This window comes from Centropristis striata, chromosome 3, assembly GCF_030273125.1.
Source record: "Centropristis striata isolate RG_2023a ecotype Rhode Island chromosome 3, C.striata_1.0, whole genome shotgun sequence".
Taxonomy (NCBI): Eukaryota; Metazoa; Chordata; class Actinopteri; order Perciformes; family Serranidae; genus Centropristis; species Centropristis striata.
The window spans coordinates 18,461,042-18,605,220 of record NC_081519.1 but is presented as its reverse complement, the minus strand read 5'-3'; the positions used below and the strand labels follow the sequence as shown (position 1 = coordinate 18,605,220).

The 144,179-nt window shown below is 40.5% G+C and overlaps 6 protein-coding genes and 1 long non-coding RNA gene across 13 annotated transcripts; 4 read left to right on the top strand and 3 right to left on the bottom strand.

Moving 5' to 3' along the window:
- Window positions 1-7,406: 7,406 nt before the first annotated feature.
- On the bottom strand, window positions 7,407-8,556 carry LOC131968497 (uncharacterized). The gene is made up of 2 exons (XR_009394042.1): window positions 8,335-8,556; window positions 7,407-7,892 (listed from the first exon to the last, which is right to left on the bottom strand). It is a non-coding gene; the product is annotated as an uncharacterized LOC131968497 (long non-coding RNA).
- Window positions 8,557-8,624: 68 nt separating this feature from the next.
- Window positions 8,625-9,907, top strand: id1 (inhibitor of DNA binding 1, HLH protein). The gene is given in 3 exon segments (XM_059329407.1): window positions 8,625-8,730; window positions 8,733-9,112; window positions 9,337-9,907. Coding segments are annotated over 3 exon segments (507 nt in total). The 5' UTR covers window positions 8,625-8,639; the 3' UTR covers window positions 9,373-9,907.
- Window positions 9,908-14,077: 4,170 nt separating this feature from the next.
- Window positions 14,078-54,257, bottom strand: LOC131968629 (nuclear receptor coactivator 3-like). 4 transcript variants are annotated; one of them, XM_059329594.1, is made up of 23 exons: window positions 54,133-54,257; window positions 31,472-31,539; window positions 27,694-27,798; window positions 27,282-27,442; window positions 25,476-25,576; window positions 25,084-25,258; window positions 24,732-24,923; window positions 24,407-24,493; window positions 23,936-24,079; window positions 22,911-23,058; window positions 22,185-22,789; window positions 21,087-22,063; window positions 20,885-21,002; window positions 19,955-20,164; window positions 19,503-19,709; window positions 18,884-19,001; window positions 18,576-18,747; window positions 17,868-18,239; window positions 17,593-17,727; window positions 17,241-17,484; window positions 16,931-17,138; window positions 16,595-16,841; window positions 14,078-15,890 (listed from the first exon to the last, which is right to left on the bottom strand). In XM_059329594.1, exons 3-23 carry the CDS (start codon window positions 27,777-27,779, stop codon window positions 15,879-15,881), a joined length of 4,719 nt encoding a protein of 1,572 aa, XP_059185577.1. In that variant the 5' UTR covers window positions 27,780-27,798; window positions 31,472-31,539; window positions 54,133-54,257; the 3' UTR covers window positions 14,078-15,878. The 4 variants fall into 4 exon arrangements, with proteins under 4 accessions (XP_059185577.1, XP_059185575.1, XP_059185574.1 ...); XM_059329592.1 differs by having other exon boundaries at window positions 19,925-20,164; window positions 27,694-27,812; window positions 54,133-54,256; XM_059329591.1 differs by having other exon boundaries at window positions 19,925-20,164; window positions 54,133-54,256.
- Window positions 54,258-60,739: 6,482 nt separating this feature from the next.
- zmynd8 (zinc finger, MYND-type containing 8) lies at window positions 60,740-79,096 on the top strand. Of its 4 annotated transcripts, none has more exons than XM_059329155.1 (21): window positions 60,740-60,810; window positions 65,982-66,049; window positions 66,270-66,415; window positions 68,553-68,774; window positions 68,963-69,076; window positions 69,513-69,578; window positions 69,784-69,876; window positions 69,973-70,060; window positions 72,199-72,254; window positions 72,386-72,463; window positions 72,583-72,698; window positions 72,782-73,281; window positions 73,393-73,491; window positions 73,649-73,804; window positions 74,932-75,465; window positions 75,883-76,401; window positions 76,565-76,761; window positions 77,623-77,703; window positions 77,802-77,880; window positions 77,990-78,229; window positions 78,373-79,096. In XM_059329155.1, the coding sequence occupies exons 1-21, from the start codon at window positions 60,797-60,799 to the stop codon at window positions 78,546-78,548; spliced, it is 3,642 nt and encodes a 1,213-aa protein (XP_059185138.1). In that variant the 5' UTR covers window positions 60,740-60,796; the 3' UTR covers window positions 78,549-79,096. The 4 variants fall into 4 exon arrangements, with proteins under 4 accessions (XP_059185138.1, XP_059185137.1, XP_059185140.1 ...); XM_059329154.1 differs by having other exon boundaries at window positions 73,360-73,491; XM_059329156.1 differs by lacking the exon at window positions 60,740-60,810 and adding an exon at window positions 63,210-63,790 and having other exon boundaries at window positions 73,360-73,491.
- Window positions 79,097-79,850: 754 nt separating this feature from the next.
- dido1 (death inducer-obliterator 1) lies at window positions 79,851-103,462 on the top strand. The gene is made up of 17 exons (XM_059328961.1): window positions 79,851-79,930; window positions 81,375-81,469; window positions 83,887-84,005; window positions 84,275-85,358; window positions 86,216-86,612; window positions 87,728-88,090; window positions 91,035-91,254; window positions 93,969-94,512; window positions 94,603-94,762; window positions 94,915-95,031; window positions 95,163-95,333; window positions 95,673-95,835; window positions 95,954-96,449; window positions 96,718-96,865; window positions 97,328-97,417; window positions 97,518-97,713; window positions 99,033-103,462. The coding sequence occupies exons 3-17, from the start codon at window positions 83,924-83,926 to the stop codon at window positions 102,851-102,853; spliced, it is 8,052 nt and encodes a 2,683-aa protein (XP_059184944.1). The 5' UTR covers window positions 79,851-79,930; window positions 81,375-81,469; window positions 83,887-83,923; the 3' UTR covers window positions 102,854-103,462.
- A 346-nt stretch (window positions 103,463-103,808) lies between these two features.
- Window positions 103,809-107,870, bottom strand: LOC131968472 (opioid growth factor receptor-like). Its single transcript, XM_059329369.1, has 8 exons — window positions 107,215-107,870; window positions 106,473-106,535; window positions 106,341-106,379; window positions 106,194-106,248; window positions 105,963-106,041; window positions 105,816-105,882; window positions 105,585-105,733; window positions 103,809-105,491 (listed from the first exon to the last, which is right to left on the bottom strand). The coding sequence occupies exons 1-8, from the start codon at window positions 107,719-107,721 to the stop codon at window positions 105,089-105,091; spliced, it is 1,362 nt and encodes a 453-aa protein (XP_059185352.1). The 5' UTR covers window positions 107,722-107,870; the 3' UTR covers window positions 103,809-105,088.
- Window positions 107,871-116,656: 8,786 nt separating this feature from the next.
- Window positions 116,657-120,852, top strand: LOC131968737 (potassium channel subfamily K member 15-like). The gene is made up of 2 exons (XM_059329736.1): window positions 116,657-117,258; window positions 119,730-120,852. Exons 1-2 carry the CDS (start codon window positions 116,976-116,978, stop codon window positions 120,668-120,670), a joined length of 1,224 nt encoding a protein of 407 aa, XP_059185719.1. The 5' UTR covers window positions 116,657-116,975; the 3' UTR covers window positions 120,671-120,852.
- Window positions 120,853-144,179: the final 23,327 nt, after the last annotated feature.

Sequence of the window (144,179 nt, the reverse complement as noted above, 5' to 3'; positions counted from 1 at the left end):
TTTGTCACTGAGTGTGTACTTCCCATTCACTTCCTCTTTATAATCCTCCAGCCCTCCCCTCACGTGCACACACACATACACACTGTTGCATAAACACAAGCGTGCATGTGAACACGCGCACCCGAGTATAACCTAGATGCACATACGCACACACCCCTGCTGACCCGCACACAGGCTCTTTCGCCTTTTGTTAAAGCCCCTGAAACAATCCCAGGGAGAAGAATGAAGTTTAAAAGTAGGGCACCTTCTGCTGCATCGAAGTTTCACACAAGCAGATTCCTGGAAGTGGGCCCTGGGTGAAAAGCAGGGCACTTGTCTTAGCTGTGTGTCTCTACATGGGAACCAGGGGAGGATGGATCCTGGGCGGCTGAGGGGACTGGCAGGAGATGGACCTGGGGGGTTGGATGAGAGGGTGATGGTGGTGACTAGGGTGGATGAGAGGACACCCCGGGCGTGAGACGTGAGAGGAGGGAACAGGGAAAGGGAATGGCTGTTGCGGGGGGTCAATGCATGTTTACAAGAAGGGCACATTCCTTTATCGTGAGAATGGCTGGTCGATGCACAGCAATAACACCGGGGCAGACAGGACAGATGGCCTCACTAACTGTAGCCACAGCACATGAAAACAGACACACAATCTTTATCAAACAGTTGGTGATGCAAACTGAATTTTGGGTGTGTTAAAATTATCTAGGGGACTTAAAATAACATTTGCATAAAAGACACTGACTGAATGAGCACTGTCTTCTCTGACAGGACTGCGGTGTACTGTTTCCTGTTGTGAACAGGAGCACACACACACACACACACACACACACACCAACACCGGGTGCACAGGTGTGCAGGTGTTATGCTGTGTACTCTGCGGCCACGTCTAGTTCCCGGTGTTAAGGCGGGGCAGCGTTCCTACAGTTTAACCTGAAATGCTACCTTGCTGGGGGCTAAACACCTGCGCTGCACTCCCAGGGCTGCAGAGAAAAGGTAAGAGAGGGTGGGGGTGGGGGTGGGGGGTGGGGGTACACCTGAGCTCCCTGTGTTTACCCCCCAAACCTTACCTAACAGGGTCTCTGGTTACTGCAGTCCCCTGACTGAGCTGTTCTTTTAACACATTATTCAGGTCAGGTGTGCAGGGGACATCTGCATAGAAAACATTACAATAACGCTGCACTGTAGCTCTATTGCGTGTGACAAGAATACACACACCTACACCTGTTGCACCTGCACTTCCCTCTGTAGGGCACATGAATAGATAGCCAGATTCCCACACCCACGTAAATTAACTTCCTCTTGCTGTTATGCCCTCTATAGAGCTTTGATAAATAGAAACAACAAGTGCAAGGCGAAACTTGAGCAGGCTCAGATCACAGCTGAACCAGCAGAGACTGTTAAGGTGGGACTTTAGTGTCAAGAGCATCAGGAGAGAGAAACAAAAACTCCCCGAGGCCCAAATAACTTGATTATACCCGCTCCACAATCAAAACAAAAGTGGCAGGCCCAATCTGTTCACTGTCAATGGCGGCTCTCATTTGTCAAGCCCATCCAAGAGGTTGGTTCTCAGGCGACTCGCACAATGCCCAGTGACAAACAGGAGGGCTCTCCTTTTAGCCCTGCCTGCCACCGGGAAGCCCATCTGAAGTATTAATCTTTGGGTGGAAGAGTGGAGGAGAGGGCTCAGCCTGGCCCAGCCATTGTCCCCAGGCCTGGGCCCTCTGAATGGGGCTTTGTCAGCTCCCCAGCTGCCACTGTCCATGCTCCATCTTTGGGCTTTGGCTCCCATGTCCCCTGGCCGTGCTGACTGGACGCCTCTGTGCAGCTGTGGGGATGTGCCGGTTTGTGTGTGTGTGTGTGTGTGTGTGTGTGTGTGTGTGGGATGGAGAGAGAGGTTAGGTGACAGACCATTCGTCTCATACTCACACAGACACACACAAATACGTGGCTTTACAGAGGGTCTTACTTGTCATTTCAAAGCAGTGCATTCAGTTGCCATGGAATCCTACAACAACCAGAATGAGTTCCTGCCTTTAATATGTTAGATCACTTTCTTATTACAACTCCTTTAAGGGAATATATTCATGTATGGTAAACAATACACCAACCTGAAAGGGCCCTAAATTCCTCTTACCTGTAGTGCTATTTAAGGGCAGTGTTGGGGAAACTACTTGAAAACATAACTTTGCAACCTACCTTTAACTTCATACTGGAAGAAGTTGAACTATGACAGAAATCTAGTTAAGTTAACTGAAGCTATTTAGAAAAAGGTCAAAGTTCAAAGTACTTTGTAAAACAAAAGCAAGGAAATGAAGAGGAAGTATGTGTGATAAAAACTCAATTGAATTAATTGTAAAAAGTGCCTGCTTGTTAACAGGTTTGTAATAAAAATTAAATATCCCACTATTCATGGTAAGTACAAAGAATATCAGGTGCATTATAAGCATGTTCCTGAAAATAGTTGAATATTTATAAGTAGCACTACAGGTAAGAGAAGAATATGAATGAGATGACTCTTTAATTGCTCTCCTTTTCAATTTAACAAAATCACAGAAAATACTCACAGAGCAATTTTTTGGTGATATTTCACGTTTTTTGTGGGTTGGATTTCCTACATTAGATTAGTCAATTAGTCAGTTCACAGTTAAATTCAAAAATACGTATTTTCTAATTTTAACCGGAAGTGCTATTTATAAGTGTCTGTATTGTTTTGGTGTGAATTTTCAAGTTAGGGAGATATCAGCTGTAATGATGTTTGCCTTCATATAATGAATATGATGAATATAATAAAACTAAATGGCACTTGGATGGGGTGCTCAAAGTCCAAAAAATATTTAAAATTAAGAATGAAAGATTTTCATAATTTCTAGAAAGAGACATTGCTTTACAATCTTTATTTAAAGTTTTTGGAGAAAAAAATCAAGTGTCATAATAGTTTCATTATATTTATTATTAATTATATTGTAGAGAAGGTGGACATCTCTACAGTCAAAACAGATTGATTACTAGCACTGTAGGCAGGAAGAAAATTTGTATTTTTTTGGTGTGAACTGTCCCTTTAAATTCTGTCCACAGTTTATATATTTATACATCCAGTCCAACAGTTCTATCAGGGCTGTAAATAAGAAGACAGACAATGGCGTTGCTGATGTGATGGTTTCCCAGAAGCAGTTATTTGTTTGTTCTCAATCTCCCTCCTAAAGCAGTGGGGCAGCTGGCCAGCAGCAATCAGGCCTGTCCCCAATAGTCATCTTCTGGCTACCAGCTGGGAACAGCTGGTCCCCCCTTCTGCTACCAGTGGACCTGAGCCCTGCTGGAAGTCCTGGAAAAGGAGAAGGCCTCATAGGATCTGACAAACAGGCCGCATTCACACATAGACAGGTTCTGCTAATGAAGAGGCCTCATTAGGCTACATTTACAGTTTCTATAGAGGTGCATCTATTGTTCGGTGCAGGAGGGGAGCAGCAGCGGTAGGGTTCCTCAGGACAATGGAGCACCTCATCAGGTTGCGTTGCCAGTTTCACCGCGGCCTGAGCGCAGAGTCAGATTTAACTTGTGTGATGTCAGCGGCAAACTAAAGTGAAAGAGGGAGGGGTGAGGTGAAATAGCTGCCAGTAGTGGTGGGGGGGTGATGACCAGTGGACGGAAAAGGGACTCTGGCGTTATTAGATTTGCAACAAGCCGTAACACTGTCTCCCATTGTGTATCCCTCCACCCCTGCCCTCCCCCAAGCCCCTGACTGTAGAGAACACTACCAAGCATCCCCTCCTCCTCTCTCTCTCTCTCTCTCTCTCTCTCTCTCTCACCCCCTCCTCACCCAGCCCCACCCCAGCACCCCCACACCCCCAACTAAAGCTCTCTCTCCAGGCAATTGCCACTGGAGTGGAAAGTATTCCAGAGCACAATGCCTATGCTCTCAATGGGTGCTTTAGCATGCCACCAGTGCGCTGTCACCAGCAGATGGGGAGCTAATTAGAAGCCATTAAAGGGCTTTGATAGTGTGTGTGGGAACCAGGCGGAGGGAGATGGCCACAGGGGTGTAAAGGAGGGGTGAGCTTCGGGTCCGGTGAATGCACACACATACACATACAGAGAAAGAGATAGAGAGAGATCAAGCTGTCCCCGCGAGGCCAAGGACGCAGAGCAGAGGACACCTGTGGGGCTTCAAGGATCTCCGTGAGGCTTCGCCGCACATCAACTATCAGATGGTGATAGTGTTCTTGTAACTTGCCCCTGGCTCTCAGGGAAGGGCATCCATCCACCCACCCAGTCTGCCGCCTGCACACAGGAAAAACACCCAACAGGCAGCAAGGCTCCAGCCGGTCTGCTCTGCTGATGACACATCTCTGAACCAGGACTCCCACAGGAAGTGACTCCCAACCACCATGGGTCCTCAGTCATTACAGAGGCAGGGCTGCCCAAGGAGGTGCCAGGCCACGCTGGGACATACCAGGAATCCAAGCGGAAACATACAAAAACACCCACAGACGTATTACAAACCCTCACATTCAGCACTCACTTCCTCCACATCTACCTGTGACTGATGAGTCCCGAGCACCACCTGCCAATCACCCCTCAGCTGGGGAAAAGATGTGACGTTGTGGTGTGGTAAAAGTTTTTGTATCTGACACTCACCCCTCCCTGTCCCATGTGAGCCCCTCCACACACCTGCACACAGGTGTGATCATTATCAAGCAAACAGGAAGAGCGTGACTGGGAACTGGAAACTAATCCCACAGCTGCGAGGAGATGGCCTGTGTGTGTGTGTGTGTGTGTGTGTGTGTGTGTTTGTGTGTTTGAGTAAAAATTGATGAAAACTTGCATGTGCTGCTCTCGTTTCATAATCAAATTCCTGCACATTTCATTTCAACAGTGTATCTCAATAATCATACTGAAGTCAAATCCTCTGTCTAAGAAACCATTTATTCTCCTCTGCCGCCGCCGTTATTGTGCTTTGGTCACTTTCATGTTTCAGGAAGTAGTATGCGTACTACTTATTGTCCCTGCAGCAATAATAACAGCAGCAAAAGTGTGAAAGCATTGCTGGAATGTCCTATTTCCTCTGAATGAATTCCTGCACCAACTTTTCCCCTTGTGGCTTCCTGTAGTGTGCTTTTGTAGATCTATTTGCTGTAGCGATAAAGAGGGCGTATTAGCTAATATGTTTCCCGTCCATGAAATGGAACAATTTATCCTGAAAAACGCTACTGGGAAATGTGTGCTGGCATAAATATAGCCGAGATACACAATGTCCTGAAAAAATAAAACACAAGTGTTGCCTTTCTGCTGTTTGATGGATGCAGGATGTTGCAACAGCACTGACACAAACAGTAGCCTGTCGCAGAAATAAAATAGCAAGTGATAATCGGCTCATATGTAAGGAGTCTGCTGGGAAATGAGGTGGAGGAGGGAAGGGGAGCTGGGAGAGGGCACTGCCATTCTGTCAGTTAAAATCAGGAGCTAATATGTTTCACTTTTCTGTCCCCTCCTCTGCCTCTTCCCTCTGTCTTCTCTCTCCCCTCGCCTTGATGTGCTGTAAACAGGCTAAAAAGGGCCCAGCTGTGTGGAGTTATTGTTGGTGTCAGTAGGAAGTGCTGATAGCTTTTGCAGCTGAACAAAAGCTGGATGAGGGGAGTGGAGGGGCGCTCCAGACACTGTGGCTCCAGCCTAGATTCTCTCCCACAATCCCTGCACCGCACTCCCATTGTTCTGCCCACCCGGCCCTCCCTCCGCCCTGTCAGCTGCGACCTAGGACGGAGGGCAAAAAAAGAAAGGGAAAAAGAAAAAAAAAGAAAAAAGAAAGTTTCTTAAAAAGTTTTTACAGGCTACTGCAACAGCTAGAAGAAAAAGGCCCGCTGGTAGTTAACTTTGTTACAAGACAGCACAGCGATGCTGATGTTATCTTCGGTCGGGAACAACATCTGTGCACATATATGAGAATGCTTCTTTAAATGGCTTTTATATTAAAATGTGAAGAGAACAGGCTGTTTTTAAGTCCTGCAGTATGCTAATTCATTAAAAACTCTGTCAGTCTGTGCAATTACCAGAATATTAATGCTGCTATAATGATACTCTACTTGCAAAACATATGCTGTGTAAACTAATATATGTTGTAGATCCTGGTCAAACAAAATATCTTCATTTATAATTATAACATATGGTGTTATAAAGTGCTGGAATGTAAATAAGTAAATTAATCTAAGTAATTACAGTTTTAAAGGTACTAGAAGTTTACTTATATCTACTTAATGCTACTTTATACTTTTGCATTTCAGAGGTCAAATACTTTTTACTCCACTAAATCTATTTCATGGATCTAGTTACTGGTTACTTTATATATTCTGACTCCCCATATAAAATGTATAAACTGCTTAAACAAAATAATGCATTGATTAAACAACTCAACAGTACAAAATATATTCACATACATTTAAAATACATGGCACAATAGCTCAGTAGCGATAATCCAATAATACACTGTTGCCCATGAAGTTGGAATAATTTTGTTTTCAGACAAAATCTGTTCATTGTGGTTTCATTTTCATTGTGGATATGTTTGGAAAATATTGATTAATACAATTTTGAGAAGAGATACACTTTATCTGTCAATAATAAATCACATAATCACAATTATTTCATGGAAAGAGGTAAAAAAAAAAAAGTATTCTAACTTTATGAGCAACAGTATATAATATATAATACTTTGACTCTGACAGAGTTATTTAATTATGACATTAACTTAAGTATGCTTTGGAATGTGAACAACTTGTAATGAAGTGTTTTTATCAGTATTTCTACTTTTACACTGAAGTGGTCCATTATCATGCTGAATGAGTACTTTCACTTTTTATACTTGAAGTAAGTTTTGCCCATAATTGTCAAGTATTTTAATGCGGTAAGTTTAGGAATGCACTGGACTATGGAAAATATTTATTCCACCCTATTAGTATTATGATGCTATATTAGTTGCTGCAATATTATACAGGAATATATATACTATTACTACTTCTACTACTGCTTCAGACATGTTTCAAAAAAAGTAAATTATATATAAAAGCAGGATATTAAGTTAAAAAAAGTATTTGTTATAAATGTATATAAATATATTTAATTAGCTTTATATGGCTTTAAATAGTTCGATGCATATTGTGATATACACTTTTTTTTATGAAGTGCCAAGTACTTAACTTAAGTGTATATTTTTTGTCATCTGAATACTTCCTACATTTATTAGTATTATGTTAGTATAGTAGTTGCTGCAAGTTATGCGGAAAATGCATGAACTCTACTTTGTTTTTCCTGACAAAAAACAATTAACCTTTAATTTATCACCTGCATTATTTAATGCATGATGACTATTTGACATGAACTTTAAAGAGGGTAAAATTCATTCCTGCAAATAAAATGCATGAAATCAATGAATTTAAAAAAGTTTTTATCAACTTTGCAGAGGCGCATCCAGTAGTGAGAGTGTGCAGGAATGCAACAGTTATTTGGAGTTAAAGTGCGGTCACAGCTCCTCTGACAGCTCCGGCTGTGCAGGTGCGCGGGGCGGTAATCTCACCCCGCTGCTTTAAGGTGATAAATGAACGACAAAGCTCCGGAGCCGGTTTGTTCTCAGGGCTCCGCGCGCCACGCAGGTGAATGGAGGAGTTGCGGAGTGCGAGCTCTCTTGTTTGACGTCTCCATGGAGACCGCCCGAGCGGCGCCAGGCTGACAGGCGTCAAGGCTCGGATGAATGGGTGACGTCACCGCGCTGGCGCCTGCCAGTCTGCTCGGGCTTGTTTGGACAATCTGGGGGGAAGATTCAGAACAGAGCGATGCGATCTGAGTGTGCACACAAGGCTGAGCACACACTGCAGAAACATGTGAAGGAATCCGTGAAGCTGCTGCTGCTGCTCGCACTGGAAAAAGAGAGAAAAGTGCAGTTTGTGAGCATAAAGAAAGCTTTGAGTTTAAAAAAAGCAGTGGGGAAGTGTGTGAGCGAGTGAGTGAGCAGCATATTTTCTAAAACAACCAACAATCTGTCCTCATATAGTAATGTTATTAAATGATCTTATGATTGAATAAACTGCTAATCTCTTTACTGCCTGCATTCCACAGTTTATTGCCCAAACACACTTCATCATCCTGAACTAATTAAACAAAAAAGTGAATCTTTTCCCAGAATTATTTGGCCACTCTCTGCCTGGAATTGTCTTACTTTACTGTACTATTGTCATCCACATCTGCAGTGCCATCAACAATTGTGAGAGGAAAATCTAGGGCACTGTGGTAGCCTAATTATCATTAGCCATTCATCCTATTCATCCTGCTCCATCCCACACACATTCTCACAGTGCATACCCAGGCATTCACCACCCCTTGACTGTCCCCAGGCAATCTACACCTGCAGAGTCCCCAAGCCATGGACAGCTGGATTCCCACATATTACCCATAAAAGACACACATTTGTTTCCATTTGTAACGCCATCCCTCAAACAGATTGTAAATCCCGATAACCAGGCGAGAGCAGCCATTGGCTGGGAGTGCTGTTGTGGACCGACCCACCAATACAAACACTGGTGTCTCATTGGCTGACTGTCTTCAAACAGGCTGTTTCTGGCACGCCTCCGGCTTCTGCTCTGCTATAAAGCCGAGGAGGTTTGCCCATGTGGATGTTGCAAACTGTCAACATAGCCTTGCCAAGATCTCCAAGAGGAGGAAAAAGCGTTATCTCTATCACTATCTTTGGAAACTACACCTCCCTACTCTCATCAACATGAAGGTTGTCGGATCTACCTGCGCCCTGAAGAGCAAGGTCGGCGGCGAGGACATGGTACGCTGCCTGTCCGAGCAGAGCTTGACCATCTCCAAGTGTAAGATCCCGCTGCTGGACGAGCAGATGAGCGCCTTCCTTCACGACATGAACAGCTGCTACAGCAAATTGAAGGAGCTCGTGCCCACCCTGCCCACGAACAAGAAGGCCAGCAAGGTGGAGATCCTGCAGCACGTTATCGACTACATCTGGGACCTGCAGGTCGAGCTAGACGAGCCGGAGAAAATCCGCCAGCACTCCGCCAGCAGCGTCACCCGCACACCGCTCACTACCCTGAACGCAGAGATCGCAAGCATCGCAGTAGAGGTAAATATCTCTTCAGATATACTGCAGAATAAATTAAAGATTGACTCAGCGTCCTAAAGAGCTGTTTGTACCACTTTAGCACATGTTTGTGCGCTTCAGGATGCGTGCGTAAAGTTCCAAACTCCGTGCGTAAAAGTTCCCTTTACGCAGCTGTTTGCTTTAGACTGCTTTCCATCTATGTGACACAGATGTACTAATCAACCTTCTTCTCTCTTTTCCCACAGAATGGCTGCTCAGACGACAGGATTATGTGCCGCTAAGAGCTCGTGGAGCATCGCACCATCACCCCACAGCGAGCACCGCAAAGAACGAACAAGGCAACTTGATGTGACTTCACGACCACATCTTTAAAAAACCTTGAACTGTGTAGGGACGTTTCAAACTCCCAATGCTAGAAAAATAACGTTGTGTGGACAACCTCCGGCGGAGAGGATCTCTGTCACTCACGGCTCTCGATTCATCAGAGGGCCCTGAGAGAAGAAGAAGACCGTTGGTGTCCAGATATAGAGACTGGGTTAGCCCGGGGACCAAGACAAGTTCAGTGCAACCAGCTGCATCGCTCGTTGCTTGTAGAGTTTCTAAAGAAAGCTAATGTTTCTGTTACGCTCTTTGTATCTTGTGTAAACCATATAGAGATATTCAACATTTTGTCAAAGAAAAGAGTAAATTTCTCAGATTCCTGAGCAACAAACTGTATTGTATATTACAATGCCACATTATGTGAAAATATTGTTTTCTTACAATGTACCTTATTCGTGTTTTTATTAAAACAAGACAATTATTTTTGAACAAGAATTCTTCTGTGTCTGTGTGTGTGAGAGAGAAAGAAGAGAATGGTGCTGTATCATATCATATAGCAGGGGAGTTGGATTCCTTACAAAACTTACACCACAGTTGTGAAACATGACACCTGGGTGTTTATTATTGGCAGTTACAGCCTTATTATCATTATGATTAATAGCAGGCCTATTCATCTGATAATCTAGTTGCTGAGTTGGGGGGGGGGGGGGGGGGGGGGTGTAAAAAGTGTTAGTCAATAAAAGTGCTACACCACGAAGAATTTGTTAAGTCATTCAGATAACATAAAACTAAAGCTGGTGGTCAATATAATGGCTGAGAGCCAGTTAAATTGTTGCTTTGCCTCTATGGCCCATTACCGGATCACATTACAAGAGGAAGTCTCATGTTAAATCATCAAGTCTTAACATCTTGACAAATTGGGGCACTTGGAAATAAAGTTAAATAAAATCATCACAGTCGTGAAAAATGTCAAAGTGGATGTAAAGAGGATTGACATGTTTTAAAAAAAAAAAAAATTCAAATTCGATTAAAAAAGATAAAGTGGTGAAATGGGGTAAATAGATATGAACATTTTTACAAATAAGATTTTTAAAAAGTTTGTTTAAGTTCATAAAACATCCAATTAAATGTGCTGTTCCAATATGTTATCGTGTAAATCAGCAGTTTTTGAGTCTCTCCCGGCACTGCAGGGGTTAAACTGGCTTTGGCGAAGCGATTCGTTATAAGATTTATTCTGTCTCCCTGGTGCAATGTTTTTCCCATTTCCCTGCGGTGCGATGCGCACAGCTGCAGCCCCGGCGTGGCCAGTGTGTGATTGTGTTTGTGTGATAGCTTTGTGCCAAGGGCAGGGGAGGGCGGCGGGGCCCAGACTGAGCGGCGCCTCGGCACACCTGGGGAAGTTCAGGTTAAATAGCTCCACATTCCTCAACACACAGCTGATTGAAACATTAACAAACAGTAATCCACGGGCCAGGCCGCAGATGGGCCGGGAACCACGCCAACACTCAGAGAGAGAGAGAGAGAGAGAGAGAGAGAGAGAGAGAGAGAGAGAGAGAGAGAGAGAGAGAGAGAGAGAGCTGCTCTCTGGTAGAGATTCCCACAGTACAGTCGTATGTTCTAAATTTGCTATTAATATATACACTTCTTTTTTTCCATCTTTTTTTTTGAGAAACAAACATACAGTGCTGGAGCTGTTAGAGAAGTTTTCATGAGTAGCTGAACAGAATTGTTAAACATATACAATTCTATATGTTTTCCTTTATTCTGAAAAATCATTTAAATCTCCTGATTTCTAATCACATATAATTATTTATTATGGCACATACAAATCCTTCTTACGTAATCTGGTTGAGCTGTGGAGAAAATCAAGACCAGGCTTTTGTGGTCTCATAATAAGTCTCAACTCGATATTTTATTATCATTAAAGCCAATTAAGCCAGTGTCTTGGATTTGATATTTGCTTAATTCTTAATGTCTATTATTATTTTAATCCGTCAGTCTATAAACATGAATCAAATCTCATGTCATTTCCTTTAACTCGCTTGTAGTTAGCGCCCTCTTGCGGGCATTGAGATTAACTACAGGATAAAAAGCCTGTTTGAGCTGCTGTGTTGATATAGAGATAAATATAGCAGACAGCAGCGCCCCCTCCTGGTTCTATGTCATGCATTTCTGCTGACATCAAATATTTCTTCATAATTTAGAAGTCAAAATTCAATTCAAAACTCCTACTCAAGCACTTCACTTAACTACACTTTAGGGCAAACCGACTGGATCTTGTACAATAATTATAATTATTTTAATGCAATAATTACATGCATACAAGTGCAGTAAATACTCTTCTTCTAGTGCAGAATGAAATTTGGAATTTATTTATTATACTTTGTATTTTCGATCCTGTGTTGCCCAGTATGGATTATTGCTTGCTTAAGTTTTTTAAAATTTAATTCATATATTTTTGTTGGTGGTGATTTCCTTAGTGTTTTTATTGCGCTGATCAGCAGTAGTGTTCCTAATATCATATCATTAAAACAAACCTTGCTTTACAAATAAAAAAAACAACACATGATCATCCAAAAAAAATGAATAAATATGATATAATATCAAATGTAATATATATTAATAAAAAAGCTAAATAGCAGCAATGTAAGTATTTTATTAGGTGTATGTATATTGTGTTTGTTTATGTCTTTTTTTATATATACTATATTCTGTTTTTATATCTATATGTCTATATGTCTGTATCTTGAGCTGCTGTGATGAATAAGTTTCCCCACTGCGGGATAAATAAAGGCTTATTTTATTCTATCGTATCTTATCTTATGTTTGACATTATATTAAAATAATACATATTTAAATATAAAATTAAAATATTACTATAATTTTAATTTTACTCTGGTAAAAGTATGAATACTATTTTATTTTATTTTATTTTACTACATTGTAAAAGTAAAAACTAGTAAAAGTACAACAGAATGTGCATCAAAATATACTTTAAGCACACAAGTTAATGTTTGCATGATGCAGAATGATCTATTTCAGAAAAATATATATATATTATTAGATAATATATTACATTATTGGATTATAATTAGTGATGCATTAATATGTCCATTGCTTTAATGTTGGTTATAGTGGGGATCATTTCTTTATATCTATTTTATGTGATATTTGACATACTGCTGGGTTGCTTGTGTATTTCCTCCTGCGGACCAATAATGTGTTATTATATTATATCTTTTATATGTTGTATTGTTAAGATGAATCTATAAATGAACTAAATCTGTTAGATAAATGAGTAAAAAGTACAATATTTACCACTAAATACAAAGTAGCAGAAAATAGAAAAACTCCAGTAAAGTAAAAGTACCCAAAAAATTAATTTTGGCTTAAGTACAGTATTGGAGTAAATATACATTCCACCACTGACTTTACTTCGCACATTTCCATTTGATGCTATTTTAAACTTCAACTTGACAAAATGTATTCAGCATGTATCCTTTCTGCTTAATTTCAGAGGGATTCTTTCCAGTTTCTTTCCAGGTTAGGAGTGTACATTTAAAACATTATTATTGAAAAGTTTAATTACCATAAAAAAGTTTGAATCTATCTATGAATCATTTAAGGCAAGTCTTCATTTTCAATGATGTCTGGAGCACACAAAAACATAATGAAAGAACAAACAGACAGAACACCATTGAAAAGCATTGAAAACATTGGTTATCATAGTTTTAAACTGACCAATAGTTATAATTGTATTGAGTTTCAGCATTGTAAGATGTTCTAGGTAGATACAGCAGAAAAAATGAAAGCAGTTTTGCTAAATTCAGTATTTGTACAGGGAACATTGAGAATTAACCAATCACTTGAGCGTGTAGGATAATTACTATGTGACCAGTTTGATAAAGTGCTGCACAAATATTTTTTCAACTTAATCATCTTACGTCCCCCCGTTGTATCCTGGGAACCTTATGAGAGGTCGACCTCAGGGAATTACCAGATTACACTATCACACTAGCTTCACCTCCATAATTTCTAATAAAATGGTGGTTACTGATGATTAGAATTAATCCAATAATGTCTTGATATATATACAAGTCAGAGGGGCCATTTCTCTGCAGATTGACCATTTTTATTTTAAGTATTTTTGCTAATAAAGCTTCTGTGCATATGTACGTATGTATGTAGAAATTTGGATGCAGGAATCTTATTTTGTAATTTAGTATTTTCGTAAGGTTGAATTGCTACTTTTACCTCATAAAAGATCACAATACTTCATCCACCACTATGCCCCAGTATAACACATCTCTCTAGCACTACTTTTACTTAAATACACCTCTGTGTGTGTGCATGTGTGTTCACTGTTTTGATGTGAGTGCATCACATAGTATGGGTTTTGAATAGGTGATTGTATTTCTCCATTCAATACTAAGCAGTGTGTAAGATTGAAAATCTAATTTTCTTGTGACAGAAGAATATTAGATGTCAAAATGTCAAAGCATGAATCCTTAATTAGCATGTTGCAATAACCTGCCAGCAGCAGATCTCATCAGCTTTGTTTGATCAGCGTGATTATTGTGTCAATGAGATAAACTGGCTGATATTTACTGTTGCTAGAGACACACTGAGTAAATTGCAGCCAGAGTGAGAAGATAATCAGATAACCAGAATCAAAAGTGTTTAAATAGAAATTTGTATTTACATCAATATCAACAACAGAAAAAATCTGTAATATACATCCTGTAAGATGACAGCTTATCTTACCTCCAAACAAAGAAAAACAAAAACAAACCAAATGATCTCTTGCCTCTTTTTGCACTTCAAACTCCACAAAGTTCCTTTTTCCTGAAGTAACAAAATCTGGACATAAAATGAAGTTGTTTCCTGAAAGATAGAAGAGATATTGATATGTCTTGAAGTGGATTCATTTCCATTGGTATTTCTCCTTCACAGCAACCATGCTTTGTTGGTTTTCTTCTGGATGTAAAGACTTTCTGCTTTGGGGTTCAGAGTTTCCAGTCGTCTTCGCACTGCACTGATAGCCTCCCACTGTGGGACAACTTAGCTCCTTATGCTTACAGTATAAAACCATCCAATGCTTTTACAGATCCATGATATGTACCCATTTACCATCAGACTAATACAACGCATATCTTAAAAAATGTACACCTGAAACCTCAGAAACTATACAGAGATGTGGAAAAATATCTTTGGATTGCGCATGTTGAAAAGGTAGATTTTAGCAAGTTGAGAACAACAGTCAAAAAAAGATGGTGTGAATAAAAATAGACTCGACAGACAGAGCTGGAGGGAGGGGGGGGGGCAGGCTTGTTTGTACACTGAGGAGTGCTTGTTCCTGTCTGCACCGTACTGCAGACAAAACCAATACAGCTCACCTCACACAGCACCCAACAACATCTGTTTATGTAATCGACCGTCAATACAGAATTCACTTCCAACCACCTTCCAATATTTAAAAAAACGCCGACGGTGTGAAAGCTTGAACCTTCGACACATCAGATCACAAGTAAAAGTGCCTCGCTATAACATGGAATACATGACTTCTCGGAAAAATTAAAAAAAATACAGCATTCAGAAAAATGACAAACAAGGGAAGGAAACCCCAAACACGCCTGCAATATTTGCAATGGCATAAAAAAGCAAAACAACCAAATCAGTATTGACCTATGGAACACAAAAATACAACCAGGTCTCATACTTTGTGCAATAATGGGCCTTTAAAAAGCATGTTTGATATATTTTGTAGAATATTTACAATTCATATTCACAGACATTTGAGACATCTAATACTGCAGTACCATTTGTTTGCTTATAACAGGTGTAATGATGCTCAGTGACAGTCTAAAGCATAGAGGCAAGAGTTATTGCTCCAATCTGCATAACATAGTAAACTGTGCTTATAGCTTGTGATGACTTCAAGGATGAGGCGCATTCAAAGGATAAGAAAAAAAGAAAAGAAAAAAAGAAACCCATTGTTGTGAAGGCATTGAATCTCGAGTAAGGCTGTAACGATGAAGAAATATTGCATCAATCTTTGTTCCACACAGAAGCCTCCAGGTAAAGTGCAGCCACAGCTAGTTGTACCATAGTCCCGTTCTGCAGCCTGGCCGTGACGCTGAATACTGCCCCGACAGCTCCAGGTCGTTCACGTGAACACACAGATATGCGCTCATACACTGATATCTTGTGTTTGTGCATCACCTTAACAGGGTTACAGTATGCTAGGCTTCATTTGGGGATGAAGCCCAGTGTTTGTCCTTGTAGCCCACCTCCTTCAGGATGAGCAGTTGCCCGCATCATACCCGAGAACTTCTACTATGTGTGTGTGTGTGTGTGTGTGTGTGTGTGTTTGTGTTTGTGTTTGTGTGTGTAGGTCCAGCTCTCAGGGATCAGAGTGCTCTGCCATAGCTGAAAGGCTCCAGATTCTGCTATCAGCTGCAGGGCTTCAGCAATACTTCTGCAGAGAGAACAGTAAGATGTTCAAATTCTGAGGCATTGACAAAAAACCAAAACCCTGAATTTCCCTTTACATGACTGATAAAATCACTTCATAAGCTCCCAGTCCCAAACTCATAGGGGATTAGCTTCAGAATATGTAGTTGATCTCCTGATGTCCTACGAGCCTGATTACAGCCTGAAATCCTCATGTACTTCACACCCTTTAAACTAAAGGTGACCACCCCTTATCTGTTTGGGCCCTTCAGTTGTGAAACAACCTGCCAGTGTCTTCTTCACTTCAAACAATATGTACTTTTCTGCTGCTATGGGTCTCTCAATTAGAACGATAACAAAAGACGGAGCAATTCTGTCTTTTTCTCCTGGTTAAGATTTCTTCAGTGTTCATTATTCAGGTTTTTATTGTGAGCTTAACTATCTAATGAGTTGCTGTTCAGCGTGGTGGCAGATGGGCTGCTCGTCATGCTGGCACTAATGTCGCTCAGCTTTTTCTCAGATAGCTTGAATCCAGATACTCTAAGATGAAGATCTTTTATCTGCTCATTATTTTTGGATATTTGAATACAGAAATGTTACATATACTTTTAAAAACTCACTTTTTTAGACTTTAAACTTAAATACTTTATAAGGTATTAATATTTTCCCCAACAACAGCTGATCCTTATGTAAAACCTCTGAACTCCTATGTTTCAATGTACTACCTACCTGATCGGGTCCCATTTGCATTCTGCCCATTCCCATGGGGTTCATGCCCATCTGGCCCTGCATCTGGCTCTGCATCTGGCCCTGCATCTGGCCCTGCATCTGGCCTGGCCGCTGCACTGGCATTTGGCCCATCTGTCCCGCACCGGCCCCACTGACTGGCCCGGGTCCACCCATGGAGTTGTTCATCATCATGGGTCCAAACTGGCCCTGATTGCCCTGCTGGGGGAACTGCTGCTGGGGGTATGTGCTGGAAAAACAGAAAAAAAAAGTGTTGACACCCATGCAACTTTTAGTGACTTTAAATAGCTTTTTTCAAGGAATACTGGCACTACATACGTGCTGCGTGCCATGCCGCCTTGTGCCATGCCGCCCTGTGGCCAGCCTTTCATGTCTCCAGACGGATACATGGGCCCTCCCTGCGAGTTGCCCTGCATCCCCGGCATCATGGTGGTCTGAGGAGGACCTCCCATTCGTCCTTGCATCATGTTTGCTGGTGGGCTGCTACCTGGGGCCATGAATGATGGGTCCCCCTGCTGGTTTATCCCTGCAAATACAACATGAGGAAAAAAAGAAGCGAGAGAGTCATGAGTGTGAAAGTTAAATATTTGGGAGGAAATTATGAATTGCTCTATCTCAGTAAACTCACCATAGTTACCTCCATAGTTGAAGCCCTGCTGTCCAGGCTGGTTCATGGGGGGGCCTGCAATGGGGCTGTCCATGCCTCCTGGTGCAGTGACATTTGGTGGAGGGCTGAAGCCTCTTGCTGCCGCTTGTCCCTGCCCCTGCTGCTGTTGCTGCTGCATCATCATCAACACCCGCTGCCTCCTCATCTGCATGGTCATCATCTCCCTGCTGCGCTGAGCCATCATCTGGGCGTTCAGGAAGCCAGGCTGCAGACAAACACCAATACTGTGACCTTCATTCTACAAATGGTGACTTGACTGATGTTACTAAAAAGTGCACACTACAGACAATGTGAGGAAGTGCTGACTACATACCTGACCACCCATGCTTGCAGGCTGCATACCCGGCTGCATGTTAGGTTGCATCCCAGGCTGCATGCCTGAATGCATAGCAGGGTTTCCTCCGGGGGCATGTTCCATTTTTATGCCTTGTCGGGTCTGATTCATAAACTGCCAGAAGACATAAGATAAAGACAGTTAAATATACCAGTTTGTTTGTTCTTAACCTAGCAGCCAAGCCTCTTGTCCTAAAAAATATATTGACCTGCCATCTCTTTAATAACAATATGGATATCTGTGTGTGTGATCACCTGCTGTCCTTGCAGTCTCTGCTGCAGCTGCAGTCGGAGAGGCTTGGTGGCTGTCATCATGCGAGGTCGCATCATGTTTGCTCGAGGGTTGCCCATACCCCCCATGCCCGCCATACCAGGGAAGCCCCCTGTCTGGCCCACTTGATTCATCATGGGGTTGAAGCCTCCAGGAGACTGACCTTGCATTGTGTTGCCACCATAACTGGGCTGCATGCCCATAGAGGAGGGCCCTGGGGGCCCAGGGTAGCCTTGGTTATACATGGGTTTTTGGTCCATGCCTAAGGCGGAGTCTGGTCCAGGGAAAGACTCTGATGGTGGGCACCGACCTGGACCTCGATCCTGGCCCTGCGGGTGGCCTTCAGGTCCATGGTTCTGGGGTACAGAGAGGATACATGTGAGGCTAGTTTGGACAAGTAAACCTGACTGCAATATCAACACAAACCTGGATAAGTGTGTTTATGGAATCAGACTACTGACAAGAGACATAGAACTATCAACAACCAAAAGTATCACATCAGGCCTAAAGATTGCCTGCAAAAGATTCAAATAATCTCCAACTCAATATTTATTTAAAAATGAGCAACAAGCTCTTTATATTTATTAATTAATCTGTCTCAACATAAATAAAAAACAATGCAATAGTTTGCTAATCCTTTGTGACATACGAGTATAAGCAATATATCATGTTTAGTGTAATGAGTGCTGTACCTGGCCTACTATTTCAGGGATGCCCAAGGCTCGGTCAATCTCCTGCAGAGCAATGACATCAGTGGTATTAAGGAGAGAGTCCAGCTGGTCAAGGAGGGCTCGTTCATCACTCGGGCCCTCGCTGTTGGCCAGGGGCCCCAGCAGCTCCTCCAGGGGGTGACCAAACTGGTCCCTAACAAAACGACACAGGAAACATTAAGTTCCACAGAGGAACACAGACACTATTAACACCAACTTCTGAATTCATCTTAAGGTCCAATTTGGGAAGGAATTCAGGGACAGGGTGTGGACCGGTACAAAGGGGTTACCTGTTTGGGGTACTATGTGGTCTGTCCATTCCCATAGCAGAGTCAGGCCAAGAGGGGGACTGAGGTGGGGGTCCATGTCCGCCATATGGGCTCATACCTATATTGGATTCATTGGTACCTGAAGAGGAGACAATGGGTTGAGTATGATCAATAAAGAGTGGAAACGAGGAGTCAATTTGACCACCAGGCAATTCCCAGAAAATAATTCCAATTCCGATATTTACATTACTTTATCATTAGCCCCTTTCATGCCAGGACATTTATGGCTCTGTAACGTTTCGCCTGCACTATGAACGCACCCGAAGCTGAATGCACCAATTTTCCGCCTTTGTGACTACTTCTGGAGGCGGAAAATTGGTGGGACTGTTGGAGCCACTGCTGCTGCTCTGTCAAACGTCACTATCGTCTCCTCCCACTATCGTCCCACCTCGTTCCGCAAGGGAACGAATATCACGCCTTCGTGGGATCACTATGAACGCCCTAAGGCGAAAAGCTGGCACAGATCTTTCCGGCAATATAGCGGGACCACACTATGAAGGTGGCTAGTACTGCATATAAATTAAGTAGGAGCACCAAACATTCCATAGTCTTGTAGTTTCTAACAGAACATGTGACATACCCATATCCATGAGTTGCTGTTGGAGCATAGACCTTGTCTTTCCAGGTACACTGTTGGACCGGTTCATCATTGGTACTCCCATTGGACCAGAGCGACCCATGCCAGGGTGTCCTGGTCCAGCCACAGGGCTGCCGCTGGACCTCGGCCAGTCCCCTGGCGCTGACATGGGGGGCCGCTGGGGCATTCCCATTCCTCTGCCCATACCTCCTAAACAAAACAAAGACCATAAATATAGAGTTTTAAGTATCAGTGAGCCAAGCAACATAGTGAATACTAGACCCTAAGTTCTTGTACTTTTAAAGATGATGGGTTTAGCAAGAAGAAAGAAAACAATATCCCCATGCTCTCTACTTTGTGGGACCCAGGTCTTCATAGAAAGCCTGGCTATCTTGGGCATGCTAAGAAATAAATGTTTCAGTTACGTGTTGGATTTCCCCTTGGTGGACACACACCCATGCCCCCTGGAAAGCCATTGGCAACCATCCCAGGTCGGATCGGAGCATCCATCTTCTCCTGTTTGACCAAAGTGGGACAGGGGACATTCCGTCTTCCAGCCAGCCCACCTCCTACTGCTCCCTCTCCGCCCATGGGCTTGGCATCCATGGACAAGGCTCTTTGATAGGCACTACGCTGAGCTGGAGGCATGGGGCTTCTGTCCGCATCTAAAATACACACAATATCAAAGTTAGATTAAAAAGGCTTAAACATTTATTTTTTAAATCAAGACTGCCACTGACAAGGAAGCATCTACAGTGTGATACCTCAAAAAAGATGATCTGACATGCAAGCAGCAACCTCCTGGACTGAAAAGTGAAGCCAATGCAGAAGTGCCGTAAACCTGTATTCTTTCTAATGGCCAGCAGGGGTCGACTCCACTGGTTGCGAATAAGGGGTTCGATTGGTACAAAAGAAAAAAATATTGTACATTCACCTGGTTTACTACCTTAGTGAACAATTTTCTAATGCAATTATTGTGTCAGTCTATAGTTTTAAGACTTTATCAATACAGCATGATGCCATTTAGAGCCATTTACCTAGTGATTGACAATTTGTGTTGTCAATGTTTTTAATCAAGAACATTGACCCTTTCAGTGTGTTTTCAGGTCATGACAGTCAACTGTCACATTTTGGTCACCTAAAAATATCTTGTTCAGTATTCAGTTGTAATATTTTATAATTAGTCAAAAAACCAATGAGTGACATTGTGTTGGCTAAGTCCACTTCTTATATACAGTCTATGCTGACATGCCATGTACGCCAAAGCTGCTGCAGCTGTAGTATCTTGGTCATGCATAGACTGATGGGTTTTTCCCCATTAAGCAGAGACCTTATGCTTAACAGTTTTACAGTGATTAGATCAAGACACTTAAGTACTGACTTACCATGCAAACTGTCAGGCACATTTCCCTGTTTGTTTCCCACCTCCTTCCCTGCTCTGGAGTCTGGTTCAGGATAGAAACCAGAGTTGTTCCTTGGGACACCCAGAATGGTCTCCAGGGTCTTAACCATTGAGATACAAGAATGATTAGATCACAATGTTTTATTGAGTACATCTTAAATTATTAGTCTGAGCCAAAGCCTCACCTCATCAGATGGCTCCAACTTGACGTTTCCATCCATGCAGTGGGGGTCTGAGCTGGTGACCCCTGACCCCTGAGCTCCTCTCCCCTCCAGCTCCTCCAGCTTTGGCTTGATGTCACCAACTTCTTTAGAGTCGTCTTTATTGAGGAGGTAGTGAAGGAGGGCGTGGGGCTTCTCCTTCTTAGGGCTGTGCTGCTCCTGCTTTGATTCTGATCCCCTAACCCCCCCAGCAGCTGCAGGCCCAGGCTCTGGTCCTCCTGCATCCAGGCTGCTCTTCCCAGTCGCCTCGGCTGTTATGCGAGCCACCTCGTCCGGAGTGTTCCCATTCTGCAGAAGTTTGTGGAGGATCTTGTGCTTCTCCTGCAGTGACTGACTTGTTAAAGGTCCTGCGGCACCAGAGGAGGACACAGCACCGTGATTCCCACCTGTAGAGGAGGACACTCCTGTTGAGGAGGAGGGACTGGTGACGCCGGCTGTTCCGTCTTTAGCCTCAGGTGTGGAGCTGGGCCCGGAGCTTTGTGTGTGATTGGGTGGCACCAGCTCATCTGTAGGGGAGGTGAGAAGCTGCAGGAGCTTCTTGTGGGACTTGGCTTCAGGGACCCGTCGGTTGGATTCTCCCCCGGCTGGACCCGCCTCTCTACTCGCCTGGCTGTCTGGCTTGTCAGAGGGCCCCTCGCTGGTGGGGGTGTGTGGATGCTGCTGAGACTGCTGCTCTCCTCCAGCCCCTTGTGAGCTGCCTGGGCTCTTGGAGTCAGAGTAGGCTGGGAGGCTTGATTTACAGGGTCCTCCTGCTGCCTGGTTGGTGGAGTGGATGCTCGGGGAGCTGTCAGGCTTGTGAGGGGGAGGAGAAGTGAGGGGGGAGGGCATCGGATTGCCTACTCCTTCACTAATGGCTTGGAGAGCATTCAAAGAGCTGCTGGAGAAGGTGGTCCCTCCTCCTCCCCCGCCAGGGTGACTGGAGCTCATGGGAGAGTTCATACCTGCAAAGGATACAAACAGAGACACCAATCTATTAATATGATAACACAAGAGTCAAAATGTGTGAAGCTGTCAATTTTCTAAATGTAAATGTAATGAGTTCTACAAAATTTTGGTTCACACCTCCGGGAGAGAAGGGGCTAGCACCCATCTTGGGGCTTCCTCGGACTCTGGGCGAACCCATAACATTGTGAGGCGGGCCATTAATCCCTGGACTGGCCAGAGGAGGACTGGTCATTCCCATCCCATACCCTCCACCTCCATGACCACCTGCACCTCCATGGAACTGACCCATCTGCTGATGCTGGTGTTGTTGCTGCTGCTGCTGCTGCTGCTGCTGGTGGTGCTGCTGCTGCTGCTGCGGATGCATGCCATGATGGCCCATCTGATTCATGTGTCCCATTTGGTTCATGGAGTTCATGGTGGAGTTCATTGGATGCATGGAATTCATTTGATTCATCTGACCCATGTTGTTCATCTGATGCATGGGATTCATTTGATTCATCTGATGCATGGGATTCATCTGGTTCATGGGATTCATGCGGTTGCCCGCATTGTATGGAGGCACTCCTCTTTGTGGCATGTTGCCCTGTTCAGCCATACCGTAGCCCCTGTTCATGCCCATGCCACCTCCTGGGCCCATGTTCATCTGTTGGTTGGGGTTGTTTACGCCCATGTTTTGAGGCCTCATACCTCCACCCTGGTTTCCACGATACCCATTCTGCTCCCTACAAGGTAATAAAGTAAATAACAAAAATTTAAATCAGAACAAAGCTTGAGCAGATACAAGTCAGTGAGACAATCCCCCAATTTATAGGATCGAGTTGCAAATTATTAGAGCATGTGTACCTTTGTAGCAAGTGTGTAGAGAGGAACGAGTGCGGCTCATTGGTGTTGGGATTCCTGCAAAGGTCACTCCTGGTCTGGGCGGTGACTGGGGTGCCATCAGAGAGCGAGAATCGGTAGAGTGGGGTCTCCGCATGGCCAGTATGGAAAGCTAGAGGAGAAGAAAAAAAAAAGGAAAATGAAAATCCCTCCAAATAGCGGGCAGCATTTTTTTGTGTGCATGCTTTGTCCTGTTAATAAACAGCTGTCACAGGTTGAAGCAGGGACTTAAGCTGAATTTTCATACAGTTGATATACTGTACGTATCCTTGCTGTTCTGTAGTGAGAGAGCTGGGAACAAAAGGTCTTGCTCAGCATTCAGACGCGAACACTGGTATCAAATAAAACTGCCATGTAGCTGCTGCACAATTAAAGGCTTTCTAGTGATCACTGTCTGAAAGCTTTTAATGTGAAGCTGACTGAGTTAACACAGCTGTAATATTTCAGGAAAGAGGATCAGAGGCGGCTGTCTGGTGATGAGTAAGAAGAAGAAAGAGTGGAACGAAACGCCAATACACAGAGATTCTTTCATTACACAGGCATTACTGAAAACTGAATAAAGATCTTTCTACCAACCCATAAAGTCGACGCCATTATTCATGGTGTCTTTCAAATCTGGTAATGTCTCCTATTGTACTGAAGATGACTCATAAATGGTTTCAGCCTCTTATTCATCTAGCAAGGGCAGTGTCTCACATACCAAACGTTTTAATGAGGTGACCTGGTACATTCCTTGTATACTTTTGTTATTGCAGCATTCTTGAACAGGCAAACCTGCCCTCCTGACGCCCATAATAATACTTCACGCCTTTGCCAATGTCTGTGACCATGCTCTCACTCAAGGTAATCCATTCATATGCAAAACGAGTATGGAAGTTAAGTTTCTATTGCTATTATACACCTACTAATTTTGTGCCGGATGTGTGAATGCTAAGCTTTTTGTGCTAGAGACTGAGTGATGGTGACAAGGGAGGTGCAAAATTATATACCATCTTGATAGTGCCGTTTGTAGGACCACGGTTGTCCCTCGCTCCGATTGAGGAACATCTGCATGCATCGCCTCACAAGGTCCTCCCAGCCTGGACGCATAGTGGTGTGAAGAGAGGCCTGCTGCTCAATTTCAATCAGCTTACCTGCAAGAGAAGATGGACCACTGGGATGAAACAAACGATAATGGCTACAGCAGTGTATTAACTATGATGTACTCTATGATGTACATCTCTGAATATATAGAAAGACAACAGAGGCTTGAAAAATCAAGTCATCGGCATCAGAGTATGGTGGGGAATTTTAATTTCAATGTTGATTTTTAAAAGGAACAAGTACCTAGTTTGACTAAGGTTATTGTAAGCTAGTGTACCTAACAATTTTTTTCCCAAATGTCATGTTACATGAATACTACATTATTACACATGGGAGAAGTACTTGTACGTGTTAGATATAAGACAATGGAAACTTACCAGACAGTTCATGGCGAGTGCTAAATCTCTCGGTCCTCTCTACTGCAATGATGCGTCGTGCCACACAGATCATACACGACTGTAAATCTGAATAAAGAGACGAGGAGAAATTAGACATTCAAAATCTTGCGGGTTTGGTATTATCTGCATAATACCATACCATTACATTTAAGCACACATTGACCATTGAATACAGCATAAGGCATGTCTACACACTACTTTGTAGCTGCTCGTTAAATCATGAATAATCTCTGCATGAATACATATAAATGTTCACATGTTCAACTGTTATATATATTTAAAGCTTTTGAATGATGCCTTTTACCTTCTCCCTCCTCCATCATGGCCCGGGGCTGGGTGAGGGCAAAACACTGCATGGCCTCATAGCGCTGTCCCCCAGCCCTCTCTTCTGACAAGCCATGACTCTGTCCATGAACAAAGTTCACCAGCATACGACAGTTAAAGGTGTGGCTCTTCTGCCGGGGTGCCTCTCCACCCCATGATGCTCCGTTTGGGACTATAAAGAGACATGGGCAACAGGTAAACAGATGACCACGGCTCTGTGTGTGTTCAACTGTTTATACAGGTGTGTGAGTAATAGACTGGGTTAAGTGTACATATAGGTGTGCGTGATCTTGAATGTGTTTGACCCACACATGTTTAAATCAACTTCTCACCATTAGACTTGGGAAGATTCTTGTGAAACTCCTCCCGGTCCTCGTCATGGATGATGTTGTACACACTGGTGTTGATTAGCTCTTCCTGCTTGTACTGCAGGTACTGCGTCACGTTATCGGACACAAATACGATGCTGCCCTCTCGGTTGACCACAAACAGAAACCCATCCAAGGCCTGAGAACAGCAGGGCCACAAAAATGGAGTCACTTATCAATGAAAATAACAACATTATTAGACCTTATTTGGTTACCGTGTTTGCCCTTCTATCAAGCAGCTGAGACATTTCTATCAATTTCAAGGGAGCATTGATAGCAAAGCACTGGTCCAGCATATGGAACGTCAGCTAATTAGTGTTGATCTTTTGCCCCCCAGCGATTGTCCCCAAGCTGACCTGTAGGAGCAGCGGTCCCAGATGGTCCTTGTCAATGACCCCTTGACCAGTGGAAGACACATCCGCCTTCTGGACATCGTCATCACTGCAAGAGCTCTTTCCTGAGGGCAGATAGAGAATTGTCATTTCACATCTTTAATGCATCCATGTCATAACTAAATTAGATACTTAAAAGGTTTGAGCAGCTTTTAGTAAAATGCAAGCAATTTTCAACCAGTTTTAAGGTATGTAAACCAAAATGTTCAGACTCTCAAAGTCTTTTCATCACCTCTAAATTGTAAATATAAATGCAATTGCAAAAAACTAAGTTTGTATAAATGTATTTATACCCACAGCAATCAATGTACATTGACAGATTGTTATTTTACCATCATATAAACTTATCTAATGCTTGTCAATTTCCAGAGTAGGAATCAACAGAGGATTTATCTAGTTATTAGCTAGATTAGCTGTCTGGTCTGAATCACCAAGAGACAACAAAAAATATGATAACGGGATTGTTACATTTCCAATATTAAAAATGTTTGATTGTGAAGATGAAACACCAGATTAAGTTGAAAATCAAGATTTTTTCAAGGAGTATATTCAAATTCAAACATATTCCTAACCTTAAAAACAGTGGCTAAAATTAAGCAGTTACAAAACTTTCAAGACTTTGTATGAACCCTGAAACATGTGCTATTTCGAAAAGTGCGCAGCTTGCATGTTTTTTTCAGCCACAGTATCGTAAAAGTTGTTTCATGGTACTTTCACTGATCATACTGCTTTTCACAGCAACCCGTGTGCTCATTGAACTAGGAGCTGCTTCCTGAGTGCAGTTAAACAAAACACATTTTTCTGGCCAGCAGGTGGCAGCATGATGCACAGATGAATGATGGCATGCCTTTCTATTTTTAAAATCAGCATGTGTCTGAGGCTTTGTTAGATACCACTCTATATAGCAGGGCCATCTGTGGCGCGAGACACTGAGCAAGACGACAAATATTATGACACTGGATTTAATTAAATTTCTAACTAAACTAGCTGCATGAGCAAATAGAGCTGAGTAAGCAATGAGTGACATAAAAAAAGAGGGCACCAGAGAACCTGATTGCAAAGAGCAAAGAAGTGTAAACGGGGGAGGGGAAAGGTGTGTTAACTGGACAACAGACAGAAAAGCAAAAAAAACAGAGGCCCTCCATCATTCCCATCCTGTAACTATAGCAACCTGGCTGCATAACACCGGGCCAGCAGTCGCCAGCTGTGACCCTCTGGGTAGATTCCAATATGATTGCTCTCCCTCTTCCTTACCCAGTTAACCTCAAAGATCTAATCTAAACCAAGCCAAAACAGGTGGAAGAAGATATCCCCTTTTGAGTATCCAATCATGTCAAATCTGCAAAAACGATTGGAAAATGTCCTACGGGTGCGAGCGGCTCTCTATAAAGGTCTGATTTCTGAGTCAACAGTGTCATTTGTCTCCCAGAGAGAAGCACAGTTTGGCACTAACAGATACACACTGTCACTGACAGCCTTGAGCCACGACCACCAAGGATTGGTCTCAATTACTGGTGTTGGTTTACCCCCAGCAATACAAACAGCCAAACTGGCTGTCAGTCTGAAGCCGCCTGGCCATGAACCAACACTCCACTTCATCACTGGCATCATCTGTCCTGCAGCAGGGCACTGGACAAGACGCAGTCTAACTTAATTCACTGTTTACTCCCCATAACAAATACAGAAAAAAGAAATTAAAACAATGAATAGATTAATAAAATACTAACATGTGGTTTTGTTTATGACCAGCAGTGTATGTGGTGGGGGTACCTTGTTCTTTGATTTGTCTGATTTGTCTCACGGTCTCCTTGAGGATGGCACATTTGTCAGGCTTCACGTTGAAGCTGTCAATGTTGGAGAGGTTGGCAGAGATGAGCTCAGCCAGCTCCTCGATGTACTTGCTCTCCTGTTCCCTCCGACGCTTGTCACACCTGCCGGGGCGCCAAGGGGATTAGACATGTTACCATGACAACCTCACCTCCCCATGCCCCGTCCGTATGCAGGCCATACGGCCTTGGCTCAGTTGTTTCAGATATTTTTGCTCACAGCAGACGCCCGTTTGAAACAGGGGGTAGGCTTGTTTACAGAAGGAAGCGACCTCATGCACCTGCCGATATTTACAGCAAAAACAGCAGCAGACAAAGTGGACTGATATGTGATTGACGCTTAAGAAGTTACTCACCCTAAGCCTGGTGTGTCACAGGTGGACAGTTTACGTTTGCGGTCGGAGCACAGCGGCTCCAACGAGTTGTCTCCTACGCCACTCATCTTCAGCTCATATCAGCCCCTGAAAGCAGAAAACTGCACATCATATATACATGTATACACACACATATACAGGCGGTGCAACATGATCAGAGGGAGTGAACAGGGAGTGTGGTTTTTATATGCTCATATGTGTGTGCTACAATCTAATCAAAGGATAAGTGTGGATTGGAAAGTGCCCTCGGCTGCCGTTTCTTGCAAAAGTTCACTCAGATATTACGCCAAATTCAGGCAGATCTTGAAAGCTTAGTGTAGAGTTTAGGAAAAAAGATACAACAAAATCCCCAAGCTACTGAGGTTATAAATGAAGTGACTTCCGAGGGAAGAGTAGATTTTAGATGTATAAGGGTAGGCTATCCTGTTAGTAAAGCAGCCTTGGTTCCTGCTTAGTGCTTGATGGGAGTGAAATCTCATCTGTTCCACTGCGAGGAGCGACTGATGATGATGTAGTGATTTGGAGCCTCAGGGGAGATGGGTCATTCTGCGTTCAGCCAGCTTGCCCGCTAGAATTATACCACTCTGCTAGCCAATACGAAACACTCGTACACACTGCTGCATATACAAACGGTTTCCAGTACACTTGCATGTTCAGGCATGTCGCGGCACAGCCTCTGAGAGAGATGAGTACTAGTAGCTACTGTCCCAGCAAGGCACAGATTCACCCGCCTGCCTCTTTGTCTTACTACACGGAGAAAAAAAATATGCACACTGCTTAGGTCTGTGCAGCCCAGAAAAAGTCCAGGCGTAGCTTCACAGCGCTTTTCAGGGACTCGTAAGAATTATCCCCCTTCCGCATTCTTTTTGCTCTGCATTCTCCATACTAGGCGACATCCGTTCTTTCTTCCAATAGGTTTTAACTGCCGTTTCCCCCCATACCATCCTAAGACAACCCCTCCCTTCTTTCCCTCCCTCGCTGGGTGTAGCAGCACTGGGCTGTGGACCCTGCCCTTGTTTTTTTGCTCTGGCATTGCCCTGTGTGTGACCCCCTCAGAGTTCACGTTAGAGGAAACCTCTGTAGCCAGCCTCTAAGGTCATTGCTCTTTCCTATTCCCACCCAGAAACACACACAAAGCTGTAGCGTGTGTCTCCACAACCAGATTGTTCTCCTACAACTCCTTAAGTCTGTGTCTGCATGTGTGTGTGTGCACACACAAACGCTCTCTAAAACACAGAGTGAGCTCATTCCAGAGTGGAAAAGTGTAGAACGGATGGGAGCCATTATGCAACTCCTGCTCTGCAACTGCAGGCTGGGACATGCAGCCCACTCACCCACCACCACCACCACTACTCCTGCTGGAGGAGCACGGAGTCTCAGACACGCACTCCGCGCCATAAATCTGCATCGCATGCTTCTTGTCTGTCTGCCTTTCAACACCCCTCTCTAAATCTGCCTGTCCTGCTCCGGCTATGACTCTCACTGCCTTCCCTTCTCTCTTTCTTCCATCCTTCCTTCCTTCCTGGTTTCTGTCCTAAGGCTCACCTCTGCAGCAGTGGAGAAAGATGACTTCAGCCCTCAGTCAGCCTCACATCCTGAAAGGGACAAACAGCAGAGCTGGGGGCTGCTGGGGGCCTTCCTGAGATCTGGCAATGCATAGTGGTGTCGCACAGCTTCTACTTTGGTCATAAGGAAACAATGTTGAAAACTTCCAAGCTTCAGAGTCTTTTTGTTCTATAAAACTTCATCAAAACAACTACAGCCCCCCTTCAACTGCAAACACTTTTGAAAAAACTCATGAGGAAATCATTGCATTGTGACTGCAGGGACCAGGGTCCAAGGTCTAGGGTCCAAATTCATTTTATCACCCCAAGAATGCCCTGGCCGCAGGAAAGTACTTTCTGAATGTACAGGAACTTTCAGGGCGGGGTTTGCAGGGATGACCGTCACGGATTACAGCATGGCTTTTCCAAATCTTGAATCGCATCATTCATAAAATAGAAAAGCACTCTGTCCTGGGCCCTTGGTAAAATACTACGTTTTGTTTTCATCCGCTCCTTTCTGGTGTTCATGTTTTGTCTAGCTAGGTGATATATTGCATAGAAAGTACAAATCAGGTGCATCAAACACAAGGATTGAGAGATTTAGAATTAATTTGGAGATCATCTTGTCCAGGGCACAAGCAGGACACACAAACCTGACTCTAGTATTGAAAAAGGACCATTTTAGTACGAGGGGAGAACTATTTGTTTACCAAACAAAGTAAAGTTGGGCTTTTCTGTCTGACAAAAAAAAAGAGGAAAAAACAGACAGACAGAGAGAGATAGCGAGGGCAAGCTGAGAAAGGACGGGGGCGTCGGGCTAGTGGTAGGAGAGTAGGAGATAGAGAGATAGCATGGTGGTGCAGTAAATGACTAGAATAAAATGTTATTTTCTGATGGTTATATTCTAAAGAACAAATAGATAACCAACAAACACATTAAAGATGATTTTCATTTTCATTAAATTGAAGGCACCAAAAAAGGGGGTTGTAAAATTCAAGCACTTTTAAATAACTTTCATGGTATGTAAACCAAAAATGCCAGAGCCTGTACGAGAATTACAAAATCATGTTAGATTGCATGGTGGTGCAACAATCACTAGATCTCACGAGAATAGCGGTAGAAATTAGCCTGGTTAATGCCAGACTATATCATAAATGAGCGAGATCACCGGCGTTGCAGCAGTGAGCGGTAGCGGGGCTAGTTGGTAGATTAGACTTTTGCCAAATCCTGTCGGAAGCAAGGCTAAAACATCCTTTTTCGTGGTTTAACAGGAGTGTAAAGTCAAACGTTCTTCTTTTAAAATCAACTTTGGCTCTAAACTATGTAGAACACTGCCTACAGCTAGATCCAAAGAGAGCTTCGCGTCTGCTGCAGCCATGTTGGATCTGTAAGAAAACTACAAAACTACAAGCTTCCATCTGTCGAGTAGTACGCGTCATCGTCTTGCCGCCCCTCCCCGTTCTGTGATTAAATCCCTAAAACAGGGCTAAGAAATGGCCATAGATTCCAGACTGTCTGCAGGTTCGAAATGAAATTGAGCGTGCAAGGCAGTATGGGTATACCCAGGCTAGGTAGAAATGGTATTGCCAAACTTCTACTGGTGGACGCATTTCTACCGTTGCACGCTATATACCGTTATCTCACCCAACCATACTTGCAAAGTAGTCCTGTGACTAAAATTACTGCAATTGAAACTCAGATGGGCTGAAGGAATCTTCAAGTTCCTTTAAAAGTAGCCTGTGACTAAAATTAACAGGATTTTTTGGGGGGAAGGCAGCTTTTGTTCTCATTTGATTTGAACTGCATAAAACAATTTACTGTGACTTTTACATTCATAATAGTGGGTATAACTAATTCACTCATGTTGACTTTGTGCACGTTCTGAAGGTTGACATGACTGAAATCTGAAAACTGACAACACAAGCCCTTTCAGAGCAGAGTGAGAGGTTGTGAGCAGCAGCAGCCCACCAAAACCACAGATGAGTCTCAACAGGCCTGGCAGTATGCCACTGACCTGAATCAGCTTCATTTGACAATGTGAAACTTGCTCAGGGACAAGACAAGATATGTTGCACAAACAGCAGCTGCCAATGTGAGAAATATAACATGTAGTAGTTAAAAATAAAATGGTCTGAATCTTTCACGGCTTGTCCACCTTGGGTGTGTACACTAGTGTGTGTTTGTGTGTGTTTTTTCTACATGTACCACATGCTCACCTTGACCAGTACAAGCCCCAGTCAAGCTCCATTAAGGGTCTAGTGTCGCTTCAATGTCTCAACATCTCCTGAAAACAGAAAGAGAAAAATTGTCAGGCCATGAAGTGTGGTTTCTTCTTCATACTGTATGTCTCAACATGACTAACACTGCTCACTATGAAAATATCATGAGCTTTTTATATGTTTTGCTTTCACAGAAATTCATGGGAAAAAAACTGATTTCTAAAATTGCACAGGAAGCCGCAGCAGATAGCATCCTGTTTGCGTCCTCCCCTCAGCCCGTTCCTCTGCGTCATCACTTCCCTTTCCTGGAAATGTGGCCACTCATCCTCTCTATTTACATATTCTGTTTATCAGGTTGGACCCCTGTCGTCCTGGTTTCTTCTCACACCTTGTACCACAGCTACAGGACATCAGATGCTTTCAAAGGCTTAGCAAACTCAGGATTAAGAGAACAAGACATTGTGGATATTAACTCATCCTCACCTGATCTGAACACTCCTGCAAAATTATCAATGGTTGTGAATACTTAATTTGAACTTGAATTGGAAAAAAGATTTCCTCAATGTACACATAAGCATGCAATGTTTTATTTGTTGTTAAATCATTATTTATGGCACTATACCAGGAAACTATCACCTTGCTTTCCTATCTTTTTTTTTTTTTTTTTACTTGCAGTGCTCATACAACTGTAGGAAACATTTGTCAGACACTTGACATGTAATCATTCTGTCTGTCAATACTTCACAACCCTGCTCATAATCACAGTAAAGAAGGCCCTCTGGGGTTTGTGTTTTCTCATCAGAGGAATTGAATAAGCTTTCACCAAAGCAACAGAAAGGAATCTCTCTGGAGCTGGCCACCGACATTTCCAAATAACAATATCACACTTGGAAATAATAGCTTTATGTTTTGCTGAGGATTTTTCTCGCCATATTTCCTTGTCAAGGGACCCGTTACAGGTTCCTATCACAAAAATTGTGGAGGCTGGCAGTGTTTGGGTACAAACTGCTCCCAAAACAGTGACCTTTAACACCATCATCCTACTGCCACAGATAAGCCCGTCAGATGTCCCGTCCTTCATGAAATCTAATAATAATCACACTGCTCGAAACACAAATTCTTCAAAATAAAACCACAATAATATGAAATTCAGTAAAAATAACTTTTGACTTATTTTAATCTACAATTTTAACATGCCCTTAGAGAACATCAGAAGTCTAAATCACAATCATCACTGCCACACACAGGCAGTAGTTGCAAGCCTGCAACCTACTCTGCTCACAGTTTTTGTGTGTGCGTGTGTGTGTGATCCTCCACCACAGACCACTGATCACATCAGTCCTAAACGCAGAGCTGCTACTGAGCTAATGCTGCAGCTGAATAATTTAACACAGAGAAAGAGAGAAAAGCGTTCCCTTTCTGTCAACTGTCCAAACACACTTTAATAATTCTGAGTTGACTCTTCCGAACACCAAAACAACAAATCAACAATTCACAGAAACTAGAGTGACAAGGCTACGTGGGAATACTTTTGCACATCCTTTAGTTTTAGTTTGTTGTATCCTGAACACTCATTCACGTCCACCATTATTGTGAAACTTTGTTGCTCCCTGTGTTTTCTGACATTGCTTATTGACACACACACAACACACATTTATGAGCAACTTCTGCTAGTGAAATGCAATTCAGAGCAGGAGATATAAGCACTGGTATGAATATGGACCGCAGCAGGAGGAGGAGTCAAGGCAGATTGAGTAGAATAAAGAGGGGGAGGAGGCGGGAGAACAGGGAGGGGGAGGGGAGAACAGAGGAGACACAGTGCACTGACATAAATAGTACTGGGTATCCATTAGAAAAGAGTAGATACTGGTAGTAATGGATATTTCACATTTAAACAGTTAAACTAAACTTACTGACTACTTGTATTTTTGTAAAAACAGAAAGTATATCATAGTCTTTTAAGTGTTTTTTAAATCTTTTTTAACCAACATTCATAAGTTCTCCATTCTAATCCGGTACCAATAAAAAAAAAAAACAGACTACAAAGGGAAAAATATGAAAGCAATAGAAAGTTGCATGTAATTCTTGCTGACTGCTTTAGAGAAGAGTAATTGAGCAAAGGGGTAAGAACCAAACTTAGAGGGTTGTCGTTGCTAGTCAGGTTTTTGTTGTTTTACCTGAAGATTAGCAGGTATCTTTCAGGTTGTGGCCAAAATCTTTCCAAGTTTATTATAAAGCACACTATATTTACCTTTTGTTTGAGTGTATCAATTCAGAATTGATTGTCAGAAATGATAGTCTTGCGACTCCTAGGGATGGGTACCTTTCACATTTGAACCGGTACCGGTACTCAACGGTACCAATTTTCTGTACTTTTGCGTTTGTTTATGTGGTAATAAATGTTAATTTGTTTAATAATAAAATCTAATTTTTTCAATTCAACATATTTATTTCTCAAAATATAAACTTTAAAAAATATATCAAAACAATATAAAATCCAGGATGAGCAGTGCTGTATTGTTGAGTGAACGTGCATTTTGTAACATGAAGGTTGCAGTGTTATCAAATAATGCAGAGGAGCGGTCTCAGGTTGCAAGTGCACGGACGAGAAAAAAAAAAAAAAAAACTGGTTGCAAGTGCACGTGTGATTTGTTGTGATGGCGTTGTAGCTGTGCTGCGCAGCACCGGTCAGACAGTATTGTGGGCACGGCATGGTTGGAATAAACAAAGTTGAGTTGGGCTGCTCTGTGCACATATCCAGGATGACGCAGGAGTCTGAGGGATTTAATTTCAGCGAGGCAGTTTGGAGTAAAGTGGCAGGTAATATTCCTGAGTTGAAGATCGGAGTATTAGCGGAGGACCAGAGATGCAGCAGCTAGCTGCTAGCTGCTAATGACTGGTCTACAGAAGAATGGAGAGAGCAAACGGAGTAAGGAAGGTCCAATCTCGAGGCAGACGAAGGCCAAGCCCGGGTAGAGACATTGGAGAGATAGCAGCTGGCGGCTAACAGGCCTAGAGCCGGCTGTTCGTCTCTGCGCCGGGTTGGAAGAGGGCAGCAGCTAGTGGCTAGTGGCTGCGGTGAGCAGACAGGACCAGACGAGGAGGTAAATAAAAAAATAAAAAATTGTGCGATCGTCAGCACGCTTGTTAATCAAAGACGTCAAATGAAAACAGGTTGAAATCAATGATCAGTTTAAAGTTAACGCTGTTTAGGTACCGAAACATGGTACCGTTTGATTTTACATGAATCGGTACTCGGTAGTACCGACGGAATTCGGTCGGTACCTATAAAAGTACCGAATTCGGTACCCATCCCTAGCGACTCCATGCCTCTCAGTGCTGATGCAAATTGATTAATGCCTGAATTCTCAATTAATGATGTAAAATATTCAGTGTCTGATACAGACTATTAGAGTGTGAGTGAACAAGAGAAGGATTGCAGACACAAAGCCTTTGACTTTGAGGGCTTTCACTTCCTCATATCTCCATCAAAATTATCTGCCAACATTGCAACCACCACCAATTATGGGTTACATACAAAACAAGTATTTAATACATCAGTGTTACGATTATCTAGAAGTGATACCAGCATTGCATGCCTCTGAGCTCTCTTATCAAGCACAAGTTCACTCATACTGAGTAAGGCCATCTGTGGCCTAAGTACTGTGCTCTCGCAGGCTACAACCACATTAAAAAAAAACAAAAAAACAATCACCAGCGGCCACACAAGTGTTTTAGCACCGTAACAGGAATAATCTCTGTCCATATTAACAGGACTGAAAACTCATTTCTCATGAGCATTCTGGGCATACGCATGCTTTTGTAAACAGGAAGCAGACTGTCAAAAGTTACTCTGCGGTTATATTATGAATCCCACTGCTTTTATTTGCCAAGTGATATATAGAAAATATAACAGAGGAAGAGCAGCAATGGTGAAAAATATGACCAGAAATTTCAACAAAATAGAACTGTAACTGAAAGTAATGCATGAGTAGTAGTGGTCATGGTGGCAGAAAATATAGATTGGGAGTTATTGCAAAGCAAATACAGCGACATATTTGAGTAGTACCGTAGCAAATGGGAAAATGCCAATGGGAATGGAGTACCCATTGCCCAGTAAGAAAGACAAAATAACAAAAGGTATGGAGAGTTAGCCATATTGTTTTGACAGGTCGTGAATGATGATGTTGCAGTCCAGAGTCAGTTTCCAAATGCAACCCCAGAGTTTTCAAACTAAAATGTTTCCACAGTGTGAACGCTAAGTGTAAATGTAGCAAAAGTTACACTTTAAATCAAAAACATAGCATGGAGGAATCCTCAGAGTGTGATCTTATATGAATAATTTCAGCAGTTCTGCAGCCTCAGTAAATGAGAGTTGAGGAGGTACAAATGTGCAAGCCAACTAATGTTAGTTAGCTAAATTAGCCAATGAGCATTTTGAAATCAGATTGAAACTCTGCTTTTCAAATGAGCATTCCTCAAAAAATTGAATGAGTTAAACATGTGAATGTGGTTTTCTTCTTATTTCTTTCTGCACTTTCCAAGCACCTAGCTAAGCTAAAATAGCCACGCTCATGGATCTCTAAATCAAAAATGCCTGTTCTCTTACAGATAAAATGCTGATGAGATTACTTAAGTACACTTATCCTGTAGTATCAGATTGTTTCAGATAGTATTATAAAAGTACATTATTTCGATAAACAAGCATTTGGCTAAAGACCAGAGTGGCAGCAGTGTCAGTCAGTCAGGACCAGAATAGTGAGGAGGACATTCCTGCTCCGCCTGAAATAAAACCTGCAATCTGAGCTCCCTGAGACAATGAGTGGCAGGCCCACAATAAACACTGGCCCACCCAAAACAAAGATCAGACAAAGTGGGGCATGCGTATGCACAATTACAGACCCCCAAAAACACACCCAAAGCAAATGTACCCAAACTGTCTATATTATAACTGTGTGAGAGAAGGGTGTTGTTGAGGGTGTGGAAAGACACCGAAAAAAAAAACGAAAAAATATTATGAACTTCTTTCTTTTCAAAATCATGGTCTACATGAGGTACTAAAGCATTTAGCATCACAACTTCACAGACACTTCACCCACACACACACACACGGTCATAAAGCAACAAAAGGTGTCCACTAGAGTTTGGGACATCAAGAGCAAAAAAGAAACAAGAGGACAGAATGACTTCCTGTTTGTCTTCAAAGAACTTCTCAACCTCCTGCTGAGCACACAACCAGCCACTGGGTTAAGTGCAACTGCAGCTCAAACAAACTCCAGGCTCAATGTTTTTGCTCAAGAGAAAGTCCTGGGTAATTTTGAAGCCATGTTTTTATGAATCCAATAGCCTTCAGATTTGCAAACAGTCCCTTCTTAGACTTATTAGTGAGTATTAATGAAAACAAAAACAAAATATTTAATAATATATCTTTTTTTTAAATAAAGTTTATAGTATACTTTATGTATTTGGATTCCCCTTCCTTCCAAAGAAATACCTTGAGTTTAGAGATAAATATCACATAATGATGTTATGTAGCTCTGCATACTTTCTTTGGTTGTGATCACAAAGCTAAAATGTTTTTGGTTAAACCTGAAGAATACGAACCCATTTACACCATCACAATCCTGATATGAAGCCTGCATTCATGAAGAAAAGAAAAGCAATTTCCAGCTCTAGACCCCTTAAGCTAAACGGGCTGGTGTAATGTGAGCTACAGTTAGGCTCTCTGTCCACATCACAGGATGAGCTGCCTTTATAACTGGTTCAATGTAGAACAGGCTGAGGAATGTGTTGTCTATTACAACCCACCTGTTGTTATTTTGTACAAAAATACAGTCCACATTAATGAGTAGTAAATGAGTGGTACCTAGTGAAGCTTGTTAACGACCCTCAACCTAATTAATCTTGTGGAACTTGGTGCAAGTAAATGACTCTAAATGAACCATAACCTTTTCATGTTGTATTTCTGGGGACGTGGCGTAATATGTAACCATAAAGTTATGCCCTCAATGAACTCAAAATAGGTTAGTACAGTAGGTACAAGGCCATGCCAAAGACAGGGAAATAAACATTGTTTTACTGAGAAATTATATAATCACAAATAGCTTAATTTAGATCAGGCAAACACACCGTTTGGCTGCATTCACACAATACCAGGTGGTGCAGTAGTGTCACCAGGATCGCCCATTTGTGACATCATGTTGTCAACTTTATCCCACAAACATTTGTAGCACAAATATACTTTATATATTACAACTGCAAGTTTCCTTTAGAGCATTTTATGATCTTGACATTTCCATTGGCAATTGGAAGCAGCTTCCCTGCACAGCAGTTAGGACCGTGCCTTGTGCTGGAGCTTGTTGGAGGAAACAAATTCCCCTCCAACGAGCATCCATGTGGTCAGTTGTAAACACAAACTCCTGGGCAGTTGTGGGAAATTGAATGTGAAAGGCTAAAAACAAGCATTGTTTTTTTTTTTACACTATTTGTGGTTTGTTGTCTCATAGCAGCAAGAAGCAGCATTTGCCGTAGGCCAACGTTACTTTTTATAGCATCCCCTGCGGCCCCAACTGCAAATTAGAGAAAAAGAAATTCAATACTTTTTAACTACACATTATGATTAAAACTGATTAAAAACAAACTTACATTTTGAATCAGAGGTTAAGTCAGGAAATGATCCCATTGCCACAACAAACCCCCAGTGTCTGACACTTAACTGTCAACTCCATGCTGGAACCAATACGTTTTACCCTTGCTAGATGGCAGACAACAAGGGATCCATAGAGGACATTACTGCTCTTGCTTCATATTATTTGGAACTATATTCCACTTTGTTCAGTGGTCATTTATCATGTTGACATCTTGGGGAATCCCCCTTAATTTTGGGGGAAGATAACTTCAAGAAGTAAACATTTTTCATAGAGTCAAATGCAACCCTGTTGGTGAATATTGCTTATAAGCTGTTTTCCTGCCAACATTGCACATGATTTTAATGAAACATGGGTTAGTGAGACTAAACTGGAGCCAGAAGGTTTAACTGCAAGATCCAGAGTGCTGCCACACAATGTGATTCAGGGACAGGGGATGAGGAGGACATGTGTCAAGCACGTGTGTTCAAGTGTGGATTTTAAAATAGTGAAGCTGTAAATTGTGCAGAGAAAGCCTCCATTTTGGTGCTGAGGCAGTTGTGAAATTCCAGCAAGGCTTCAAAACCAGACTGAAAACACAGGCTGTGTCTCAGTGTTTGTCTGTAGTGTGTCTGGTGGTAGAACAAGATGTTTCTGTGTCTTGCATACTTTCAATGTGATGGTCCATTCAAACCATGTCAAGTTGTGAATTGGTACTGCCAAAAATAAAACAAATACAAAGCCAAATGTGTTTCATTTCTGTTCGACCAAATTCACTCACTTAGATACGTTTTTTTTTTTTTTAATGAAAAGCCTCAACATGTCTGGCCGATTCAGAGTTAAAGTCACACAAGGAGCAGTTTACAGTGGAATAAAGCACACCTTTCAAAAACCATGGTAGTGACGCAAATGTGAGAGAAGAGGACGGGGAGGTGGAGCTGGGAAAGCAGACAGAAACACACCCTCACAGGAGCTTATAGGAGCTAGAGAAGCAATTCAGAAGAGCATCAGCATTTAAGGAATCCAACTTTTGACTGACCAATCAAGACCTAAAATATGGGACAAACATAAATATGGACTGCTTTGTTCTATACATTCAACAGTTTCCAAATCTAAGTCACAAACAACCTTTGCAGATGAAAAAATAAATGTGGGTTGAATTAACAGTAAATTAAAACACTGCTTAGCCCATCTGCGACTCATTTACAGGAACTGGAAAACAACATACTGTTGGTGTAAATTATATCAGCAAATTTCTCATAAAATACATTCACAGGGGCATATAAAAAACATTATATGTACACAAAACAGTTATTTGTCTTTGTGGCTTTTTCCTGAAACTTGTAGCGTACATGATGTGCATAGATGAATGTGGTGAGGGAGAGAAGATAGTTCAAAGCAGAGAGAAACTGCCTTCATAGGATTGCTTTTTGCTTGAGAAAAAACATCCCCCACCCATGCCCAGCGCACACAACACACACACAGATCTGAGACAGGCTGTGTGTGCATCTCCCTATTTTCTCACACAAACTGCATCGTGAAAAAACGGGGAAAATAAATGAAGGTGGAAACAAAGAGATGGCAGATTCCAATGTGTGTGTGTGTCACAAATGCATCCCCTACAACTATCCATCATTAATACAGACAAAGAACAGAAAGGACCAGGAAAGGACGCACACGGGCACAGATTCAACCAGCTAAACCTTTCACAACTGCTTCATCTTCTATAAGCTTGACATGTTGGTGTTTCTATCGAGCTGATAACAGTTAGGACACGGCATCTTCCAGAGGAGACCATAGCAAGCAAAGAAAATGCAGGCGGCTGTGATCACACAAGGCTAATATTATGGAAATTAGTTCATTAATCAATGGCTAAACAGCCTTTTATCTGGAGAGCCAGAGCGCCAGGGCCTGATCAGCCGCCATACTGCCTGTTGTGATAACACAAACATCTTCACTAGCAACTGATGGAGATGTAGTGAGAGGAGAAATCTCTTGAAGCCTCAGATAATTCAGTGTAAAGATATGTCAACCATTATAATTACTTTTGCCAATATTTATTACATTGATATAAAAAAAAAGACAGTTCTTGGTTTTAACTTTGCTTTTCAGAAGCGGTCTTTGTGTGTTTGTGTGTTTGTGTACACGTTTCAAACAGTGCCACTCAGTAAAAAAGCAGATTCATTTTCAGACCGCAGCGCAGCTCTGACGATTTTCCTTCTTCCCTTCCTCCCTCCCTCTTGCTCTTGTGTCTTTCTCTCCTCCCTCTCTGTGCTCCCTCCCCCCTCCTCTCCCCACCGTCCCTGTTGGATTGGTGGAGTAAACACAGGAAGAGAGCGGGCTCTGTTCCACCACGCCAGAGCTGGGGCTGGGCGTTCCTGCAGAGCTCCTGCGCCGGGGTCAAAAGTTTACTGTGGTTTTCATTTCACCTTTTCTCAGCCAATCACAGCGCCACACTGCCGCGCCTGAACTCTGACCCCTGCAAAGAATTCCACTCAAAAGATGGTCTGACGCCAGTTTCACAACTGCACCCCCCTCCCATCTCCCATTTTTCCCTTTACTACTCCTTTTCCTTTCTTTCAACTGGCCAGTTTCATGTGCTGACAGAACCAAGGTGAAAAAGATTCCAGAAATGGGGTACTAGGGGTAACGGCGAGCAGAGCTGGGGTTTTTAATCCTCACAGCCATGCTGTACTAGGAAACTATCAACACCTTGCTTTCATTTATCACCCATGATGACAGACAGCTAAAGACAGACAACATAAAACAAAATGACACAACTTACCTAAGAATCTAAGAATCACAAGGACTATTAACTAGCATTTAGAGGTCTTTGTTTCAATCCCAGTGCAATACAACCTTAAAAGACAGAAAGTAAATTTAATCATTGCATTCTACTCTACTCTTTGGTTTTTCTGCATTATGTTCCTTTATCTATGGTGCTTTACAGAGCCTGCAACACATTCGACCCACCACATAGTGCTAAGTTCCAGGTTAACACTATTAAATGCGTGTTTAAATGACTTATGAGGACAGGCGGGATACAGGGGTCACAAGTACCAAGTGCTGAAAGACACACAGGGAAGGCAAATGAGTGAAAACAAACAGAGCTCAACTGCTAGGCTTGTATCACAACACTCAGGAATCTGTTTAGAAATCAAATAAGAGTTACTCTGGCTGGACACATGTACACACACACGCTGAGCCATAATCCAACTCTGGGTTTGTTTTTGTCTTGGTGACACTGCACTCTGTTCCCATCTGCCGAGTGATTAAGCCTGCACGGCTAATCAAGTCCCTCAGACTGTAAGGGAGCGGGCAGAGGACGACTCACACTGATTGAGCTGACACCCGCCAGCTTTTGCTTCAAACTGCCTTCATATTTTTCACCCACCAAAAAAGGTTCAGGGTCAGTGTTCCTGCAAATCCACATACTGCTCCCAATGAAATCAAATTTGATGGGTTCAGAAAGGTTTTCAAGCTGTCAAACCAGAAGTATGAACAAAAGAAAATATACTGCAGTCTGTTCATTTTGTGATGTCTTCATGGAAGAGCCCGCAAGGTGCCTTGGATTGGACTCAACTTTTGTCAAATCAAAAACTATCCCATACTGGTCCACAGACCAACAGTTTTGCTACAGTAAGGGGGAGCGTTTTGGCAAACGGATGTTGGCAACTCAGCTTAAAAGCACCAGCGTGGAGCCTTTCAAGTGTTCACCCGGAGAATTCTAGCTATTGCTCATCTAAAGCCTTTTTTAAATTGAGTTTATTTGTCTTAAAGATGCAACAAAGTTTGCAGACATGTATTCACTTTTTCTGTAATTCATAAAAAACAAACAGCTAACTGCTTTCATAACATGGCATGTTCTGTTCAAAATTACTACAGAACAGTGCAGCCTTCAATAAACTTCATTTGCAGCCTGAATGTTAAGTTTAAAAGCTTAATAGTAACGTGTTAGTACATGTTGTTTGTAGCATTGCTGTTGAAGAGAGAACACATTTTCCTAGAGTATCTGTAGACACATGATTTCATTCCACTGAACCCATTAGATAAAAACACAAAAACATACAACATCTGCAGGACAAGTAAAATACGGTATCTGCATCTTACAGCTCATGTGTAAAGTTCACTACAATGATGGACTCACATCTTACTATTGAATGTTTACTGGCTCTAGTAAGACATTTGCACTGGAGCTATATCCCGTTTATCTGTGATCAGATTCTAGGCTGCACTGCTCAAGTAGTACAAACAACTAGACAGCAAAACTTAACACTGTAAATCTAACTGTATCTCTAATATGCATTTAGTCAGACACTAGAACATTTTTGATTGCCTTGCTTTCAATCAGTTAACAGAAAAAAAATGTAAGTAATGACCTTGATAAGTCAAATTCTAGCCAATCTGTTGATGGTACCTGCATGTTGTAATAAAAAATATATAGTGTATAGATAATGAATAATGAGAGGGAGCAATACAATATATTTCCATACTTACATTTTGTCCCACCCCTTGTACTGACTGTTATCTTACACTGCTTGTGATTACTTTACTTCCTTATCTGTTATATTAAATTTATTGAAGCTGACAAAACCATCCGGGTTGACTTCATCCTTGCTGTGCCAATACACTTATTCTGATCTGCCCCACTAACTGTGTTTGGCCGCTACAACAGTCAAAACTCTGCCATCTCTACTTAAAACCAAGCTCATAAATTGCTCTAAATAATGTTTAGCTTTAATCCAAGGGCCACATGGAACAGGGTAGTGAGAGGGTAGTACAAGCGGTGGTACTAATTGAACAGGGACCTTTCCTTCTCTTATTTGAATCATAAAGCAGTAAAGAATCACTTGTTCCAGTACAGCCATAGGGTCATTCTCATGAAAACCTGGTTTCAAAGATTTCAAACATGAAAATTTTAAATAGGCATAAATCGGGCAATTTTCTTTTTAAACACAAAAAACAAGGTCTTGGGTAATCGGGATTATTGATTTCAAAGCATTTATTGACATTTTTATCACATTTTTGTTCACATTTCCCCAAACAAGTCCTTGAAAAATCTCATTACCGCAACAATCTAAAACTCCAAAAACCTTAGAAAAACAATTAATTAATTTTGTTTTTGAAAATGAATTATTAACAGGCCTGTACAGAATTACATGAAACTCTAAAAAATACATTTTTAACAAATATGTATTTATTTAATTTTACTGATTTCTCTCATTACCGCAACACCACCTACAATCTACAAACGTTTTTTTTCCGATATTTCGTGAATACTCAACACATTTTTAAAGTTTTCTGCAAAACTGAAATAAGAAAACTTACATGCTCTTCACATTAATTAAAAACCACAATATTAATGATTAATTAATTGATTACCCTCTAAATTAGCACCTGTTTCGGTAATGACATACATGTTTCGGTAATGAGATTGATGATTTCGGTAATGAGAATTATTGAAATTCTTATATTCACAAATTAATCTAAATTTAACTAAGTAAAATGTGGTATCAAAATGAATGAAAAGAAAAACATTAGTTCAGCTCAGCTCATAACTTATAGTAGCTAACAACAGTTTCGTTAAAAACATAACATACATGAGGGAATTTGCACAGAACTTAACACCCCCCACCCCACCCCCACACACATAGACACAGACGTGTGTTTTAAACACGTTTCTTTGTGTGTTTAGCCCAGATATCTGCAGCAACACTGAAATGACGTGCAGAGGATGTGATAGGCAGTGGTTCTGGGATGATGCTTTTGATGTTGTCTGGGTAGTACCACACTTTCTCTCCCTCAAATCTGATGGACGGAATGTAGAATTTGTTCTCCCCAGCAGAATTCATTGTGTCCACCTCATATTGATCTTCCACAATCTGGAGAAGAAATTGGTCAAAGAAAAAGAACAAAAGGGTACAGAATAGGACATATTAGGACACATAATTTATAATTAATATGGAGTGTTCATACCTCCAGCTAGTTTTACATACCTGTGTGATGGTGCCAGGGAAGAGTTCTGCATCATATTCTACTAGGACCCATGTTCCAACTTCTAAAACAGATTCTGGTTCAGCATTCTCCTTCCCTGACTCCACATTCTCTCCTTCTCTGAAGTTGAACTCTTTCGGGAAAAAGCATCCACATGCACAGCAACAAAAGCAGGAAACTTCCCGGGTCTGGATAACCCCTGGTTTTGTCGATGTCAGCTATCAATAAGCAGGAAACAAATAGTATTTTGGGGCGAGATTCGACTCAAATGTATTCAATGTAAGTGTTAGAAGCAGCATATGAATCAGCCATTAATTTAATTAAACAAACTCATAACAATTAAACTTGATTAAACACATCATTTTGACCTACCTGATGTATCTTCATCGTCCCAGGCACTGTTTTAAGCAATGGAGGAATCAGTTCATTGCCTGAGTTGATCTCATCCTCCGTCACCATGTATAGCCTCACAGAGGAATGCGCTTTCAGTTGTTTATAAAGCGTGCTGGCATCTGGAATGTTAGTCCCATAAGCCACAATCCTATCTGCCAGGTTCTTGAGGGCACCCCCCACCCCATCAGGGGCTCCCTTGCCATGCGACGCCTCAGTAAAGTTCCAAGTTACATACTCAAAACCCCTCATGAACGGCACTGTTGATGCCAGGTAGAATGCCGTTTTGTTGCGATACTGGGAGGTGGGTCCATCTGAAATGAAATGAACATGCTTGACTGCTGGATGCTCCTCTTGGATGGACTTCAGCACAGGATCAAGATGAGCCCATGTTGCAATAGCATGATGCTTCAGGCATGCTGACAGGGAAGCAAAAGACTCTACACGTCCTCCACTCAGGTATTTGACCCCAGTATGTATGGTCACTTGTTCGTTCCCCCCACCAAAGTGGGTGTCTTTGACCTCCCTGTTGTACTTGCAGCTGTAGTTCTCTGTATAGTCAATATGGATGACCACATCCTTCTCTGTCAAGGTCTCCTTGAGTAACTTCAGCCTCTGAAACTGGTGTTGGATGTTGTAGACATGAATGGCAAACCTGTCCAGGTGTTGTTGTGCAAGATCAGCAAGTTTTTCAACAGATGTGTTCTTCCTCTCAAGCATAGTATTTTTTACTTCCATGGCCTCCAGTGCACCATCTTTCCCTTTCTTTGTCACTGAAATGGTCCGAGTGACCCACTCATCCCAGGAAATTATGTTTCCCTTGGTTGAAGCATCAATTGCCATTGGAAAAGTTCTTCTTTGGCACTGAATGCACCTCCTGTACATGCACTCCATGTTGTTTGAACTGCAAACACAACACTCAACCACCTGAGCTGTAGATGCACTTGCCAGAATTCCAAGTTGATGGAGCCTCTTTATCTTAAAACCAAAATTCTCATGTATTTTACATGCACAGGTTTCTCTTTGTGAGACATTTGGTTTAATAACCCAGAAGGGCTTCAGTCTGCAAAATTGAGCCCTGGACAGCTTGTGACGTGGATACTGACTCAAAAACTTTTTGTGGAGTCTATCCATTGTGTCAGTAAGTGCCCTCTTTCTGAAGACTTGTCCTTTCCTCCGGACCTCCCCTTTTTTGCCATTGATGATAGTCGAATTGTCTTCTTGGTGCAGGAAACGACTCACAAGCTGACCCATCAGTCGTCTCTGGCTGTTGTTGGGCAGGGTCTTGGGGTCTTTCTGATGAGTGGCTCTCTTCTCACAGGCGCTACGGCCTGGTCCTTTTTCCTTTTTTTGCAGCCTTTTAAGTTGTTTCTTTAGATTGCAAATTTCTTTGGCCCTAATTTCCAGTTTTGTTTTTGTATCCCTCAATTTTGACCTCAGTGAGGTTATTGTTGCCTTCCGTTTTCTTCCCACTTTGGGGGTGGAGGTCTGCACAGGTGTCAGGTGGTTCAATGAGAGTTGGGGGAAGCTTGGTGCTACCTGTACATCGTTTACCTGTATCTGTACCTGTACAGCATCTGGCTCATTGGTGGAGGGAGGGGTCAAATCTAGTACCGCATTCAGGCTTTTCTTTTTAGCATAATGCCTTGCAGAATTTTGTCTCCATTGTTTTTTTTTCTTTTCATGTTGTTTTACAGTAAGATCTACTGTTTTTTTTAACGATCCATTTTGTTTTCTTTTCTGATACCTGAAAGAAGTGCAATATATATTATCAGAATGTAGTTTGCCACTACAATAGCTACAATTTAATGATTGAGTGACTGAACGAGTGAGTGCTTAAGTCTTGAGTGAATGAATGAGTGAGCGAGGGAGTGCTTAAGTTTTGAGTGAATGAGCAAGTGAGTGCTTCAGGCTTGAGTGAATGAATGAGTGAACAAGTGAGTGCTCAAGTTTTGAGTGAATGAGTGAGTGCTTCAGGCTTGAGTGAATGAACAAGTGAGTGCTTCAGGCTTGTGTGAGTGAACGAGTGATTACTTAAGGCTTGAATAAGGGAGCGAGTGAGTGCTTAAGGCTTGAGTGAGTGAACGAGTGAGTGCTTAAAGCTTGAGTGAGTGAACAAGTGAGTGCTTAAGGCTTGTGTGAGTGAACGAGTGATTACTTAAGGCTTGAATAAGTGAGCGAGTGAGTGCTTAAGGCTTGAGTGAGTGAACGAGTGAGTGCTTAAGGCTTGTGTGAGTGAACGAGTGATTACTTAAGGCTTGAATAAGTGAGCGAGTGAGTGCTTAAGGCTTGAGTGAGTGAACGAGTGAGTGCTTAAGGCTTGTGTGAGTGAACGAGTGATTACTTAAGGCTTGAATAAGTGAGCGAGTGAGTGCTTAAGGCGTGAGTGAGTGAACGAGTGAGTGCTTAAGGCTTGAGTGAGTGAACGAGTGAGTACTTAAGGCTTGAGTGAGTGAACAAGTGAGTTCTTAAGGCTTGAGTGAGTGAACGAGTGAGTGCTTAAAGCTTGAGTGAGTGAACGAGTGAGTGCTTAAGGCTTGTGTGAGTGAACGAGTGATTACTTAAGGCTTGAATAAGTGAGCGAGTGAGTGCTTAAGGCTTGAGTGAGTGAACGAGTGAGTGCTTAAGGCTTGTGTGAGTGAACGAGTGATTACTTAAGGCTTGAATAAGTGAGCGAGTGAGTGCTTAAGGCTTGAGTGAGTGAACGAGTGAGTGCTTAAGGCTTGTGTGAGTGAACGAGTGATTACTTAAGGCTTGAATAAGTGAGCGAGTGAGTGCTTAAGGCGTGAGTGAGTGAACGAGTGAGTGCTTAAGGCTTGAGTGAGTGAACGAGTGAGTACTTAAGGCTTGAGTGAGTGAACAAGTGAGTTCTTAAGGCTTGAGTGAGTGAACGAGTGAGTGCTTAAGACTTGAGTGAGTGAACAAATGAGTGCTTAAGTCTCGAGTGAATGAACGAGTGAGTGAGTGAGTACTTAAGGCTTGAATAAGTAAGCGAGTGAGTGCTTAAGGCGTGAGTGAGTGAGTGTGTGAACAAGTGAATAAACAAGTGAATGAACAAGTGAATGCTTAAGGCTTGAGTGAATGTGAGCCAGTGAGTGAGTGCTTTAGGCTTAAGTGGGCACCATAGGCTTGAGAGGGTGAGTGTAATAACCAATGACACTCAATTCAACAAAGCTAACATGTCATATGTTAGGTAATGTAACAACAGCTACACATAACATGACCTGCTTAATTACTTTTCTGACACCTTTCTGACCTTTCTCTTTCCTTTCTCCTGTACTCCTCCAGGAGTTCTGGGTTACTGTAGACTTTTTCTCGATGCTTTGTTAACCTAGCATTTGCTGCAGCTTTCTTTTTTGTACTAGCTTTAACCCTGCAGTACATAAACAAAAAAATCATATTAATATTTTAATCAATTCAATGGTAGTCCTATAGGTGGTGTTTAAGACACTACACTAGCCAGCTGAAATGGCACTTACAGATTTTGTTTGCCATTTGGTAAAAATCAGCATGTGTGCCACTTTTGACCTTCTATACATTCAGTGTAATAATCACAGACCTATACCTATAGACTTGTAGGCAGTGCTACATGCTCCTACAATATCAAAATAAAACAAAATACATTTTATCTTAAAATAAAATATGGTAAAACACCTGAAAAAGGGTTAATTCTCATTACCGCTACAGCAATTCTCATTACCGCAACAGGCATGATAGTGTAGCGGTATATGAGATGTGTGTTGCGGAGGATGAGAGGAGCTAGCATGTTTCGCTAACAGTAGCTAAGCTATTATGACTCAGCAAAAAAAATTACTAGGTTCATGTTAAGAACTTAAATACCTTTATATTGATCAAATATTGATAATAAAATCTTTTTTCAAACAAGTAATATCTCACGTTGCGGTAATGAGAATCAATTTTGTCGTGTACAGGGGTTGAAGAAGGAAATTCTGATTTTAAAGTGTGAAAAACTGAAGAGAGTTCTCTTACCTCGTATCCATCTTGTAGCTTGAGTTCCTTCTGATGCATCATGGGAAAATAAAACTTTATTGAAAAAATCCTGCAGTCTTTACAGGAACGTGAAAAATGTTGCGGAGGATGAGAAATTAGTTGACGGACACTGTGTTTTTACGCAAAAAAAAAGAATTTTGAGAATGAAACAGTATTATTAATTATGTTTTACCTTACTAAAAGACATAATTAACAATATGGATTTTGTTTTAGTGAAAATTTTTATGTTTATTCCATCTTAAATGCAATCAAAGATCCATTGAAATGAATATGGATGCATTGCGGTAATGAGGATTTCAGCTCAAAATGTATTAAAATTCAATATTAATGTATTTATGTGTGTAAATCACACACTGTACAAGAAAGAGCACAACATTATCTTTAATATTATGTTTTTGTTATCTTACTAAATTGTGATTTTTATTTTGAAAAGATCACGGCCGTGGTATATCAGTGGTTTTGTGAGAATGACCCCATAGCAATCAAATGTGCATGAGCACCAGAAGAAACAAGCCGAATGGAAACATGGTGATCATTTGCCAAAAGTGGAGCCACCTCCATACAAAATACTAGATCGGATTGATGGACAACGTTGTGAGTGTTGACTGGTATATAAAACACTGCATTGGTGCAAAGCTTGATGCAAAGTGGCAATGTCAAAAGCGACCTTTTGATTGGATTGTTGCCTTAACGACAAGCCACATACACAGAAGTGACGTCACCAGGCAGAGTAAAAAGCAGTAAGGGGGGAAAGGAACATTTTCCATTTTATCCAGAAAGGAGAGAGAGAGAAAAAATCAGACCAATTAAGAAATGAGTGTTGAAGAAAAAAAATGGGTAGTAATAAATTATCCGACACATGCCTTGCCAGTGTTGACATGCTGTAGTAAGTCTGGAGCCTTTAACGATGCTGTGGAAGTCTGTCATTCACAACTTGACTTTTCTTTGAACTCAAGGCTGCAATAAAGTAGATGTGGAAAATCAAAATGCTGTCCAGCGCAGTGCTCTGAGCAAATGTCTCCACACTCGCTGCAATTTGCGGTAATTTCTGTTAATGAAAGGTGCTTTTAAATTGCAGGTGAACTATAATATAGAAGACACACAGAGCCCGATGGTCCGTCCTTGCATGGTCACATACATGTATCCTCTTACAACTTGCAACTGCAGCACCATGCCAGCCACAGCTGCCTCTCAATCCAGACAGACCCAGAAACCACACCCCACTGCCACATAAGTACAACATCAAACTGTTTCATCTTGGAGATGTACAGAGAGGAAGAAGAACACGATATAAACAAACCAACCCTTTGACACTGTTTCATTACAGGGGATGGAGTATTGAGGGCAGTAAAGATGAGCTTTAGGAAAATTTGAGACAGAGTACCTGTGAAACAGAGGGCAAAATCCTTTGCTGTTTTGGTTGCAAAGAAACAATTTTAATTTTTCAGTTAATCGAGGTAGAGTAGACGCAGGAAGAGAACACTGTATATAGGAAAAAGATGGAGAGTGTCCATGTAGCAGTTGAGAAGTTACTCCAGAAATGACAGTGTGTCTTTTCTTTTCCCCGCTTTACCAGCCTCTCTTTCCCCTTGCCTTTACACTGAATAACAGACAGAGAGAGCATCTGGTAGCAGTTATCTCACAAACCAAACTTTTTTTCACCCTTGCCGTCTCTCCCCCCAAAGCATTTTTTATAAAAGGGGGCCCTAAACAAAACACAAACAAGGTCTTGCTAACATTTTACAATGGTAACAAAACTAGGCCAGGGAGCTACCCTCCCACTGGCTTGTTCAGGTGAACCCGTTTTACGAGCATTCTTCAGCTGGGGGAGCGAAAGTTAAAGGGGGAGTTGAAGTTAAAGAGGAAGGGCAAGGAGGGGAGGGGGGACAAAGCTCTTGGCACCCCCTTCCCTAATAAACTCTTGCCTTCGTCCAATCAACGAGGACTACAGAGAGTGAACTGTTCCAAATCCTTGCTGGTTATAAACTGGAATTGGGTGCAATGATTGCTTCAGGCTGCCCGTTTGGCTTTTAGAAGTGTGCATGGCTCACATATGGCTCAGCTAGCCTAACACTTGGGTATTACCTCAGAGTTGAAGAAGAGGGGACCGAGGGGATGAATGAGATGTGACTTCAAATAGAGTCACAGTGCAAACTGCAACGCTTGACTTTGGACTCAGTGGGCTGGCTGTCTGGCTTCCTCTGACTCGTGAATAACAATCTGGTTTCAGCAGCTCTCATCTCATATTCTCACTCTCACTTGTTTGGGCGAAGTAGCTGTAAATATTTTAGCAGTGGAAACACGACTGTCTTGTTGAGCAGAGTTTGCTAAATTTAGCTCTACAGAGGTAGGCAGGACCTACCTGTTGGGTATTGCCGCAACATCATATGAGGCTATGTGTGCTCCTTAACAAACACAGAGACAGATCACGGTCACTGATGAGTGACCTTGGGATGTGAGGACTAAACAGGATGTTTTACACAGCTTGAGCTGACCGCAGGAAACTTTCTTAAACGTCGGTTGTAAAACAGCCTCAGCTGACAAGTCAGAGTCAAGTCTAAATGGTATAGAGGAATGCTTCAGAGAATCCGGTACTAATAATACTCTAACTCAATTTGGAAACAGGTAAATCTCATCAACATTAAAAACTATTACTGGAAAATGTTAGATGAATGACAAGTTCAAGCTGCAAGTTATCACTCAGAGGCAGCCACTATGGTATTTTACTCGACTGACCCTACCTGTACTGCTGCCTAACTAAAAGGTACTAAGACAAAGGAGTCATATTTCAATTAGGGGAAACAATCGGGCTTTCCTTTCTGCTATGTGTGTCATCAGGAGTTCTCTCAGAGCCACTGCTCACCCACACAGCTATCCATCTTAAATTGAACACATAACAAACGACCGATTGGCAGTTGCTTGTAACGAAACTTATTATCTCCGTCTCTTGGTCTCTGTGTAGGCACACGCAGACTGACGAAACACTTAAAGAATGCCATCTATTCAGACATTAGTGATGCAAAAATGCAGCTTGACAAAGACGGATTAGAGACAGTTATCAAAAAGTGGGAAGCTCTACTTATTTCCCCCCTTTTCTATGATACTAGTCACCGTTTACAACAGTACAACCACATAGCAAATATATTTACTTAAGCCCATTAAAGGGAAATAATGTAGCAGAAATTGATCCCCTAAAGACTTGTATTATTTAAAAACATTATATTTTGAACAGAAATCCACATTTATAAGAACTTCATGAGGACACATGATATCTAATTCCATCCTTGTACACCTACAACCTTGCATATGTGTGTGAAGTGTGGGCTTGAGAGAGTATTTAAAAGGAGAACTGAAATCCACAGAGAATCGGAGTTGACAAAAAGCAAACATTTCCCACCCTTAATGTGAAGCTACAGATGCCACTGAATAAACTAGAACAGCCAAATCTAGTGTATTTATTAAACAAAAATCTGACATGCCTGATACAGAGATGTATTATTTTTAGCAAGTCTGTTTGGTAATCATCCCATAAATAAAAAAATTAAGATTTCTATTTTTTCTATTCTATTTTTATTGCATTGTTGATAAGATGCTAAGTAACCTCTATGCATAACAACTAAATATCAGTAATGATCATTAGATTATCAATCAGGGAATCTGATGTAACACAGAATGTGCCTCCAGAGAGAGACTTCTCCCAGTCCCATGAGAAAAAGTGATAAGTTAATGAATTATTGAGAGCACAGGGGCCGGCAGACAAAGAGCGAAAGCCATGCATCCCAGTCACTTCTTCGCCCCATCTGCAGTCAAAGAATCCCCCCAAAGATTGATTCATTGTTAACGCAGCCTGACACCCTGTGTGAAGGAGAAAGAAAGTGGTAGATAAAGGGACAGAGAATGGGGGGACAGGGGGCTCCATTTGCCAAGAATATGAGCAGTAGCAGTTCATTGGACAGGTTCCCACAGTGGTCATTCTACCACTTACAAAAATACCACATACGTGGGCTTGAGTAATGGCATTCCATCAGACTCAAAATAAAGACAAGTTAGCTCATCTGATGGCTGAAGACCGCCAGACCACCAGCATTATTCTCACTTGTTTATTCCCAGCTACACCCCATTTAAATACCAACATTATTGAGATATTGCTGCTTATATGAGTGGTTTGCATGAAATCATATAAGCAGGAACATTCATCAGTAACGACATCCTTGTGCCTAGATCCTGTAGTATTATGACAATAACACAGAGAAACTCTCACGTGGAAATGAGCATTGAACTGTAAATACCTGCAAGTATTGGCAGGGATGGCCCCAGGCAAAGAGAGCGACAGCACACCTAGACCTCAACCGTTTCAGTGGGATGACTAAACTACCTCCTCATTGTCTACCTAAACATGAGCACGCTCTTCAAGAATGTCCTCTTACCACCTCAAATTCTGAGTGCTCAGCATACTACTCCTTGTCGAGCACAGAGAAAGCAAACGTGGACTCTACCTGAACCCTGTGAGTGATCATCCTCCCCTGTACTGAAACACATCCATCTCCCTCTGCCAGTCCGTCTGTCTCATTCGCTCTCACACACATGAACCTAAATATGATTTATCAGCAGTGAAAAGCAACATTTATCATACAGTGATGGGTCATTATACCAACCATTACAATCACGGATACGTAATCTCACTACAGCCATGCAAATAAATAACAGATGCTGTGGATTCTCCAGAAGAGCCACACTGAGGTAGTCATAGTTCAAGTTTGGTTGTCAGCAGTGGAGGACAGTGAATACAATCATGACCTGCATGCTGGTTAACATCACACATTTATCAACCAGCAAGAAAATAAAATAGTTTCTGCGTGTTTCACCTTATATGACTAAATTACTTGCCAATTGTTTAGATGTTGTTGCATTGTTTGTGGCGATTTATAGGAAAGAAAACTATTGCATAAAGGAAATGCAAGTACAATACACTGTGTTTACATGTATTTGCCCCCTCTACGTTCATGGTGGAGGCTAGACAGCGGTAACAAACGAGCAGAAAACAATTTTATTTCAGTTTGTTTGCATAGCCAACTACCGCGGTGTAACTAAGGTTAGCTGCAGCCCCGTTTGTACCGAAACTGTAAAGCAAGTCAGACCGTCTGATAGAAAAAATAGTGCCAAGCTATTCAGTTGTGTTGTGGACACTGAACACAGTCCGGTAGCTCTACAAAGTTAACATTAACGTTTTAAAACACAAATGAGTTCACTCATAAGCAGTGTTGAGTATTAAGAGCTAGGCTATTGCACCCCAGCGAATCAGAGAGCCCGTATCTCGTAAACTTTGTAGCTAGCGGATAATGAAAACACCAACAAACACCGTAACAGATAAGAGTGGCGCGTTAACAAGCCAGGCTTGGCGTAAATTATCATTTTTTTGATAATTCAGGAGCCAGTAATATCATAGTAGTCCTTCCATAGCGAATAGACAGTGGTAAGGTGGCTCGTTGTATCACGGTAGCTTAAAAACCACAGCCTGCTCGGAAGCAGTGCAACACCAACTGTCTCTCTGACAAATTTGCACGTTCAAACACACACTGCTGTCAGTGTTCAAAACTCGGGTATGACCGGAACATAAACTAATTGCAGAAAACTCACCGGTTTCGACGCTTTCATTGAGTAGAGCAGTTTCTTTTACGCCTCTACAAACTCTCCGCCATCTTCGGCAGGACCGTGTTTGTTTAAATGCGAAACACTCCCAGAGCGGAGGGAGCCAGCTTGTAGCAGCGCGACAGGACTTCTGGGTAATGTAGTAGCTTTCCTTTGCGAGCAGCATCGAACCGTTTGACACGCTGTGCAAACGAACTACAAGTACACCAATACCCATAGGCGATATGAGTAGCAGACACTGATATTATTAGGCGAGAGATTTAAAAACTTATTTATAGTCTGGCAGAAAAGCAGCTTTATGCAAATTACTTGTCATACCCCTAGAGTATTGCATTAGTATGTTTGTCAATTTACATACAACTATAAAAAAAATGTTTTCACAAAATGTAAAAAATGTATTATTGTTTTTAAATACGCTAATAAACAGAAGACACATGGCATTTGGGATTTATTTAAGGGAAACATGTTTATATTGTCACAATGTTAAAAGCAGGATTTTCTTTTTCTTCTTTTCTTTTTTCGTTCTCTGGGACATTACAAATGTCCAGACATTTTGACATGATTTATGATGTGTAATGTGGCCTGAATTAAGAATGAATAAATATGATTGCCATATATTAATTAAAAACATGATTTATGATCTGTATATTGTTAAACAGAATGCTCCATATGCTCCATTGGCTTTTAGTAGCTTGCAATTGTATCAGTTATAGAGTGACTGCCACTCACATGTGAAGCCAGATACCCCACAGATTCTGGGTCCGGTGTCAGCTCCATTAATTGGACTGAGTGTGGAGCCACCTTGGCCCCTGAGTGGCCACAGAGGATGGAAGAAACTGTCACCATGGTGATCTCTCAGGCACACGAGTTTTGAATTTTTACTACTAAGGAGGGAGTGAGGGCCGAAGACGGAGGGAAAGCAGCAGGATGGGGGGGTAGGGAGTGAAGAAGAGGAGAGAGGCAGAGCTGAATTCTAGGTAATTAGCTCCTTACTTGCTCTTTCCTGCCCGAACATATTTCTGCAATCAGCATAGAAACTTTGAGGTTAAAAAATTAAAGGGTATGTATGCAGGACGAAAATATCCATGCACGTTATTTGGTTAAAGCGTAACTGCTGAGAAGGTTCATTACCAAAGTCACAGTATTTTATGTTGTGCAACCAATTCACAAAATGTAGTCAGACAGAGCAGAACTCTGTGTTACACACAGGGAGTATTACACAGATTATTCAAGATGGAAAATCTGTCATCCACACATTATCTAATGCAAAACATGATTATCTACATATAGATGAATCATATCTATGCAGATTGTTTGATAATCTGTGATGCGCTTTAATGACTAACACTGAGAAGCCACTGTTAAATAAAATACAAAATCAATTTAAAAAACGTTAAAAAGTCTTGCACATTTTTGTTGTGTGTGTTTTTGGTCTGTTTGTCTGTTTATATGTCTGCCTGAGTGAAAGAGCCTCAATTACATTCCCAAAGAGGGGCCCAGTGGCCCTCTGTTTGTGCCCCTTCCCCCACAAAACATAGCAAACTGACCTCCCCCCTCAATGAGTGTGAGACACTTTATCCCATCCCCCGTCCCTACTCAGCCTCTCTACTTTGAAAGGACAGGAGATAACAGTTTGAAAGGACAGGAGATAGCCCCATAATCATTAATGTATTCAGATGAGTTTACCTGCAAACAGCTAACAGCATGCCTTTCTTTGCCCCAAGCCCCATTCCCATCCCCCAACTTCTCAACCCTATGCAGATTAAATAAAGCACAAAAACATTTTGCAAACCCATTATCAGCTATAACATATGTTATAACTAAACAGGGCGACAATTAAGAGTTTTAAATATAAAATCCAGGTTTAAAGCTGTGTTTGAATTTGGGTGTAAAAATGTTTAAACTTAGTAAAACACATTGATTCTCTTATCAGTTACTAGTATTTAAAAAAAAAAATTTTTTATTAAGACCAGGAAACCTGTATTTATTTTTAGGTAAAAATTCCACCAACTTCTCTGCAAAATACGAAATTATTTATTATTAATTATTATTTAATTACATTATTGTCCACAATGTGGAAATTTACCTTCGGTTTCATGATAAGATATTTTAGATTTGGTAACTGGATAATGAGATTCTGATCCATATTATCATATAATCATATATGATTGTAGGAGTTGGAAAAAAAGACACTTCTCCTTTGAAATGCCCCAAATAGCAACATGAATTGTGTTATATTGATATTATTGAATAAACCACAAGTCAGTAAAGCATAGACCCATGTCTAATTAGTATCAGTGTCAAGCAGTGGATGATGGGTTAGAATACAGCATAACAAAAAAACAAATTTAAAGTGTGTGCACTGAGACATAAAATAAAAACAGGTTAAAAAAAAGTCTCCTAAAGCCACATTTGCACGTATTATATCCAAGGCCTTGAACCCCAGGAAGGCATAAAGCTTATCAAGGACTGACCCGTGCAGTCAAAGTCTAACTACTGCGCCATCTTGGGGACTGCAGGGCTCGTTACCAGTCGGGCACAAAGCTCGCCGGTCATCGTCTGCAGATTTGGGACCAAACGGTAACAAACAGTGGAGACTGACAAAGGTGACGGAATACCTACGACCTATCGTTAAGGCTTTATGTGAGGTGTCACCGAAGTAATAATGTTTTATCGCTAAAACATCTGGTAAATGTGTAAAAGTGAAGTGTTTTAACGACGTCCTTAGCATATATCCTTGTTTAGCGTGCTCTGGGCAGACGCTCATGGCTAATTAGCGTTAGTTAATATGAATTTAAGCTAACTCACTAGCTTATAAATCAGTACTAGAAGTCAGTATTGTAGACGTTAGCGTTAATTGGCGAGAGATAACGTCACCCTGTTAAAATAATCGCCTAACTAATTTTTTTCAAGTTTTGCAGGAAACACAAAAAACTTAACCAAAAGTGTAACATGTGACATTTATTGATCATTTCACTCAAAAAGGTTGTAACTTAGGCAATTTTTTGAACATGCCTTTGTGACTTAAGCAATATATGGTTACACTTTATTTTGAAGGTGTCTACATAAGAGTCACACAAGCCTGTCAGAAACATGACATGACAAGTATCATAGGCATTAATGTTACTTCAAAATGTCATTAATGTTCATGACCATGTAATGTTTATGACACGTTCATGTCACTCTTATGAATGTAAGGCCTACCTTAGAGTAAAGTGTTACCAATATTAGTGTCAATAATAAAACAATGATGAACTAAACTGATAACTAAACAATCTCCCTCTAGCTCTTCTTTGCTGGCTTCTTATCTGATGCCTATGGATGTGGCAAATTGTTAAAGAAGTGATGATCTTAAAGGGGTAAAATCACATGATCTGATCAACTGAGGATGTAGGCAGCAAAAAATGACTTAGTCGATTATTTTAACAGTGTGACGTTATGAACAATGAGCCTCATAAAAAGCTTCCCAATTGCATAAAATATCTTGGCTAAGAGTAGAAAGGCAACAATGTTATTTCTTATTTAATAAGTCTTACGTACATTTGTCTTTTATTAGACGTCACTTGGTCACTGGTTGACTATCAGAGGAGAAAGACAGCTCAACCAAATAAGTCTAGCTTAACATGTTGTCTTTTTGCATTCAATTTGTGTCCAATTGTCAGCCCACAGTGTCTCTTTTCAATGCAATTTCTCACCAGTTCATTGTTTTTCAGTTTACCTTTATGCCAAAAGGGCTTTGTATGCCTTAAAGGGGCAGTTCAAATACACAAACACACACACACACACACACACACACACACACACATACACACGCACACACACACACACACACACACACACACACACACACACACACACACACACACACACACAAACACACACACAAATACATGTGTACAAAAATTCACATTTTCCCTCTCACTGTAGTGCTATTTATCAGTCTAGACGGTTTTGGTGTGCGTTTCCAGTGTTGGAGAGATTGGCCTTGTTGAGAAGTGTCATTTGTCAACTATTTTGGTTGTAGTATGGTTTCTACATGAAACTGTTAACAAGCCTGTCTGTGGATTATCAGCACAAGCAAAGTGTCATTAAGTGTCATTATACCCGAGAGAATATGTATTTTTGATTTGGGGGTGATCTTCTCCTTTTTGGCCAAAGTGTCATCTGTATTTACCTGTCCTTGTGTCAGTTTATGTGCAAACATCTCTACCTGGCCTGCAGTGATGCTATGAAGGATTTACTGTAAGAGTTTTTGTTAACCGTAGCAGTGATATCTAAAAGCAAGGCAAGTTTTAAGATATTTCGTATGTCTTATTGCCCGTATGTCTTATTGACCTTATTTCAAGGAATTTGACTAGTTTTTTATTGCTCTCAATGCACTTACACAAAAATAAATACATAACAAAACAAGGACAAATCTGGACAAAGATAAAACACAATCATTTCACTATTATGTACACATATAAATTTATATAAGAAGTAATGATAAACATTTGGAAACAGTAATGGTGCTGAGTGCAAACGGTGCTGGAAAAGATATGGACTGATTAATGTAACAGTTTGCTTTATGTACATGAGGTAGATATGACGGTGAATCTGTGCTTGATCAATTTACCATACGCTAGTAGACACCCAGCTAATCCGAATGCAGGTAGTAATCCGGCATGGTAATACTGGTTTGACAGATACAATCAAGACACACTTTGTAACCTGCTGTTGGCCCTGTATGAGATGTACGATTGAGGGTGACAATACATACACAGCCCACAGAGAGTGATTAACACATCCATTTTTTCCTTGGCCCCTTCCACAGGCTAATCTGAACATGTCCAGAAGTCCATAGTTAAATCAGGGTGTTTGAATAATATTACATGTTGAAAGGGTAGCTGTATTGCACTGAGTAGATGATGCAGGCTTCATTAAGTTGACTCCCAGGCATTCCTTGCTTTATCAAGGTTGTCAAAGGCTCCTTGCTTAAATCATTTATATGGAGATTTTCTTGACATTAATCAGTTTGAGAATATCTGGTCTTGTGTGTATGGAGCTGTTATAATGTTTTCCCACAAGAGGTCACTGCTGTCTTTCTTCCTGTAGAAGGAGAGTACAGGGTGCAGGTGCTTCTCAGTAGCCAAATCATATAAATTACAAAAGCAGAGTACAATCAGCATTATAGCTCATCCCAAAAGTAAAGGATAAGATATTCTACTGTTTGGTCTTTGGCTTTACTTTGTGCTAAGTCACCAGTTTTTAGTTTTGACAATGAGCATTGAGCTTATCAGTTACAGGGACAGTCTTCTGGAGACGTAGTTACACTAGTAGTACCAACTAATTCTATAGATTTTAAGAAATATGAAAGATATCAGTGACCATTTACTTACAGGAGGCATCAACCAAGTTCCATCTAGATTGATACTTTATTCCCAGGGGAAATAATGTCAAAGCAGCACTACAAAAATAAATCACACCAAACAAAGAGCAAAAACAAACAAACAAGAAATCACATCACTGTACAAGTGCTACTCTAGTTAAAAGTTAATAGTAAAAAAAAAAATACTTTTTAAACATGTACAAAATTGTTGTAAACCAGTTTGGCTGTTGCCATGTAATTTTATCACTAGTTTTTTTTTTGCATGAGCTAGAAAGTAATGGTTATGAAGTTTAACCCTTTTATCTTTGGTTAACTCCTATAGACATGCTGTGCTAACATTTGCCATCAAGACACTTCCTCCTTGACTTATGTGAATTTTTTTTTATCAAATGCAAAGATAATAACATAAAAAGAAGATTGCATGTTTCTAAAAATGTACATTACTCAAGAAGATATGGGACTCCTAAAATGTCAGAATGCAATAAATACAGCAGAAATGTGCTCACTATGTATTTTCAGGCAACACACATTTTCTTGTAAGTCATTGTAACTCTCATCATGCTCCACGGTGGAACAGTACAACAGAAACTGAAAGTCACTGTTTCTTTAACAGCATAATCTTGGCCTCTTTGGAACCACATTGATAACATGCGATTACACCAGTTCAAAAGCGTCAGGCAAATCACATGACAGTAATTTAGTCTGCATGTTTAGCATTGTTGGTAAACCTTTATAGCTCAAATGAACAGAACACATTTCATTTAGAGCCTGTTTACTCAATTCTTTTATTTATGTGGCAGTTTATATTCTTTCCTATGTTGGTTAGTTGAACTTGAGAGTGGCAACCAACGAGACAAATCCCTCCTTAGGTATACAGCCATAGGCCTGGTGTTTGTGTGCACATCTGCTTACTACCCATCAAGCTTCACCAGAGGCCTACATTATAGCAAGGTTATGAAACAACAGCTGTGTGCAGTCTTCTTGGTAGCTGAAAGGTGTGCAGCGGCTGTATATTTGGTTCTGGGCCTAGCTCCTCTTGCTCTGAGTACTGCGTTTTAGCTTGCCTGTGCTGAACAAAAGACAAGCAGCCAGGAAATGCACCAGCCAATCAGCAGCTGCCTTACATTCTGTCGGCATGCATGGCCACTCTCAGAGTGCCTTATATCAGAGCAATGAGTCGGACAGCTTGGGAGAGCCGTGGCTGTGCTCTGAGCAGGGTGAGGGCTGACAGGGCTGTCCTCCATGTTTTAATAAGCATTGACATATCACACAGAGTTTGTAGCCATGCATCCACAGAGGTAAGCCTTATTTTCATTCTTTTACATGTACAAGTCTGTTGATAAGGCACCAGCCACTGTGTGTGATCCGTGCCTGAGTAATAATACAGGTTTGTCTGACAGACTGGGGGAGGGGGAAGAGTATTTGCCACCCCACATAGGAGTGGAGCTTGGAAGGATAGCATGGTACAGTGCAACATACTGCCTCTGCTGACTGGGTGGCTGTCTGGACACATACAGGTCAAGTGTAAGGTCATTGTACATTCATAGTATACTGACTGAGAAAACCTGCTTTCTTTTGTCAAGATCAAAAGGGAATTGAGATTTTGTGGCTGCCCCTGGCCTATGCTGTCAAGATGGCAGGCCTGGTGAGGGATCCAGGCAGGATGGGAGAGACAGGGAGCAGTGCAGAGGGGAGTCCCCAGAGGAATTAACAGATGGTAAACTGACAGCACAGCAAGTTTAATTTAGGCCTCAAACTGGCATGAGAGCAAGGCAGCAGGGCACTGTTGGTAATTGTTTGCCAGACTAACATGGCAACGAAGAACAGAGGACCTTTCTACACTTCACCCAAAAACCCAATTTTACCTGCACCATACTTCCCTTTTTTAACTTGGTAAATACAAAAAACATGCTTTTACCAGGCCTAATCCTGTAAGCTGCTCACCAGTTTTTCTAAAATACCAATTATCTACGGACTAAATATGCCTTAGCAGCTTATTTATCACAGGGTTGGAGGAATTGCCTGAGCCTAATGGTGTGCACTACCTCCCAGTGTTGTTCTCTGCTGCCGAGTGTCAGCCATTTTAGAGAGCTTCCCCTTTCTGTCCCTCTGCTCCAAGCACACTGAGTATTTGTATGTAAGGGAGAAGGAAAGAAGAAGGGAAGGACTTCCTCTGAAAAGGCTCTGCATAGAAACCCCATCTCATCCAGAGAGGCTTGAAAACCTGTTTGAAGTCGACCAGGTTAGATTGAATTCTGTTTATATATAATGATGTTGGTGTTGGTTTTCTGTATGAATGAACCAGATAAAAAAACAAGATTACATTTACCTAATGATTGCATCTTTTTCTGACAGTTCTGACATCAATTCTATTTTTATTCTTGAACATTTATGATATTTTAGGGGTGTAATATGTGATATTTATTAGTCATTGTTAGTGGATGATGTCTGTTTTTAATATAACCAGGGGAGCTGTGGCCTGGATATAATGGCACACATAATGTTGCTTGACCAGGGTTCAGGAGCAGTCTGCATTGACTGAAACAGCAAATCCCCCCTCAGTGTTTTGTGAATGGTGCTTAGTAATTCGTCTAATCCCTTCATTCCACTATAGTGTGAGGGTTGGTGTAGGCACACTTGAATCTGCATTCCACCGACGCACACAGCCTGTTTACTTTGGTGTCATGTCTTTGAAATATCCACCAGTTGACCTTATTGAACCTGGGTAGCTGATGCAGTTGGCCTTGACATTTTGGCCTGGACATGTTTCTGTTCTGAAGGTTCTGAATGCTTTACACTTTTGTTGCACTAAGAGCCCGACTGATACTGTATTTTTGAGACTGATACAGATTTTCGAGGGGATACATTCACTGATTACCGATATGGCAATGCCAATATAATGATTTTTAATTGGTGGTATTGTGCACCGATTTTGTAACAATAACAAAGGTACTCAGAAGACTGTGTTCTTAAACAAATAACTTCATTAAAGAGTGCTTAACACTGTTATACATTGTGTATACAGTGTATTAGGTTGCCAACCAATTCTAAAAATGAAAACGTAGAAAATAAAGAATAAACACAAATAAAACAAATCGCTAAATAAACATCAGTATTAAACAGTTGCTGGCCATTTAAATAAATAATAACTACAATAAATGACACCATTTCCAAGTCACCCCAAGCATTGTTTTCCGAATTATAAAAAAAACGTTTTTATATCAGCACCTATGGACAACGGCGATACAGACAGATAACGACAAGTCTGTGACAGGCCAATATCAACCGTAAAATTGGTCAGGCCCTAGTTGTACTGAATATATGCCAATGTGTTTTAAGCGTGTGCATTATTACCCGTGATTTAAAGATCTAGATTGATTAAATGAAATGTATATGCTTGGTCAAACAGAAGTAATTGCGACAGAAAGCTGGAATAATGTATAGGGTTGCTCTCAGCTGTTTAATCGAGTGATTTTTGGTTTGATGTTGCTCACACTCAAATCTCCAGGCAGATATCGAGTGTGAGGCAGTATTATGTTGAAGAGGCATTGCAGAGAGAGGGAGCTGGGAGGAAGGGGGTTATGGTTTCCATGCTGCCTGGGAGGCCTGTGACATTTTCAGTCCTGTCTTTGTGTCCAGTATTAGGCCCATGCTGCATATCAACATGCTGGGGCACATAATAAGCAGCATGTGGTCTTTTACAGCAGATTCGACTGGTGCCGTGCGTACGTGCTGTGTGTGCGGCGCCCACAGTGGTCAGAGAGAGAAAGAGAGAGAGAGTGAGTGAGTGTGTGTGTGTGTGTGTTCAAAATGGATGCCATACACATACATTGGCTGAGAGCACAGCGAGGGAGGGAATCTGATCCTCTCCCTGTCAAGCCTGTAGAGCTGCATCTTACATGTCTGATAAAAGACACAGGACGGTGTATGTCTGTATGGGGTTTAAAGGAAGCGAGAGACTTGGTTTTCTGGAGGTTTTTAGCAACAGTGAGGAGCAGTCCTCTCTGCATTGCAGCAGTGTGGCTGAGGAGAGCGGGGAGAAGAGAGCCTGTGTGGCACACCGAGCTGAGCACCCAATCAGGCACCTCCGTGTGGTGCTCAAGCCAATCGGCAGCCTGCAGCCGAGGTTAAAGATTGACAATTGCAACAGAGAGCAGCAGGGAGAGAAGGCCTTCTGGGAAACCTGGACCCATCTTTTCCCTCATCCCCCAACGCCCTCAATAATTGAAAAAGATTAAAGAATAGCCTGAAGAATCTGTATGTGAGTAAGGAAAAAAGGTATGCTGTTGATTTCCTACATTGGAGTATGGATGTTGTGGCAATGGTGGGTGTGGAGGGTTTAAGCAGTAGGTTACAATAGGCTGTGTGTGTGCTCTGTGGACTGTGATTTCAAAATGTTTTTGTCAGGATGGGCAGCATTGATTTTTGTCCTTGTCCCTGTCTTTCTCTTTGTCTTTTGTTGCTGTGCTTCCTGCCCTGGACAGGACAGGATGTTGCTGGGGTAGATTATCTGAGGCTGTCCAGACAGGTTAGATGTGGAGGCCAGTAAAGCCATTTCACTGCACTCATGTCTGTCTCTGCAGATGTGCAGTGTTCCTGTCTGATATTTCATCCTTTTTTACTGATGGAGGAACAGGAGGGGTAGGGGGTGTGTGCGTGTGTGTGTGTGGGGTGGGGGGGTTGGTGAACAAGATTATTGAAATGGAAGCAGTATTTATTTATATCAGTGAATATCTGTCTATTTTTCCACACAAAACAATCTAATGGTGCTTTCCTCTGGAGTAAGTGAAATAAAAATGGGCAGATTTGAAGCCATCTGAACAGTGAGGCCGGTGTATCTACTGAGGCGTCAGAGAAAATGGCAACAATAATAGGATCGACAACAGGGCGCCTGCAAACCAAGGTGAATCATGTTGAACTAGTAGTGAGAAAAACCTGTTGGGCAGATTTTGAATAGAAGGTGGTTCACAGCAAATGGTAGCTTGCATTTCAAGGAAACGTTTCTCAACGCAACTGAGCTGTGATTGTGCAATCCTTTCTGATATGCTGTCTGTTATTAGGTCACTTGATCAGTGTATATGTAGTAGTTTTAAGCCAGAAGGGAAGTCTTTTTTACATGCTTTTCAATTGCTGGACGTCAGGAGATTCAGACACTGCAGACACTTCTCTTCTGTGTGTTCATGTTTACTATTTATAGATCTGTGGTCAGTGAAGAAAGGTGCCTGCTATTTATGATTGGAGAATGGCCCTGCACATTGAGCTGCCTTTGCTCCAGCATACATTAGTTTATTTCGCTTTAAATGAGATTAAAATATTATCCATATTTATATGCCTGACCGAGTTAACAAGTTGTGGTCTAATTGTACGTACATTTGTGTGACGTATTTTCTATGTTTTCAGTATTGCTAGCCATGATGGATCTTGTAAGTTTTGGTTATTTTTTGGTCAAAGTCTATAAATATCATGTCTGGCATATATATGTCCATTAGACATTTTGGAAACTCTTTCAGTTGTTATCAGGGCATGACCTTGGGGGAAGTCTGCGCTCTCAGAGCACTCTTCTGGTTGAAATCATGTAACCTAAAGCAAAGTACAAAACATTGAAAACAATGTTTTGGTCAACTGCACAAAGGGCACTCAGTAATTTTTCAGTATTCACCTTCCAAGACAATGAATGTTTGGTGAAAATGTAGCCATTCACAGACAAAATCTAACAACGGGTTACTAGTTTTGACTTAATTTATTGACCAGCCATTCCAATTGTTCATATGCATGTTATAAGCAGGGTACTTTGTCAGAAGTAAAAGTTTGAAAGTGGGTTCTAATCTGAATGTTTACAAAGGATTTATGATGCTTCTGTTCCTGAGCATCCCAAATTAACGTCAAGAGACAGCCTGCTGGCAAAATTGACCTTTCCCAATGTAGTAACATGATGGAAATGTATTAAGAAGTAGGTGAGACTGTTTAATAACAAGCTTCTGTGAGAATGTATTAAATCTTAACACTGAAAAACTGAGCATTTACATTTCCACTAATGTAGCACTTTGCCAGACACACACAGCCAGTTGTGTTTGGTGATATGAAATACTGACTTTCCTACTTTTGATCAAATCCATTTATTGGCCTTGAGTGGCAATTAAGCTTTCTGAAATATAAACTATGATTATGCATGCACTAAGGACCTAATCATCATTACACAACATTGTGTTACATCATTTTGGGGGGACATTTTCTGCTTTTATAAGACTGAGTGCAGGAGAGAACCTACAAGAAATGAGGAGCAAACATCTTAAACACCTTGGCTGCCACAACTTAGGGTACACAGTGTGGAGTGAACTTTTACAGAATGTGTTGTTCTTAGGAACAATTTCAAATCTTGGTTTTAACTTGGGTAAATTAGCTTTAATTATAGATATGAGAATGATTCAGCTCTATGTTATGTTTGACTGCTAAACTTTTTTTGCATCAGTGTGACAGAGGAAGAGGAGAAAACTGAGATTACATCAGAAGGAATGGAGATCTCAACACGGTCCAAAGGTAAGAATATGCTATGTTTGTCTGTGGATAGGTTGGCAAAACTCTGTTTCTGTACTTGTAATGTGTAGTGGTTTTGCTGTGGTTGTCTTGGTTTTATATTATATAACTCACCATACTTTCTGGCTTCACCTGACTGTGGCAGTTCTGACATTTTTTTTCTAGCTTTAAGCAGTGCCTTTCCTCGTTTGTTTAATCTTTGACCTTTTGACTGCCATTTCAGACACGGGGTCCACTGAACGGATGACCCAAAAAAGAAAGATGCCGAGTCCGTCTCACTCATCTAACGGCCACTCCTCTGCTGAAACGTCCCCCTGCCCAGTGAAAAAGAAGAAGAAACCAGGTGCAGTAAGCAGCAGCAAAGACCAGGTAACACCGAACACTGGATTTAAAGCTGCTATCATTCCCAACATGATTGATTGATATTCAGACTTACACAAGACAACAATTTAAGAGGTCAAGCAAGAAGTCTGCAACTTATACTTCTGCTGTCTCTGTCAAACATGGAGCTTTAAAGATTAAATTAAAATCAGATATTTATAATGTTTGTTCAACTTTTGTGAGGACATCAGTGTTATTTTCAGTTATCACACTTTAATTGATATTAAGTACTATGAAATAATGAACATTATTATTTGTTATTTGGGGGTTAGTTTAACAGATGAATATTGCTGCAGCCTGACATTAGATTTAGAAAGTTCCATTTTTTTGTATATTTCTGTTGCAAGTTTAATTTTTAATACATTTTTAAAAAATGTGACAAAACATCCACCAAACCTGTATGAGATTTTTTTTTAAACACAAAGACATTAGTGGAAAATCAGCTGCTAATTTATTAATTACGTTTAATGTGCTGGAAGTCTTTTCTCTATATATTGATAAAAACTTTGTTACTGTGAACGCTGTCTTGTTTAAGCAGGACAGTTTGGACGTGGGGATACAGAATTCTGTTGAAAAATCAGTTTAAAACAATCTGCTTTTATATTTTATTGATATAACTGCAAACATTTAGCAATTAAACGAAAAACATCACAAGCTGGGACAATCAACTGCTCAAATTCAGTGAATTATAGTTGTATGTCCACTGATATGATTAATTACATGCATGTAGGTGACAATACAGCTCATGTGTGATCAATTATTTGTATTCTGTCAGTATTTTAAGGTCTGTTTCATTCAGGATATGTTTACTGCTGTGACAGGAACACCCTGCTCAACATCAACACAATTAGCCACAGTTTCACACATCCACAACTGGAAGCTGCCCAGTATAACCTCAATCGGAATTGTTTGCCACTTAGCAACACCACTGGAACAGATAGCGACAAAGTTCATTTAATTAAATTCATTTAATTTCTTGTAAAAACTGAGATGTTGTGTATGTAGACTTTTATTTGCTTCTTTAATGAGTTCCTTCTGCCATTTAAGTCCACCAGTACACTACAATTTGCTCTAGGGGTTGGGACAAAGTGATATTGTGATCTGCTTTATATTATTGCCAAAATGGCTTCAGAGGCACCATACATTACCTTCTGCTATGATACTAAGACAAAGGTATTTCTTTCCTTTTTGCAGACATTTAAGCTTTAAACTGCTCTATTTCTTGGCCATTTGCAATATTGAAACTAATTCCAGCTGTTATAAGTCTGGGTCATAATAATAAATCAGGGGCTAAATATTATGATATTTTTTACAATATATTGTGAGTGTGGTTTCAACCTTTTGTGTGCTCCATAGAGATCTAAATATTGAAGTATTCCAGGAACAGTATGCCATGCAGTATAGCCTGTTAGCGTGTTAGCTCAGTGTTATGTTTATGATTGTCTGCCATGTGAATACCGGTAAATATTGTTGTAGAGATTTACTTGTTAAATCTCATTAGATACTACTGGTAGCAGTTATTTAATACGTGTTCAGGGGGCTGATAAATTGCTATCTGGGCACCTCTAATTTGACAAATGCTTCTTAAGTGTCCAGTATTTTATTAAAGTTCTCTGCAATCTGAAAGTGTAAAGTGCATGCTTTGCTTTCTTTGTGTGTAAAGCAGTTCACAAATGCACAATAGGTAAATGATTGCTAGTCGCATACACCTGACACATTCAGTTGACCTTTGTAAATGATTAGTAGCCACTGTAAGTTTCTGAGCCTCTGCCAGTTTAATCAAGGCTGTCTACACTGTTTACCCTCCTGCACACTGGTGGTGCTTGTGTTCTGAAACACAGACTCAAATCAGAGAACTGAGCAAGTAACAATACGTATAATAGACAGACAGGCCTCTAGTATTTTGAGGTAATTGCCATCAAAATGAAAAAAATGTGTTTACTGTTAAATTTCTCATCTCATCTACCAGCAGTTAGTGTGTAACATTTGCACTCATCAAGGCTCAAAGCAGTCTGTGTTTTGGACATTACTGTGCCTTTTGTTGATGCATGTCTGCTTGGCTTCTCTAATCTCTGGCCTGATTTTGACCTTCCCCAACTTTGTCTTTCTTTTGCCCGCATTCCAGTCAGAACTAAGACATGGTCCCTTTTACTATGTGAAGCAGCCAGCACTCACCACAGATCCTGTTGATGTTGTACCGCAGGACGGCAGGAACGACTTCTACTGCTGGCTGTGCCACCGCGAGGGCCAGGTGCTCTGCTGTGAGCTCTGCCCCAGGGTGTACCACGCCAAGTGCCTCAAACTACCAGCCGAGCCCGAGGGCGACTGGTTCTGTCCGGAGTGTGAGGTACTCACCCAGGAATGTGTATAGTGTAAGGGTGTTGTAAAAAATATTTCTTTAGTCAAAGCCTATTGTAATATTTGTTTAATTACGGAGAAACTCTCAGTAAGTTTGGGCACAAATAATAAAAACGTGCCGACATACTTTTGCAATTATTGAATTAGAACAACAATTTTCCTCTTGATGTCTTTCAGAAAATTACAGTTGCTGAGTGTATAGAGACTCAGAGCAAAGCCATGATGATGCTAACTATAGAACAGCTGTCTTACCTACTAAAGTTTGCTCTTCAGAAGATGAAGCAGCCAGGTGTAAGTACTCTGGTCCTTCTGTCTTTTCTAGCAAATTCATGCTACCAAACTGATCATATTGTGTTGAGGCAGACGGTCTAATTACACATGGGGTACACTGTATATTCTCATTTCTGCCTTTTTCTAATTGTACATTCAGATTTATCCCTTGAATATTGGCATGTGTTCTTTTCTGGCCAGTCTTAATTTTTAGAATTGCTTATGCAACCATCATATTCCCGTCAGGCGTGTCAGATGTTAAGATCAACACCCTGACCTGTCCACATAATAGTCCAGCATGATATATTATTGATTTGCATGTGCCAAATGATTTCTAATAATAGAACTAACAAATCATAGTCATTGTACTATAATGGGCCTGTCATGGCTGGAAACCATGAAGGTAAACATGCTAGCTGGTGGTGAGGATACAGCTGCCCCTCTCACTCTCTTTCAGGATCATCCCCGCTTGTCATCTCGCTCCCCCCATGCAGCTTCCACGCAGAGAAAGACTTTTAATTGGGTAATCAATTACACCACTAACAAGACCCCGTCATGATTTCTTCCTCCACTGGTTTTCCTCCTTTTGTTTGAAGCGGCTTTTAGATCTTTTTAGTTGTAGCATGGTGGTAGCATGTTCATGTGCGGTAGAGGGGAAGGTTGTGCAGTAAGTTTGGCCTGAGAGTTTGTTTCCATTCACTTTCTTTTCTGTCTGCTCACTTTTGCAGACCGAACCCTTCCAGAAACCTGTCTCTCTTGAGCAGCATCCAGATTATGCAGAATACATTTTTCACCCTATGGATCTTTGCACACTTGAGAAGGTAAAGCACAAGCTATCACATATCACTTTTCTTTGATAATATGAATGTTAAAAAGTTTGTCAGTCAAGGCACAATCTTTTTTTTGTTGCATTGCAGAACATTAAAAAGAAAATGTATGGCTGCACAGAGGCCTTCTTGGCAGATGCAAAATGGATTTTGCACAACTGTATTATATACAATGGAGGTTTGTATCATTGCCTGGGAAACATATTCAAGAATAATCATGTTAAATCAATATCATGCTATTAACCCTAAAAGACCTGAGAGACTGCTGGTGATCTCAGTTGACATTACTGTCTTTAGGGGGCTGTGGGGACTCTGCCTTGGAGCTAGAGAGTATTGGTATCATTTGACATTAGACGACCATGAACTCATTGGTACCAACTTTTTCATGCTAGTTTGTCAGGAAAGGGCCTAAATAACGCTCCAGAACTGACATGGTCATTTTCATTTCACCTCAAGATGTCTGGAATCTTTTAGATTCAATTAGCCTGATTTTATTAATTTGTGATGATGTTAGTCCCAAAAGTAGCCATTTCATTGTAGTGAGAGCACTTTTTTAAACTTGACCTCACTGTATAAATGACCTGGGGGAAGCAGGTTTTCTGCTCGCCAGCAGGTTAGCTTCAACAAACCCTGGTTTCTCTCCATCTCTTCCTTCTTTCAGAGCTATTTCTTCATTGATTTTAAGCGCATATCGAAACGCATTAATTAGCGAAGTTTACTGTATGTTTGGATATCAGTTTGTTACTTGACTGTGTAAGCTTACCGCTTTTATACACATCAGTCATGTGTTTGCACAGAAATATTAGCCCACGCAGTGCCAGTGTCCTCAGCTCAGAATAAATCCTCTGTATGTCTGTTTTGCAAGTGGAAGTTCTTCTTCTTTTCTTTATTGTTATTTTTTATTATGCTGTCTGCTGTCTAAGGTGCACAGAGACAGCTGTCAGTTTGTTACAGCAGTTATACAAATTGTTTAATGTGTAATTTCACTTTAAATTGTAATAATCTTTAGGAATTTTTAGACAAGCGAGATCAATGAATAATAAAGCCCATCTCTATGGTGTGATGGGCTGCACTGATGGAACATAATTCCTATAATATTGAAGATTATATTGATAATTATATGAAGCAGGTTATGGATATTATATTTCTGTGGAGCAGCAGCTGCAAAATGTTTTTGATAGGCTGTGTAGGCAGTCTGAACCTGTTTAGTTACATTTGTTATAAAATAGCTGAAGTACAGCCAGTGAATGCTGTTGAGCAAAAATCTGAGAAAATAGTCTAAAATATATTATTAAGATATATATTTTTTAGTTTTCATCTTTGGGTGCTGGCCTCTGTGTTTTGTCCTTGTCAGATTAAAACTGAACAAATATTTAAAATGTAATATCCACTACAGTCAGATTCACCACTTCATCATTCATTCAGGACATTTTGCTAAAGTTTTCTTAATCAAGACTTTATTGTTTAAAACTTAGACTCAGAGATTGTTAAACACTCTTTCGGAAAAGGCCCCTGCTGTGACCTCAAGGATGATCACAGCCTCATGAAGCTTTACAACCACAAACTACAGACCTAGAGCATTCAGAAGATGTATTGCTCCCTAGGTACACAAACAATAAGGAGGTTTCTGAGCAGCTTCAAGAACAATAGAAAATATAGTTCTTACAGAAATCTCCAAATGTCAAGTTTTTGATACCAAATCACAGCATGGATTATTCTGTGGTGTTCCTCAATGTCTTGGTGGCTTAAAGTGGTATTTGATGGTATCTATAATTCTTGATTGTAAAACATTGTAACATTTTGCACCAAACATCAACTACAAAATGGTATCAACCAAAAGATTGCTGGAACAACTTATGAGACATAAATGAGCATGGGTATGGCCAACACATACACCTTTCATTATGTTCTATCTCCTGCTGTACTCTACATTTCCAACATTTACATTGTGCCTAACGAAGACACAATGTTACTGTGCAATGTTGATTTAGGACTAGAACAACCTGACACACAGCTCCAATTAATCTGCAGGTTCCCAGCTTTCAGATGATTCACACCACTTGAATGTGGCATCTACTGTTGACCTGCTATCTCCCCCTAAAGATCCCCATCCCCTGCTTAAAGGACAAAAAAAATGATGGTGTCTCTATGAGTTAATGGGAGTATGCTATAGATACTATTTCATGAAATAGTCTAATTGATCTTCAGGGAAATATACTGTGTTCTACTGTACCAATTTATTATAACAGTACTAATAATATTAAATTATAACCCAGTCTAGTGTGTATTTAACATAAATGTATGTCTTTGTTTCAGGCAATCACAAACTCACGGCAACAGCTAAAGTGATCGTAAAAATCTGTGAACATGAGGTGCGTATATGGTTTGGGTCAGAAAACTTTTTTTTAATTAAGCAGGATTTTTATTTGTTCATTGATTTAAAAAAAAAAGTATGTGACAGCTGAAACTTCATTTCATATTTCTTCTGATTCTTTAATTGCAGATGAACGAGATTGAAGTTTGTCCAGAGTGTTATCTGTCTGCTTGCCAAAAGAGAGACAACTGGTTCTGTGAGCCTTGTGTAAGCTAGTTGAGTAACTTGAAGTTTCTGTTGATGATTCCTCCAGGTTGTTTACCCTTTTAAACACAGATCACTGGAATACAACCACTTAGTTCCAGTGTTTTACTGTATGTCTGCAGAGTAACCCACACCCTCTAGTGTGGGCCAAACTGAAAGGATTTCCATTCTGGCCTGCAAAAGCTCTGCGGGACAAAGATGGACAAGTCGATGCTCGCTTTTTTGGTCAGCATGACAGGTAACCACCCTTTGTGTTTCTGTTTCTTGGTTATTTCGGCACATTTTCAGGCTATGTTTATGATGTGAATCTGTATCCTTCAGGGCTTGGGTTCCTTTAAACAATTGCTACCTCATGTCCAAAGAGATTCCATTCTCTGTGAAGAAGACCAAGAGCATCTTCAACAGTGCCATGCAAGAGATGGAGGTCTATGTGGAGAACATGAAGAAGAAGTTTGGAGTGTTTAACTACGCCCCCTTCAGGACACCCTACACTCCCGACAACAACTTCCAGATGCTGCTGGATCCCTCCAACCCCTCGTCCACCCCGGTCAAACCTGAGAAACAGGAGAAAATCAAGCTGAGCTTTGACATGACGGCGTCACCCAAGATCCCTTTGGCCAGGACCATGCTGTCTGGGGCTGGGGTGGGAGGGAGCACAACAAGCCGGCGGCTCCCTCTCAGTGAAATGCCTCGCTCCCCAATGAGCACCAACTCCTCTGCTCATACTGGTTCGGATGGGGAACAGGAGACAGCGGACAAGTCCCAGACAAAAGCTACAAACAGCCAGTACAGTACAGGAGAAGAGTCCATGGACTGTACAGGTATTTAAACAGGTGCATGTTAAGTGTGTTGTGTCTAATGGGAGGAGACTTAATTTAACAGCAAATATCTCCAACCAGCGTCACCAGCCCATCCTCGACCTTGTCCTGCAGGCAGTTCCTTGGACAGCCCTAAACCATTCCACTCTCAAGCTCCTGGTGTCAAGCAGGAGAAGACGCCACCTACAGGAAGCATTCTGAACCTCAATCTAGGTGAATCTTTTATTCAATTATGTGATATCTATTAAAGTGCTTAATAATTTCCATTCTCTGAATACAAATACAGATCACCATGTGACATGATTCTGCTTTATTTAAAGTCTGGTAAAGATATTGTTGTTTGGAGTTATCTTACGTTGTGTTCCTCTAGATCGGAGTAAAGCAGAAATGGACCTTAAGGAGCTGAGTGAAACGGTTCAGCAGAAACAAGGAGCCACACCTGTCCTCACCTCTCCAAAAAGACAGATCAAGAGCCGATTCCAGCTGAACTTGGACAAAACCATTGAAAGTTGCAAGGCACAGTTAGGTCAGTGGAGTACACATAAACCCCCACACCAACTTCTGAAGTTCTTGTATGGATGGCAGTCAGTCCACTAATTGAAAAGTTGCTCATGGAAATATGACGAGGATGTGTAATGTGGTGTTGAATCATTTTTAGTTCCTTTTTTTCTTTTTTTGGATTAGATTAGATTTTCAAGAAACATAAACCATACATAACTATATCAATATACAAACCCACAAAGACAGATAAATATATATATATATATATATACATTTATATATATATATATATATATATATATATATATATTAATTTATTAGACCACCGGTTTATGCCACAGCTGTCCTAAATTAACAGCATTAGTAATTACCAAAATCCTTTTTATGTTTCTGTAATGGTTAATACACCAGGATATAGAAACTCTTTAACCAAAATTATTTTTAATGCTAAAATATAATTATTATTGTTATCTATGAATTTTCAAATGTACTGTTTTACAAAAAAACTGTAAAAATAGTGAAGTACCTTATTATTTATTGATTACAGTGTCAAATTATAGTTATTTACTTGCATTCCTGAACAGAAAAACGAGTTTTAGTGTTTGAATATTCTGCTTAAATTCATTTCTGACTTCTCAGAGAAGCCCACTGAGCCGGCTCAAACTTGGGTACAAAAAGGTGAATTCAGTTTGTTATTTGCTAAATAATCAACAATAACAGTTTAGATTAAACAAGCTTTTGAAATATTTCTAAAATATTTATGTTTTCTCATTTTTATGACAGGTGGTCTAATAAATTTGTTAAGCCCTGAATATATATTTATTTAATATATATATCTTTTTTTATTAAAAAAATGCTTCTCCTACATCTAGCAATTCTGTGTCCGAAGCTGTTCCACATACAAGGATATATATGCAGACAGTTATTTTAGCCTTTTACCAATACGTGGTCTGTATATATTTTCAATAATAGTGTTATCATCCATTTTTTTTTCTGTAACAAACTTAGATCTGAAAGATTTGCTCTTTCTTCCTTATATTCTTTTGGCTTTAATCCAGTTCCATTCTTTCTTTTGCTGGCTCCATAGTGGCTGAAACCTATAACATATGGAATGGCTGGGTGGTAAATCCCTCCAACTACTTTGTTTTGCAGGAATAGATGAGATCTCTGTTGATGTGTATAAGGGTGTGGAACACAGTGACTCAGAAGACTCCGATAAATCTGACTCCAGTGACAGTGAGTATGCGAGTGATGAGGAGCAAAAGACCAAGGATGGCCAGGACGTAGCCCCAGATGATGAGACCCAGAAGGAACCTACCAAAAGTAAGGTCAAAGACCAATCTTCTGTGAGCCAAGATAAAGAGGGTAAAGCTGATTCCCTCGTGGGGTCTGAGAGTGCAGCAGGTGACGCCACTGCAACAGCATTAGATGCTCCAACTAAAGAGAAAGTAAGCACAGAATCTGAGAAAGAGAGCCCAGAGAAGACCAAAGCACCTCCAGCATCACCAAGTCTCAGGGAGAAGGCTCAGGGGAAAGAGGAGGGAAAGCAGCCTGCACCAGCGGAGGACTCTGACTCAGAGAGGGAGCTGGTTATTGACCTTGGAGAGGAACTGGGAGGCAAGGACAGAAAGAGGAGCAGGAAAGATAACGCCACTGCTAAAGAGTCATCTGCTGGTAAACCTGAAGGTGAGAGTTTAAATAATCAATCAAAAAAATACTGAATGTGATGCCTATTTCTAGCATACTGGTGCATCTCAATACATTAGAATATCATGGAAAAGTCCATTTCCAGTAGTTCAAGTCAAAAAGCCCCAACCAAGTATTAAAATTGTTCTTTTGTAATGTATATTTTTTGAGACACTGAATTTTAGGTCTTCATTAGATGTAAGCCATAATCATTATAATTAGAAGAAATTAAACAAATTAAGACATGAAATGTTTCATTCTTTGTGTAACGGATCTATATAATGTGTTATATCCGCTTTTTGAATTGCATAACTGACATAAATACACTTTTCTATGATATTCTAATTCATTGAGATGCACCTGTATGGAACATGGAAACTTATAACTTGTAAATAATGTGGGCACTTTCCCTTGTAGGTAAAACCCTGACCCCATCGACGCTCCCGTCTCAAAACAGCACAGCTCCTTCCACGCCCTCCAGTGCTTCCACACAGTCCCCTATGGCCATTCCTGTCACCATGGTCTCCTTCACTACTCCCTCGCCCGCAACCATAAGCCTTGCAACCGTGTCTAGTGCCACTGCAACAGCCCCCTCTTCCTCCTCCTCATCCTCAGCCTCGACCACACCAGCTCTGAAGAAACAGCGTCCTCTGCTGCCCAGAGAGACGGTGCCGGTTGTGCAGAGAGCAGTGGTGTGGAATCCCACTGCCAAGTTCCAGACCTCCTCCCAGAAGTGGCACATGCAGAAGGTGCAGCGTCAGCAACAGAACCAGCAACCTGTGGCAACCGCGCAGATACAGGCGTCGTCTCCCGGGCAGGGCCAGGTTCAAGTGCTGACCCAGACACAGGCCACTGGGAATGGCTCGACAGCAGCATCCTCATCAGCACAGCAGTCTTCTCAAAGCACCCGCTATCAGACCAGACAAGCTGTTAAAGGTAGATAGCAAGTAATTATGTTTGACTTACAGCGTGTGGGACAGTATATATAATCCTTCGTGTGATAGTGTTTTGAAAATAAAATGTACCTTTTACAGCTACAAATGAGCATGCTAGATATTTCAGTTTGTCCATAATGTTTTCGTATGTTTTCTTATTCTAGCTGTTCAACAGAAAGACTCTCCACTCAGCACATCCACGTCAGCTGTCACCCTGGTATCCAGTAGTCCAGCTTCTGTTGCTGTGATGGCAGCATCAAGTTTAGGCACAGCTGCTACATCTTCACCAGCAGCGACTGACCTGTATATCCCCACTGCCTCAGCAGATGTAGCTGCAGACATTGCCAAGTACACAAATAAAGTTAGTGTAATTTTTGTTTACATTTCAGGGTTTTCTTAGAGCACTTAGACACAAATAGGTACGCTCATCTGCATGTTGGTGACATCATTGTGGAGTAATTTGCATAAAGCTTAGAGCTTAGTGGTTGTGTCGGTTGAAGCAAAGAGGGGTTGTCTAAAGCTACATAAAATAATTAGCCAAATAATGACAAACTCAGTACAGGGACATAAGATAGCCTGGGACAAAGAGATGACTGGTTGCACTTAAAAAGAAAAAATATTTTTTAAAGCCCTGACAAGAATTACAGTGGTAGAAACATGTTGGCCTTTTTAATTATTTAACCACTAAATAAAGGCTTTTAAATATTTTCCTCTAATATTTTGTAGTGTCTATATTGCCTTCCTGTTCAACCCATTTGAATCAAAAAAATTCAAACAAATTGATGGATAAAATCTACACTGGAAGGGAGACAACTTCACTGAAATAAATTCAATAGAAAAATATCCAACAAAACATTTTAATGACACTACTATCTTCATACTTTGTTTGTGTTTTTAAGTTCATGGCTTATGTGCTGTGCCTAAGCCAATTTTATGGTTCCAAGTCCACTGGGATGTTCATTTTTGTTCTAAATAACCTAGATGAAAACAAGCCCTGAGAGCAATTTGTTTTATTTCTCTGGGGGGAAATTTACACATTTCTGGTGTCTATTACACCAAGATACAGTACATTCTTTATAGCTTTCAAACAACATATTTTTCACTTGAAGATGACAAGATGGAGAAACCAGATCAGTGTTAATAGTTCACATGTTAATAGGATCCATCCATAAAGTATTATTTCTGGAATGACGCATCAGAATATCATTGCTTTTTCTTTCAGATAATGGATGCAATCAAAGGTACAATGACTGAAATCTACAATGACCTTTCTAAGAGTACATCAGGGAACACAATAGCAGAGGTAGGTATTTGCTTTCAGTCCTGTACAGACTCATAACTGTGGATTTGTATGTGACCCTTTACTTACCTTAACCCATGGGTTTTCTTTTTTTAATTCAGATCAGACGACTGAGAATTGAAATAGAAAAATTACAGTGGCTGCATCAACAAGAGTTGTCAGAAATGAAGCACAATCTTGGTGAGAACTTTGTGGATCAATAAAATACTTTGCATGTAATCTTCTAGTCCCAAAATGAGTGTAATGAGTTTTACATGTTTGATGATGTTTTCTGTGTAATGCATTGTAGAGCTGACGATGGCAGAGATGAGGCAAAGTCTGGAACAGGAGAGAGAGAGGTTGGTGAGCGAGGTGAAGAAACAGATGGAGCTGGAGAAGCAACAAGCAGTGGATGAGACAAAGAAGAAACAGTGGTGTGCTAACTGCAGGAAAGAGGCCATCTTCTACTGCTGCTGGAACACCAGCTACTGTGATTACCCCTGTCAGCAAGCCCACTGGCCAGAACACATGAAGTCCTGCACTCAGTCAGGTAAATGCATGTGACAGCATCACAAAAGCATCACAGCAGCTCGTTAACCTATCTGGAAGTCTCCAGTCCTTCACTTGCCTGCATAACACCTGCCACATTTTCAAAGCTGTAATACATATTTTTCACTTTTGTTCTGTCTGTAGCCACTGCCCCACAGCAGGAACCTGAGGCTGAGTCGACAGCAGACCACCCAAACAAAGGTTTAGGGCAGACTAGCAGTGGCCCGAACTCTCTGAGAGACACGCCAGCCTCAGCACCACCAGACAAAGACTGTGACATGGAGAAGAGCACTGACAATGTTGCTGTCACTTTGTCCTAAACAAGATACTTGAAAATGTAAATGTGTATATATTTTTTTTCACTATAAGAATATGTCTATGTAAATTGTTCTGTTCTAGCAGCTGTTAAGGGAGCAATTTAAATTCTTTTTATTTATATATATTTGTTTGCCTTTCAAGGCTCACATACTGCCCCAGTGCACAGTGATCTTTACATTTTAAATGTGGAAACAAGACTGACAGCAGATAGTAACCACTAGAGGGGCAGTTTAAATAATGTATATTGCATATCCATGCACTCCTTTGCAGTTTATAGAAAGCAGTCAGTATAAAGATCTTAAGAGCATGCCTGAGTGTCACAAAACATACACATAGTGTAAAGGACAACAGTTAAAACAGTTTAAGACTGCAGAAATGTAACCCATGCTAATGGACCACCCAAATTTAGAGTAGACTGTTGACAGAAATGTCTGTATATTCCTTATTTTGTATTCTATGTTAATTTATTTGTTATTCTAATGTTGCCTGCTGTATACTGCAAAGAAAATAACTAATACAAACGTTTAAAATTAAACATGCTGTTCCTATGGTTACACTGGTCTGGTTAGTTATGAAGCAGTCTGCAATAAATTATAGTTTCTTATTGTTGAAGTATAGTTTCAACTATAGGTTAAGTAGGTACGTTGGTTTTAAATAGGAGAAGTTCAGATGATACAATCTTGAAAATGTTTGGTCACAATCAGTGCCATCTTATAGTTATATACTTGCAGATAAACTTATTTATGTGTTGGGGTGATTTCATAAGACTTCATATTGTAAAGTGACTGTATTCTTAGCAGCTGTGGCACATATTAACATTTCACGACTTTGGACATAAGGAGTCCTAAAGTAGCGGTTTATAATCAAATCAAAAATCAAATTAAATCAAAGCAATCAAAAAAAATCAAATAAAAATCACTTGAAGAATGAGACAGCCCGATGGCTGTAGGAGTGAAGGATCTTTTGAATCTTTCCGTCCTGCAACGTAGAGCGAGGAGGTAAGGTTTTGTGTAGCGGATGATCTGGGTATTTCAGGATGGCCTGGAATATCTTGACAGTGCACCTTTCCACCACCTCATTAAATACAGACTTATGAGAGGACTATCTTGTGTAGCTGTATCAGGTAGCAGAATATCAGAATTCGGACTTGCTGTGTATTAATAAACTTGTAGCCTATCTGGTACGCCTATACAAGCTAAACAAACAGCGCGTTGTTGTCCGTGCCTGCTCAGTATCCCTCCTGACCTGTGGGGGCGCTGTAGACACAGCTTATCCTCCAAACCGTCAGCCATCTGCCGCAGTCAGTTAGCAGCTAGCTCCAGCGGGATGGAAAATGGAGGACTGACCGAAGCGCGAGGGCATTATCGGTATTTCCAGTTTGTAGGTGGGTAGACTGCAGCAATGAAATATATATTTAGCAATGTCAGTGTAGTGTTGAATTATTGTGTGTTAGTGGTTTTTGTGCTGCAGGTGTTGTCCCTCTGGCGACGTTATTCGAGGCAATGTTATAACATTACATGATGCGCTAACGTTAACTTGTGTACAGCTAAACTACGTTATTTAATTTGACTCCGGTCATTTACATTGTTAAGTAGGATATGGCTTTTGCTAGATACAATTTTCTATCAAAGTTGTATTTTTGCAAGTGAACGTTACATGCTGGGATTTTGAGGGTTAGCTTAATGCTACAGGTTGAGTTTTCCGTTAGCTCATGGTGGCTATTAGCGTTAGCCAGGCTTGCTAGCTACGAGTGCACGTTTTGCAATGCCCAGTCCGTCGTAACTAAACGCAGAGAACGAATAGGTCAGCGTTACACGCAAAGTCGCTGAGTGTCTACGCCCAACAATGCAACACAATTTGTGCTGTTGCGCTCATGGTTTGCGTATGCTCACGATAGATGGATTTTCTGTGGTTTGGCTGCATGTTGGCTTTGCGGCCATCACTGGGTGTGCAGGAGGGCACGTCATAGTCTGTTGTCGTAGTTTGTCTGATTTCTCCAATATAGTCCGGCTTGCTTTTATACATATTTTTACAGGTCACGTATGGTAGCATGCGTGTGATAATAATGCATTGTTGTGATTGTGATTTCATAGTATCTAGATGTTATGCGCACCAAGGCCCTGTGCAGTGTCCCTCTTTAAGCGTCGAGCAGCAGCCACTCGATCCTCATATGTCTACTACAATTGTAGCATCACCATGTCAACACGTAGTATCGCTAAATATGTACGGAACAGAAAATCGATTTCATGGGTTTGTCTCTTGTACGCTACTGTTTAATTTGATCTTCGTCCCGGGCCCCTCCCACCTCTCATGGCAACAGTTTTCCTGCCATTCACGTGGCACAGTGTCGTGACCAAAGGCACAGCATTGGAGGAATCCTGCTTAATCACTTTGAGTCTTTCGTTGGAAATGTGTTGACTGCACAGTGTGCAAGACTAATCAGTGCCTCAATTTAAAAGCAGTGCTAGTGATTATGGATTAATCAGACATAATTCATCACAAATGTTTTAACTACTGAACAATTTATATAATTCACTAAGGTTTTTTATTTACTGTCAATTATAAACAAATTGTTGCCCATTTTTTGTCCATTTAGAATAACTTTGAATAACAATTGCAAATTTCATCATTAAATCAAAATTCACTTTTATTTGGCGTATTTGTATGTTCATCAGATAAAGTTCAAAACTTTAATTGAGCAGTTTTGAAATCAACAAATATCCCAATTACAAAACATCTTAAATTTCCAGAAAGTGAACATGAGTTGTTATTGTAAACATCTACACAAGTTCTCACTGATCCTAACATGTGTTTTCCTTCTATGGCAGATCCTTTAACCTTGTACCAAGACAGATGATAACTGGTTCAAGGCCTTTGTTTTGTTTGAAGAACAGCTCCGTCACTCGTCACTGCTGAACCGCAGGTACAGACATTGGCTATTTTTATTATGTGCTTCTAAATGAAAGAATAGCTAAAGTTTGGTTTTATAAGTATTTAACTTTAAGTGAATTGCAGTTTCCTACATTTAATTTTCAGACTTAAGAATTATGATCAGCACAAACCACAACAAATGTGGATTTACACTTTCCTGACCATTAAACATGTATGTTAAAACATTTAAAGTGTAATGTTCTACAAATCAGTTTTTTTTAATTGTACAACTGTAAACCAGCACAGACTCCAGCAGAGGGTATGCATCTGCTGTGACTATACACAGGAGTTGCCACAGTCAGTCCCACTGAGTAACAAACATGATAAGATCATCATCTGTCCTCATATGTTCACATGGAAATTACTGCTTTAAATGTATAAAGCAGTTGTGTGAACTAATTCACAGATTAAGGACATTCAGGCACACACTGTTGTAGGTGGCAGAACGCTAAACATGTAAATATTTTTGTAAACCTGACTACAGACCCTAACCAATATCCTTCAATGTCTTTGGGAATTTGGTATGGCCGACAAATTGTTAAGAGCATAGTTGTGTCAGGAAACACTCGACAAATACAGATTTTTAAGCAGATAATACATATTTAAATGACAAATGCTGACTATGCAGTCACAGTAGCCGTTCTGATTTGTACTCATCAGCCATTCTTGACTCATATCCACCTTGCTGCATTCGTTTTGCCCCCGTCTGCCACCTCCTCTTTCTGAAATAGTGTCTGAGTTAAGCATCCAAGATGGCTCTCTCCTGATCAACTGGATTTGCATAGCACACTGAAACTAGCTTACTAACTAATAAAGCGGCTAGTACATGTGCTACAGCACAGCTCTTGTCTCGGGACTAGGGTTGTCACGATACTAAAATTTTCAACTCGATACCGATACTCAGGAAAATAGTCGATACTCGATACCATTTTCGATACCACCAGGATAAAAACAATGACCCCAAAATTTAACAGAATTTTTTTTATTAACAAGAAAAATGCAACATGTTAAAATTAACAGAACCACAGGTTAAATATTTATAATAAAAAACAGTTGTGCAAAAAGAAACTGCAACTATGATAACAAGCTTCAGGTCTGAGGTAGTGCAAAAAATAAATAAATACAATAAACAATAACAATTAGAACAATATTTTGAGGTTGTATGCTGTGCACAATATTAGGAAAGCTTGATAAAAAAGAGGTAGAGTGGGCTGTGCGTGTTGCTGTTTGGTTGCAGGTCGACTTTTCTCTCCTTCATATCGATACTTTTGAAAATGAGTATCGTATTTGGATACAACGTTTTAGTATCGATACTTTTGACAACCCTACAATGTGCTTTGAATCAACCAAAGAGGCTAACCCCAGCTAGCTCAATGAATTAAACTTGCACACTGAAATACTAATGGTACAAGCGAAAACAAAACAAGACTCTTCTTAGTCCCTCCTGAAGTATTACACTAGACAAAAGGTTTGTTAGGTGCAATTTACCATTCAGCTGCATTTAAAATACTGTTTGGTTAAATTGAGAAACGTGATAAAAAATATTGCATACATTTCATTGAGAACTGTTAGAGGTAAAAAATTTAATCCAAGAGATTGAGATTTGAGATTATGCTCAATTTTGACTTTGGGCAGTTTCTTTTTAACTTTACGCTTAAATTTTGGTTTAAGTAATCAGTTGTTGGGAACATCCCTAATATGTATTCATATTCCTTTTCAGTCACTTTTCCCAATATACTTTATGTAAACAATAATTTTAATACAGATCCCTTTGATTTAAAGAAAAAAAGAAGAAGAAGAAAGAAACACACTAAGATGAACATTCAACAGTTGTCATTGCTCTCTGTTGGATCAAAAGTCACTCAGCCCTATTTTGGCAGGTTTTCTCTGCTATTCTTGTTACCTGGCTGACATATGCACTGATAAAGTATATTTGCAATAAGTCAATATTAGCCGATATAGTAGCCAGGCAATTAATCTACTGATGGCCTTCAAATGTTCAAACCACTAATTTATGTTCTTCTCAGTACAGCATCTCTCCCCATTCACAGTAGCCATAACAAGGTGTTTAGCTACTCGGTGATGGTATCATGCAAACAACTATAGACTTGTCACAATGACTTAGGCACAGTCTCCTCCATACACAGACACAATTCAAATATTGTCTTTGAAAGGGTGTACAAATCATTTGCTATTGTATTATAATATCAATAGCATTTAATGGTCTTAAAATAACAATATTGTTTATTGCAATTATTTCTGGGACAATACATAGTGCAACAAACTGGTTATCGTGACAGGCCAAAACAAAAGAAATCATTGCATGCCTTCAATAGAACTGCAATTAAAAAGATTATGAAATAAAGAGTGACTCATAGCTGGTCTCTTGTGCTCTTCTCTTAACTGTAGACAATCTGTTTGAAAGTAGTGCTTGACTCCATCATCTATGGAGGAGAATGTGAGCCCTGAGCTCTCTCTAGCTCCTGAGCCAGAGCAGAGCCAGGACCGTATGGATAGCTGCTCTCAAGGTACCTTGGCTGAGCTTCTTTTCCCCTCACAATAAAGGGGTGGGGGTGTTGTGGTAATACTGGGCACAATTGTGGTTCTATGATCTTTGATTTCTTGATTAAGATCTCACCCTTTCACCAAAATTTCTAAATCATTCCATTTAATTTTTTTTTATTCCTGTGTATACTTGATCACAAAACAATCAGGAGTTTATTGGCGATGTTGTTACGTTGCACTCTGGTGATTGCATATCATTTTTTTGCTGACAGCCTTCTTTGTTTGTTCACAGACTTGGAAGAAGGCGATACAGAGCAGAAAGAACAGTTTGTAACTGAAAGTGAGAATGTGGCCAAAGAGACACTAGAGGAGTCAGGTAAACCTTCCAAGGCCAACAGTGAATTAAAGAAAACTTGGGGTTTCCGGCGGTCCACTGTTGCAAAGAGAGAGATGCCAGTGGAGGCAGCAACCGACAGCCCTGATAACCGATGTCCAGTACGTCGCAGTGGCAGGCAGTCGAAGCTCACTAACAAACTACAGGAATTCCTCTCGACTGCCAAAAGAGGGTCAAGGAAGAGTGCCCCTCCCAGTTTGGAAAGTGGAGATCCTCCTTCCCAAACCCCAACTGATGCAGAGACTGCCTCAGAGGCCAGTTTTGATGGTAACGCTGACACCAAGGCTGCGGAGGACAAGGCAGAGTCCCCAGAGAGGAGGACGAGAAGTACCGCCAGGAAGCAGGCCCAAAGGAAAGGTCGAGTTGGCAGACCGCCTCGATGTGGCCGTGGAGTGACAGTCAAAGATGAGGAGAGCTCTGAGAATGATGAGGACAGCAAAGACGCCGCTAAGAAGGACCAGTTACTGGATAAAGATGAGGAGGTAAAAGATGAAGACGGTAATCCCAGTCCTGAAGATGTAGGGAGTGCTCATAAAGTCTCACAGTCTCAGCCGGAGCAGGACTCTGAGAGTAAAGAGCTTGTAGAGGAGAAGGACCAACATGGGGATGAAAATGAAAACATGGAAAAAGAAGAGACTGATGAAGAGGATGAGGGCAGCACAGACAAACCTGCAGCAGTGTTGGTAAAACGTGGACCAATAAGAACGTACATCAATAAAAAGAGGGCAGCCAATAAAAACACTACCCCTGTTAAAGGTCCTGCTCCTGCTAACAAGATCACCATTCCAATCAAGAGAGAGCTGAAGCCTAAAGTTACCCAGGCTTCTGGAATACGTAAAGCCCAGACATTAGAGGACAATGATGATGAAAATGACTCAACATCTTCGTCTTCGTCTTCATCTTCCTCATCCATTGATTCTGACGAGGGAGGTTATGACCCCAATGCACTTTACTGCATCTGTCGCCAGAAACACAACAAAAGGTATTTTTAATATATTATTATTTACTGTTATTGTGATCACAAGGACTGCAGTGTCTATTTAAAGTGTTAATAATAAAATGCATGTTAATGAACATAATACCACTTGCTCTTCATTGCACTTTAACGTTCTTAACATTGCTAGGTTAATTCGCAAATGCGTATCAACAGACGCAGACCAAAATGTCTAGGCAAAACTGCAACCAATAAGTGCAACGAAGCACTGAACGACACATGCAAGTTGAGGCGGTGCTTGGTCTTTTTTCAAGCGGGAAGAAATGGCCACAAAATTCCATTTAAAAACTAAAATGTGTGAAACATATAAGGCATGAAATTGGCAATTACAGAATATTTATTCATGTTTTGTCAGTGCTGCATAGGTTGAGAGTTTGATTGAGTTTCATGAGTTGCAAGCCTCTAGATCCACACAATTACCATTACTGGTGCGCAGAGTAGGCGGGCTGTTAATACAGAGACATTGGCGGTAAAAACTGCACACGTGCATAATGTATCTGGCGAAAAGAGGCCACAAGGACAACAACAATGCAATCTTAAACTGATTGAAAAGTCGGCGTATCTGCTTATTGAGTTTAATGCCAAGCACATACCATATTAGATAAACTTATTGTGATCGGGTCGATGGGATGAGCTCAGCAGAATTGTCTGATTTCAAGGCTACTTTGACCTCTGCACATTTAAGATTAATTTCATGTTCCTTCCTTCTTGTCAGGCTTGCAGCTACAATCACTGTTTGCTTCCAAGTTTTTATATTGTATCAGTATTTGGAAGTATTAGGAAAGCGTTTTTGTTGAGCATTAGGTTGAAGAAACCTTGAACAATACATTTTCTGTGCTCACTAGGTTCATGATCTGCTGTGACCGCTGCGAGGAGTGGTTCCATGGAGACTGTGTGGGCATCACTGAAGCCCGCGGGCGCCTGATGGAGAGAAATGGCGAAGACTACATCTGCCCCAATTGCACCGCTAAGAAAAACCAAGTGGTCAGACCCGCCACATCTATCCTCTCTACAAGTATAGATATCGGAAAGTCCAGAGCACCAACTTTTGCTCCAGCTGTTTCTGCTCTGACCTGTACTGAGAAAATGAACACCAGCGGGTTAGCTGTTCAGGCTGGGGCAGCACATCTGTCCTCCACCACTGGAACTGAAGAGAAGGCAGCAGAGGACCTGGGCATCAAAGGCAGGATAGAGAAGGCTACTAATCCCACTGGAAAAAAGAAGATAAAGATCTTTCAGCCGGTAGGTTACAACTGATCTCTATTCAAAGGTTTGAATTACTGTGTTATTATGAGTCTACCTAATAAATTATTGTTTGATTTGCTGTTCTAAATGTTCTGTCAACCAATACTTCATATGGCATGTTAAGTATTGTCACCGTAGCCAAAATTACAAAGTTAATATGATGATCTGGCTAAGTATTTAAAGGGGACCTATTTTGCTTTTTTGTGTCATATAATGTTACATTGTTGGATGTTCATATTAAATGCAGCCAATTCATGCAGTTAAATAATGTAAAAGTAATGGTTTCTGATAGCTCTGTTTCCAGTTGCTTTTGCTACTCCTGACTCCAGCTGATGTAGCTTAATGCTGGGTTTCTATATATGATCATCTGCTCTGGACAAATTACTGCAGTTTACTTTACATACACTGCTACATGCTAACGTTAGGGATACCTGGTGTCTTGTTAGCTGATGCTGTTAGTTTCTCCCTAATTTTTATATATAAAAATTCCTGCTGGAACATGTTCGATTTTGTAGCTTTCTGTGTAGGAGCATTTATTGGTGTGTTTTTGTCGTTTTTTGTTAAGCATAAGCAAGTGCTGCTACGGTGCCATTAGTCAACTCCCAAAATCATTGCCAGTGGTACAGAGACATTAGAGCAGTAGAGGGGCTTAAAGAGACAGGCACTACTAGAGCGCATCTCCAACGGGGTGAATAAAGGCACCACAGCCATGGGCAATATGAAGACAAAAAATAAATATAAATTTTGTTTTTATAAGCATGTAAACTTGCTCTAGTAGATATCCAAATTTGAAGTAGGAACCTGTGGATGTGCATAATAGGTCCCCTTAAGTGTTCTTAACAGCATGTACCTGAACCAAATGGATGCGCATTTCACCACAGTCACTTTAATGGCTGAAATGTGTGGTTGAAATGTAGATCTGAATAATTTATCCCCCAATCTATGAATTTGAGTAAAGTGCTCATGACTTCAGCTTCAACAGTAGCTCCAGTGCACATTTGTTGTGTTGCTATCAATAAAATGAGTTATTAATTCGTAATGTGAAAACACAATCATAAAGTGACATTGCTCGTCATTCGCTGTTAATTTCATTGTGTACTGACTTGGAGCAGGCCACACAACAGCCAGCCCAACCAAAAGCAGACCGGGAATTGGTGGAAAAGAAGGCCGCACCCACAGCAGAGCAGAAAGCACTACCGGACACCGAGCAGAAAGTGGCATCCAACGTGGAGGTGAAAACAACACCAATAGTGGAGGTGCCAGAGGAGAAGGCCGGGCAGAAAGCTGAGGAGGAGTCTTCACTTCCTAAATGTATCGGCCCTGGCTGTGACAGTAACGCCCAGCCAGACTCTGTGTACTGTGGCAATGACTGTATCCTGAGACATGCTGCTGCCACCATGAAATCCATCACTGATGTCAAAGAGCCCAAGCAGAAGGACAAGGTCAAGGCTCAGAAAACCAAGTCTACACCAAAGGTAACTAGGACCACTTGAAATTATGCTTTTTGCCTGTCCTTAAAGCAAAAATGTTCGTGCCTTTCACCCTAAATCAGCAAGAGCAATGGAAAGCACTTTCTTGGAAGCTATGTATGACAAACACTGTCATAGTAATGTAGTTATTAGACTTCTGATCTCATGTCTTTATCATATTTTAAATGTTTTTCCCCATACTGCATTTGGTTAAAATGTTTATTGTTGCCTTGCTAGGCACCAATACCTTTCTATCCTATCTACAGAAAATGAACATTCATTTGTGTACATCAATTATCACCTAATCTTACCAAACCACATGTTACAGTTATATTTGGGATTTTAAAAATAATATAAAAATCCCATTTTGAGATTGGTCTTGGCTAGTTTCCTTACTGTTTATGCACCCTCTGCCTTGCGAGGATGTCACAAGAGCTCGTATCTTGGCCTGACTGAAAGGGTTCTGAAAGGATTGCTGTTAACTTGCAACACTACTTGGAAGTGAAATTGCATAACAAATGGTAACTGTGGCCCACCAATTTCTGATGCCAAATGTCTTGATGTTTATAAGGCAAGTTAGGTAGCAGAAGTATTGCAAACTTCTGGTAATATTCATGATGTAAACTTTCAATGGGACTTAACAGGGAATAACAGAAATAAAATGAAAAGAAAGAGTCTAAACTTTTACCAAGAAAGCCTACCTAATCCATTAATAAAAAATAAAAATCCTTTGATTTCTTAAATATATAGAATGTAAAATGTGCCTGTGGTGAGTTAGCTAGCTAGCATATTAACTAATGGAGAAAGGTCATTTGAAAATTTGAGACAACATAGGCTTTGGATGGTGTGCAATATTTTAAAGTGACTACTGTAAAACATTTTCTTATAAATTAAAGAATAAATTGAAATGGATTAATTAAAGCTCAAGATCCTCAATTAGCATGCTGCTCAATTACCTTACAACCAACATAACAGCTAGCTAGCAAAAACTAGCATAAAGTATTAAGTTATAAATTGTGTGCTTTGCTTTATGCTACTATCTTCTCAATGACGAAAGTATCATTGAAAATATAAAATATATCCACTAGAGTAATATTTTCCAAACAGATGAAAGCCTGTCATCCTTTGGCCCAGACAGTGCAGTAGTGTGGGCTGCACACATCCTGGGAGAGTGCACTGTACATGCAGAGGGTTGATTCCGATGGAATGGGTTGCTGGTGAATGATCTGTACATGTGATGGAAGAGTACACTGTTGAATGCACAGCAAGGTCACAATTAAATTAACTGCATTGACTTTTAACCTTTTTTTAAGCATGCCATAAGACCTAGTGTTGCTTGTTTGTGTGTAATCCACTCCAAATACATTCACGATTAAATGTTTACATCTTTGTATTGAATTTGTGCAACAACAAAAAATTCCAGAGTGTAACTTCCCTTGGAAATAACTCGACTTGAAATTTGTCGGAACATAAGCTGTTTTATAATAGCGACTCGCATCAAACAGGGACGGATCACAACTTCAACTTGTTGTGGAGAAGGTTAAGATCAGTTGAAAAGTGGCAGCTCATGGAAACTATGGAGTCATCATTTGCACTGGATCGTGAAATGAACAGAAGCACTGCATGCAGATTTAAGTTTCAAGGCCTGGAGCAATGTATTTAGACACCCAATTGACAATTGTTTTGCTTTACAAGCAATTTCTGCCACCCCCAATTCCGAAAAAGTTTTTATGCTGAGTAAATGTAAAAAAAAAAATCAAATTCAGGGTGTATATTGACAAAAGTTTTTCAGTTTGAACATGAGATATATTGTCTTTTGTACAGTTTTCAATTGAATATATGTCAAAAGGGATGAGCAAATGATTACATTCTGGTGTAGATGCACTTTAGACAACGTCTCAACTTTTTTGGAATCGTTAATCAGTGATAGAATGTTGTAGCCCAACAATCCCCAGATAATGTGTTGACTTTAGGCAGTGAAATAGTTTTCTAGATGCAATATCATGGGTTTATTAGTGTAGGGAAAATGTTCCCAGTGCTCCTTAACAGTGGGGGGGTGCCTACTTTTATTCAACAAATAAAAATCTTAAAATGGCTAATATCTAATCCACACAAAGTTTTGGGTACATGTCAACTTGCACTGTCTGCATTTACATAATGCAGACAGACCATTATATAACTGATAAAAACTATAGGCTATATATAACAGCATTTCTAATAACTGGATAATATGTTATTACTGTTTGTGTAATTTCTCTATCTTTAACAAGCTTAATATTAACCTACTTTTCCCTCTACAACAACAAAAATAACCAAACAAAATCCCCACAGGAGTCGTCTGTCCTACTTTGTGTTAAATATTATTTGTATGCTGCTGTTAGAAGTGATTGTTTTGAACCCTGCCTATTTCATGTGCACTCATAGCTGGATTTAAAAGCGTTCAAACTGGAAGAAAGCTACTCCAGTCTGATATTGTTGAACTTGCTTTGTAAAACAGGTCCCTGAAGGCAATGTCTGAAATTAATGTTTTTGGCTCTCTCGCCTTGACCAGTGGTGGACCTACCAAGGATAATTTGGTACACAATGTGTGTTTTCCATAGAAATATGTCCAGGTTTACAGAAGCTTGGATGCTACATGCAGGGATAATGCAGAGTCTGATGTCTGCAGAAATTCTATTGGTATACTTAATTGTACTCTGCAGACTATGTGGTAGAGATCATGAAACTAGAGAGGACAAAAAAGAGAGCAGGCAGACTGAAGATCCTAAGGGTTAATAATTTCTTTTACCATCTGCAGATTTCCCTGACATTTGGCAGTACTTCATAGAGGGAATCTATTTTTAAATTCCAACCTGGCCCAAGTCAAACATTTCAGTATTCTGACTATAATGTTACTCGCTGAGTGCCGTCACTAACAAGCTTGAATGTGTGTTTCTTCCCGTTCACCCAGAGGAATGCCGTTGGTAGGAAGAAGACGCAGAAGAAGACCCGGGAGGAGTCGGACAGCGAGGACAACCACAGCGATGATCCAGATGACGAGGACGACGAAGATGAGCATGCTGAGGAACACCCGCCCCCGCCGGCCACTGCATCCTGGTCCAGCGACCATAATTACATTGCAGTAACACCAGAAAAGACTACACCCATATCAACAGTTTTAAACAAAAAGTGTATGTATCTCTTTGAAGGTCTTAGGCTGTTGTTGAATCACATTGTCATTTTCCAATCACAACTGGTGCTAACATCCTTTAGAAATGACATGAGTGCTCTGGAGATGAACTCCGCTGTATTTTAGACTTAACATTTATTTGCAAAGTGTTGTGATTTTGATAATGTAAAGGTTTTGTTACTCAATGAAATGTTGGCAGCTGTGGAAAAAGGTAAGTGCTTTTCGTAGCTTTGGGTAAGTATTCAATAATTCAGGACATAATTATTTTAAAAGGGCCACTCCACGGGTTGCACTCATCAGGAACTTTGTTTTTGTTTATTAGGTAAAATCCATCAGGGTTATCTCGGCGAGACTTAAATTCTTAACAGAAAGCCTGTGTTGTTAAACGAAGACAGGAGTCCAAAAGAAAGTAGTCATTTTCCAGACAGGAAGTGATGCTTATGTATTATGGGAAATGTAGGATCCGGCTTCTCAACTTTTTTGGATCTTGAGCCATGCTAGGGATTAAAAGTCAGGATACCTAGGCCTCTGCTGCATTTTTTGGCTATTTAATGACTATTGAGTCCCTGAACTTTGTGAAAGTGCAACACTGAATCGCTGGAGTATCTCTTTTGAGTGCCTCATAGTTTAAATGCAGGTTCATGTGGCAGACAAAAAAGGAGGAAATATTCAGAGTTCTTATGCTTTACCATGAGATGTATGGATGGGATGAATGGATTGGTGTGCATGTCTGACTGAGTGTGTTTTCAAATGACCTGCACAAGTCTCTCCTCCTCCTGGGTTCATCACCTCAGCTGTTGACCCATTTAAAAAAAGGTCCTTCCCTCTTTCTCCAGCAGGTAGGTGTCTCAGAATATCCCCCTTCATGATAATGTGGGCCAATGAAGCTGACATAGCTCATATTGAGCTGACAATATCAGCTGTTAAGAACAACTTTGTGTTTTTCTTAATTTTGTGGCTGACTTGAAAGTTTTTGATTCATATTGAATATGATGACGTGGGAAATTTGGCTTTGAAATAAAAGGTGATATAACAGATTTTAGGATGCCTTTGATTGATTATGTGAGCAGTGTTGGCTTGCTGTGGGATATCCTGACCAGTTCAGCTCAAAACAAGCATATACAACTGATAAATCTACACACACTACGAGACGTGACATCAAAGACCCCCTGCTGATGGTGGACAGCCGTGAAAGAAGGAAGCTCTGCCAGTGAGACCAGACCCCCTGGAGATACTGCCGTGAAGTTCAGAAGTGCCACAGCAGAAGTTGAAAGCATGAAGACCTGGGCTGAGCATACAGATTCAGAAGAGGGAGTCCTCACTTAAGTTTTTCACACATTTTGCACCTGATGAGATCTGATATTTACAGAGGAACATTTGCTGCAATCAAATGTGGACTGTTTGTTTCACCTCTACTTCATAAGGAGTCATTGAAGGCACCATAAGGCTGTTAATTGGTAAAATAGAAAGTCATAATACATCTCAGGTCAGGAGATCAGTAGGATTACTAGTAGGATTGTTGTGTGATTAGCAGATTGAGGAAGTCATGACTGATTTGTGCTTTCGTAGCCCATATTTTGATTGGTGTTACAATATTCAGAAGATTGTTGACTTTGCGTGCACTGGTTCTCAATACTGTTGCTCTGCACAATATTACTGTGGTGTTATATTTTTTCTGGTGTGTCTAGTTTGTATGATAAAATGGGGTTAATGTTCATACAAATGCAGCTTTAACAACTTGGACATAATAGATGACATACTGGCATCTGCAGATAACAATGAGGAAAGATTTAAAAAGTTGCAATATAAGTCTTGGTGCAAATTGGTCAATATACTTTATATAATTTTGTATGAATACTTTTTTGGAAAATGATGTGTACATGAAAAGTTTTTTTTTTCAAATGACAACCATTAACGAGACTTGGGTCCAGTTATTTTTGAGTTCATGGTCTTTTATCTGGATATATTAGTGGTTAGAATTTATAGCTCAGCTCATGACGCTAATGAAGGTTTAATCTAACAGCTTTAGAATTAGTAAATTCCCAATTTCTTTTAGTTTTGATAAACATATCTCATGCATGCAATGTAATGGAGCTTTACTAGTTAGTGAGAAATGATTGACCTGCTGATGTTTCTCACATTTAGGTGAGAGAACCTGGTAGTTGTAGTCTTTTCTTTTCAGTAACTGCTGATAGTAAAGTGACAGTGAGTTTGCACAGGACTGAAGTGCATCATGTCCCTCTCTCCTGTTTGGATCTATGGGTACTGAGAATCAAAACTGAGGAAGTACAAAGATCGTGTTTAAATAATTGGGAAGAAAATCTCAAGTGGATCTGCATGTACAGCACAATGTATCTGCCATCCACTGCTACGAATAAAGGGGCTTTTAACTGCCCACTTGTCAAATTTGTGTTTATTTCAGAATATTTATTGCCATGTGTTTGATGTGCACACAAATAATTGTGATTTTTAAAAATCAAAATTGGGCTTTGTTGTAATTTTTGTTACTTTGTTTCACTTATGATTTGAGTTGTCCATTGTGAAGTTGATACTTCTCAAACTAATATGGAGCTTTTCAGTCCCAGCAATGTAGTCAGAATAAAAGACCCCAAATCAAGATTATCTGCAGTGTTCGTAAAATACTGTGACACTGCATGTTTAAGTTTTTAAATTATACTGTATTTTAATATGTTTGATCTTGTTCTTGGTTTCCAGCCCCGGCCAAAGAAGAGAAGCAGAATGAAAAGGAACAGAAGGAGAAGGAACCAGCCCCGACTCCTGAGAAACCTTCCCCAGCTTCCACAACTCCAGTCAAAGGAAACAAGAAGTCCCCGCAGACGAAAGCAACCAAGGTTTCACCAAAGGGCAAGAAGCCTTCCCCTCCATCAACCAGCTCAAGGGCGTCCAAGAAACCTGCAACACCCATTAGTAAAACTGCAGCAAAATCCAAGAAACCAGGCCAGAAGCCTGTCAAGCCCCCATCTGCCTTTCCTCCAGGTCCAATCCACGTCACAGGAGCACTTCGAGTCACCAAATCCAACTTCACCATTCCTAAGAAGCAACCACAACAAAAGGATGCTCCATCTTCATCCTCCAGAGTCCCATCATCTCCGGCTTCTTCAGCTCCCTCCAGCCACACCCAATCCTCCAGACCTTCACATCCAGCTGCTTCAGTGCCTTCAGCCCCTCTGCCACCGCCACCCAACAACCAAATGAGAACAAACATCCGCCGTTCGCTGACAGACATCATCTTTAAGCGGTAAGTCAGCATACTTTTGTTTTTAAATACTGCACGTAAATCTTTTGGTAAGCACCTTTTTAACATATATTTGATGGTTGTTACCACCAGGGTGAGCGACAGTGATGATCTGAAAATGACTGAGGCTGAGGTGGCGAGGCTGGCAGTTGTCATTGAAAAGGAAATGTTCAACCTCTGCCTTACCACTGACAGCAAGTACAAGAACAAATACCGTTCCCTTATGTTCAACCTGAAGGATCCTAAAAACAAAGTGAGTCAACATGCATGCTTTTCTATTTCCAGTCCAAGTATACATCTTGCGTTTAGAGTTATGCATTCAGAGGCAATGTCTTCAGCCTGATGAGTTTTCTTGGTGTCCCTCACTGTGAGATGTTAAATATCTGTGTGGCATGTTTGTTTCAGGGCTTGTTCTACAGGGTGGTGGGTGGTGAGGTTAGTCCCTTCAGACTGGTGAGACTAAGTGCTGAAGAGCTGCTTTCTAAAGAGATTTCTGAGTGGAAAAAACCTGAAGATGCTGAGGTAAATGTTACATTCCTTTAACTAAATACCAAGCACAGGTCAACTTAAAGACCTCCCAGTTGAGACTTTGGTATTAAACTGTCCTATGGGATGCATAAAAGTGCTACAGTGTGTAATGTTGTCTCCCGCAGGCCCATTCTTCCAGTGCAAGGGCCCATTCGGGGCATTCCAGACTGGGCAACAGGCATGACTCTAGCTCTCACAGCATTGATATGGAGGATGCTCCGCCAACATCTGATACAGATGTATGTATGTCTACCACCACTTCAAACTTCACCACTGCTCGCATGGCCTCTGCTGCAGTAAGTGGTGGCATGCTGTCTTTCTCTTTCACATGCTTTCACACCTTCTTTCACCTTTGCATGAAGTTCTTAGTAACAAACTGTTACACAGATCTGGCAAAGCAGTGTAGATAATACAGGTTAACTATCTTGACAACTGTCCTGTTTTTAATGCTTTTTGTTTTTCTCTCAGGCTTTGTCTTTCTTTCTCGTTTTTAGGCATTAAACCTACTAGCCACTACTTTGCACAAAATACAGTGTTGTACATCATATTAATTCAAAATTCTTGGTTATGTAAATGACTGTCGTCTGTTCCAGTCCTCCTAAGAGTTGACGAAGACTTCTTTTCTTTGTCCTCAGGACCAAGATGAGTTGAGCTCCACTCCTTTAGCTGTGGCTCAGCCTTCTGCTGCAGATGGGAACAGTGGCAGCAGCATGCCAGACATTTTCAGCAACATGCTCAAAGACACCACTTCTGAACACAGGACTCATCTATTTGACCTCAACTGTAAAATATGCACAGGTAAATGAGACACAGAAGATGGAAGTGTCAGGTTAATGTGCATCTATTTAATTTAACTTGATTTGTTGTACAACAGATAACTTTATTGTTGAGTTTTTTTTATTTTTTTATTTTCTAGGTCAGAAGTCAGAAGATGAGCCTGCAGCTAAGAAAGCCAAACTGGCCAAAAAGCCTGAAACTAAGCCGCTTTCGTCCAGGACAGGGGACGTCTCTCCTGTCAGTCAAACACAGGTCCCCACAGCTTACCAGCCCCAAGACCCGTTACCCTACCAACACTCCATCCCTTCGTCCTACCAGTCTAATGTGGAGCCAGCTGTCCCAGAGTCACAGCCACAGCTGGACCTGAATATGCTGCTGGCCCCTCCAGCCCAGGCCCCAGCACCCATCAACCCCACCGTGTCCTCGGTCAGCATCACCCGCAGAGACCCTCGCATGGCCAGGCACAGCTCCGGTGTGACTGTCACCTACCCTGCTCCAGAAAAGCCCATCAACAACTCTGCAGAAACACTTCCAGCTCCTGTCAGTGCTCCAGTGGAGGTAGTACCCAAGACTGTGCTGCCGATGCCCCCAGCTCCCCCATCCTCAGTATCTGCATCCAAACCAACAAAAACAAGGTGCTCCATCTCATCACGCTTTATAAATGTGCTTTTCCTGGGCTTGCTGTGTTCTTTGGTATACTTACTTGTATACTTGTTAGAAATATGTGTTTATATTGTGTACTAAAATTGAGAAATATGTAAATATATGTAAAATTATGTTTTAACAGGATTACTAGTGCTTCAGTAGAGAATGATGGGGCAGTGTCATTGTTCTAAACTGTGTCTGGGCTGGAGTTTGGAGTTAGGGTTTTCTCTAAAAGGAAAACTGTTTTGATTCTTTCAGTACATCTGAGCCTCCTCCTGAGGGTGAGACAGCCATCTTCCTCCATGGTCAAGAGAAGATTTGGAAAGGACTGATCAACATGCAGTCTGTAGCCAAGTTTGTGACAAAAGCGTATCTGGTGTCCGGATCCTTTGAACACCTCAAAGAGGTTAGCAATTTTTTTCTTATTATTGTGCCGATACTTCAGCTGTGTTCCAAATCACATACATTTTACTATGAGTATGTACTCCATGTTCCCTAATAGTGTAATTCACTATGCATACAATTGGGACATACTACTTTATCATGACAAGGCACTTTGAACTTGACCTTGACTATATACTGTATATGCTGCACAGAGAATTGTGGGCAAGAATAGCCAGGAAAGCATGCTGGCTTGCATATTGCAAATTGCGACTCGATGTAGTAGGATATCCTGGTACTTTTGGCATAGTGCATTTGACATACTATGTATTGGGAAATACTAGATCTTTTACTAAATACTAAATAGTATTATAGTATGGCTATTGGAAAAAACAGTTGATGTCAAACTTAATTATTATTGAATGCAAAACCTTTGTGCATAAATGTAAGCAAGAGCGTCATTCTTATTGTTGTCAACGTTGTGCAGGATTTGCCAGATACCATTCATGTTGGAGGACGGATATCTCCAAACACAGTTTGGGACTACGTTGGGAAACTGAAAACCTCCCTCTCTAAGGTTTGTTTGGGAAAAAAATATTTGTATAGAAGTGATTTAATATAAAGACCTTGCATCACTTACATACTGTTTTTGTATTTTTTGCTCTCTGTGTTTGCAGGAACTGTGTTTGATCCGTTTCCAACCTGCAACAGAAGAAGAAGAGGTGGCATACGTCTCTCTCTTCTCTTACTTTAGCAGCCGAAAGCGCTTTGGTGTAGTGGCTAACAACAACCGTCGCATCAAAGACCTCTATCTCATCCCACTGGGCTCAAAGGACCCATTACCCTCCAAACTGTTACCGTTTGATGGGCCAGGTAAGCATTTACAGTAATACACAAATATACCTTTTGTGCTGTATTTATTTGAATCCATTTGCTTTTAATTTGTCTGTTGTCTGGTGAGTATTAAGTGTCATCTTTGTATTTGAACTCAGGTTGAAATGAGAGCTTGTTGATTTATGGGTTTGTACAGTAGGGGGCACTCACACTCCTTGTTGAGTTAGACACTTTTGTGAATATAACAGTTGCTTTGTTCTATGCTGTGTATTTCACTTTGTATCACACATTTCTAATAAAGGAAATTTGCATCGCAGGTTGGTGCCATTTGAGTCCAGTCTCAGCCTGTTGTTTCTTAAGACATAAACATAATTTAACTATAATTCAACAACTGTGTAATCAATAAATTGTTGTTTTGTAACTTGTCAACCATTTTATACCACACTAGTGTTAATACGCTACACCTCTGGGATAAATGTATAAAAAAATGTTCTTAAATAAAGAATAAGCACCTGATATAAACTTCACAACCATTGATTGTACAAAAATCCCCACATGGCTGTTGCAGCTGTTGTAAGTTAATAGGTATGACAACTTCATGGGCCTCAAACATGAATCCATCTGCTCCTGCATATTGTGCTTCAGAAAAGTCTATTACATGCATGATGTTTTTCCTTCATTCATTGAGTAAAAATAAAATGACACATCTTACACTTTTCTGGATGTTTCTGTGACCAGTCTGGTGATGACCCTAAATCACGTTTCAATAGAACCTAATGTATTCACCTGACTGTGGAGTTACCTGAATTAAATTCTAGTTGACGATGTGTTGCAGCTTTTCTTGCAGTCATGTTTTGGCAATTCCCAAGTGCAGTATAATGATGTCAGTGAATGATTTAGAGTGATCTTATTTAATTAAATGTTTACCCTTTGTTATATATGGCAAGCCAATTACTAATGAATCATTAACACAAGCCTCCTGATGACAAATGTTTCACTGCTGCTGACGCTCATTTACTAATGTCAGCATAATTTCTTTTAAATTTACCAACAAATTACTGAATAATGACTTAACTGTAAAACAACATATTTCTTTACAATTGTCACTTGTTGTATATAATGATACTTGAGTATTGAGAGAACTTACTTTTATAGCTGTTAAAGCATTTTGTGCCAATAATTCAATATGTATATGTTGGACATTTTTTAGAGGCTCTCATTTCACCTGTTTCTTTGCGTCTTTTATTGTGCAAGTCAAGAAATACTCAATCAAACCTTTTGTTATACCAGTTGTGAAATTGTGTCTGTTAGTTCACATGCAAATGTTTTATAAGATTCTGTTTTTGTCCATCTTGCAGGGCTTGAACCAGCTCGCCCTAACCTCCTCTTGGGGCTGCTGATCTGCCAGAAAGACAAAAAGCGTGCTGGTGCGCCGTTGGAATCTGAAGAAAAGCGGTCCAAGACACAAACCAAAGATGCTGATGACACTGGCCTACCAAAGCCATCTTCAGTCAGAGCAGAAAGAAGTACACGACTTACAAGTCTCGATATCTCCTTCAGTACAACTCCTCCAGGGTCGCCTCCATCCAACTCCTCTGAGACCTCAAGCAGCACTGCAGCCACTTCCTCAGTCCTTTCCTTCTTATCCTCTGTCAAAGCTACATCTACTGCCACTGGCAAGGACTCCCCATCCTCATCCAGCTCCGTTGCATCCTCTGCACCTGCTGCAACTCCTCTTCAGACCATCCTCAACACTCTTTTTGGGAAGAAAAAGCATGACTCAGAAGCTTCCAACTCTCCATCTGATCAGGGTGGGGAACTCTCCCTCCCGCCTGCTACAATGCTAGACCCTATTGTGCAGCAGTTTGCACAGATTTCAAAAGAAAAGCAGGTCGAGGAGGACGAAGATGACCGACCATATGATCCAGAAGAAGAGTATGACCCCAGTAGGGGCTATAATGTGCCTAAGAAGCCTGTTCAGGTTGAAAGCAAACCTGAACTCTCTAAGCAGCCTGAGGTGGCTGCAGATGAAGGGGATGATGTAGCATATGACCCAGAGGATGACTCCATTTTTGAAGACGTCAAACCTGTAGTACCAGGTCCGGTTAAGGCTGCAACTGAATCTGTGACAGATCCACAAAAGATTTTAGAGAGCCTTAAACAGATTGGGGATCAGACATTCCACAAACAGGGAGAGCAGCAGATGCCATCTACAGACACACCTGCTGCCTCATTAATACTTCCAGACACACTCTTAACTCATCCTACAAAATCCCTTTTGGCCAATACTCAGCTACTGCAGCTTGGCAAAAAAGTTGAGGAACTAGTGAAGTCTTCGTCGGTTGCTCCCTTGATCAACCAAAGGAGAGATCCCCGGCAGAGTAGGGATCCTCGCCAGGCTGCAGCGGGCAAGAAATCACCTGATGAAACTGAGGAGCAAGAGGAGACATCTGCTTTGTTGGTGGATTCCACTCCTTCCTCACAACCTGTCGATCAAGAGCCTCAGTTGTCTAATGTAACTGAACTCCCAGAGTCCTCACAAGGCCCAGAGACATCACTGCCTCACGAGGAAGTGAAAACGGAGACGCTACCCTTCATGTCCGAAGAAGCGGAGGTGGCAATTCCATTATTAGGTGAGGAGGTGGAACCTGATATGGAGGTCAACTACATGGATGAGAAAGAAGTGAAAACTGAGGAAGCTGACCCAATCAAAGTAGAAACGGAGATGGACAAGTACAGTATTTGGCCAAATGCTGCTAGTATTTTAAAAGCTGGTGAGGACTCAGAATATGAGGAGAATAGCCAAGATGCACCAGCCACAAGTTATTATGAACCTACTAACACTTCCACAATAACGTCAGCGATCCCAGTACTCACACAGAGCACAGCAATAGTAGAGACTCAGTCCCATCACCTGCCACATCACATATCTACACCGGGCTTTGACAGTGAGTACAGACCTCCAGCTGACATTCCCCCACCATCCAACTTCCCCCCACCCCATCCCATGCAGGGACAAAACCTAATATTGAGGCCTCCGCCGATGTCAATGCCACCACCCATGCAGGGTCTTCCTCCGATGTCAGGCCCCCCTCCCATGCAGGGACCCCCTCCCCCCATCTATGTTCCTCCCCCTATGCGTGGTCCGCTCCCCATGCAGGGGGACAGCAGCCAGCAATATGGTCCTCCTCCAACTGCATACCCTCCTTATCAGAACCAGTGGCCAGGCACCCAGCCACCACAGCAGCAGCCACCTCCTGGACCACCTCCCCAGAATATCATGCCACCCCGAGGACCACCACCACCATTCCCTCCAATGGCCCAGAGGGGTGCAGCTCCTCCTATCTTTAATCCCTCTATTCCCCCACAGCACATTGGACAGCAAGGCCTCCCGCCAGGCCTTCCCCCACCTCCTACTTTTGATGGACAGAGCAGTTTACCTCCACCAAGATTCCCTGGTCCTCCGCCACCCTTCAATGTCCCTGCAAACAGAGGTCTTCCTCCCCCATTCACAGGGCCACCTCCCAGTCACTTTGAAAACAGACTCCCTCCTCCGTCCCACTTCCCCGGGCCCAGGGGCCCCCCGCCTTCTCAGTATGGTGACCATGCGGCTCCATCCCCGATTGGAGACCAACCTCGTGGCCCTGCAGAACAGTATAACAAAGACAATTCTAACACTTTCAAGCTAAATGTGGACCAGAATCCAAACACTCTCCATATTTTTAAAGACAATCAGAGTCCCCCGCCAGGTCCAGCATACCGGGGACCACCACCTAACCAGTATGAGGACAGAAGGGGCCCACCTTCCAGTGGTGCGATGAGCGGACAGCACTTCAGTCCACACAACCAGTATGGGAGCTCCAGACCACACTCCTCACCGCCACATCGAGGATCTTTTGATGAGCACCGAGGTCCTCCCCCTCAGGACGATAGACCCCACCCTTCTCCACGTTTTGGAGGAGCAGAGCGGTACCGCTTAGATAGGCTTTCTGATGAGGCTAGACCTATTCGCCACAGTGGGCCACTACTGCCAACTCCCTCAGAGGCCCCAATAGGTCCTCCCAGTCGAATGGGAGCCCACAGTCCAGACATGCACCGCGATGACCCCTGGCACCGCCACTCTCCTGAAATTAGGAGGAGGAGCAGCACCACCCGAGAAGACTCAGAACCCCGCATTGGAGATCGCTTCAGTCGCTTTGAAGGAGGGCACAGAGAACCTGCTCCTGGTCTGTCACAACCCTCTGAAGAGAGACAGAGGGAGCTTTCCGAGGACCATCGGAGGGAAAGAGAGCGGGATGTCCCCCACCCTGGCAGACCATCATGGGACAGAGGCAAGCGGTGGAGCAGAGAGAGAGAGTGGGATAGAGCCAGAGAAAGGGATCGCGATATGGAACGTAGCAGAGACCGTGATCCAGAGCGCCCAAGAGAGCGAGATCGTGATCGGGAGCGTAGCAGAGAAAGGGACCGCGACCCTGAGAATACCCGAGAAAGAGATCGTGATCCGGAGGGTACCCGAGAAAGAGTCTGTGACCCGGAGCGTAGCCGAGAAAGAGAGCGTGATTCAGAGCGAAACCGAGAAAGAGAGCGTGATCTGGAGCGCAGCCGAGAAAGGGACCGTGATCTGGAGCGTACCCGAGAAAGAGAGCGTGATCTGGATCGTAGCCGAGAAAGAGAGCGTGATCCGGAGCGTAGCCGAGAAAAAGACCGGGATCCGGATCGTAGCAGAGAAAGAGACCGCGAACCAGATAGAAACCGAGAAAGAGAGCGCAGCAGAGGGAGGGAGGTGGAAAGGCACAGGGACACAGAGGGAGAGCGACACAGGGATCAAGACACAGACAAAAGGAGAGACCGGGAGAGGGACAGGGAAAGAGACAGAGCAAGAGACAGAGCCGGGGAATCTGACAGGAGGGACCACGACCGCGACAGAGGGAGAAACCGTGATCGAGAACGCGAACGAGAGCGAGACAAGAGGCGGGACAGATCCCGAAGCAGGGAACGGGACAGGGACAGAGAACGTGGGAAAGACCGGGGCAGAGACAGGGAGAGAGATAGGGACAGGGACAAAGAGCGGGATCGTCGTGACAGGAGCAGAAGCAGAGAAAAGAGAGAGGAGAAAAAGGACAGTAAACATGATACACCCAAGGAGAGGGATAAAACTGCAGATAGTGACAAGTCCTAGTCTCTGTTTTATGGAAACTACATTATGGTTTTGAGAGACACTTAAATCTTTCACCATTTGAAATCCAGTTGTATCACTGTAAATGTAGATGAGCAGTATTTCGTTAAATTTCCACAGTTGTGTTCATACTAGAAAAAAAGTTTGACAATGTTTGTATTCTTTTTGTCACCTAAAAGTTTCTATCTTTGTTTTATCACATTTGAAAAACAAAAAACTAAAGGCCATCTTAGTTGCTTGTGTACACTATGTAATGAGTAGACTACCAAGTCCTATTACATGTACCGTTCTCCTGTCCAAGCAGGGTTTTTTTTAAGTAAACAATAATGTAACTGAGTAACACACCATTTGCAATATGTAAATATGAATGTATTTGTGTATATACTGATGTTTTTAATCATACTTTTCTAAATAGAGAAAATAAAGCCATATATCTGAGATGGATAATGTGAAAGTTAAGAAAACACTGTTTACACACAAATGTGTGTTTATATGTCCAGCAGCATTGAACTTAAAGGCTCAAACTATCTACAGTATACATCCCGTCAATGGTTAATGACATGTCCTGATTTTGTTTCAGCTCAACCAATTAAACATGTTTGATGAAGTATGTTTCTCTGTTGTCAATATGTTTTATAAAAAGTAAAATATGAATTAAGTTGTGGTCTTAATCATATGTGAAGCTGTTTAGCTAATTTTGTAATACAGGAGTGAACACTCAACACAAATCCTTATACAAAATGTAAGCATGGTCTATAATGATACCTCAAAAGATATATGTAGCCTTAGATCTGGCTGTAGATAGAGAAACATAGTAAGGGGAAGACGAAACACACCTGATAGTTGTGTTGACCGTTGTGATCATTACCAGTACAGAACCACTATTTCACACTAGCCTATAATCACTATATTGTTCGTAATGCTTTTACTTCAGTTGTAGAAAAAATGCAAGGTTGAGGAATCTGTGAATCTATTTATTAAACAAGGTTTTATTTTAGACAATGAGAATTGGACAACCATTTGAGGTTTATTAACCACAGTAAAACCGATGAGCAATTCTTTATTCTTCATTTGTCATGCTTTTACATTGCATAGTATAAGCCCTTTTATCACAATTTCACTTTTGAAGATTACAAAATATATACCCATTTCAGATGAGTCAAAAAACTATTAAACACAAAATCAGAATGTGAGTCCAGAAATGTGACTAGTTATATTAAAGTAAACATAACACATACATTCCTATACTGTAAGGCACAATTCATTATATGAACCACTGAGAAAGATAATTCAGTATTTGAAGCCCATCTGCGTCTACATCAGTGGATAATAATTCCTCATTACTGCCCCTGTCTACTCTCTGCTGCTTTGAACCACTGTGATTATCTATTTAGGGCTAGATATCTTATCTGCACACAGCTTGTGTCCCAAATCCACACTTCTTCCTACTGTTAGTTTTAGTATGAAGTCTGTTCACACTAGAAAAATATCAAAATAAAAGTATACTGAAAGCCGACAGCGTGCATATAACAGGGTTTGTACACTTTTTCAGTGGTAAATTCAAGAATTTTTCAAGGACTTTCAAGGTCCATTTTCAAGCTTTTCCAGTATCTCACACTGGTTGTTAATTGCATGATTTAGATGAGTAATTACATACTAAAAGGGGGAGATTTCACTTAACCATACCAACAGCGATGGTATTACACTTTTAGGAGGAACGGTCTTCATTTCAGATAGGCTACTCATTATTTTTTACATTGAATATGTGATTATCTATAGATGTATATAGTCAGATTGCAAGATACATACAGTAAGAATTTCAAGCATTTACAAGCTCTTTATCCAAATTCCAAGCACTTTTTAAACCCTGAAAATACAACATTTAAATGTAAGCATTTTCAAGGATTTCAAGCACCCGTACAAACCCTGATATTAAATACAAGTGATTTTTGAGTGTGCTGTTGTGGCACACTCATAAATGCACAAAGGAAATAGAGCTGGAAAATATTGAAACACATTGTGGGTGGTGCAGAAACAGTAAAACCTGGGAAAAGGGTATTAGAATGTAAGTAAAACATTTTTATCCATTTGTGAAGTTTAATTGGTGTTCCAAAGTTGCAGTTCCACTGTTCCTGAATATTTGATGAATAGTATGAAGTACATCCTGGACAGTATAGTATAGTATAAATTAGCATGTATAATGGGTTTGAGGCACAGTGGTAATTATATTTTGGCAGCTTAATTTTCCTTATCTTTGGTATCATCTTCTTTGCCCAGACTCAAATACTCCAGAGAGGGATTCAGGTCAAGCTCACAAGTATCTTCTTTGTCATTGACTCCCTCCTGTGTCTTGGACACAGATAGCTTTGACCATTTCATCTGAATTTTCTTCGGACACCATACAAACTCATCTTTACGGTCATAATTCTGGTAGGCAAACTTGAGGAGACTTCTGCGTTGTGTCTTATCGAGGACAGCAAACAAAAAGTAGCTGAGAACACTGTCTTTGACGTTTGGGAGTTCTCTGTTGACGAGCGTCTCCTGCAGGAAGAAGCGGACCAGGGGGGCCTGGTACTCAGGGAACCCCAGGGTTCCTAGGCACTTGAGGATGCGGGTGATGCGCAGGTTGTTGTGAGTGTGACTGTTAGTAACAAACAGTAAAAATAGAGACTTTACTTAAATGGTTCTGGTAACTTTTAGTGAACGTTATCTTTTATTAAAATTCTGAGCTCACCTGTTGAGGTTTTGGAATCGTTCTTTCCAGTTTGGTGCTCTCTGCACTTCTCCAGTTTGTTTATTACACAACTTGATACCATAGAAGTCTAGCATGAGCTCGTATGACTTCAACAGATTTGCCTTTGCGGTGGTGTCTTGCGTGAACACCTAGAAAAAAAAGTAGAACTTATGTCAGCATATGTGAATAATTTCTTTTGAGATTTTAACTTTGTAACTTTAAGCAATTTACCTCTATCTCTTCTTTAGTCAGTGTGCTGGCCTCATAGTTCATCCCTGGTTCCTGCAGCGGGAACAACCTTTGACAGAAACAAATTACAAAGTGTATAAACAGGAACTAAACGTTTTAGATCACATCTGTGATTATAGAGTAACTGACCATTGAATATAGGAGTGTACAAACTCCAGTGTGTCATACTCTCCACGCCATTCCTCATGGAAATTGTGTATGTAGACACCTGATGGCAAAATTCCACATTTATAAACAGATGTTAGCGTAGTTGTACAGATTAAAATTAATCTGTATTAATGTGATACAGATATGTACGCAGTTACTCTGATTTGACATATTCACAACTTAAAGATTGTGTGCTTGTAACTGCAGGCCTACCGTCAGGACGAGAGGGCGTCTTTCCCAGGTAGAAGCTCAAATTAGGCTTGTCATCCTATTCAACAGTAGAGAATTATGCTTATTTTGGTATACTAAATAATAACCATTTCATAATAGGCCACATAAAGCTATCATGTGTGTACTTACAGATGCTGGCTTCATCCTGTGCTGCGGCCTTCTCTGGGACTGTAGGGGAATTTTAAAGGACAGTGTGTACTTAGTTAACAGATGGGGCCGTGTGTGTTTGTAGTAAGTGGGCTGTGTGTGTGTGTAACTTACAGGGTAGTCGTGCCTGTAGTTCTGCATGTCTCTTGCGGCACTTTCAAATCTGCTAAACTTGTACTGATACACATAAAAAAAAGATCATAAAGGTCAGTTTAAAGGTCTGCAGGATTTTCTTTAAAAACAAAACATGAAGATCACTTATGACCCACTAGAGCAGTGATTCCCAACCTTTTTCTTGAGGGACCGACATTTTTACCATTGTAAACTTTAGTTTGTATATATATTTAACCCATTAGATTTATTACACCCTTTAATATCAAAAGGGCTTTGCGACCCCCCTGTGGATCTTTGGAGCCCCCTGGGGGGGTCGGGCCCCCCAGGTTGGAAATCACTGCACTCGAGGGCTGTGGCATCTGCAGGGACCAGCTGCCCTCTGCCTGTATTTTCTCTTTTCACTTTTGCTGAGCTGGGGAGAGAGGGTAAGTTTGGATGTTTTGTTCACAAACTGTAAGCAATCATTCCTGCATAGTGCGCCTTTAAACTCAAGACATTTAATGATTATATTAGGCCTAAAAACACTGTGGTGAATTTTGCCAAGTCATCTTTGCCTTAGATGTACTCAAACTGTCTTAAAATTGCAGTTAAGTAATTCCCCCACATGAGATCAAGGATATAAAACAAATAATGTCACTATGAGAGCATCCAAAGCCACACTTCAAATCTAAAAATAGAAAGTGATCCCTGCAGGCCTTCTCACAGCAGCAGGCCCCACCGGAAGTGCTGCAGGTTTACTCACATTAGTGGATGTCGCATATCGCCTGGGCCTCATGGGTGGGCTCTGCTGTTCCTCCTTAGTCTCCCAGGTTGAATCATAGCCACAGTAAAACTCATCTGTGGTTTTAACATACTCGCTGTCAGACTCATCGTCAGTCTCGATGTCTTCTTGTGTCTTCTGTCGCTTGTTGGTGTGCTCTCGGCTGAAGTCTGCGCTCCTCTTACCGGCTGCGGCCTCATGTTGACACTCACTGGGAGGGGTTTCCAAATCCTGTTGGCGACTTTTCTCTGAAATATTCTCTTCGTCGTTTACTTCAGACTCACCTGGGTCCTTTCCCCCGCGCATACGTAAAAATGGAAATCCGACTGTGGAAGTAACCATTCTTCTCATACAGCGCCAAAAGAATGTCAGTGTGCGTCGCAACCAGTCTACAACTGGATACAGTCGGTTGATGAACCAGGCCATTATATATGCGAAGATAAGAAAAAATAGTCTGCCGACGTAACACAACACTGCCACGATGATCATCTGCGTTATATGTGTGCTCTACATGTTCGTCTCTTTCACTTTCGCTTTCTCTCAACTTCTCTTTACAGGGAACAGAAACTTTGTCAGCAGCCAACACCCACTTTTATAACCACAGCAGCCAGCAGGTGCAAGATTATGGGTTCACAACGGCTAAAGTGAAATAAACATAAACACTTGTGAATTTATCTGCCTTGTGAGTTAACTTGGAAAGATACAACCTAATAGAGGGATGGGCAACTGGAGGCCCGGGGGCTGCATACGGCCCGCACCCTCACTTGAGGTGGGCCTCAGTACAACTATGCATATGAGCATGAAATCTTAAAAGTGCAGTGTAGAAATGCACAAAATTACTTCTTGCAATTAATTTTGGTCTGCCGTTATTGCATTGGAAAAAAAAGAAATCACAGTAAGTGGTTATTTTTTATTTGCTTCAAACCTTTTATATTCCTATTTATACTGTTAAACATGCATTTGAGCATGAAATATGTTAAGTTACTGCACTGTAAACATATTTAAAATTGCAGTTTCATCTTATCTGGTTAAGTGTACTGTCCTATATGTGGCCCTGTGGTAGTGTCAATGAAAAATTGTGGCCACATCCAGCATTTAAGTTGTCCATCCCTGACCTAATATTACGGGTTAAAATTCCGCTAAAAGTTTACGTTTTAGACAGTAAGGGTTGTTTTAACTGCTTCGAATCAAGCCAGCTGACGTTAGTTTATTTTAATTCTTAAAACAGCTGTTACATAACCGAGACGTTTAAATACTTTCACTTTTATAAGTCTGAAATAGAGAGGGCAGGAGGAGGGGTCTTACTGGAAGTGTTACTATTATTAACTTTTATGGGACAGACAACATTGGAAAGTGTCCCTGTTGTGGAAAATCTGAATAAATCAAGACGAGAAGAGTTTCTTAGAAAAACAGCCCTGTGCAGGATTTAATGAAAAGTATCCAAATCAGATACAGTACTCAAGATACACAGGGTTCCTTATCCAAACAACAAGTGCTGTTCCTTAACCAACTACTTTGATTAATTATCATGAGATACACAGGTGGATTATAAACATTGATAAACACTTATGCATGTTCTGTTTGTCAGTTGTAGCGCCCCTCAGTGTACAGTTCGTGAAAACCTCATACAGGCTCATTTTTACTAGGAAAGTCGAACTGCGGCCTTACACTAAGGACATGTCACTGATACTTTTTGTCATTCCCTGAAATATTAAACTAGGAGTCTTTAAATTACCGCTGACTCAATCGCCTATTAAAACATCCCAAAGTATAATTTACAGTAGGTCCTTGTTGTCTGCCATCAGGTCTTCATCTGAAATCAAAATTTTGTTAAAGAGAAGAGGCTCTTTTTGTTTTTATTTCTCTCATCATGTATAAGGCACTCCACAACCACTGAACAGGATAACCAAACCAAAAACTTGTTGCATTTAAGACATAACACAAGTCAAATTAATTGAGTTTTATAGACAAATCAAGTAACATAACTATGGAGGATATAAGATATATAAAATGTGTAATGTTGAACATCACTGATAGTTACAATATATTTAAAATTAATATACAGTTGTATCCTGTAAACAAAACAAAACATTTTGTGTGGTTCACTTCCTTCATTGTGATGCTGCTAAATGTTCCTTTACCTTTTTCTGGATTTTTCACTTGCCATGTTTAAAGCTACTCACTACATAGTATAGTCACTGTCATCCATGTAGGCAGGGGGTGGAAACAGGTCCATTTTTCTCTGACTCCATCTCTTCAGCATGGATACGAGGTAACATGTCAAAGGAAATCAGAATTAGAACTGAACTCATCCTGAGCTTTAAACGTAGTGGGGATAGCTGCAGGTTTAAGGACATTTTAGCATTTGGTGTGAGTGAGCTCTCCTGACATGCCTGTAATGTTGAGAGCCTCACTTCCTCCTTCATACACCACCACACATCAAGTGAGAGCACATTGCTCACTGTATCATTCCTACACATCCTGTCTGTGTAGGAATAACTGTGGTGGTCATAATCAAATCCTTTCAGCTTTGATTTAGTGTAATGTGATATTCAAACCATACTAGTCTACCTATGTAGGGTGGGGTCATTTTTGACATGTGAGAATTTTGATAACAAACCCAGGTCACATTACAGTTTACAGTCATATCACATCCTCTGACATTCAGAAATCCAGCATTTGCAAACATTCAATATATATTGAATAATCGACTGTAATATGATGGTGTGTCAGTTTGTAAGCAGGCTAAATTCTGCATGTCTTTTCCTGGAACCATGCAACAATCTACAGTCATGGAAAAATTATTAGACCACCCTTGTTTTCTTCAATTAATTGTTCATTTTAAGGTCTGGTACAACTAAAGGTACATTTGTTTGGACAAACATAATAATAACAAAAAATATAGCTCATAAGAGTTTAATTTAAGAGCTGATATCTAGACATTTCCATGGTTTTCTTGATAATGATTTTGGTTATTAACAAGAATTATTATGTTCATTTATTGTCACCTGCTTACTTATGCAATAATAGTTTTCTAAGTAAGCGAATGACTTAAGCCTATATCTTTTTGAATCTGTATATTTTCTTGAGTTTATATTTTTAGGGTCTGTATATATTTTTAATTTTGTATATATGTTAAATTTGTATATTTTGTTATTTTTCTACTATGTACTTTCTATTTCTTTCTTGATTTGAGTAACTAGCAAAACCAAATTTCCTGCTGGGGATCAATAAAGTATTCTGATTCTGATTACTAATCTTATAATAAAATTATTATTATTAATAATAATAATAATAATAATAATAATATAAGACAGCATTTAATTAGACTTAATTTAATAATTATAGGTTATGTCAATGATTTTGCAATATTTTAGGGCATTTTAAGCCTCCCCTTTCCAGAAATCATGACCTGCTTAATGAAGATAATCCACAGACACCCCAACACTCACAACAATCTAGATTGATAAAAAGTGCTACAGGTAAGAGTCAGGGAATGGGTTTTTAACTCCTTAATATGTAGACAGCCATTAAAAATAATACTTGATATAATAAAATCCTACATGAAATATCTACAAATTTAAGGTGAAGTCCTGAATTTGCTCTTTAATTTGTAAATTGATTGATGTTTCTAAATCAAGCCATTTTTAAGGGTTTTCCATTTCACATGTTCAAACTGATGGATAAGTAAAGGGATCTCTAGCTGCCCTACCAAACTCCCTCATATAGATTAGACATTTTGTGTATTTTCAGGAGTAAATTAAGAATTACGTGTTTGTCAAGCACAGCTTTATTCAAAGCAGAACTGAAACTTCCAGGTGTTATTCAAATACAGATTCTTATTATTTAGACTGACTTTCTGTTTGCATGTCTCCTATGGTCTAATTTTTTTTAAAAACTATATTTAAGTCTGAACACCTTTTCTCATCGTCTGTCTAACACTTGCGCAACAACTAAGTGAGTTTTCTGAACTTTTGTAGGTTATTGCATGGAATTTATTTAAACATAAGCACAGCTTTGTATATCATTACCTGTTTTTCATTTGGGTTAATATATGTGTGAGACAAAAGCAAAATGAAACATTTGCTGGCCTGTGCTGTAGTTTTAGTGCCCTCTATGGGTCATTTATAAAACCTTATGTGATCGTGCTGCTAAGACCCTATTGAGACCTAGAATCTATACACTTTGTACTGATAAAGTGTCAAATGCTTGATAAATAAGAATAATAATTTAACCTCAATCTATCTACAACAGATGGTTTTATTTACCATAACAAGTCATGCAATTTGAATGATTTGATTCTAATGTATCTATCCTAAGTCATTTGGTACACTAAAATGTAGGCAACAAAGCTGAAGCAGTCTCCATGCAGCACGAAATGACCCTGGTGCCAAAATATAGACAGATTTTTTTTTTTTATATATTCTTTTTATTGCCAAGTTCACATATGATAGAATACATGTCTCTCACAAAGCAATCATAGTTTTATATGTTTTTTTGGTATACAAGAAAGAAAAGAATAAAAGTTAAAACAAAAACAAAACAAAGACGAACAAACCAACAAAAAACAAAACAATCAACAACACGGCAGCATCTTTAAACATAAATAGATTAGATATGAAAATATGGCTGATTACCACACAGCTTGGGTACAGTGGCCAAACAACAGCAACAGGAAAAAGAAAAATGAAGACCTGAACTGGAGATTTATAGGACAACAGCAGCAACTAAGACAAAAATGGAGCTTTGCGTCTGCCATTAGATGAAATCCATACATTATGGCAGAGGGAAGGATCTGCTTCCAGTCAGTATGATCACATAATTGGAATCATTCAAATTTTAACATGAACCTCTCTCAGGTCCATATTGACAGATTTTATTTTGACTTTGTGATCTTGTACAGAAAATGACTCAATAGCTATAAATTTCAGACACAAAGACTGCAGTCAGCTTCAATTTACTGTCATTTGAGAAAACAGTGATCCAAAAAATACATCACTCTCACCAGGTGCTTCAGCCAGAATGAAGCACCTCTCCCTGTAGAGGCATTAAAGAACACGTCTGTGCCCTTTTGGCTAATAAGGCTCAACGTACTGTTCACATTAGCTGCAAAGTTCAAGCCTGTTTCCCTATGTGACACTGATGAGTTGTCACCAAAAAGTCATGATCATTCATATGAAGCTTTTTTTTAATCAAACAAGCTTCAAAGAGATGCTGCATTTTTGTTATTACGACCAAAATACCCCGTGTCTCTATAATATATGATCTTCATAACGACTTGTCTTTATCTCCGCTGCCGTCAGCTGCTGTTATCAGCGTGCAGATAGCATCATGTTTGCAGTATATTTCCCCGCCTCGTTTTCTACGGGGATGGCACTTGGACAGATGAGTGTCTCGACTCCAGTCAGTGGACATCCTGCTCTTAATGTCTTCCTGTGGAAGATAAAGGGATGCACATAGCATCCTGTAGAGCACAGAGATATGAGATGAACACACCAGATAATACGGCATCATTACTTCATGGCTAGGATCCTTACTCAAGAAAAGTCAGTTGTCCTTCGCGGTGATGCAGAGCATACTGCCAAATTGATGTGTTTCATGTGTGGGTTATTTGTCTCCTACATATGATATAAATCTACATAGTGTTGAATAATACTGATGTAAGCACTGTGTGCTCTCATTAAGTGGACTCTGGCAAGGCTATTATCTCCCAGGGACTCCTTTCAAAAGGAGATAATTGCTCTTACCGCCAGTGGAGAAAATCGAGACTTGTCCGCATGCTACACTGTTAACATCTGCTCGGCAGTAGATTCATTTGTGCTTACTAAAGCGGGATAAGGCTCCTGTGCTGTATCTGGAAGATAAAAACACAGTGTAGAGATAGCCATATGTTCTATATGGAATGGAGGCAATAAATGTGGATTTAAATGACAGATCTCATGCTCTTTATGGCCTGGTTTAGTGCATGAATAGGTCCCACAAATTGGAATGTCCCTCCTGAAATAGATGGGGAACTTGATGCAGGATATGAAATAAGTTGCAGCTACAGCAGTGAGCCTATTTTCTGGTCGCTCTGCAGTGAATCCAATTAGCATGACACTGAGCAAAAACCCAGCAGATGTCACTGAGAACCTGAGCAAGGCCTCTGTGTAGCTGCACTGATACATACACACAGATCCAGTCTGCGCCGTGGAATTAGTTAATGACGAAGGCTTGCTGGATCACTCAGCGACTAAGTGTGCTCGATAAAGGTCAGCGCTGCCACCAGCTAATGCTTCATCGCTCAGAGTAATACTTTAGCCGAGCGTATTGTGAATACTCTGCACATGAACGCTTCACAGGGCAAAATAATCAAGAGAGTAGAGTCTGGAAAGCACAGCTGTTTCTGCTGGGCTTCTCTGTGGCAGACACAACACACACACACACACACACACACACACACACACGCACACACACACTCTGACACTTGTGTATCCCAAACCTCTCCAAACAGAGGGTCAGTGATTAACAGCTAGTCTGGGAAAGTTTGCAGCATAAATACTTCACAAAATGGGCTGATATTTAAATAAAGAGGGACAGAAAGTAATCATAACTGAGGACCAACACATTTATTTTGCTGTTGCTGCCTTGTTAATGTACAGAAAAGGAAAAATTCCAGTTTGAATTAATAGGGCAACAGTAGTAAAGTGGCAGTAACATCTTTCTAGGCTCGTATCCAGCCTGCACTGATTTATTTTTGTTTACTGAAATTCATTATTAACATTTTCCTGCCTTATTTTTTTTTAAAGCTCTCCACACATGCAGGAATCCTAACTATCATGTGAATACCAAGGCGGAATACCATGAATATTATATCAAGGGTACCAAGATCCCTTTAGATGCATTTGTGCATACAGATACACATACAGCCGCACATATCACACAAGAGCAAATTTATATTTATTCAGTATGTTTTCAGAAAGATCCCCCCTGCACATGTTATGGAAAAAATACGATGAGTAATAATATGTGTCTGATATTTTTTTCCCTCTAAGGATGCTACATAAATTAATGAAATAACATTAACTTTTTCTGCTGCTTAGCAAGATTGTTGCAACTGCCCCAATACCAGAATTAAAAGCAAAGTTCTGAAAGATATATAAGAAACAAACTGCACAAAGTTTATTCTGATACCAACTGTTGTTGTTATGAATTTAATATCTACAATTTTAAAGCACTTTTTTCCTCTGTATGATGGAACAATCCATTGGTACATCAATATGAAGATAGGTAGGGCATTTGCAGAGACATTTGTTTTTTGCCCTATATAGATCAAACAAAGTGACGTATTTCTGTAGGTCAACCCAGAAGTAGCATCACCATGGATTCTATTGAGAATTCGCCTATGGGATTTTTGCATAGGATTATTGTAGAAAATAAGCTCTGTGGCAAACACGTTTCTGATTTTTGCACGTGTGTTCAGCAGGATAATCTTCACAAATGAACACCACTTTTATGATGGTTGAAGCGTTAATGCAGCCGGCAGAAGTAAAAAGCTAACGTTATGCTATAGTAAACTACACCACAGCTGCATGACTTCTACATCACTACCATTAGCTTCAAATGCCCTCCGACAAGCTAACCAGTGGTTTTGACAGACTAGTGAATCCATAGCCTAATAAATTGTTTATTAACAAAGTTTACAAGAGCACTGAAACACACAACTAGAGGCTGTGAGGCAGAGAGAAAGTTCCTGTCCGTGTCCAGTGTGATATCGTTTAATGTCCCGACAACCACTGTAGTCTCATTTAGCCACTTGTTAGCAACTGCTGTTGGGGGTATATACTAATGTAGTTTGTGTTGCACAACAAAACAAGAATCTCTTAAGCTTGTGATAACCACAGGCCTTCTTTCAGGCATCTAACCAGAAACCCATTCAAAATCCTCATTGGATTTGAGAGGTTAGATCCTGTGGCGGCGGCGCTAAAATGCTAACTTACTTCCAGGTTCAAGAACTCATTCCTGTGGCATCCTATTGCAGTGTGAGAGGTCAAAGGTCAATTGTCTTCTATCTTGGTCCCACTCCCAACTCATCAGATACAATCACTTTGTCACAGTCCTCTGTGTCTGATACTGACTCAAAAGGCTCAAAAGTATGAGAGTAGCAGGTGTAATATAAAGAGCGAAGGTCCGTTCTGGGCAAGTAGATGTTTTTAAGCCCAACAAGCTTTTTTCTTACCCTAACCTATAGTTTAATTCAAAGTTATCCATTTCCTGTTCCTTATTTTGAAAAGCCACTATGGCTGTAACTAGTGGAAACTGTGTCTCTTTAATAGAGGCATTATCTCTGATACAGTCTCCCAAGGGTCACCTGCCCTTGTCCTGACATGTCTAAAACTGACACTAAAGGGTGACCTATGCATCGGTACTAGACACCGAGGGCTGTGACAAAGCGTTGGTATCTGACAAGTTGGGCTGAGAATGTGTCGTGTCCACAGTGTCAAGAGAATGTGACTGGCAGATACATTATAGCTTAACAATGATATATGATATTATGTAGAGTTGACCCTCTGTTATATTTGTGTAAAATGACAAAATTTAAACCTGGAAAAACTGTAATGAAAGACGAATGAAAAAAGGAGTGATAGCACATAGAAAGCTACCATTTTTACACAATAGGGACAGGGACCTTTGAAAAAGAAAAAAATCCCAGTGAGACATGGGATTTGGCTCACTTACTGAAAAAAAAGAAACGTTTTCTAAAAACAAAAACAAAACAAAAACATCACCAGTGCATATGTGGGGTTCCAAGTTAAACTTGTGTAATTTGCATATTAGACCAAAGTACATTTACTCAAGTGCTGTACAATTTCGAGGTATGTATACTTTATTTGAGTATTTCCATTTTATATAACTTTATACTACTTCTCCACTACATTTAGCTGACACCTTTAGTTACATTTCAGGTTGAGATTTAACATAAAAAACATGATCAATTTAAAGGGATTAGACATTTCTTTTAATTAAACCTCATAACAGTATATAAGTTACAATGAGCCCATTCTTTACAAAATAAAAATGCTAACATATATGCATCAATAATAATAATAATAATAATAATAATAATCTAATAATCTAATTAGAATATAAAACAATGGAGTGGGGCCATTCTGCATAAAGACTACTTTTACTTTTGATAATTTAAGCACATTTTGATGCTGATACTTTTGTACTTTTACTTTGACTGCAGGACTTTTACTTGTAGTGGAGCAATTTTACAGGGATCTGAATACTTTTTCGACCACTGATGATGACTGATGACAAACTCAGACTTCAGGTGATAAGAGAGAAACCTCTCTTTAGCAGACACATGTGACAACCAGAGTCTAGTGTCACACATCACTTACTGACTTGACACCTGCACAGTGCACCTGTAAGATCCGTATAAAGATACAGTAAATGAGGCCATGTGAGCACATTAGACTAACAGCACCCTGTGGAAAGGCAAGGTGCTGCCAGCTGCGGAGCTCAGGTAACTTGTGCACACACGGAGGTGTGATGCTATGTCACCTCATCACACGCTAACACAGGCTACTATTTCAACACGGAACCTATTTGGCCTTGTTCTGTAATCCTAGCAGGCCGAAGTGGCCTCAACGACTCGCTGGTGATGGATGGAGTCCATGCAGGGTGCTCCTGTCAGTGCCGTCTGAGCAGCACCCTCCCTCCCTGCGCCCCGCGCGCTCACCGGAGTTGAGTTGAGGATGAAGACGCAGAACATCAGGACCCTCTCTCTCATCCTCTGCATTGTTTTCTATCTGCTCATAGGAGCCGCCGTCTTTGACGCGCTGGAGTCGGACAGCGAGAGCTCCAGGGAAAAGGCGCTGGAGCAGAAGCTGAACGAGCTGAAGAATAAGTACGGCTTCACCGAGGATGACTACCGGGAGATCGAGAGGGTGGTGCTCCTGTCCGAGCCGCACCGCGCCGGCAGGCAGTGGAAGTTCGCCGGCTCTTTTTATTTCGCCATCACTGTTATCACCACCATTGGCAAGTACATACTTTTATTATTTCTCCATACCTGCTTCTGATCGCAAGCAGCATCTCTGCGCACGTGCTCAGAGGAACTCGTAAAACTTTTCAGGCTGCAGTGCAGTGTGAGGTTCAGCGTGTACATAGGCTGTCACGTCATTCTACATATAGGAGCTGAGGTTTGCCATTGCTGTGTAGTGACTGATGAGCACCTTGTGAACAATAAACAGCAGCTTAGTAACTGCAGCTAATGACATATATAATCACAATAAAACATGTGGTGTGAAATATAACTTCCTGTAGGGTTGATAGCTAGCCACAAAAGGTGGTCAAAAAAATCAATTACTAGTATTCACACGAGGAAAACATATTCTAAACGTCTCTAACATTTCTTTAAAACTCTTTATACAGTGTTTATTTCATTTTTCTGCTTCCCTCATGCAGGAGCCTTTCAAACTGGAGAGCAGGCACCTGTGACAGTATTATTGCACACTTTCCAGTGTAAACATATCAGTATCCTGAGTGATAATTGAGATGGTAGGCTTAGTTAAATAAGGCCTATGAAGCTATATTCTGATGAAAATATGACTGAAACATAGTGAGTATATGGATAGAGTACACTATTATGTTGGAGTGCAGGAGGATTTTTCATTTTTGAGAAGATTCTGTGGACTTTTAATACTTTTTTAAAATTCCAAGTTAAGATTAGTTTTAATGCGTCAAATGGGACAAAAGTTATGCTCCATTTCCAGCACTACACTACACAACTCTCTTTGCACAATTCACTGTCAGAGGGTCAACTTATTTATCTTTTACTGGCCCCTTCATTCACCCTGTGTCTGAATCAAGCTGTTACAGCTCATGGGCCAGGGCTGCTCATAGTGCTTGTGAGCGTCACCATGGCGATGCCTCATCGTTGAATTTATGCAACAGCTGCTGTTGAAAATAATAACTTTAGTCTTCAGAAATAATGGTGTGTTAGCTAGAATAACCTAGTGGTCCCGTAAAATGCTAAAACATACATATTGTGTTACTGGCCTGTATTATTAGCTATCAAGCTGCAGCTGCACAGAAGATGGAACTACATAACTACCTTTGAGCTTTTTAGACAGGGACTGTTTGTTACTCAGTTACTAGATTTCAGGAGAAACATCTCTTTAATTTTTATTTATTTTGCGTTATGTATCTGAATGTAATTTCATTTGATGTTCTGATGTGGATTATAAAATAAAAGTTGATTGGACTGATCACAAACTACGAACAGTTTCTGAGTGTGATAGTGAAATAAACATAGTAATAAAACATGCTAGAAAAATAAAATTTCCTTTTCCAAACATGGAACTCTGGATACGTATACTTAAATTTGTCATTTGTTTAAGCCTCAAAGAAGTGAATGGGGAATGGAGCAAATATTTGTAAGATGGAAGTGTAACGTGAATGTACCTTTTATAGTGGGGTTGCACCTTTTGTTAATTTTTATTCGTTTGTGTAGTTTTATAACTATCCTTCCAGAATTCCTGCTCAACTTCCATCTGAACAGAAGTCTGATTACCCAGAATAAGTTAAAAAAAAAAAACACCTGTGTGGGTGTGCAGGGCTTTTAATGACAAAGAACTGGATCCCTATCTACTCACCTTACAGTGTGTTCACACCAGACACAAAGTCTATTTTTTCGTGTGTTGCAATTAGTAGGTAAATGCAAAGACGCAATTAGATGCAGAATTCCTGTCATTTGCACTGGGCGACGCCGACGTGACTGACACTCTGTGAGTATGTGCTATATGGAAATTTGGTTTACCTTCTCACTGAGAGTGATGCTGTGTTGTAAAAGCATATCAGCATCGGGACTCTTCTGCATAGCATAACCTTGTTTGATCCAAACTTCATTCACAAAACAAGCATTTTAAGTTTTCTTTATCTGGCCTTCAGACAGACCTGAAAAAACATGAATTCCGACTTTTTACACATCAGCATCATGATGTAGTTATTTCGGCATACTTTTGATCTGCATTTAATCTGCAATTAAATCACAGTGTTTTTTTTATGCTCATACCACTGTAGTAGTGCTGTATCCTGAACCCAGACATGAGAAGTTGTTTTGCGTCTGTTGTGAACATGCCGTTACACTATTTAAAAAAAAAAGCTGCATTAATACATTTTTGGCCATTGGGGGGCAGGAAAATGGCAAAGTAAGCAGACAAACATTTAACTTTCTTCACCAGCTACGTTAAGTGTTAGCTTTGGAAATGCCTGCCCTCAATTGAAAATTGATTAATGTAGGCTTTAGCAACTGCTACATATTGGAAATCAAATTGTGTTGTGTTGTAAACAATTGTGTTTGAGATCTTACTTAAACTCAGAAACTGAGACTGGACTTGGTTCTGTAGAGGGAAATATGAGCATTAAGTAGTATTAATCTTGATGACTGTGAATCTTTCTAGACATTAAACTTAACATTACATGACCTGCAATATATTGTGACTTTGTAGGTTATGGCCACGCTGCTCCACGCACTGATGCTGGCAAGGCCTTCTGTATGTTTTACGCTGTGTTGGGCATTCCTCTGACACTGGTCATGTTCCAGAGCCTGGGCGAGAGGATCAACACCTTCGTCCGCTACCTCCTGCGCAGAGCCAAGCAGGGCCTGGGCCTACAGAAGACTGAGGTGTCCATGGGGAACATGGTCCTCGTGGGTCTGCTGTCATGCGTGAGCACCCTGTGTATCGGAGCTGTAGCCTTCTCCCATTTTGAGGACTGGACCTTCTTTAATGCCTACTACTACTGCTTCATCACACTCACCACTATTGGATTTGGGGATTTCGTGGCCCTGCAGAAGACAGACGCTCTCCAGAAGCGACCACCCTACGTGGTATTTAGCTTCATGTACATTTTGGTCGGCCTGACAGTCATCGGGGCTTTTCTGAACCTGGTGGTCCTGAGGTTTCTCACCGTCAGCACTGAGCAGCCTGACGGGAGGCCTGAGGCAGTCGAGGAGCAGGGAGCGCAGCCTAAGGAGGTGTCTGAGGCAGAGGTAGAAAGTGCTGATGCTAGCTATAAAGAAGACGGACGCAGCAGCTTGTGCAACCTGAGCCTTCCCATGGAGGCGGGCACCAGCTGTTTGAATCTCCTCCCCTCTCCTGTAGAGGAGCGCAGACTTGTTTTATCAGAGCACCCGAAGCTCTCTGAACCCAGCAGATTCAGGGCCTTGCTGTCCTGCATGTGCTGTGGCCTGGACATTTACAGCAGCCCCTCTCCACCTCGCCTCGACCAGGAGGGAGGCCACAGCAACCCGGTCTTTTATAACTCCATCTCCTACATGGTGGACCAGGCTTCATGCAGCTCCTGCACCGTGTCGTCACAGGCTTCCCCCAGCAGCGGAGCTCTCTGTCTGGGAAAGAACAATCCTCACACCAGGAGGAAGTCGTTATAACTCTCCAAACCTTTGACTTAGTGGCCTTAGTTCTGGACTTTCTGCACACACACAGAGCCCTCTGGTTTTTCTGCTTGGTGGAACAAATTGCCCAGTGCTTTCCTTTTCATGAATGTAGCAGTTCTTGCCTCCAGATAAAATGTAGCATATTATAAAATACCATAAAAATTCTTCACAGTTTATATTGTATTTTTCTACCATAAATATTAACTCTAAATATAAATTTGTGAGAAAAAGAAAATAAAGTATGTGATATATATAAACCATGTTTTCCCACCATTACTCTCCCATTATACTATGTGTTATGTAAAATCTACGTTCAGGAAGTGTGTGAAAAATGTGACATGTTCCTGAGAAAGGTGTGGTGATCATTAATATTTTATTTTCTGCAGTGTTGTCACCTGTGACCTTCAGTTATTTCCACTCAGTAATTATCAGTGTCTTCTAATAGGAATGTACACTCGTCACTTGGCTGGTTCCCTTGGTAACATTTCCATCCTCGTTGCTTACTGCAGTGGAAAACTGGAGACAGACACGTACAGTACAGCGAGCCGTGATTGTCTGAAGGCAGCATCCAGTCTAAACTGCGCTCTCTGTGATGAATGAGTGTGTCAACAAAGAATGGAATATGAGCATTTGCACAGAAAAGTGGCAAATTGGAAATGTCTCCAAATGACTGTTTAATTGCCTTCTAAGATGTGTGGTTAAACACACACATTGCTATTTTTCAAATTAGCTTCTTAATAATAGCCTTGAGATGGGAAATGGGCATTTAATCAGACTTTGTAAATATTTGAAATAACAATTTTTTTGGTTAATGTAGAAAATAAGGCATTATGGCAAATGTGCTTAAAATACCACATTTTATTTTATTTTATTTTTTAATTATTTTTCCAAATAATTAATATATCAAATATAAGTCTGTTTACAGGTAACTGAGGAGTGCTACCGATGATGAAAACAGTTGTAAATTGGCCTCTGTGTTTGGAGGAGCTTTCTAAACCCTGATGACATCTTTACATATTCCAGGTTATCTGGACCTGGGCTGGACTAGTAAATATATAACTGAAACTGCCACTTTATGTTCTGACAGTAGGACATAAGACAGATAATCTTGATCTTCCTTATTGCTCCTAATGGCAAACAAACAAGTTTGGTTGGAGCAAAAACAACCAGGAGGACTCTCTAACCAGTGTTTCCAACTTTCTGATTTATCATTGTCATCTGGTGAGTGTTGCCACTGCTAGCTACTCCACACTGCATGCCCAACATCTAGCCCAACATCTGTGTCCGTCTCACGAGCAGTGATTGACACGCTACAGACTCCTCCTGGCTCTGATTGGTGGGTTTTTTTCAGGTGCAATTGATATATGCATCCATTCCAAGCACTATGAAGGAAGCCAGAGGAACCTGATTATCGGTCTCATAGTACAGTCAGGATGTAGTGACAGTTTCAACAAATGTGAGTCAGGGAGTGTCAAACTAAATTATTCTATTGATTGCATTATGGGAAATTGCAGACTGTGGTGTTTTTGCAGCTTGTCTCACAATGAGGAAATCTTGGCATCTTCAATTTTGCGACTTGCCAAACTTTCTCTAAGTGCTATATTAAATTATTGAAGACTTAAAAAATAAGGAGTGTGTTGTTTATAGTGTGATCTGTAAAACACATTTTAACAGGTTGTTTAGTCATCTTCCACTGCAGTCTCACATTTCCTCTTTTATTCCTACTTTAATCAGCAGGGTGACACAGTGTTGAGAGCAGCAATTTTCAAATTCTTGACCTCAATTACAACGAGCCTGCCGGTTTTTATTGTAGCAATCAAATCATCGACCAATTTACACCTCACATTTCATGTTGTACTTGAAAAACAGTGAAGAAGAAGCAGCGGTTTAGGGCCTGCCCATTAACCCGAGGAGCCATAATCATGCATCGCCAACATCTGCCCTGGTGAACACCACTGACACTGCAGCTCCAGGAGTGCTGCTCTGTAGTTGACTTTAAATCAGAATAGGTTGCCTGCTGCCAGCTCCCTTAGAAGGCTTATTTTGCAATTACCATCTCCTCCTGTTAATATTTCAGTAATCTGTATCTGACCTGTACTCTGACCTCCCTGTGGAGGGTCAGCTTGAGGATCACTCAAGATTTTGCATTATATTATATTATTAAAAGGAGCCTCTAGTGGTAGCTGACAGTGACTTGCATTTAATTTCCTCTTGTTCCCATTTTTGCCACTAGGGAGCAGCATTGGTCTACGTAATCATCAGGAACATCAGTCATGTTTGCTGAATTGTGTGCATGATAAAGTTTTATTTTTCTAATTGATTGAACCTCAAGAAGAGCATTAATATAAATACACCATATATACTCATATTATCTGTACTTCACAGCACAATGACACTTTGTGTCTTCAGAGAGCTTTTCTCCTGCGTGCCATCAGCGTTGCATATGGAATTAAAGCATGACAGCAAGAAATTGTTTTCAACTATGACACAGATTACTTCTGCGGGAATAGATGTTCAGATACTTGATAAGGGAGCTTTTCAGTCAAGCGTACAGACATGTATTAGCTTCCAACATTATCAACAAGAAAGAAGAGATTTGAACAATGAGCATAAAGATCACTATTTTGTGAGTGATGAAAGCTGCTCTCCAATTTGCATAATTACCCTATTAATATTGCAGATGGTGCTTTACTTTATTCTGTTATGATGCCTCAGATCATCATGTGACTGTCTCTGCTTCAACTCTCTGAGCTTGAAAGTATGAAAAACAGACTTATCTACAAATAACACAACACACAAGAGGCAAATGATAGTATAAAATTAATTGCACATGCAGAATTAGTAGCTTTCCTCCCACACAAAGACCTTTGTATGATGATTATACACTGATGTATTATGTCATGCATGACTGTGAAAAAGAGTGGAACTTTTCTCAATATTCCTATGTGGCTGAGTGAGTTTCAATCCATTTAGCAATTTTCTAAGAGGACGATAAGGAAGCTAATGTTGTATTTTATGTTTGTATGATGGTTGTTGTTTCAGGCTGTGAGCTGCAGGTGGTGGTAGTGATCCTTTTCAAACAGCTGTATTCTTCAGGTGAGTCCACACATCAGCATCTGTTCACGTTTATGAACATGCAGCTCTGTGGGAAGTCCAGTCATTTTGGCATTATGGGTTGTTTTTTAAATGATGGATCTTCACACAGGGTCCTCAATAAGCTCTACTGAGCTGAACATTATTCTTAGCTTAGAGAAAATGACTGCAAATCTATAAACTTGTAATTCAAAATGTTGATACCCACTGTTACAACACTGCTTTAAAAAAACAATAACCTTCAGTTTACCTCACCGATCATTGATTACAGTGTTGAATTCCATCATCAAAGCGGCGTACATATGCTTATCCTCTGCTGTATCACTGTTATGGGGCCTGAAAGAATGGGTGAATAATTGATTATATTGTTAGAGATTTCTCTTTGTGAACACACCCTGTTAAGTCATTACTGGCCTGGGTTGAAGGGTTTTCATGTGCACGGTAAAGGGGACCAGATTAAATCGAAAACAAGCCGTCGGTTCAAGCAGAGTGCAACTCTTCTCTTTGTGAAGGGTAAATAATACATTTTATATGGCATAGATATGAGCAGGAGATTCATAATAGAAACTGCATGCAAATTAAGAATTTATGAATGTACAAATAAACTGAACCAATAGCGGTTGCCATGTTTTGATTATGGAGAAATATGTTTGTCTGTGTACACTGCATTCACAGTCTTTGAGGAGGAGCTCAGAGATTATGAGTTATTTTCTTGGATGTGCATCAGAATGCAAAAGCACATTTTCTGTGGCTCACTGTGAACACACAATGAAAGATTAAGGAACTAAAAACAAGTGTCATATTTATTCAGATTGATTAAATAAGTAGAAATTAGGATTCAGTTGGAGAGCATTGAGAAAACAGACATTAATAGAAGTTCATTGGTGGGGTAATTGCTCATTAGTTTTAATTTCCAACCAATTTGCTGCTTGTGTTGAACAGTGCGAAAAAAGACTGCTTTTACTCCGTGGTTGTCTTCTCCAATCAGATGCTATGTTTGACACACTGTGTCTCTTTGACATTTTGTGTCAGAGAGATCATGCTGCTTGATCACTTGCAGTTTAAATTATGTCTTAAAGGAGAGTTTGAATCACCTCTTAATCAAAATATATGCAATGATGAGAAAAAACCCTAATCCTATTCCATAAACTGGCAATACACGTTAATAATCCAACTCTTTTGTCTGCTCGTAATGTCCATGTCACCTCTGAACTAGTGCCCTGAGTCTTCAAGTAGCCACATCAAGTGTTTGACTTGTAAGGGTCAAACATGACACTGTCAAACATCCCCTCTTCTTTCCATTTTAATGTAACATGCCTCTGAATTTATATCCCACTGCAACAGAAGCTGAGGTGTTTTCACAGGTACGTTTATCAATGTGGGTCAATCAGTGACTTTGGTCCAGACTGAAATATCCAGACTGTTCTCACAATTGGTTTACTAATGCACTATTTCGCATGAAATGAGTTAGAAGGGACCAGGTTTGATTCCCATTTTAAACAAGTTAAGGTGAGAAAAGAGGTCAAAGGTCAAGTTAAGGTGAGGCATCTATAACAACTGACAATTCACATCTCCAAACAGGTTCACGTTTAGGGGCTAGGATTTACTGGGTAATATATCAGAAAAATGACTGACTTTGGTGATCCATGACTCTTCTTCTAGTGCCACCCTGACATTTGTGTCAAATATCTTAGCACCCATGGGATGGATTAATGTCAAATTTGCTCCAGATGTTCAAGGTTCCCTCAGGATACAAGCCAGCGACTTTGGTGATCCCTTAACTTTTCCTCATGCACAATCACCACGTCATAACTGACATTTGTATCTTGGTTTATGACTAAAAACCTGAATGACATTTTCAACCATCAAAAGCTTTACTTTGTGTTTAGGGTTAATAAGGAAAAGTTAGCAGCATACTAACAGGTTAAACTCAAAGCTCAGCCTCACACAGACACTAGCGGGGTTAAGGATCCTTTGTTTGTTTGTTTGTTTGTTTGTTGCATAATTAGAATTTGGGGCATGTCAGTGTTAAGTATAGCCTCTTTCACACATTTTTCCCAGTAAATTACTGGCATAACCTTTCATTCACCACTGGTGATTTTCACTATTCACACATGCACTACATTCAGGAACATTTCCGTCTTGCGCCTTTCCATACATGCAATGGCAATGCCTGAACAGATGGGGAAAGGAACAGTCCAGCGGATGGCAGTAATGCAACGATTATGGATGCCAACCGCCGTAAAACTCAACAGAAGAAGAAGAAGATATTAACGGAACATGGTAAGTGCAACTGTCCTTGGATGTTCTCGAAACATATTTCATTTGCAGCAAATTTGCTTGACAAACAATGACTTGTTCAGATGTTTGTGTGGCCTAAGTGGGGATTTAGTTAAATAAGGGTGAGATGAAATATGTGCACACTGCAGAAAAGACTTATTATTTCTGCCTCAACTACTCATATCTACTTTTATTATAGTATCTTACAGTTTCTTGCATTCCTGGGTTTAAAATTGTAATTTTCACATCATACAGTTGGTTCAAACTAAGAGCCTGACTCTAACTTGGCAGAGAGCCAGTAATAGGTTAGGATACTGTGGTGGTCTATAAGATTTCAGGGGTGGATTCAAATATATCAGTGGAATCTTGTGATTGGTTCGGCATGTGAAAGCATCTTTCTTCAGACAGATGTAATCCTTCACATGCTTGTCCATGCAATGTTATTCCTTTCACTCAAAACACAGCTGAACTCTCATTCTCATGTGACCCCGTGCAGGAAATGTATCTGAGCATTTCAGGGATAGACTTTATGTGTGAAATGGGCTCAATAAAGCAGCATAAAAGGACAGTAGTCTTTGAGGCGAGTGATTCCCAGTCATTCAGTGTGTTGTCTGATGCAGAGGGATGTAAAAATTATCAAGGTTGGCTGTTATCCATTTCCTCCTCAGTCGTACCATTTAACAAGACAACAGCTTCTCTGAGCACACGGCTTCCTGTCCAAACAGTGGCTAGGAGATGGAGCTAGAGATGGGGGAAGGAGAGAGAGGGGGGGAGGTGGCAGAGTGAAGTTCTCATTCTCCTCAGACAGTATATCTGCAGCCATGAAGCAAGGCTGGGGCCAGTGGCAGATTAATGTCTGTGTGAAAGTGTCTTCATTGCGTCTGAGTGCTCCTCAGTTAGAGGACAGGTTATAAAGAGTGAAGATGAAAGAAGTGAGGTCTCACTGTGACAGTAAAGGTACACAAGAGTCTCAGCAGTGAACAGCAAACAACACAGATGCAGAATTTAAAGAGATACAAAAATGTGCAGCTATAGTAGCCTCTCCGTGTCGTACAGGTCACACTTATCTCCTGTCCAGCAGCGCCATATTTTTCTCATTATATGCAGCTCTGTATGGAGCTTGCACAAATGTGTTTCCTCCTGTAAGTAAAACTGATTCAGAAGTTGCTGGCGGGGCACAATTTGAATGAGTGAGATAAGGCCAGAGAGAAAAATGCAACACAATGGCCCTTAGTCGGGTTGGATAACAAATGCTTCCTTTTTTTATTTTTAGTCCTACTGAGCGGGGAAGAGAGGACAAGACGACCCTAATAAAGAAAAGTTCCCATGGGAGATATGAAACCTGACTTATTCATAGTTCTATCTCCAGCTCTGAACTGTGAAAGATTGACAACAGAGTGATTTGCCACATGTGTTAATCTTCCTAAATGAGCAAGTAGTCAGATCTTTGCTGCACTAAATAATTCATAATCCTGCACTTCAGTTTTATTCCATTTTCCTCTTCTTTTTTTTCTCCCTGTCAACTTTCAGGAGCTCAAATCATTGCTACTGTATCTTAAGCCACTGCTGTATTTTTTCCATACAGAGGCATGCTCATTAGGGGCAGCCTTTTTGTATATTCATGTCGACAACAAAGAGAAACAATGACAAAAAGGATAATCTCTTTTAGCCGTTTAAACCATGTTCTGCATGAAAGTGATACATTTCATTATAACAGATTTTTTGACTTTCACGACCAATTAAAGTAACTTTAAATTTCTGCAGAACATTTCATGTCCATCGTAAATAGAGGCTGCACTGAGAGGATCAGTGATGATGACCACTGCAGCATCTGAGAAATTCCAGTCTGATGAAATGGTTCCTTTTGAACAATCACTGCTGTTTATCGCACTACCATTTCCCGCCTCTACTGCTCTTTTTTTTCGTTCTCTGATATAATGATTTTAATATTCCATTGACTGTGTCTTTGCTGGTCTGCTGAGCAGGAAGCAGACGTTTCCATCAGCAGAGCTGCGCCTGGCATTCATCATCAAAGGTCTGCCCAGGAAACAGACAGCTTTACACTCATCTGCATCTGCTTGGTATGCCAACTGGGTGAACATCCACATCATCCTACCCACACTGTTATTTCTGATTAGCATATAATGCATCAATTACTTCACTTTCACTAAACAGAAAAGCTACCGCAAGTTTCGTTTCCAAGGCAACTATGAGGAGTGCTGGTGGCAGGAGTAAATTACTTTGGCAGGGGGAAGTTTGGATTGCGATGGCAAAAGACAAATATTGGACAACAACTGTTGTCTGCCACAGCTGATCCAAACATATGGAATGTGATAAGGGCGCTTACTAAAGACTGAGCGGTTAAAATGAACAAAATAGGTGCCTACACACAAAGACACACATATGATTGTCTTAGGGGCCATCATGACATTTAGACATTTAAAATGCCAGTGTTCAGCACAAAGTGCCATACAACACATCCATCCCACTTTGACAGTTTAATAACAGATATCACTCACACGTTATTTTAAGTGGTCTTTCAGTAGTGGTCCCTTCACATGGCAACATGCGGAATACAATTACTCCATATAATTGCTGCCCATATGGTATATTATGTCATTTGCAGGCATTACTTATCTTATAATCATATTTTTTCAGGTTTGAAAAGGGCAAAAATAAATGAGTCCACAAACTCACATTCAACTGTAGGGGAGACGGGGCAATCGTAACAATACATCACATTACATTTTCCTTCATAACTCACAGACTGCTTGAAATACGCAATAGTTACCTTTTGATATGAGAAACATTTACTGTATATGTAATAAGCATATATTTTCAAAAAAGATTCAGAAAAAAGTTGAGACGAGGTGTAAAACAAATAAAAACAGAATTCATCAAATTCAGAATTCAGTTTATTTTTATAAAACAAAAGTTAATCAATTTGAACATGAAATATATTATTTTTGTACAGTTTTCAATTAAAGATATGTCACAAAGGATTAATGTATTTTCACGCTTTGTTTTATTCTCATTTTTAGACAATGCTACCACTGAAATCAGGGTTGTATAGGAAATTTAAATTTAGTCAAGAGTTACAATTGCTCCAATATCTAATATTGTTTAAAAACATTTAAAACACTACATAAACATTATTTATACAAAACATATGTTCATTGATATATGCTATACAAGAACACATTTAAGTTAATATACACTTATTAAATTTTATTTTACATTTAAATTCTGTGAAAATTGTTCATTTTCGAACAGAAAAGTAAGTTCGCACAGTCAAACAAGGGGCATGACATCGGGCCATTTGGCATTTTGTGTTACAATTCCAAATCATGCAGCCACGAAAATCTTTGCTCATTTTTAACCAGTAACCTCGATTTTATATTTGCATTCAAAACTTTAGTAGAAGAAAAATACATACAAAAAAGTAACTTTCTAACCCCTAAATCCAATTTTTGTTGAAAACTGGTGAAAAGAGGCTGCTCTATTTCCACAGGCAGAAAAAGCATTCATGTGCCAATCCATGTGGAAGAGCACTGGGCTTTGAAGCCATTTTAACATAGTGGCCAAACAGTGGAATTTGAATTTCCAGGTGTGTTACATCATGCTATTGGGACAAAAAAAAAAAACTTTTCCCCATAGACTTTCATTGGGAATGAGACAATTGTAAATCAGGAGATATATTTTTTTATTTTTGAACATCACAACCCTTGCCAAAACACTTGTTTTTATATCAGACATTGATTAATTTCGTCAAATAACATTTGGAAAGTCTAGAAGAGCCTTACGGGTAATTAAACTAATACCCATTCAAGTTAGCAGATCGCTAAACCAAAGCAGCTGGCTCGACCAGTGGAAGTCTCGCATGTACTTGCTTAATGGGCCCGTAGATGTGGAGGAGCCATAGAATATCAAGGTATTTTTATGCTCAAACTTTTTTAGTTTCATGTGCAACCGAGCAACTTTCATAAGAATGAATGGGGCTCAGCTTCCTTTATATTCAGTCCTCTTTATACATTCATAATTGCCCCCAGTCTCCCCTACATCACAACTATTGCTGTTGTGCTTGTCAGTTTTTTTTTGTATTTACATTTTTTACCCTGTATGCCATATGCCATCTATGTACAATTATGGATTCATTATTGTTAGTCATGAATCCTTTTTATTTTTATATAAATGAATATTACTATGAACATATCACAGCTTGATTTATCATCATAGCGAATCAAGTTTATGGAAGCTTTTACCTTCGATTGAACAACAACAATAACAGTGGTTTACTTCAAATAAAAGATAATGGGTATTTAAATGATGGAACAAAGAAAAAAAAGAAGCAAAAGAGAATCTGAGTAATAAACTCTCTGGTTTCTGGATAGAAATAGGCACACTATCCCTCGTATTATTGCTTCAATCCATTTTATAACAGTTTTAAAGTGGACTTGGAAAAAGCGAGATTTAAATGGCATTGCTGAGATGTGAATATATGTGAAGCTGACAGAAATCAATTTAGCAGGCAAATGATAAGACATAATGTTTTACTCTGATTTGTGTTTCTTATGTTCTTCCTTTGTTTTCGATTCTCTGAGGTGTACTATCCCTGGGGAAACATGGGTACTGCTCTACATACAATTAATTCAAGCACCTGTAGCCACGTTTCATTCTTACCACGCTTTATAATTCCCTTTATCCTCTGAAGGATGTCTTTGCTTTGATTATTAGGGAGTGCTAGATGATGGCCATACTTCAGCAGGAAAAAACCTGAATACAAGATGTGTTGATAGGTGTCCACATAACACAGTTTAGTAAAGCAACATATTTCTGCTGTTTACATATAAACACTAATGACCTCATCTCTGTATAGTTTGTGTGGTTATTATGGTAGTGAAAGCTTGTCTTTATGTATGACCAGGACAAAAAGTAGCAATTATGGATGGATGCTTGGGTGAGGTGACCCCCTTGGTTTCCTCTGAAACACAAGTTAACTCATAATAAAATAAAAAGATCGCCATTGAATTTGAAGAGCACATTTCTGTTTTAAATGAATATAAATCTATTAATTTATATGGCTTCTTGACCCTTCTGCTAGGAAGATACATTTCAGGATTAAAGTGACAGAACCATGCTGATATCAAGAGAATTTCTTTTTAAATCTGTGAAAATGAATGAGTAATTTTTGCTTTTAAATGACTGTCAAGTAATGTGAAAGCAGGAACTGAAGCATATATTACATCTGTCTCTGTCCCTTTGCCACCTCTTATTTAATACCGTTGTTATGGTTAACTCAAGGTTCAGCAGTTTTGGACAGCTCTGACTCCTATCAGTTGGGTGCATGTAACATAAAGTCCTATGCACCCAATGTTAATGCAGTGGGATAATGGGGATAGTTGTCAGGACATGGACAGTCTATTAAAATAAGCTGATTTAACAAAGTCAAGGCACTGATACAGAGTTTGAATCCTCCCTTTTAAACCATTGGGTTGTCTTTGACATCCCTTTAGTATACTGCCTGTTATTATGTCAGCTATTTTATTGATTATGATGTTCTGTTAATTCTTGGGAAAAATCATTCAAAAGTATAAATTAAGCAATTAAATGACAGAAAGCTTTACGTGTTGCTAAAGTTAAACAAATACCAGGACTGCCCCGAGTACCGGTACGGTACGGTGAGTATTGGTGTTTACAGAGCTTTGGACCGGTGGGAAGGGAAAGTTTTCAGGCTTGGGTGCTAATGCTGTGGCACCCCGATATGCTGGCTATTTGCGAGCTATGTTGGTGTAATGCCTGAACTGGAGTCGGGCAACCAGGCAACTGAATGATGTACACCATGGCAGAGGCTAAGAGACCCTGGAGAAGATGTTACAGAAGAAGCTAAGAAGACAAAAGGAGAGAGTATCCTAGCAAGGGGCTGCCGGACAAGAGTAAATCTTGGACTGTATTTTAGAGAACTTTGCAAAAAAAAAAAGCTGTTAGACAGACTTTGAGCGGTCTTTTGCGGTTGGACCAACATTAGTGAGTAATTAGCTGGCTTGCTTTGTTTTGTGTTGTTGCACTTGCTTAATGTTTGGCTGTGTTAGCATAGTTATTGACTGTTTTTTGATCATAAGTACTGTAATCATAACAAATGCACCTGTACAGCTGTTCATATTTTCAACAGTGGTGTAAATTGAAAGTGAATTGCAAAAAATACTGATTATGTGTAATACTATGTTCAGGGGGCCTTGTATTATTTCGAGATCCTACACAGAGGCCATTTGAATTATAATTTTGAGGCATTTGTCATTTTGGTTTATACTTTTCTTGTGTGCACCATATTCCTAAATCATTTTTTCTTCAGTCAAATAATCCCAAAGTAACTGTCACAGTACTGGTTGGTGTCTGGGACTCCAAATTAAGCCACCATGTGTCTGAATGCAGTTCACTTGACAGGTTCTTGAAGTTGACGCAATGTTCAGAGGGTGTGAGGCGGAGGTGTCAGCTGGGGCTCATTTGTTGCCCCAAGGCCCTCTCGTCGGTTTTCTAGCCATGTTTATTCTGTATCCAAAGCGTCCTCCACACGACGAATGTTCAAATATTAATTACATTTCCTGTTAATATTTTAGCAACAATTCACTACAACCAAACGCCTAAAAAGACAGCATCTGTTATGATTTATGATTAAAGCAACCAAACCAGACAGCCGAGTCGATCGATATGGCATGACATATGAACTGCAAATCTACCGCTTGTTTTGTTGCATGATGCCTCAGCTGTGTGACTCACACTGGCTGTGCATGCCTCCCACTTGAGCATCAATCTTGTATCTTAAGGCTCTTGTTTTCTCTCCACCGCAGAACCATGTGACATCTGAATTAAAGATGGGCCGAAGACACACCATCACTCATCGTCCCCAAAACAGCTCTGCCACCTGCAGAGATTCTCTAAGTCAATCGTTCTCTCTAACAAGAATAAGGACGAACACACAGGGAACACAAGAAAGTGGAGATTTTGTAATTTAGGCTGAGGATGCTGATTAAATGTGTGCGAGAAAGTGATAATTCTTTAATGTTTTGCATAATGGGACTTGAATTTGACATTTTGACATGTAGTCTGGTGGAGAAGGTCATAGTTAGAATAAGAATCAGTTCTTGTTCAGCACAAGGGTCGGAGCCTCGCTATTATAACCACACAGAGTGTAAGAATGTGTGAACGTGTCAGGGGAAAACAATACAGAGAAGTTGTTATTGTTATGGGAAAATCCTTATTATATAATAGCTCCTTTGACACTCCACATAATTGCTATTCAAACACACACACACAAAACACCAGTTGTTCACCAGGTGCAACTCATTAAGAGATAAAACATCTTACACTTTGAAACACCAAAGAAATGCAAGCCTGCCTTGCTTTCAGTTTTGTCTCTTTGTTTAGAAGGTCTCTTTGCAGCTTTTTGATTAGCTGCGTTGCATAAAAGAACGCTAAACAGCATCTAAATCGAGGCCACGGCTGATTTGTCATTCAGAATTATAACTCACAATGTACAATAAAATGTATAGTTTAAAGATATAATATCAAACTTTTCTCCATTATAATACAACCCGGATACGAATTGCTGTTTGGAAAAAGGGAAACATTCATTGAAATACAGTACAAAGACAAGATGTTTAATGCTCAAACTGATAAAGTATTGCTTTTGTAAATAGTTAAAATTACCAAACCTATGTTTGGTATGTTACACCTATGTTACATAAAGGTTTTTGTTGAGTTGTGTTTCCAACATTTTTTTTGGGCTGATATCTAGCCATTTTCCATGGTTTTCTTGATAATGATTTTGATTATTATTATTTTGTATCATTATATTTGTCCAAACAAATGCACCTTTAGTTTTACCAGGCATTAAAACGAACAGGAAATTGAAGAAAAAGGGTGGTCTAATAATTTTTTCCATGACTGTATAGCTATTTATAACAGGATGAAGGATTTTAGTGATTGGATGTCTCGATCTTGAGTTATCAGAGAAACAAGCTGAGCGAGCATTAGCAGCCCTCAATGTCCTATGTCGGCCCTATGTCCTGCCATATGGACGCCAAAACTCCTTATTTTGTTATTGTTTTGAATGAGAAACTCCTAGAGGCAGAAAAGTACATATTGTGCATTTAAATGTCACAGGCTGGAGTAAAAGTGTTTATAAAAATGGGTTTAAAAGCTGACATATGCTCAGGCTCAAGAGTAACTCAATTAATTTAAGTCATTGTGCAGCACAGGAAGGGGTAGCAATGCCATGAGCTGAAATGAAAATATCCCCTTGATGGTGTTGGTGTTGAAGATCTGGATGGATGTGATGTGGAGCTGGAATACTGATGACCTGAGTAGAAGGACCCATGGGTTAAGAAAACTGGAGGTGAATGAGCTGGAGGGGGGTTGCATGGGTCTGACACTGAAATGACAGCTGACAGCAGCAGAGAAAGTAGCAGTTTTAAATGACAGCAACTAGATGATTGGCTCACAGAGGTCATGGCATTGTGTAACTCAAAGTGTGAATGTCAGCTGATCGAGTTGGAAAAGGAAGAGAGAGAGAGAACATCAATAGAGTAAGCATGAAGACAGTCTTCCCGATTGAACTTCCTCTAAGCCTTATTTGGATGTTGAATTAACATGACATCCCATGAAATACTGAATCAATCCCTCGTCTTAATCTGTTATGATTTCACACAGACGAACAGATTAAGTCGACAATTTTCACATATTGAGTGGATGCAAGTACTGCTGGGCTTCTTGTAGTTGTTACATGTCTGTTTCTCCAGTTGAGCTTCAACCAGTAAATCAGAAGGCTGTTTAGGCAATTTGTGTGTTTCCTTTCTGTCTGTTTAAAGCTGCTATAATCAGCCATTTTTATAATAATGATGTATCAATGTATCAATGTGAAAATCCTGTGACAATCTGAAAGGAGTCACTCAGTCATAAACCTACAGATCATCACCTGATCCCCATCTCCCCTGCAGCTTTATGGAGCTTTACAGTGATTTTCAGCATTTTGTTTCGCTGTCTGGTCTACAACTCTACTGTTTCAGATCAGTACCAGACCCGGCCTGTCTGAGGGGCGGGGGCGAAAAAAACGTAGAGTCCCCCCTTTATATAAATGCCTGTTTTACGATGATAAAATGTAGTTTAGGGCACTAACCACACAATTTTTGTCGTGCATTGTTTTTCGACTAGTGCATATCAATATTTCTGCATACTGGCATCCCTAAACAGCCCGTGAATTGCATAGCAGTTTCATTGCAGTGAGAGCTTTTTGACCTCACTCTATAATATGACTTGTGTGAACACTAGGATAATCACAGCCCAATGAAACTTTACAACCAGCAACCTATTTAGAAGATGTACAGCTTTCCCAGATATATTGATAATCTACTGTTCTTGGCAGTTTAAAGAACAGAAGTGCTCGTAATAATCCTATTGCTGAAAATACAGAAAACTTCCAAATCCCCAGCTTTCAGATGATGTACACCACTTTTATGTGGAATCTAATGTTGACCTTATATCTCCCCCTAAATATTGACTGCCCATGACCCCAATTCTCTATAAGAGAGGGCTGAATGATAAGGGTCCCCTATCAGTCCTGACCAAGTGTTTGTACTGTATGTGCTTTAAGAGAGAAATAGCTGCAAAAAGCCCATTTATTCACTCCAACTGGAGGATTTTAATCCTCCAACTCACGTAGAAGGTTTTATTATGTGAATGTAGAATACAGGTTTGATATTTGATACCTCGGCTCTGACACCACGCTCAGCAGGGAGTGGGGAGCGATGACTCTCAGGTGGATGTTGGGGTGGGGGTGGGGCTTTTGAAATGCTTTAAGAACAGTAGCAGCAGTGATAGGAGCAGCATAGCTGTCAGCTGAGCGGTGTGACATCAAGCACGGCAGCAAAATAGTTGACTGCCTTAGTACGCCATCAGTATAACAAAGGGTGTGTTGGATACAAGTTTAATAGAATATACCATGGAAGTGTAACGGTGAACTCAACTTGACTCCCTGAAATAGTTCACAGGCTTCATTTATGTTGACCGCAGCTTAATTTGGTTCTACTGTGGCAGCCCGTTGGATTTATTGATCAAGACGCAGAGAGTTCCAAATGGGTGTCATTTTATTTCTTCCTTCTGCGTGCATCGTGCACCATAAGCACCATAAGCATATGTACCATATGCACCGTGAAAACTACAGAAGAATAACAGAAGAAATACAAAAGCTTCTCAGTAATTCCACAAATAATTCACACTTAAGTCATGTTCACATATTAATTATGTTTACACCAAATAGAAATAATTTTAACCGACTAATAACGATGACATAGAAAATGAAATAAACTTTAAGATATTATGACAAGTGTATCACATGCTTCTTTTAAATGAAATTCAATATATTGTAATTGTTTGCAGAAAGAAAATATTGCCTTTGTCCTGATGAAATGTGTGACCTGTCAATCAAAGGTAGCCACGCCCCAAATCATGTGATTCTTTATCTTCTATTTTCTTCTAAATTGGGCCATTATTTACATTATTAACATCAAATTGTCTTGAAGAAGATTTTTACAAGCGTTTGAAACCAAAGTGTTGTCTTTTGCAGCCTTCAGCGGCCCCTGCTGGAATTTTTGCTAGAATGCAGCTTAAGGCACTTCCTGGTTTGCCTCACTGCTCAGACCTGGAGGTTGCTGCCTGGTAATAATACACGCTCCACATTTTTCATACCTCATTCCGCTCTCCAAGGACGCTAATTAAAGAGTTTCAGCCATCAGTTAGCATGCCCTCTAGCTCTATGCACACCTTACAGTTCGGAGCTTTTAGAAATAACAGGTATGAACAGTACAAAAACAAAAAGGTAAATCACAATGTAAACTTTTTCCTTACAGGATTCAAAAAGATGAACATGATAAATAACTAATATGTTTACAAGTTTTTACCATTCCTCAAATGATGCGTGAGCACATTGTGAAGAGAGAGTACCAGGAAGTTTAGCGTCACGGAACATCAGAAGAAGAAAACGACACTTTTCAAAATAAAAGCAGAACAGACCACAAGGTGACACTGTAGGACTACAATGTCCTGTTAACACATGAAAACAATATTGTGTAGGAGAATATGAATGCGATTTATCAGACATTTACGTCTAGTGTTTTGTAATCTGTCAACAAAGCAACCAAACATTTGGGTAACATCACCAATCAGCAGGCACTAATGTACCAAATCCATAATGCTTTGTAGTACATCCTGTTTGCAATAGCATATGTGCATATAAGTGGTAGACAGGCTTTGTTACTGAAGTTGCTGTGTGTGTGTGTGTGTGTGTGTGTGTGTGTGTGTGTGTGAGTGTGTCACACCTGCAGCTAACCTGGCTCAGTGGAGCTGTGTATCCCTTGGAGAGGTGATTAAACAGAGTTGAGAGCCAGAGGTCTCTTTCTGTTGGAGTCCAGCAGAATATGTATGTTGCTGTTCTGCTTAATATCAACCACACGTCCCACATACTGACTCACTGTCAATACTAGAATATCATGTTTATAACCAGCAGCGCAGTGGAATTATTGGACATTTGGTTATATTTGGACGACCTGAGGAATATCACTAAGCTCATTATCTCTCCAAATGAGAAGAAGATGATCACTTCTGCTCATATTTCATCCTGCTTAGGCCGTTGCAGCTCTGTTTACTTGACTCCGCAGGTCATTTTTGGATCATTTACAAGTGGTTGGGCTATTGCAAGGCTTCCTACTAGGGGCTTTTCACAAAAGCAAGCATTGCTTAAACAGAGATTACAAATGGTGGTGATCCACCATTGATATTTTTACACTGGCTTCCAATTACATTTTTATAAGAGCAAAATCCTTGTTATCATTTTAAAATCTATAGATGAATCCAGGGACTGTTTTGTGCATTTCCCCATTTCGTGCTGGCGACATTACTGCAGTGGTAAATCGGGTCTGCTGCTGCTTGTTCCTGCGAACAGCATCATGGGTATTTGGATTCACAATTAATTCACTCAATGGATGACAACTTTGGCATAAAATGTAGACATTATTTCCTGCCAAATAATAATAAGATATGTTTTACATAGGGCTGCTGATGAGTGATTTCAACAAAACTGGCGAGTTTCAGTCGAATGCATCCATGGTTGCTTGTAGTAACTTATCGTTGGTGGAGATAAAAACACAGATAATTATTTATTTAAAGTTGATTAAAGGAAAGTGAAAACTGAAGATTTTAATGAAGACAACAACATTTTCTGTGTTTTCAACAGATGTGATGCTGTCTGAATGATGTAATGCGATCTCAGACAAATATGTGAAATGACCACAACGTCTTAACAACGCATCGTGTGGTGGTGACATCACTACAAAAACAATTTATGTTGAGGCAACGAAACTACTTGGTTAAGTTTAGAGGAAGTCATGACTGGGGCAAAAATAATACATGTGTTTCATAATTTATCTCGCATACACAAGCCATTAATGGGTTCGCTGTGATGTCCACGGCTGACTATCACTGGCTGATGTGCCGAGTTTTCGGTAAGTGCGTTACACCTGTGCACTATTTGAGACAACAACACAACAATATTCATACTACGCAAGTAAGTACATAGTGTACAGTACACAGTGTACAACATGGAAGTATCCTAATTGAGATAGAGCAACAGTATGTCTTCTTACATTACTGAGTCACTACAGTGCTGCATGCTGGCAGTAGGTCACTGAGGTCATCTGGCCAAGCCTTATTTCTTGTATCACACTCCAGACTTTAAGACCATCTAAAGGCAATCGCTCTTTTGAGGTCGTAACTCCCAGACTTCGGAACTCACTCCCACTGGATTGGAGAGACTTTTAAAAAAATGGCTCACTACCTGTCTGTGCACAGCTGCTTTTATTTATAGCTCATTCACGTAGTTTGTGTTTTGTTTGTTTTGATGTCATTGTCACTGTTCGCACTTCACACCTTATAACTGTGATATCTGCTAATGAAAGGTGCCATATAATAATGTTTTTCTCACGTCCTTGGGTCTAATGTTGCTTAGACATGAAAGATGTGCTGATAGTGATAAATGTTATATTTTTGGTCACCTACAATCATACAATCATCTGAGGCACAGTTCTACATAAGCGGATGTAGAGTGAGTATTTTTTCTTCTTCTCAGAACAGCTGTCAGATGGTAGCCCTTATAAGTAATTGAACTTCAGACTTGATGTAATCAAATTTGAAGCTGCAGTGCAATGAAATGCAGTATGACATAAAACTGTTTTAAAAGAAAACACACCGTAAAAGTTTTATCCGTGGCTTTGTCAATTACACTGAATGTCAAAACATATAACCCTTGATAAAGTTTTAAGAGACATTTGTCCCAGAGTAAAGGAGAAAACATAAATTTCAATTACATTATGATCATGCAAATAGCAAGCAAATTATACTGAGCAACCTTTTAGGGCCGGAGCTATATGCTGCTGTACCTGCCTACAGCAATCAATGCCTCACCACTTATTTTAGGTTGTCTTAGTCAGAATTCATACCACATCAAGAGAGAATTTGGGATATGGTTAACAATCCCAGAAATCTATATTTTAACCTGAACCACAAACTGAAAATTAGACAGGCCACATAAATTTAGGCTAAGCTGTAAATCGTTTTCACGGGCAGGATGAGATGGCATTACTCCATTCTGGCTGCTTTTCATCTCACAGATTTAGTTTTTACTGCACATTTAAAAAAAAAAAAGACACTTTCCTTATAGAGTTTAATGGAAAGAGATGCTGAACACCACTTATGTCCTTTGATCAAATGCTTCCTGCTCACCAGTGCCAGCTGAGGGATAAGAGAGGTGTGTGCTAACAATATTCAGTGGCAGAGCTGTGAGCTAAATGCAGCCCTTTCGAGAGATTCTAAGTGGCTTTTATCCTACAGATTTACACCAGGTGCTGAATATATACATAAAACCAAAGTTCAGTTTTTGCACCTTGGTACAGTGTGTACACAGAATGAAAAACAACAGATGGTCGCTTGAGATATTTAGGCAATCCACTGCCTACACACAGCTCAGTTTCCAGGAAAAAACGTTGACATTGTATATTTCTGTAAACCACAGATATGTTGATAAGAAACAATTTTTGTAAGCAACCTTTAGCTTAAGCACCGGACTGGTAGCTTAACATATGGCACAGCCTCGTCACAGTGGTGGTGTCGGGGTGGCTGGACATGTCAAGCAGACACTGGACTTATACCCAGGAGACTGTGTCCCTGTTCTGTGTCCCATGTGAAACCAAAAATCAGTGTTTCTTATTTATTCATGTCCAAATATTCAAAATGTGGTAAGTTTGTTTGTTTTGTTTGTTTAAAAGGCTACATATTTATCCTTAACTATCGCTGGTGTGTTAGCAACAGTAAGCTCCTAGTTTTGGACATGTGGTGTACATAGAGTTTCAAGAAAAAGTATGTCAACCCTTTGAAATTACCTAGTTCTCTGCATTAATTAACATAAAACGTATTTGCATCTAAGTCCTAAGTATAGACAAACACAACGTGCTTAACCTAATACCACACAAACAATTATAATATTTCATGTCTTTATTGAACACATCCATTAAACATTGATAGTGATGGTGGAAAAAGTAAGTTTTGTCTAATGACTCCATTAAGAGCTAATTGGAGTCAGGAATTAGCAAACATGGAGTCCTTACAATGAAATGAGATGTGAGTGAGGTGTAGAGATACTTTGACCTGTAAAAAACACTCAAACTTTTTGAGATTGCTATTCACAAGAAGCATCTGCTCATGTAAACCATACCTCACAAAAAAAAAAATCAAGAATTGTTGATTAGCATCAGACCTTAAGGGATTACAAAGTAATCTCAAAGACCTAATTGAGATTTAGTGCTGTGGCTACTCTCCCTATAAGTGGGTGCCCAGCCAAGTTCACTCCAAAGGCACTACGCAGAAAGCTCAGTGAGAAAAACAAGAACTCCAGAGTAACAATGAGTCATCGAAACTGGTTAACATCTCTAGTCATGAGTCTACCACACACACACAATATTGAACAGGCATGGTGTCCATGGCAGGACACCACGGAGGAGGCCGCTGCTTTCCAAAAAAACATCACTTCATGCCTGAAGTTGGCCAAAAAGCACCTTGACACTCCACAACACTACTGGGAAAATGTTTTGTGGGCTGATGAAACTATGGTGGAATTGTTCGTGAAGAACACGCAGCAATAGGTATGGTGTAAAAAGGGCCCTGCTTTCCAATATGAGAACATCATCCTAACAGTGAAGTATGATGGAGGGAGCATCATGACTTGAGGCTGTTTTGCCTCAGGTCCTGGACCACTTACTATCATTGAGGTGAAAATGTATTCCCAATTTTATCAAGGTATTTTACAGGTTAATGTCAGTGTGTCTGTCTGCCAGCTGAAGATCAGTAAAAGTTGGGTAATGCAGCAGGACAATGACCTGAAACATCAAAGTGAATCTACTTCAGAATGACTTCAAAAAGTAAATCTGCCTTTCGGAGTGTCCCAATCGGAGCCCAGACCTCAATTCAATAGAGATGCTGTGGAATGACCTCAAGAGAGCCGTTCACACCAGGCATCCTATCCATATGGCTGAGCTGAGGCAGTTCTATAAGGAAGAATGGTCCAAAATTCCTCCTGAAGGTCTGATCAGCAGCTATCAAAAGTGTTTGGTTGAGGTTATTGCTGCCAAAGGAGGTTTGACCAGTTATTAAATCAAGGGTTCACTTACTTTATCCACCACCCCATGAATGTTTAATGGATGTGTTCAATAAAAACATGAAATATTATGATTGTTTGTGCTATTACCAAAATGTCCTGCGTTATGCAATAAAACAATATTAGAAATATGCGTAGTATTATAACTTACTTAGATCAATTACTTTATCCATAATTGGGAAATTCAACCTCTGTATTTAACCCATTCTTTTTTTTTTTTACACACACCATGCAAGGAGCAGTGGGTTGCATATAACTGTGCCCGGGGAGGGTATATGCCTTGCTCATGGGCACTTCAGTCCTTGACCTGTTAGTCCTGGGATTTGAATTGCCGACCCTCTGGTTACAAGCCCGATTCCTAACCTCTAGGCCACAAACTGCTCAAGAGTTTTGTCTTTTTAATTCTAAACAAGCTAGCTTATTAGTGGCTTAGCTAACAGGACAATAAGTTCACACAAGCTAACTCTCAGCAAGTTATTTAGTTTGTTGCTAACAGGATAATGACTTGACACATGCTAGTAAGCTATTAGCACAGTCGCTATCAGTCACTTAGCTAGCAGCAGTTCACACATGCTAACTCTCAGCTAGCAACAAAAATTCCACAGATCATTTTAATTCAAGAGGCGTTTTTCCATTTACTCATGTCTCATAACACTCTGTAGACTAAACCCTTTTTGTGGAGCTAGAGGAGTGATCAAAGCTTTTCTTTCTGTTTTGGAATCTCAGGCTCTCTGTTCTTACAAAGGTCAGCGCTGTGAAGATGGTTTACTGGTCACAGCAATTCCACTGGAATTAAATTCAAATGCTGGTGTATTTAAGTCTTTTGTACTATTACACACTGTAGATGTTCCTTTTTAACTACTCCAAACTGCAGTACATTCAAAGGGCAGCCAGTTTTTTGTAGGCTTTTTTTTGTTAGTCTCTCATGGCCAGCAACAGCTATACCCACAAAGCTGTAGCTCCAAGTTTACAGCAGGTAGAAACTGGTGACTGCAGCAGCAGCACTTCAGCAGCACTTCAAGTGGAGTCCATTAAATTCGGAGACAATTATGTGGTGAAAAGTCACTTGAAAATGTTTTTGGAAATCAGAATTCAGATGCGCCTGGGAAATGCTGAGGTCAGCTTTGCCCTTTACTCTGTGGGTAATGCTCCCCAAAATCAGCTTAAATGAACTGCTAACAATATATTGGCTCCCTATGCAAATAATTTCCATTCCAACACACACGCACACAAGCACACAAAGAGCACAGACTGAAGAGTTGGCAGGTGTGGATTTAAGATGTGCTGCAGGAAAAGTAAGGACAGACTGAAAGTGCAGTGACTAAAACAGTAAACAGCAGGTGTTAATGAGGAAAAACCTTTCTCATGCCTATATGCTTAGCTAAAATTAGACTGTGTGGACTTGGACATAATTCAATATATATTCACATAACTGTAAAATAATAGCAAGTATATACAGAAACAACAAGATCTTGTTAAAGATGTTTCTTTTGTTGTTAATACAGGATAGTTTCAGGGTGGCAATACTTTTAAAATAGCTCCCAAAATAGCTACCACTGTGGTTCAGTGTTTTCAGATGTATGTGAAATGTGAAAGTAGTGCTATCTCAGTGGTCCAGTGCAAAGCGCAGCATTGTGAGGTTGCAGACAGCAATTCTCCCTGTAACCCCATTGTGACTGGCAGACATGGGGACGCTGCTGCTCCCCGCTGGCTGTGCCGCAGATGATGAATGATGCCATGCTGAACTAGTTTAAGAGGAGCATCACACAATCGCTCATTTCAAAAGGCACTGCTTCACACAGCGGCCTGGGGAACGGCATGGAAAGTAATATCCATCAACAGCCAGCCAAGCAGTAGCGCTATCAGCAAACACAATTTAGAGCTCAGAAACATTATTGTTTTTCTCTCCCTCCTCTGTTCGACTCAGTGCTACGATGAACTGGCTGAGTGATGCTCATTTGATGAATATGATGCTGCTGTCATGATAGTATGAACTTGGTCATTATTGGGAGGAATTGAGTTTGGATGAAAAGACGTTCTGTAAAAACAGAAAAATTCCTTTTTTCATCTGCCCCGTATTGGTGTTAGCCTCGTAAAGAATATTTCTTCTTGCTTCAAAAAAAAATGAAAGTGGTTGCCACAATATTATGGCCAGAAGGAGCTCTGCACTTTATGAAACAAATCCTAAAATAAATGAAACATTTTAAAGCACTTACATGGTGAACTACAAAACAAAACACCCAATTGCATAAATATTCACCAACATTGATAAACAAACCAAATTTTATTGAAACACTAAAATTTTATGAGCTCAAAAGAAAAGAAAAACTTTATATTGTTTACTATATGTGAGCAAAGTCTGTAGTATGAGAGTAG

Excerpts from the sequence above, each read along its gene's own strand:
- LOC131968629 (XM_059329592.1), bottom strand. The coding sequence starts at position 27,779 with ATGAGTGGCGTAGGAGACAACTCGTTGGAGCCGCTGTGCTCCGACCGC. Across the intron at positions 17,728-17,867 it reads AGAGACTGCAAGGACAGCAG|TTTATGAATCAGACCCGACA; the intron begins GTGATCACACAC and ends GTCTTCTGGCAG. Across the intron at positions 16,842-16,930 it reads GGCGGCATGGCACGCAGCAC|CACATACCCCCAGCAGCAGT; the intron begins GTATGTAGTGCC and ends CTGTTTTTCCAG.
- zmynd8 (XM_059329154.1), top strand. Across the intron at positions 76,402-76,564 it reads GACCAGACAAGCTGTTAAAG|CTGTTCAACAGAAAGACTCT; the intron begins GTAGATAGCAAG and ends TTCTTATTCTAG. Across the intron at positions 78,230-78,372 it reads GAAGTCCTGCACTCAGTCAG|CCACTGCCCCACAGCAGGAA; the intron begins GTAAATGCATGT and ends TTCTGTCTGTAG.
- dido1 (XM_059328961.1), top strand. The coding sequence starts at position 83,924 with ATGGAGGAGAATGTGAGCCCTGAGCTCTCTCTAGCTCCTGAGCCAGAG. Across the intron at positions 94,513-94,602 it reads ACAGACATCATCTTTAAGCG|GGTGAGCGACAGTGATGATC; the intron begins GTAAGTCAGCAT and ends TGTTACCACCAG. Across the intron at positions 94,763-94,914 it reads TGAAGGATCCTAAAAACAAA|GGCTTGTTCTACAGGGTGGT; the intron begins GTGAGTCAACAT and ends TGTTTGTTTCAG.
- LOC131968472 (XM_059329369.1), bottom strand. The coding sequence starts at position 107,721 with ATGATCATCGTGGCAGTGTTGTGTTACGTCGGCAGACTATTTTTTCTT. Across the intron at positions 106,380-106,472 it reads ACTACAGGCACGACTACCCT|TCCCAGAGAAGGCCGCAGCA; the intron begins GTAAGTTACACA and ends ATTCCCCTACAG. Across the intron at positions 105,883-105,962 it reads GTACACTCCTATATTCAATG|GTTGTTCCCGCTGCAGGAAC; the intron begins GTCAGTTACTCT and ends TTTCTGTCAAAG.
- LOC131968737 (XM_059329736.1), top strand. The coding sequence starts at position 116,976 with ATGAAGACGCAGAACATCAGGACCCTCTCTCTCATCCTCTGCATTGTT. Across the intron at positions 117,259-119,729 it reads CACTGTTATCACCACCATTG|GTTATGGCCACGCTGCTCCA; the intron begins GCAAGTACATAC and ends GTGACTTTGTAG.